The 105,241-nt window shown below is 45.2% G+C and overlaps 4 protein-coding genes and 1 long non-coding RNA gene across 10 annotated transcripts; 1 reads left to right on the plus strand and 4 right to left on the minus strand.

The window, feature by feature from the left end:
* Positions 1-1,869: 1,869 nt before the first annotated feature.
* mical1 (microtubule associated monooxygenase, calponin and LIM domain containing 1) lies at positions 1,870-21,801 on the minus strand. 2 transcript variants are annotated; one of them, XM_076041732.1, is made up of 24 exons: positions 21,643-21,801; positions 18,536-18,852; positions 17,633-17,840; positions 16,442-16,549; positions 16,237-16,332; positions 15,904-16,059; positions 14,905-15,005; positions 14,362-14,619; positions 13,395-13,510; positions 12,788-12,914; positions 12,518-12,596; positions 12,262-12,409; positions 11,900-12,102; positions 10,554-10,660; positions 10,299-10,352; positions 9,950-10,187; positions 8,618-8,685; positions 6,762-7,509; positions 6,080-6,225; positions 5,892-6,005; positions 4,639-4,732; positions 4,098-4,188; positions 3,703-3,776; positions 1,870-3,024 (listed from the first exon to the last, which is right to left on the minus strand). In XM_076041732.1, exons 2-24 carry the CDS (start codon positions 18,791-18,793, stop codon positions 2,831-2,833), a joined length of 3,786 nt encoding a protein of 1,261 aa, XP_075897847.1. In that variant the 5' UTR covers positions 18,794-18,852; positions 21,643-21,801; the 3' UTR covers positions 1,870-2,830. The 2 variants fall into 2 exon arrangements, with proteins under 2 accessions (XP_075897847.1, XP_075897848.1); XM_076041733.1 differs by lacking the exon at positions 21,643-21,801 and adding an exon at positions 18,954-19,155.
* A 733-nt stretch (positions 21,802-22,534) lies between these two features.
* Positions 22,535-50,545, minus strand: src (v-src avian sarcoma (Schmidt-Ruppin A-2) viral oncogene homolog). Its single transcript, XM_076041734.1, has 12 exons — positions 50,118-50,545; positions 32,608-32,870; positions 32,386-32,485; positions 30,012-30,110; positions 28,727-28,830; positions 26,966-27,115; positions 26,719-26,874; positions 25,802-25,981; positions 25,545-25,621; positions 25,305-25,458; positions 24,841-24,972; positions 22,535-24,605 (listed from the first exon to the last, which is right to left on the minus strand). The coding sequence occupies exons 2-12, from the start codon at positions 32,858-32,860 to the stop codon at positions 24,397-24,399; spliced, it is 1,614 nt and encodes a 537-aa protein (XP_075897849.1). The 5' UTR covers positions 32,861-32,870; positions 50,118-50,545; the 3' UTR covers positions 22,535-24,396.
* Positions 41,937-44,132, plus strand: LOC142898916 (uncharacterized). Of its 2 annotated transcripts, XR_012928659.1 has the most exons (3): positions 41,937-42,192; positions 42,602-42,680; positions 42,996-44,132. It is a non-coding gene; the product is annotated as an uncharacterized LOC142898916 (long non-coding RNA). The 2 variants fall into 2 exon arrangements; XR_012928658.1 differs by having other exon boundaries at positions 41,937-42,680.
* A 1,265-nt stretch (positions 50,546-51,810) lies between the features above and the next one.
* On the minus strand, positions 51,811-77,317 carry kcng1 (potassium voltage-gated channel, subfamily G, member 1). 2 transcript variants are annotated; one of them, XM_076042301.1, is made up of 4 exons: positions 77,199-77,317; positions 73,100-73,174; positions 56,494-57,334; positions 51,811-53,329 (listed from the first exon to the last, which is right to left on the minus strand). In XM_076042301.1, the coding sequence occupies exons 3-4, from the start codon at positions 57,286-57,288 to the stop codon at positions 52,559-52,561; spliced, it is 1,566 nt and encodes a 521-aa protein (XP_075898416.1). In that variant the 5' UTR covers positions 57,289-57,334; positions 73,100-73,174; positions 77,199-77,317; the 3' UTR covers positions 51,811-52,558. The 2 variants fall into 2 exon arrangements, with proteins under 2 accessions (XP_075898416.1, XP_075898414.1); XM_076042299.1 differs by lacking the exons at positions 73,100-73,174; positions 77,199-77,317 and adding an exon at positions 63,863-64,011.
* Positions 77,318-81,811: 4,494 nt separating this feature from the next.
* On the minus strand, positions 81,812-104,301 carry nfatc2a (nuclear factor of activated T cells 2a). Of its 3 annotated transcripts, none has more exons than XM_076041914.1 (10): positions 103,952-104,301; positions 101,473-102,403; positions 101,202-101,370; positions 98,262-98,464; positions 97,996-98,168; positions 95,403-95,543; positions 92,776-92,831; positions 92,537-92,669; positions 91,181-91,894; positions 81,812-83,600 (listed from the first exon to the last, which is right to left on the minus strand). In XM_076041914.1, exons 1-10 carry the CDS (start codon positions 104,007-104,009, stop codon positions 83,521-83,523), a joined length of 2,658 nt encoding a protein of 885 aa, XP_075898029.1. In that variant the 5' UTR covers positions 104,010-104,301; the 3' UTR covers positions 81,812-83,520. The 3 variants fall into 3 exon arrangements, with proteins under 3 accessions (XP_075898029.1, XP_075898027.1, XP_075898028.1); XM_076041912.1 differs by lacking the exon at positions 103,952-104,301 and adding an exon at positions 102,717-103,058; XM_076041913.1 differs by lacking the exon at positions 103,952-104,301 and adding an exon at positions 102,717-103,056 and having other exon boundaries at positions 91,187-91,894.
* Positions 104,302-105,241: the final 940 nt, after the last annotated feature.

Consider the following 105,241-nt stretch of genomic DNA (forward strand, 5'->3'; position numbering starts at 1 on the left):
TGAAAGACAAATGCATTTACAAGACAAATGAACTAACTTGTCACTGATGCCTCAAACAAGCAACTCCTCTGTGTTGCATCAGGTGTGCAGACTGGCTGATGCTGGACTGACTCTGGTCCCTCCCGGTTGTGCAACCTTGTATCGCCACCAATGGGCTTAGACAATAGGGATGCGTTGAGATGTTTCTAATCCCCACCTTGGGGATCATCCTTCCTCTGTTATGTCACCATTAAAGTGATGTAAAACAAAGCTGTGCATCCTCCTCAGAGCAAAAACTAAACGGCAAGCACACACCTCGGGGTGCACTGCGGCCAAATGAGAGCTCAGTGGGATTACACTAAAGGGATCAGGTTAGGGTTCAGTGCCTTATGTAACCTGATCTGTAACTGAAAAGTCTTCAGAATGTCCAGTTAGAGATCAGTAGTCGAGTACAATTTGTGCTGCAATACACCTTCCAGGCAGTATCTGACTCTGTCAATACATTTGCATTGCATAAGTTATTGGAAACTTAGAGCCTCATTTCAGAATTTGTTGATTCTTTGGGCCAGAACTATGGGCTGAAATATGTGCCACCAGAAACTGAATTTGAATCATTTATATTTGAATTTGAATAGCTAAATGCGAATAATTTAATTAAAATTTTGAATTTGAATCACATCATTTGAAATTGTATTGTTAAATTTGAATCATTGCATTGAAAAACTGTATTTGAATAGTAAAATTTGAAATTGAAATTCAATAAAAAAAATTGATTGTCACTGAAAATCCAACTGTCTAGACATCTTCACATTCAGTTCTCACAATTCAAGTTCAGTTCTCAAAATTCAGTTTCAATTTACTGTGACAGACATCCGGGTGCTTGGAGGATGAAGGGGAAGATCAATCAAGCTCAGATACACAGGACTCCTCTTCGGCCAATCAGCACTTACTTTTGTACACTTATGTTGATGGACCGGCATTCCGGTTCAACTCGCTACTATGTTAACTGGCTACCTTTGTTTACTCGCATCTGTGGTCCAAGTGAACACATTCCATGTTTTTTTTTTTGTTTTTTTTAATGTTTCCTTGGAAGGAGTTGTAATGAATGTTTTTCATGTATTCATGTACTGCTTTTCCCCTTCATCCTCCAAGCACCCGGATGTCTGTCACAGTAAATTGAAACTGAATTTCTGAGAACTGAATGTGAAGATGTCTAAACAGTTGGATTTTCAGTGACAATCAAATTTTATTTATTTATTTATTTTTTTTTTAGCAAATTTCAATTTCAAATTTTACTATTCAAATACAGTTTTTCAATGCAATGATTCAAATTTAACAATACAATTTCAAATGATGTGATTCAAATTCAAAATTTTAATTAAATTATTCGCATTTAGCTATTCAAATTCAAATATAAATGATTCAAATTCGGTTTCTGGTGGCACATATTTCAGCCCATACAGAACCACCTCTTGGCTGGGGGCATCACTGCCGACCTGAAAGAGCCATCAGTGTCATTTGGGACATTAAGTTTTGTTTTTTTTTTCCAGAACAAGGGAGTCTTGGTGAAATAATTTTGCGAATAGTCCAGCCATTTAACCATTTTTAAAAACAAAACAAAAAAATAAAAACAATCTTCGTTGCTGCACAAATGCAGAAAATGGGACTGCTTATATGCACATAAAAAACATACTCAGGCACCTGCAAAACGTGTCGGAACTACTGCTTCACAGTGACAAGAGCGCACACTTCAGGCTAGAAGTGAGAACTGCAGACCAAGCCAAGGTCAGGCAAGGACACTGAGAGGAAGTTGGTCACGGAACAGTTAAAGTGTTGAAAGAGAGCCATAAAAGGAGACGAAGGCAGACACAAAAGAGACCAAGCACACCATCAAAGTGCATGATCTTTTATTTGATATACTGTGAAGTGCCATCTGCAGCTGGAGGCAGAACAATGAATATTAAGGCTCTTTTATTTACATACAGAAAACAGGTCATTTTCTGGATGTTGGCTCCGCCGCCTAGACATGAACAGGAACACCTGCAAATGATCGGCAACGACGTTTATAAATAGAAATCTCTTTTTTTTTTTGTTGCTTCTCTGATTCACCGTCCCCAAAAATCCCGTGTCCTTGTGATGCACAATCAGGTAACAAGCGGCCAAAGGCCGAATTCTAGCAGAGAACACACCGATCTGAGAGCACTGAATGATCGACCCCTGAGATAAACCATCCAACTCTCCGTCAGGGAAGTACATGGTGATCGGCAGGAAGTGCTACAAAATCCATTCAATTCAGGAATGAGAACTTGATAGCAATGAAATCTGAAATGGCAATTCTCATATTCTCCAGCTCTTTTTCTTTGCCATAACATCCTATTTACAGGATTCATTCAAAAGATTAAACATAGAATTAAGTCAGTGTGCACAGCAGCTCTTAGCAAAGATGCCACAAGTAGAATCAATATTTAAATTTTCTCACAACGCATTTTTTTCTGTGTTTTTGACTGAAAATCCAACTCCAGGGCTGCACAGGTGAGTCACGTTTCCCGTCCCAGTCATAATCACCTGCCTTTCCATTTTGCCGCTACTGCAACACCTCAGTGAGCAGGGCTAAAGCTGAAGACAGATCTCTAGGGGCGATGTCGCCCTCTAGAGGGGATGGATTGTAACACCCACGAGGCCTCTGGCCTTGAAGCCCTTTTCATTCCGAGTTGAATTAAGGTAGGCGGCTGGCGTTAAATTCTCCTCCACAATGACACAGTCTCGTCTTTGGCTTCTAAACAGCTCCAGGTCCTAAAAGCGGGACGTCTCACACGCAGTGAGAAGGCAGATTGCACGGGCTCAACACACCCTAAGCCCAGTGAACCTGTGCCCCCGTCTTTGAGTGTCGCTTGGCCTCCCTCATGCAGAAGGCCTCCTCCTCCTCGCTGATCTCTTTCAGCCTCTTCTCCTCCAGGAACAACACCAGCGAGTCCCTCATGTCCACCACTTCCAGCAGCTGCTGCAAGATGTGCTCCTCTTCTGCCTGCTGCTCGGAGGTCTTGTCTGCCACAAAACACACACACACAAACACACAATATCACAGCCAGTCTAGCAGCACATTACCAAATTGCCCCACAGGATGGACGGCTCCTTATATTCTACTGCAGGGGTCCCCTCCTCCATAGAACCTCCTCCAAGTGGCCAAATATCTTTGCTTCTTGCCCACTGGTCTTAATAATTGTGGAAACCACGCCAAGTGGCTGCAATTAACTACTAAAGTCAGCCACTCTCTGCGCTGTAATGCTGAGGCAAACATGAACATAAACACTCTTGCAGATCCGAACTGTCTTCAGCCTTTCTAGAGCCTGTTGGAAAACATTCCCAGATCTACACTACCAGTCAAAAGTTTGGACGCACCTTATGAATTTAATGTCTTTTCTTTCATTCTCATGACTATTGACACTGCAGTTTCTCAATGAAGGCATCAAAACTGAACACACATGGAATTATGTAGGAAACAATAAAAGTGTTAAATAACACGTTTTATATAGATAAATTTCTGCGATTTATTGAGAGGAAATCCCTCCAGACAGAAAAGGTGCATGGTCCTAAATATCTGATTTTGCTCAGAGGCTTAAATTAGCACATGGCCACATAGAAACACAGGCTAACAATGTTGAAACTCTTGCTCTCACTAGAAAAAGAGTCAATGTCTGCTCGTCTGCTCGCACAAGTACGCACCTTTAATCTCCATGCACTTCCTGAGCTCCAGCTCCAGGGTGCTGTGCTTGTCCTCCAGCTCCAGCTGTCGAGACCTGGAGGAGGAGGAAGAGGGAGGAAAGGGAAACAAAACCAAAACAAACACCTGGTGAGTCGTGTCAACATCATATCCTGCCCTCGAGCTGCACATTATTACGAGGCCATGAAACAACAGGCTCCACTGTGAGGAAGATTGCTTGCTGGCCTGCTGAGAGCAGACAGCGGCAGCAGTCTTTGGGCCTTAATGTTGTCCACTTTTGGGCTTCAATAAGTCACTCTTCCTCTGCACAGAAGTCACGTTGTCTTGCCAGCAGGACTATGCGGGCTCTGACTGCGGTTCTCCCTCTTTTCAAATTCACTGATGGGGAAACACTTACGCCACCATGAGGTCAGACTCTTCGGAAACCAACGCGTTCTTCTCGTGGACGAGATGGATCCACTCCTCAATCGTGTCAGAGTCGCCAGTGTCTGGAAGTTAAGACGCAGAAGCAGAAACATGAAGCCAAGTGTGTGAGGAACGACTGCTTCCTAGTTTCAGCCTTTTGAATGAAAAGACAAGAAAATCCCCATTAATTCAGAGAATTAATTCTCAAGAATGGGGATGGGGAACGATTGCAGGAGTTTGAAACAGAGTTACACCAGTTGAACGAACGGGTTACAGCAATAAGAATTGTAAAAGACGCGGAAACATAAATCTGTTGATTTTTGCCGAACAAGAATAGCAACTTAGTTAAAAAATAAACTTTGAGTAGAATCAACTTTGAGTAGCATCATCTTTGAGCGTGAAACCAAGATGAAAATCCACTTGAACCTATTCAGTTGCGCAAACCTGCCTACATCATCCTGATGTAGATGATGAGAGACGCCAACCAGGTGCCCTGCACATTCTTGGGAATGTTCTAAGTACTGGGTTCTTACCGGTCTCTTCTTGCAGGGTTCGCTCCAGCACAACACCTTTGTCCTCCAAGTCCTTGAAGGTGACCTCGATCTCCTCCAACCTCCTCTGGATGGACTGTGACACACAGACACCAACAGGCAGGATTCAAGACAGAAATTCCCTCTTAAGGTCTATCCTTGTTTAGTGACTCTATCCTTGTTTGAACCCCGTCTTCATTTTTCTGTACAACAATTTTAATTTTTGGATTTTAATTGTTTATACAGGAATTGCTGCGTGTTCGTGCGTGCGTGACTCAGTCTCACTGTTTTTATTTTTGGCCACTGACACCAGAAATATTCTGTTTTTTTCACCTCAACTGTACTTATTCCGATTTTTCCAATAATGGATTAAGTTGGATACGCAAAGCAAGATCTGCCACACAGGGAAACACAGTGAGGATTAAACACAACTGTGATATTACTTGGTCAAACTAAAACTTGGTAACAAACACTCTAGGGCTAGTCTGGCAGGCTGCCAGGCACAACTGTAATGTGGCCTGTAGCCACGCGTTCACTTCCTATAGACTCCATAACTACTGAAGCTACATCACTGTTCTCGGCAGGAATCCAGTTATCACGAGGGGCGTGACAGTGACATTGCTTTGCTGTTGCCTGATGGCAATGGGCTGCGCCAGCAGGGATTTTGCCGTTTCTTTAAAGACACAAGCGCTGCAAGACGGTGCTGCAAACGTCAGTGTGCTGGTTTAATACGCAAGGAGTGTAGTAAACCCTTTCCAATGTTTAGCTGAAAGTGATTGCGAGAATTCCAAGTGTGAAAAATTCTGTGTGAACACACTAAAAGTGGGAGGATTTAAAATGCCTATGACATAAACCACGATGCTTTGTTTACTTTTATGGCTTAGCACACACAACTAAATGTGATTATAATGCAAAGCTTTGTTTTAGCAATTCTAAAGCATTCATTTTCTGTAATGATGGCTGCATATTGCAGACTTGATTAAAATCACATTCAATTAGACATTCAAGGCAACAACTGTCAAAGCCATCCCATAATGTGTTCAGCACAATCTGACTGATTTTCCTGCACTAGTAATGTTGTTAGAGCATTCCAGTAGATGAAATCATGAAGATGGTTATAACGAAGTTCAATACGAAAACGAAAAAAAACTTTGGGACGGCCGTGTGAATGAACCAGGAATGAAATCTGCATTTAGGAGCAATAAAACTGGGCTGGAACTGGCAGGAGGAGCTGCTAACCCTGCTGGAACACCCACCTGGGCTTTGCGCAGACGCTGTAATTCGCTGGTTTTGGCTCGCCTCTCCAGCGTCTTCATCTTCATCAACTCCAGCTTCTCGGCCTCAATCGAGTCCGCAGGCACCGTCTGAAACTGGACAGACACTTTCGGTGAGCGAGAGTCGTCGCTGATGGCCGGAACCACGCTGGGTTTGTGCGTCGCCTTACTTTCTCATCAAACAAATCAATGTCGTCGCGTTCAAACATCTCGTCTTCCTCATCGTCGTCTTCCTCCTCCTCCTCCTCCTCCTCGTCCTCATCCTCTCCGTAATCGCCCTCTTCCGAAGCGTTTTGAGCACGTCGGAACGTTGTTTCTGCGTCAACAGATGTGTTTGAGTAAATACAGAGTGCGAAAGCTCTCCAATCAGACACAGTAAGTACACCACAAGTCCAAAGTTTGCACACACTATCTAATGCAATGTTTTTTCCTTATCTTTAGTACTTTCTACATTGTATATACATGCTGAAGACATCAAAAATATGAGATACAAGATATATAATGTAATTATGCCCCAAAGAAAACTGTTATAAATAAATTATAAATGTTTTACCCTTCATTCATCAGCTCATCTATATCATGCTTAATGGTTAGTGAATATGTTAGTAGTTGTTTTATAAAAACTCATACATTTATTTTCAAAATATATTTTATAACTGTGTTTATAAACTACATACCAATGAGTATTCATACATGATTTATAAATGATGTATTCAGTATTTATTAATGCTTAACTAATGCTTAGTAGTGCGTACTTATTATAAAGTGTTTTCGCATGGTGAAATCTAATCTAATGGGGACTCCTTATCAAATAAACAACAAACAAACAGCGGAGCCGCTTCCACGACTCACCCGCTCTCCCGCCGACGTGGACGCTGAGTCGCCCGTCCCGGCTGATCCTCGGGGATGACAGATTCCAGGGCGAGAACTTGGAGCGCACTCGGGTCTGCCCGCTCGGCAGCTCTTTCCTGCGGAAGCAGCGGCGGTTCCTCTGCATGTGTCCGGTGGTGCTGCCGCTCCAGTATCCCTCCTCCTCCTGGCCGTCCAGGCCCTCCGGTTTGGGCGCGCCGGGGCCTCCCGCCGTGGCGGAGGACGAGGAGCAGGAGGAGGAGCCGCCGGGGGTCTCGGAGTCCGAGTCGGCGCTGAGGCTCTGAAGGTTCACCAGCTGGCTCCTCTCCTCGTCGGTCAGACGCAGCTTCCGGAGCGACTGCTTGGGCCGGGGGTCGGCCGCCGCCGCCTCCACCTCCGCCTCCTCGGGGGCTTCGCGGGGCGGCGACGTTGACGGCTGCTCGCGCGGGGTGGAGGGTTTGTAGAACAGGACGCTGCGAGGCTTCAACGATGGGGGGGAGGGTTGGTGGCTCGGCGTGTTCTGATGGGAGGAGCGGGGCTTCGGAACGGGACAGGGCTCCGTCTCTTCCTTGGGGGGCGCCTGCTGCACCTCCGGCTCCGTGGGGGTTTCGGCAGATTCCGGCCCCTCGGGTTTTGGCGGAACGGGGTCCAGAGTTTTCTCACACTCCTCGTCTGATGGGGACAGCGTGTAGTCGTCGCTGGAGTGCCCGTTCGCCTCTTCGTCGCCCACCTTGGGGATTCCTCCGCCGTCCTGGAAAACAGACATGACATTGAAAATGAAGAAGTTAGAGACAGAGAGAGAAACAGGGGGAGAGAGACAGAGAGAGAGAGATAAATAGCTATTTTATGTTTGGACGGAGGAGGAGACGCAATATTTTTTACAAGTAATCAAAGAGAAAAATATAACAACCATTCTTGATAGCAAAAAACATCGGAATGCAGATTTACACAAGAAATTTTGGATCTCCATCCTCCGCATGGTGGAGTCTCGTGGGACGAGATTTGACCAGAATTACGGCTTAGGCGCTTCGCACCATTCAATGGAAACACCTGCAAATCGCAATTGTACTTTGTTGAATTTTTTTAAATATCGCTGTTATTTTTTGGGAAAAACTGTAATGGAAATGCAGCTTGAGAGAGAGAGAGAAAGAGAGAGACAGACAGAGAGAGAGAGACAGAGAGAGAGACAGAGGGAGAGACAGAGAGAGAGAGAGAGACAGGGAGAGAGACAGAGACAGAGAGAGAGAGACAGAGGGAGAGACGGAGAGACAGAGAGAGAGAGACAGAGAGAGAGAGACAGAGGGAGAGACGGAGAGAGAGAGACAGGGAGAGAGACAGAGACAGAGAGAGAGAGACAGAGGGAGAGACAGAGAGAGAGAGAGACAGGGAGAGAGACAGAGACAGAGAGAGAGAGACAGAGAGACAGAGAGAGAGAGAAAGAGAGAGACAGACAGAGAGAGAGAGACAGAGACAGAGACAGAGGGAGAGACAGAGAGAGAGAGAGAGACAGGGGGAGAGACAGAGACAGAGACAGAGGGAGAGACGGAGAGAGAGAGAGACAGAGACAGAGACGGAGAGAGAGAAGAAAAAGCGCTGCTGTTTTTGGGCCAAAGACGCTTTGACGTAAACACTTTAATTAGTGGTGCGTAACAGCTGTGAGCGAGTCAGCCGGGCGAAGGGATGGGGGGGGGGAGGGGGGGGGACATCCGAGCAGACGCAAGACAGATGATGCATCACGCAACACAGAAGATTGTGTAACGCCTGAATTGCAGACCGACGCTCAGACAAAAAAAAAAAGAAAAGAAGTGAGGCAGCAGGCGGCGCAGTCCCACATACGCTTGGTTTGTTCAGTGACCCACCTTGCAAGAGGGTTCAGCCCCGCTTCCCAAATCCAGCTCTTCTGAGTGCAGCTCACAGTAAAACCTCCCTGAAGGGGGACATCACAGACAAGAAACAATGAGGGAAGACGATGTGCCTCAGAGGAAGAAGGAAAAAAAAAAAAAAAAAAAAAAAAAAAAAAAAGCCAACCCAGCTGCTGTCGTAAATGATTAATCTCCTCTCAGTCTTAATGGAACCCCCGTTAAAAAAAGGGTCCAAGTACAAATTTTTAATTACACTCTAAATAATGAATTAGCAGAGCCTCGCCATTGTGGCAAAATCTTAATTTTGGAGGACCGAAGAGTGTTGGAAATACATTTTTTTTTTGTTGCTGTTGTTAAAATGACAACAGGAAAGCAAGATAAACATGAGGCATCTTAATGACGCAAAACTGTTCTAGCTGTGTTTTCTGACCATGACATGTTTCTCTTTCCCTTTTAATGAAATCTCCAGACATGGGAGAACTCCATTCGTCTTTTGTGCGTTCCACTTTTCAGAAAGTACATTTGAAAACACACAGTTGATGAAACCAGGCCTTGACAACTCACTGATTCCTCTCCAGGTTAATGTCAATGCCCTCGTCATTCTCCCCTTGCTACCAAGTGAAAAATAATGCAAAATGCCAGTTTTAAGAATTAATTACAATGCACAGTAATTCCCAACTAATCTCCACTAATTAGAATTTTGCTAAATGAGGCTGTAAACAGATGACAAATATACTGAATCCTAAAGATCTAGAGAACGATCTGAGAAAACACATGGCAGCGCAGCAACCAATTGCTTTCTGGAACTGTTTTTCAGATGCTCGTCTTTGTCAAGTTAAAATGCTATCAATAAGCTGGCAACACAGTAAAATGTAAATGACTTCCATCGGGGATGCAAACTCACACTTATAATATCCTCATATGGAATAATGAGTCTGCGGGACAACAAACAGCAAGCAGAGCTTGCGGATAGAAACTTTGTCAAACAATGGCACCAATACAGGCCGCCGACTCCATTGTTTGCTTCAGCAGCGTCTTTCACTGGCTTTCCTGTACTTCCCTGTGTCTAACGTCACCTTGCCAACACATAGTGGGCCCTTAGAGGTAGCGAGCAGGACGTTGGAGGGATGGGGAAATTGTGAATTCTCTTTCTTTTTTTTTTGCGTGCGCTTTGTGAAATGGAAGAACATTAATGGTTAAGTAAGTGTGTCATATTTGGAGATTTTGAAAAGAAATGGCAATATCAAGTGGTTATAATAATAAAAGACAGATGTGCAATGGTGTACGTGTGAAGCGGGAGCGTGGACACGCGCGCGGTTGCGTCCTCACCCGTGGCCTTGTCAAAGGTGTAGCCGCCCAGTCTGAGCGTGATGCCGCACTGGTGGCAGCTGAAGCAGCTGCGGTGGAAGAACCTGCCCTCGGCGCTGATGCGCTCCAGCACGTAGACCCTCTGGCCGCAGAAGTAGCACTCCTCGCTGTTCATCGTCTGCCCGTCGACACCTGATTCAGGCTCTGGGGTGTGTGAGGGGGGAGGACTTGGCTCGGGGGAGACGGGAGACTCCGCCGTCTGTGAGGAAAAAGGTCCACGAAGGATGAGGCGGAAATGTGGACAAAAGCTGAGCGGTGAAAAGTTTTAGAAATGTGGCAACTCTGAATGCAGACGTAAGGGAGAACTCACGCTGTCCTCATCTCCCATCCTCTTGTCTTTTCGTTTCTCAGACGACAGCTTTTCCTGCGGTGAAAAATAAATAATAAAGAAAAATTCCCACCGTCTCTTGACCTAAATAAGTTGTTAACAACCAAAGCATTTCAGCGAGAAACCGCCTCCGGGTGATTCAGAAACCAGAAGTCCAGCCAACCAGCTGGTATCTTTAAAAATGAAGTTATTAAAAAAAAAAAAAAAGAGACTGCACCCTGGTCAGGGTGGGCATACCTTCCGTCTCTGTAGGGAGTTGTGCTTCAGCTTGCTCAGGAAAAAGACGGCTGACTGTGTCTGGGAGAGAGTCAGGGGCTTGGACAACGGCAGGAAGCCCGAGGGTTCTGTGAACAGTGGAGAAGGAAAATATTTATACATATACACACACACACACACACACACACACACACACACACACACACACACACACACACACACACACACACACACACACACACACAATTCACTTTGTCATGCTACCACACACTGAGCTGCGAGGCTGAATGTTACCGTCGGCCTACTTGCTGGAACATTTTCTGACTGGAGCTCTTTTTTTTTTTTTTTTTTTTTTGCATTAATTCTCCGCGGAAGGAGCCTTTCATACCTGAGACTAACACAAAATAATCCCTCTCGTATTTTCCGTACCGTCACGGCGGCAGAAGCGAACTTGTCAACCGTCACGTCAAAACTCTCCGGCGCCGCCCCCGACAGCCACTCCCACACTTTCATCCCTCAAGATTCGGTTACCGGAGACTGACGGCTCCCCTCCTCCGTCTTGCGTATCAGTTAGCGGCGGTGCCGAGGCGCAGCATCGCACGGCGTAATAATCACACCCACTCCCGGGTCGTCCGGCGCCTCAGAACGCTCCGATCATTACTGACGCTGCCGCAAACTCCTGGCGCTTCAAAGCCCGCTGAGAAGAAAACACCTCGGCCGGCAGGAAATCCTGCCTCGGCGCAGGAATAGTAGATCCCCTTCAGGAGACGCTAGTCCAGCCCCAGATCCCCACCAGCACCCCTCCGCCCCTCCATGCGGTGACTGTTTGCTCTGCACTGCTGCTGCTGGGCTGGCGGAGTGCAGGAGAGCAGCGCAGGCAGCAGCAGCAGCAGCAGCGGGAGAGCACGGCTGTGAGCAGCGCAGCCACTTAAGCCAAATGAATTCTGGGTAGCGGGGCTCTTAAAGAGACGGTAGCAATTTGATCGCTTCTCAGCACAGGTTTCAGCGGGAGGACACCTGAGCCTTTTACGGCGATTCTGATGCGGCGGGGAGAAGGTGTGTGGGGGTAGTGGGGGGCGGGGAGGGTCTCTAAGCAACGCGATTACGCAAGACTAAAAGTGCTGTCACTCACTGCTTCGGTCGGATGCGTGCGTCTGAATTTAAAAGCAGCGGCAAGCCCCATCCGGCCCCCAAAAGCTTTTCCCCATAGATCGCAATACGAAAAGAAACGCCTGTAAAACGGCTGAGAGGACGACTGTGACCTGAAACGCTATTCATAATACATTTGTCTATTGTCTATTTGTATGCACATGGTTGAAATGAATAGGCTGCCATATTGGATACCCGGGGGCGTGGATGTGACATACCCAAAGTTCCGGGTTTGGCGGGAGTACTGAAGGCCTTTTGGATCTGGCTGAGGTAGAGGACCATGGACAACTTGTCTATCTGTCCACTGTTGGCCAAGTCGCTGGCAGACATGACGGGCGGGATGCCCAGCTCCTTCTCCAAGATACCAAATGCAAGCTGATTGTTGTCAACAGCACTGGACTTATCCAGAGAGGACATGTCGCTGAGGAGGAATCACAATGGTTAGTTGTCGCAGCAAAGCTTGTTACACCATCCGTACACAGTGGTTAGCAGAGAGAATTCAGGTGATTTTAAAGAACTGGGTCAACAATACAATGGCACTACAATTAGGGAGCAGAAAGCGACCCGAAGAGCCTCTTACATGAGGTGAGGTCTGAAGTGGTGGATCAGAGCACACAGAGCCAGCCCGGATCTCCAGGACTGGGTCAGATCATTTACTTTCACATTCTCGTAGCCTGCTGTGTGCCTCTGGCACCATTTCAACAACTCCTCAAAACCACTGAATGAATCTGAAGGGGCAAAAACAAAAATGCAGTCGTAAACATGGAAGCAATTTTCTTTTTCCCCTGGACGGCTCAACCCAGTGTATAAAAGGAGAAAGTAAGTAAGCAGCTGACCTTGATGAGTCGGTAGCAACTTGTTCTTCAGTTTCTTGCTCGGTTGATTAGATTTATCAACGTCGTACAGGTGCTGCACCTTCATGAAGAAAAAAAAGTCAACAAATAACATCTTTCTTTTTTTTTTTGCTGATAATATTGTTGTTTGCATCAGAGCAGAAAACCTTTGAAAGATCATTTCAATGGGAAGGCTCCTGTAAAACTATAATCCGAACCTCAGAAGGATTAAAATAAGATTTTCCCCAACCCGTCCCCAACAGTCCTCCTAACCTGGCTGGTGGAGATAGAGGTGAGGTTCACTCTTGTGTACCGTGTTCTCGGGTTGATGCTGTATTCCGCATAGTTTTTGCTGGTGTTTTCTGGCGTGGTCTGGGAAAGGATCTGGTAGATGCTTTCTCTGCGCAGTCGAGGAAGAAATCAAAATGTAGGCTTAGAAAACAAACGATTCATTCAAAGGGTCAGTTTTAACACCCAACAGGCATCTCAACAACACGTGCCGCCATCACCACCACTAAGTCTGGAGAGAATGCAGATGGAATTTTACATTTGTAGAAGTATATAATTTTTATTATGTCAATACGAGGTGATTCTCCTGGGTAGAAACTATTCTGTTTTGCAAAGCTCTAAAATAAAGAAGTGATTAATAAATATATTGTATATATGTTCAATAAAATACGAGTTGGACTGGATTGTGACAAACCTGTAGAGAAACTGATTTTTTTCTTAAAATTTCACTGAAGATATCAGTCAATGATAAAGATGCCAATGAAATAAAACAAATGGGATGCAGCTGCAACTCAATTGCTTGTTGCAAAAAAAACATTGCTGGAAAGATTCTTTATCCGTGTTGCTGCACAGATTTATCGGGCTGGCTCACCTTTCAGCCAGGATCTTCAGATGCGGCACCCCCATGCCCCAGCTCCTCACCATCCATGCCGTGTCAAAGGCAGCCAGAAACCCACGAGCAATACCCGTACCAAGGGGCCAGAAAGGCTGCGGGACGGAGCACAAGAAGTGACTGTGGCACCTTAAGACAACCTCGCAATTAAGCAAGTAGAGCGGATGGATTTCACACAGTGAGTGATTATCGGGGTTATGAGGCGCATGAAAGCCAGTAGTGCTGAGGGACAAGCAGCTGCACGGCTAAACAAGCTCCCCATTTTAACTCAGGGGACCGTCGTCTTCACACGAACCGGCCATGTGTCAAACACAGTGCTGCTTTGAGCTAAAAGCTAACACTGCAATGGAAATAAATCCCACACTGACGCGTATTGTGCCAGTAGCTGTGGCAGTACTGGCACGGGTGCTTTGAGCTGAAGGCGAATTTTAGCATCGTCACGAGAACAATGTTGATTTCAGCGAGACTAATTCAATCAACAAGCTGATACAAAACACTGTCACGGATGTATTCTGTCATCGGTGGGCAAGACAAAGACTCGTGGTCATACTTGCCACTTTAAGAAATGGATTTAAGATGAAAATGCTACAATGCATACACGGTAGACATTACATACAAAGATAATTGATGATGACACTAAATACAGCATCATTTAAATGTGATGAGCTTGTAATACTAGCAATGCTGTGAACGTGTATGTATTTTGGCTGTGACAGAAAACACCCACATGAACATGATAACATCCCAACATACAGCAGGCAATGAGCTCAATAGTCATCTGCCTACTTCACAAACTGGCAATTATTGAAGTACTTCATGATGACGCAAGAAAAAAAAAGTGTGTGGGCATGCCATTGAATCATGGGATTTATCACAGTGTCTGGCAATCCTGAGTGCGTGTTCATTGCAAAGCCATGTGAATTGGGGTCACAGTATCTCCACCTACCTCCACAAGGCAATCGCCAACGAGACACATCAGCAGCTTCTTCCCCCTCCTCTCTTTGACCAGAGAGGCGTTCTCAGCGCGGTACATGCACGTGAAGTCAAACATGGCCACGTCCGGCTGGCCAGAGTGGTTCTCCACAAACTCAAGGTCGGGCAGTTTGCGACCTGTGGAGAAGTCGGCTGCATCGTAGGCATAGCGGTGCAGAGCCTCATAATCCACGTTCGAGGGAGCCAGCAGGTTGTCTGCATCGCCGTGGTCCTGCAGGGACGGAGCGCAAGGTGAGATCTGATGAGTCACACTCGACTGTTCAGATTTAAAAAAAACAAAACAAAACAAAACCAACAACTTAGTTTATTACATTAGCTTTGGAACCAGGCAGCAGTGAGATGACTGACAATTGTCTTCTCAAATGCACCCACGCAGACACCCTCCATGTGATTTTATCTCTCTCTATTCACTGCAGAGTGATAGCTCGTGCCAAAAAGAATCGCACATTTTGTCTGTGTCTGCATGTGTGTGTGTGTGCGTGTGTGTTGTTCTCACCTCTTTTATGACCCCTTTTTTCAACAGGCTCTTCTTTTTGGCCGTCATGACAAAGTAGTGGGTGTCATCTTTATAGTAGACGATATTCTCTAAATCGATACCTGTAGCAGAAAAGTAAAGTGAAAGCTGAGTAGGCATAGGGATGGAGAGACAGGCAGGCAGGCAGACAGAGAGCGGAGGGAAACAGCAATAACGTCCCAGAGGCGAACACATCAAGCAGTCACGGCTTGTCGCTAGGTTGTTTATTTACTCTGGGTTCAGTGACGGTTGCGTTAAACGGGGTGAAATCAACGTCAGGACAGGGTGGTTGTGCAGGCTGGGCCAGAACAAAGGGCTGGATTTCATAACTCTGTCACAGGAAATTAACTGACGCTGGAAACAAAGATCAACAGCCTTCCTGCTCCTTTCACACTTCAGAGTGAACATGAACTGACAGCGAGGCTGGCCGTTAATTTCATGTCTCCAAGGGTGAGTGCAGAAAGGCAAAAAAAAAAGCAACAATAATGAGACAGAATTAAGATCTGAAATGTTGCAGTTTTCAGAGTGTTGTTAATAATGCATTGTTTTTTTCTTAGATCAGGCTGAGGGACAAAATGTGCTAAACAAAAACAGTTTTGTTTTTTTTCAGTTTTTTTGAAAAGTCGACTGCTTTGAAGCATGAATCAGTTTTAGTCAAAAAAATCATCACTCGTCCACATGAATTCCAGGATGCTCCTAACGCATACATCTCAAATAAATGCAAATTCTGTTCAAAATGATATGTAATTAAATGTGCAGGTTTTATTGTTGTGCTGCCAGTTATTGCTGGTGTGGGAGAGGAGGGTGAGCAAAATAACGCTGCAATCAAAAATGTAACCACTCAATGTCGCCGTTTCTTCTCAAAATCTCCAAATATTACACACTTAACCTTTAACTACAATTACTTTTTTGCTCAGGATTGACAAGGTGGGGAGCTACTGTGATGCCAATCAATGTACAAAAGTCATCCAGGACCCATACCGGTCTCAGTGAGCAGATCCTGGAAGAACTTCTGGTTGTAGATCCGCGCCACACCACTGATTTCAGCCACCTGGGCCTCGGCAGCCGTGTTCCTGTTGACGAAGTTGGCCGTGATGCCGATCGCCAGCTTGCCCCTCAGCTCCTTGTGCTTGAATCCTGACAAAGTGGGAAGAAGCAAAGACAAAAGAGGAATACGGGCTGATGAAAGCAAAGCTGCCACGGGAAGCTTGGCTCATCGTCTCTTTGTGTCGACATCGGGGCCTTGCAAAATCATTGCCGCGTCCTTCCTTTTTGCGATAAGAAGCGAGCGGAGAGTGCCCGCGTTTGTCTCACCATCAGGGACAAACCTGCCTCCTCCGGCTGAGACGAAGACATCGAACTGGAAGGTTGCAGCAGGATGAGACGCGGGGTGCAGCTTGGCCGTCCAACCTTTGATGAACACGGGCAAACTTTAATGCGCTGTACAAATTGTAGACGGCGACAGTACAGACGAGTGTCAAAGAAAGGCAAGTGCATTCTGGTGGTCTTGTGTAAGTACCGTTTTCTCCGGAGGGCTCATTTAAGCCCTGGAACTCCACTCTGGTGTGCACCTCCACTCCAAGCAGGAGCGCAACTTTCAAAAGAATCAACTGCAGCTGGCGGATACCTGTCGAACACATGCAGATGTGATGAAAGTCTGTTTCTGAAAGTGGCAAAATACAGTCAGTAGAGGGTTAACATGGAAAAAACATACCCCAGAAGTAATATGGGTTGATTATTGACTAGCTTAACACTGTAAATATCATCTTTCCCAATGTGATGCAATAGAGTGATATAATAGATTTTACAGCTCATCAAACTATGAACACAGTGACCTTTGGCCAGACACCAACAAGCGTACAACACAAGAGCATGTGGTTTTCTGTTCAGTGATAAACTTATTCCTCAGCTATTATTCTAAAACAATGACAGGCTCGGAGGAGATTTTCACAATTTTTCATTGGGTAACATTTCCCAGGCCAATTCTTTGTCCCAGTTCTACAATATTCTACCTGGTCAATGTATTTCCTAGATTAGGAGGGAGAAAATTGGGAATTTCCCTCATCTCTTGATTAGATACAGATAAAACAAAAATGGACAATGTAACTTGGGGCAAGGTAAATCAGTTTTAGCTTTTCAGAAACTATAGTGTATACAAAAGACACGCCAATCAAGATTTATTTGATTATATTCAAGTGCAGTGCAGTCCATATACCTTTTTTTTTTTTTTTTTTTTAAATAAAAGTTGTGACAACAGTTAGTTTGCACTCTGTTTGCAGCAGCTTGCAAGAACATTGCAGCAAGCCTCCTGCAGCATGTGTCAGCTAGTGAAAAATACGTCACCGACGACGTGCGAGTGAATGCAGGCTACACACAGACCTTTGATTTCATTGCAAAGTCTGCATGAAAAATAGAATACTGCGCATGCATTGTTGCATTGTCATGCATTGTTTGTTTATGTAAAGCACATGTTTACTGATTACTAAATACTTTTTAGTGATAAAGGTCGTGTAAAGGGTCAACATAAAATGGATGAACACAAATGAAAGCACAAGGATTAAAAAAAAAAAAATGAACTGGCAGCCAAACAAGAAAAACAAGTCAGTCGGTACTCAGTGAATTTAGATACAGTGACTTAGCAGTCGCTAATCCACAATGACTCATGTAGTTATGTACAAGTTATAAAGTGAAAGAGCTTCGAGCGACTCACTGATGTGATCCAGAGATCCAGAGCAGAACTTCCCATAGAACTTCTTCGCTCCGAGCCCGCGGAGATCACAGATGGTGTAGGGCCACAGGTGGAGGACATTGTTCCTGGAGAAAGTCTCCCTCTTCTCCAGCACCACCACCTGAGCCCCGAGCAGGGACAGTTCGATGGCCGCCCTTAGCCCGCATGGCCCGGCGCCCAGAACCAGACACTGAGAGACGGAGGGGATGACGGCAGATACGGCAGATACGGTAAGAGAGCGAGCTTCGAAAACATCAAGCAAACGAAGGAAGGAAAGGGAAAAAATATTGTGGTTTTTAAACCACATCACCTCATTTCAGTTGTTGCCATGAGAAACACTTTTGCATCCTTTCATTTGTAATAGTGTACTTCATGAGCCAGTTAGTAAAGGCTGTTATATAAATGTAATGAAATATATACATAAATGTAAGAAACAGATGCCATGAACACCAAGTTGAGCAATTAGGCTGAAACAGTGATGATAAATTGAATAACTTGCATGTTTCTGATATTGATTTTAAGTCATATGTGATGTTTTCCTGACTCACTTTTAATGTAATGTTAAATGTACTCAAAAATTAAGCTTGGCTTAACAATTACAATCAAATACATAACATAGGTTTAACATAATATTAATATAAAAGGAAAACCCCACACGTCATGTGACAGTGCTAAAATGGTGCACATGCAAGAAGCTGGGCAAATCTGTGGTAAATACGTTTGTGTGCCGTTCCTACCACTTGTTTATCAAGCATAATGATGAAGAAAAGACACAAACAAACCAAAATTAGAAAAAACAAATCCAAAACAAAAAAAATTAAAGAGCAGAAGCTTTGACTGTGGGAAAGTAAACAAGGCAGAAAACATCTCACTGGTTGCTGGTACCTTGTTCCTGGTGCAGACTTTTCCTTGCTGGTAATCTGGGTGAGATGCTCTTTTGTCCAGCTTGGTCCACAGCGCTTTGGCCTTCCAGTAGTTCAGTCTCTCCTTCAACTTGATGTAAAAGTTCCTGAAGTCCTTGGGATTCAGGTCCAGCTGCCTGCACAGCTCGGCAAAGTGCTGCTTCACATCCTTGCAGTACTGCGCCTGGACGAAGTGGTCGAAGGTTTTGTGTGAAGCGTTGACCAGATCCTGGTTAGCCATGGTGAAGGATGACGGCTGGTGGGCCCGGTACTGTGCTCTCTGGGACTGCTGCTGCTTCACTGTCAAACAGGTGTTTACAGCATGGCGTTAAAAGCTTCCTGCCCTGAAACCGCTGTGCTGCCGCAGGGAGAGGTTTGGCTGTGAATGATCAAAGGGTTACCCAGTTCTTTAGACCAGAGGTGGTCCACTCTTTTAAGTCCTCGACGTTCTAATCCTGGGGAAGTTCCCTCCACATGCTCGCCCAATCACGGTCCAGCCGCTTTAAACGTTGCAGGCGTCTTTGTCACCTGCCTCACTGAGTAATTTTCAAACTTCCTCAACGCGTCTCGACCTCCTTCTTTTTACGACTGCTTCGTGCTGAGCACCCCGCCCACAGCCGATGTGTCATTCTCTCTATCTCACACACACACACGCACACACACGTACATAGGCACACAGTCTTGAGCCATTTGCCTTGGTTTCAGTTCGCAAGCCAGAACTAAGTGGAAACATACAGCAGAAGTGCAAAGTGTGAAGAGCTCTTGTTTGGACTTGACTGGCTGCTGTGCGTGACTGAGCAAACAGTCTCACCTTGAGACACACTGTTGAAGCAGAGGCTTGTGAAAAAGCCACATTCTCAGTGACCTGATCGATGATACCCCTCTATTCTAACCGGATAAAAAGAACATTTTTCACTTTTCTGTTTTAGTTTTTTTTCTCAAAAGTTGGCGGCACCTCAGAAAACACACTGATGTTTCGTGTAAATACCAGACACATAAAGCTAAACGGTAAACACAACCTGACATCTGAACCTTTCTGTATGCGACTTGAACACTTCCCTACCATTTCCTCTAACAGATACTGGCTTCACTTCCTGCCGCACGGCCTCTTTTTTTTTGTTGCCGCGGCTTCTTCTGTTACCTCAGTGATGTAAGCTCTAATTACAGTACGCTGAAGCATGTGTGTGCATGACTGTGTGCAATACGTGTCTTTATGTGTGAAGCACTGGCTTCACACACAAAAGGTATAAAAAGCTATAGCGCTAGCACTTCTCCAAAAATACACACACGCATGCACACAGCACTGTTAAGGATCCAGCCAACGCAAAACTGTCATGTTTCAACTTGTTTCCCTGCAAATTGTCATCTGATAATCACTTTAACATTCTCACCACTGAAATCAAACTCTAAATCTACAAAGCAACTGTTTAGTGGACACTTACAGTCACACATGGGAACCTGTTTATCCATATGAAATTTGAATGTACAAATAGCAAAAAATACACAATGGAACATTACGATCACTATTTGACAGTGACGTTAAAAGCGTTGTCTTCTTATTCTATAAATAACAGCAAAAAGCTGCACGCATGCCACGAGTGGCGTACATAACACTGGCAGGGTGCACATGAGAGGACTATTCATATAGTTTGCAGTTTATATATTTTATTTCCACAGATTTCAAACGTCATGTTTTTACACTTATTGTACTGACCAGTCAGTCTGTTGGTTAGAAGTTTGTTGGGATTTCAAGCGGAGAGGTTTTATTTGCTTCGTTATAATATCACTTATCCCGATTAGAATAAGAACAAGTTTGCAAAAACACATTAATAATTGACGAGTAAAAATAGTGTTACAGTAAATATCCAGCCAAGGACCTAATCTAGTTTATTAGTATATTACTGTAAGTATGATACAGAGGTTCAACCGTCAGCAGTCAAGATGAAACTTGATTGGACCACAACATTTGCCTCTTGACAAAACCGCATACGAAGACAGTTTACTCTAAGAGGAGGCCGAACTGAAAAAAAAAGAAAAAAAAAGATTCATCAAGATCAAGACGAAAAAAAAAAAAAAAAAAAACAGCTGTCAAAACTAAAAATAGCGCAAGAGGGGCACTTTGAAACTGTTTTATCCAATTCCCAGGGAGGCTGCTGTATTTATCCTCTGCTGCCTGCAACCTCGTGTCTTCGCTCGCTGCAGCAGCGTCAGAACCACCTTCAAAACACAATCTAGTTCCTTGTGGTTAAAAACAACAACACTGCTCACCAAGTCGCCTCTAAATATAGCACGAGGATGGTCACGCTGAATGAAGTGTCATCTGTGCCAAATGTAGAGCTGCGGTAGAATCACTGTCACCTGACTGTCGTCAAGAGGTTTACGCTTTAATTGAATTGGGCGGACACGAGCGGGCAGATGCAACCAGGATCTGACCTGATTTTTTTCAACCCCCTCCAGTGGATTGGATCGGATCGGATCGGATCGGATCGGATTGACCCGCCTTATTACATGTGTAAGCTGTGCGCAGCGAGTGTGGCAGCGCTGCGCTGCTGCGTGTATCAGGATGTTGGATCAAACCCTGATCTGCAGCCTGGCAGGATTTAAAGCGGACCCGGAGAAGACGAGAGGGTGAGAGGTGAAGAGAGGTGAGGGTGAGGTGACGGGAGGAATACAATCAGAGAGATCTCTCCTTTTATTTTTTTAAATTTTATTTTTTTTGCCTGAGGCTAATCGGGCTGCCAGCGGCAACATCTCACAATGTTCGGAAGCTGACGCACCGCAGCGGGAGCAGGAGGAGGAGGAGAAGGAGGAAGGTGTGGCGCGGCGTTGGCAGCCAGATATTACACTCCAACATCGGAATGTAGCGGCGACACCTGGCTTTCGGCAACAAACCTCGTTTTAAAGTTATAAACAGACGCCCGCGACACTTCGTAGACTCATTTGTGGAAGGAAGACGGCAAAATGTCACTGTACAAATTTGGGAAACTGAACGTCAATGTCATAAACTTGGCAAAAACCCACCGAGAAAGCAACGACAGTGAATAAACATCACTACAAAAGTTGAAGTCAAGCACCAAATGGTGAAATTACCCGCTGTGAGGTCCCGTCAGGGCGCTGCTTTCCGTCGACACCGCATCCTCGTTGTCGCTTCCACCATACCTCTTCTTTGTGTCTCTGTTTACAGGTAAAAGCGCGCGCACAGCAGCAGCAGCAGTTCACCTGCGGCTCGCGTCCTCGCTCGCACGAGACGAACGGAGCCTCTTCCGGGACTTTCTGTGTTGGTTTGCACCAAAGACAAGCGCGAGCGGCGTCACGTGACGATGGCGCTGACGGTGCGTGTAGGTACGTGTGTTTGAAGGTGTTGCGCGCGCGTCGTGTCGGGTTCACGGGAGCAGCGCACTTTGCAACAAGGAAGAGAGATTAGAAACCCGGAAGAGAAGAATAAAACCCCGAGATCAATGACATACAAGCAAACATTTGAAAGCCCGCCGGATTATTTTTTGCTCTTTGTGGCGAGTCGGTCTTTAGTCCTTACTGTGTCCGATGGTATCTAAAGGTGGTAAATTAGTACTGTTTATATCGCTGAAGAAGGTCCTTAAACAAATAAATACACACATTTTTGCCACGCAAGCAGCCTGAACAACATCAACAGAAATAATGAAGAAATATCAACAAAATGTAATTTAATTTTTGATTAAAAAAAACAACAACTGGGGGTGTACAGGTCAAAGATAATAAGAATAATAAATACAAGATAATTGGTGCACCAGTTGTCTTGAATGTGTCTACCTAAACAAATATTTTCAAAAAGAAGTAAATGGATGAAGTAACCTCATCGTTAAACAAATGGGCTGAGGAAGATTTCTATTTGATATATGTATTGTAATCATGGAGTAATGTACAGAGAAAAAGTCTAAAAGTGCAAAGCCTTACTGAGCAGCAGACCTGGTCAGATTGGAGAAAAAGATTTAACTCACTTGAACAACGTGGCAGGGTACAAATTTTATTCGAACAGTCTTTCAAATTTGAACAATATTCAGCAGGATATAACAAAGAGCTTGTTTATCTGAAAACCCCCAGTACAGTAGAAAAGTGTATTTACCCTAGGAATATCACAAAGTTGAGGGGGAAAAAAATGTGCATAGCCAGAAAAGACCCACTGAACCTCACAGCTCGGCTGCGTACAGACAATTCTCACCTGAATATTTTTTTTCATGACCACCTGACATCACCTGCTCACTCAATGTATCTAATACAGTACAGGCCGGTTCACATTGCAAAGAAGACTCCCTCCTTTTGTGGCACAGCATCTTCTCAATGGCGCTATTTAACTTGTTATCATCAGGAAGAGGTTTTATGGAATCTTGGGTGAGTCAATCAAACCACTGATGGATTGTAGAAATCTGGGCAGCACGTTTGTCACGTCAGCACATCAGCAATATTAAAACAAGAGAAACAGAATTACCTGCCTCCCAGCATCACCAGGGTAAATCAAAGATTATTAACATGTGTTGTGTTGATCTGGAAGAAGGGCTGCTGGGAGATGATGCAGGTTCTGGCAAGACATAGTCTTGTTTCTCTCAAAACAACAGACAAACAAACAAAAAGAACAACCAAGGTGAGTTTCACAGAAATATGTGCAGAAAATATGAAAAATTATTTCTTTAGTATATATAATCATTTTTAGGTTTAGTTATGACCCGTGGAAGTACCATCAACAAAAAGTTTGACTGACAAAGCAGAAGGTAAAACAAACAGGGTTATTTTTTAAAATGAATAAATTATGAAGATGATATATGTACAAAAGAACCTTTAACATTAGCATCAAGAATATTTACAATTCAGTTTGGAGATGCCATTTTATTCGCTGTACACGCTGTTTACGAGCAAGGTTTCAGAGTATCTCCAGTGTACGCTTTGTGGTCAAATATGCTGAGGCATGTTTGAAGAAAAAACAAACAAAAAAAACTAAGAGGATGCTTTATTCACCTGAATTACGTCTGAATTAAAAGATAAGAAAACCAGATCAGCATCTTGTAAACATGCTGCTTGTGCACACAGGCGCAGAATCTCAAAGTCAAAACTTTGTACGTAAGAAAAGCTCATAGTAATAAAATACACTTTTACATGGTAGAATGTACAAAAGAGATTTTTTTATTGGCACATAAGTCCTGGCAGCAGAATTCTAGTCATGACTGTTTGTGACCACTAGATCATTTATTTGCAAGAAAAGTCACAATTAGAAAATAGAATGACTCTGCCTCGACTTTTCTCTGTGTCCTGCTGTAGGTCGGCCACAGCGAAGAGCCGGTTTGTCCGAGGGCAAGCGGGTTGATGAGAATCAAGGATGTGGGGCTTCATCCAAAAAAACAAAAAACAATCTCACAGTAGTTGGACTCACGAGGGAGGAAGCATGAACTCCATCTGTTAAACATTCCAGTTGATCCAGATCTAACTACAGAAGACATGATCCAGATTTGCCTCTCGAGCGGCAAAGTGGAAAACAGACATCAGCGCTTGTGCATCCTGGTGCTTCGTCTTCGAGATGCCCCTTGGCCGACCAAAAATTAAATGTGAGTCAGCAGAGTTCACAGGGAATGCCTGACAAACACAAGGAAGTTGTCGTTTTGCACAGGTTGTTTTTTTTTTGACCAACAAAGAAATGGAATTCCTGTGGGGGAAAACCACCGTTTAGTCTGAGGAAAAAATAAAAAGTTCCTCAGCACTGACATAAGGATGCCGGGGCTGGACGCTGCTGATTGGTTTGCCTAATGATTGTGCCAAGAATGCATTTACACACGCGTGCGCTCATAGACAGGTGTGTGTTTCCACATTGTAACCTGGTTACAGGTTCTCCCCTGGCTGGTACTGAGGCTCCGTGGAGGTGAAGTAATCCTCCAGGAAGCCCTGCAGGTACTCGAAGGTGGGCCTCTCCTCGGGCTCTTTCCTCCAGCAGGTCAGCATCAGATCGTGCATGGACTCGGGGCACTCGGCCGGGCACGGCATCCTGTAGCCGCGCTCCACCTGGTCCAACACCTCTCTGTTCACCATACCTGCAAGACCAGATGCGACAGATTAGTTGTCACAGTGTCGGTCATGCACGGTCAAATACACTCTTCGTGTTCTAAAGTACACAGACTTAATCTGTTTCACAAAGAAGTGGAAAAAACAAACGCTGTTGCATGTTTGTGTTGAGTCTTAATGGAAAAAAAACTGCATGGACGCAAAGCAAATGTCAGACCTGTCTGACAAATTAAGTATCAATCAATCAACCAATCAAACCCTTACCTGGATAGGGAACTCGGCCTTTTGTGGCCAGTTCAGTCAGCAGGACGCCAAACGACCAGACGTCAGACTTGATGGTGAAGCGGCCGTACAGAGCCGCCTCAGGGGCCGTCCACTTGATGGGGAACTTGGCTCCTTCAAGAGAACAGTTTTTTTATTCCCCTTTTTTCAAATCAGTGTGTTATAATTAGATCATTTTAGGATAGAAAAAAAAATCAAAAAACAGAAAACAAAACAAAGCACATCAGCCAGATGTACCACACCTCGTCTCACAATCGTGTGAGTATCACTAATCAGGATATAATGAAAAAAAAAAGTATAATGGAAAAAAGAAATATTAATGACATACTCATCAAATTAGACAGGCTCAGTCTGGGTTGACCGTGGCTTATTCTAAGGCTTCTAAGCTTAAATTATAGTAAGAAAAAAAAAGAAGTAACACTCAACACACCCATGTGTGGACCTACCTTGCCTGGCAGTGTATTCGTTATCCTCAATGAGGCGAGCCAGACCAAAGTCAGCCACTTTGCACACCAGGTTGTCTCCCACGAGGATGTTTGCCGCTCTGAGGTCTCTGTGTACATAGTTCATCCTCTCCACATACGCCATCCCAGAGGCGATCTGAGGCGGGCACAGGTCAAGCTCACACATGGGTGACACTTTAACATGGATCTGTAGAGGCGGTTTCAAAGATCACGTCTACCTACCTGAGACGCCATGTCCACCAGCTGCGGGAGGCGGAGCATCTTACCCATGTCCCCTTTCAGGAAGTCCAGCAAGCTACCTGTGTGCGTGGACGCAATCAGCAGATTATGACTGTGTTGCCAAGTGATAATATCTTGAAAAATGGCAGCCAATTTGATACATGATGTTCTGTGAAACAATTTCTTCTGTTCTAGGAAAGCTGTCCTGCAGTCTTGTTTCACTTCTCCCAAGTCTAACTGAATACGTCCACCGTGCTAACCTTGTCCCATGTACTCTGTGACGATGTAGATCGGTTCCTCAGATACCACGGCGTACAGCTGAACAAGCTTCTCGTGTCTCAGTTTCTTCATGACCTGAGCTTCCTGTAGAAAGGCCTCAGGAGACATCGTGCCGGGTTTCAGAGTCTTTATTGCAACACGTGTTGTACCGTTCCATGTTCCTGATGAGACATCAACAAAAGTCAGATGACTGAATCTTGATGACATTCTTCACAAAATATTCACGTGGTACTTGATTCTATTAACAACAAGGTGTGTTTACGCCCAACTGAGTTAGTGCAGTAAAATGTTTGCGAAAGTATTTTATCAGAAGTTTGCAAACTGTTCGATGTTGTGTGATTTGGAGACAGTGGTAGTGCTAGAACTAAAGGCAGCAGAAACTAAAACACTGAGCTTCTCTTTGAGAGCGATCAGGATAGACAGAACAAGGAACAAGGACATCAGAGGGACAGGCATGATGGATGTTTTAGAGATAAAGTCAGAGAGGCCAGACTGAGACGTTTGGACACGTCCACAGACAGTCAATATTGTGAAGTAAAGATAGTGGAGACCAAAGAGGAGTTTTAGGGAAGTAGTGAAAGATGACATGAAATTAGATAAAGGATTCAGAGAATAGGGAAGGATGGAGGCACTTGATTGGCTGCAACCACCTCTGAAGGAAACAGCCGAAAGGAGAAAAAGAAGAAGTAAATATGACCCAGAAAATACTAACTGCAAGGCACACAGCCTGGGTTAATATATTAAAGAATCTGGTGGGGTGAAAGTTCTTTACATGCTTTTCATATCTTAATGGAACTGATAACCTAAACCCTTCTCTCAGCAGGCACACAGCGCCTTGCTGCTTTGTTTCCAGGGTAGGAGACAAAGTGTGCGTCCACTGGATGTGATTAAGACTCACCCATCCACACTTCTCCGAAGCAGCCCTGTCCGAGTTTAACGTCAAGGCGGAGGGACTCCCTGGGGATCTCCCAGGCATCCTTGGATAAGCCCTGAGTCTGAGGCTTCAGCACTGGACAAATCTCTGTCAGACTGTGACACAATCCATCAGCGTGCTCTGCCAATGGGAAACAGACAGACAGGTTCAGAACCTCAGCTTTCTGGTCGCGGTTTCTAGTTTCCAGGCTGCTGATTTATGTCGAACTCACTGCGGTAGTGGTTGACGAGCTGCTGCAGGCTGCTGAACTGTGTGCGTGATGTGATGTAGAAACCTCCGCTGTCTAGCTTCCTGATCTTGTAGTGCTTCACATTTAGCCCTTTGGTGTTGTCGTAATCCAGTACAGATAGACAGTAGGCACCTTGAGTGGAGCACAGGCACAGAAAGTCAATGTTAATCACAACAATAAGAATGAAAACATTTGGCTCGTATTCTAAACAATAAATATACGTTAAAAAAAAAAAAAAAAAAAACACATTCTAGCAATACAAAAATCTATGAAAAAAAATTTGAAAAATCTGTCCTTTACTTATTTTGTCTGGTTTCTCTTTAAGAACATAGTGCATCTGACAAAATGCACAGCTCTGGAAAAACGTCTTTTTCGATGTCATAAAGGGCACTGATTGTGACAAGAGGTCGACAATTTGTTCCCTCTGCTCACTGAGATCCCCTTTTTGACCTTCTTCTCCCCTGCTTCCTAATGCGGAAAGAGTCACGAATCAGTTCACTTTGTTATAATCCAGCATGAAAAGCGGAGGTCTGAAATAAAGCGGCGTAATCGGCATTTTTGGGCAATACGCCCTTTCCACCACTAGATGGCAGTGTTCCCCCTAGGAACACCGACAAAAAGCTCGGGTCTGGCTCACAGAGTGGCCCAGGGCCATCCCTCCCCCTCCTCCGAGTGTTTGAACTGAGTGATATGGCCTGGTGGTTGTACAGTTCTTAGCCTCAGCTTCACACTGACCTAATTCTGTCAGACTCGCCCACCCAATACCTCTCCACTCATTCACTCGCTTTCCCAACATCCATGCCCGCCTTGTCCTGCTTCTTACCCTATGGAGAGCTTACATGCATGTCCAATAACGACAAACACAAATCACACACATGTTAACGCAGAGATGGGGAACAGCGTTGCCTGAGCAGCAGCAGCAGCAGCAGCAGCAGCAGCAGCAGCAGCAGCAGCAGCAGCAGCAGCAACAGGACCATCTCCAGGTGGAATTCCTCAAACATCACTAGACGCCTTTTTCACATCTGCCGCGTTCGTCTTTTCTTCTGTACCCACGCTGCCACTAGACTGACTTGACGCAACCAGAGGCACAGTAAACAGCAGGGGGTCTTGCTGCTAAAGAGAGATTGGATTGCGTTCCTCCCCTATGGATTCTCATCTTGGGTACACTTTTCAGAGCATTTGAGCCTTGTAGAATTTTACAAGCTCAAATAGATACACCACGTAGGGGCCTTAAAAAAACTTGTAAAACCAGTCTAGTTGCCTCCATTTAACCGTTCAACACTAACGACCAGACCACTGAGAGAACCTTCACAGACGCAATCTGATCGATCGCTTTTTTTCTGCACCAATTTGAGACAGACAAATAATAATGTGATTAAAAAGCAAGCAAATCATATAAATAAATTAATTAAAAAAAAACAAAAAAAAAACAGCAGTTGTTTGTCTGGTGTTTATATCAGTTAATCATAGTGTTAATAATACCGTATTAATATCTGATTGACTGTATCATACAACTGCAGTGACATTTAATCATTTAATACAGCAAAACAGCATAGCTAGCTTTGCTTAGCTTTAATTAGAAAGAAAATAAATAATCCTACTACTTTAATCTACCATGGAGTACACTGCTTTATTTTTTTTTATTCTGGAAAAGCTTTATATAACCAAATCTAACAAAAAAAAAAAAAAAGTTTAAAAAAAACTTGTAAAGGCTACAATTACCACTTCCCTTACTCCTCTTACCTTTGGTGGTTTCACTCTCTCGCACCAGGAAAGTCCCTCTCCTGTTTTCCAGACTCAGCAGCAGCCTCTCAGAGTCTCGACGAGTGATTTTGCCAAAGTACCACCTGGAGAGGTTGCCAGAGAAAACATGGGACACACAAGACAAGGTTGGTGAGGGGGAAGAAGAAGGTGCACGTGGGTTGGAGGATGAGGAAGGACAAAGCCAGGGTGAGTCGTCACTTGTGGAAACGTTGGTCAAACTACTTGCATGCCGGAAGCAAAGCATGCTTCATGCCCATGGCACAACTGCTGCTTACCTGGACTCTAAGGTCAGTCTGAGATGACTGGAGGGGCAGGAGGCAAGAGTGAGAAATGGAGTTGTTACACAGTGTTAGTTGGAGTGTCTCAGAGGTCTCAGCGTATTAGCAGGCAGGTTAGCGGGCAAGGAAAAGCATATTTAGAATGCTAACATCCTGGTGGGCACATGATGTTGTACATCTGTGTTCATTCGGAGAACAAACATAAGTATGAGCTTTCTTCGTGACCCCTGATTTGATTTAAATCTCTCCAGTCTGTTTTGTTAGTATGACATTACAGTAGCTGGTTAACGTTATGTGGCTGGAGAATAAAGAAAACTTTGCATAGAAAAAACTGATTACAGGTTTTGACACATTTGCAATTACCGCAAGCTTACATTACCAGTCAAGTTTGGCCACACACTTCTGATCTAATGGCTTTTATGTCATTTTCATGACTATTTACATTGTAAATTGTCACTCTAGGCATCAAAACTATGAATGAACACATTTGGAATATGTATTAAACACAAAAAGTGTGAAATAACTCAAACACCCTTCATGTAACAAAACATATATTTAACCTTTTTTTCTTTTGCCACAGTAATCCACACATCTTGGTCATGTATTTCATGTCTTCATTATGTATCTACAGTGCAGAAAGTAGTAAAGATAAGGAAGAAACAGGTGTGTCCAAACTTTTGACTGCTAGTGTACGTCTACGCGTGTTCATTTAAACAAAGTGGACAGCAACATAAAAAGTGAGCTCTGTTGGCTTTCCCATGTGCAAAAGTCAGGGTCAAGAGTCAAAGTCACCTGCTTCACGACAGACTTTACGATAAGCAAGCTGTCACATCGCATGTCTGAAATGCTTTTTCAGTTTCCCATCCAACCCAAAGCACGTAAAAACAATAAATTGGCATTTGAATATTCATTTGTCCATGCGTGTGATAAAAGACGGATAAGTTTGAGACGACAAGAAGAGGAAAAAAAAAGTGGAGGGAGTTTACTCTTCTGCCTGGATGGAGTCGGACGGAGCCACATAATTGCTGGGGATGTAGCCGCTCTCTCCGCTGGTCAGGGAGCGCGCCAGCCACCAGTCCCCCTCTCTGCACACACCAAAGAGTCACACAGCTTGAGCGTCACACATCCAGCAGCACCAATTACACACAATCCTTTTGACTTCAAGGGCAGGTGTTCATCAAGTCTGTTGGGCTATAAATAAATGAATGTCTATTGTTTTATATTCTTTGAAGCCTCTTGTTTGTTTTCTCTGACGCTGACAGAGACTGAGGAGCTTGATGAATGCCAGCCCGAATACCTCTACGGTTAGAGAATAGAAAGTTATATACAAAACATGCATTTATGACGACCGGGTGGGATGTGCTCGAGTGCGTCACCTTATTAGGGAGTGAGCAGCATTGGCTTTGCAGCACTAGATTCACTCAGACAAAGTTCAAATTGCTGTTTCTTTCTTTGAATTGTCTCCGGTTGACCTAAATCGGCTCTAATGCTGTGAAGCTCCACACCAGTTTCCATAAACTACCACAGTGGATTTATGGGATCACGGACATGAGTTACTGGCTTTGTGCCTTCCCGTCGTGAGGTGGCATTGCAGGGCAACAGTACTACGTGATGCACTATAACACAACACAGGGGACAAAACAGTGATTGAAGAGAAGCGTCACAAACCTGCAGTTAACTTTCCTCCTAAAAAAGAGGTGATGGTTTGTGATGGAGCAGAGATGGAAGAGAAACAGAGGCAGAGAAAGAGAGAGGTTGAAGAAATACAGAGAGAATCTCATGAGCAGTGGAAACACAGCAAAGGGCGTGGGACAGACACATAATCGAAATCCCATATAGTTCACATGCTGAGGCCTGGAATAGCAGAATCGTTTCATAATAACTTTGGAGGAGACAGGACTGGATGATTAGGCAAATGAGAGTGAAACATTGCAAAGGGAACAATTAGTATTAATAGAAAAGCCTGTCAGACCACCGTACATGGCTGCAATTTGAATTGTACTCGTTCATTTAAAGAATGGGAGACTCCACTAAGGAGTGACTTTACGGTGAACGGACTAATAGCAGCAGAAAATAACACATCCATGTTGCAACATGTTCCCTTCTGCTTTTATTTATGCTGATTTACATGCAAGCAGCAAAAGCCAACATGTTCAACGGCACCACGGTGGCTTGCCAACCGCTGCTGAGCCAAAACAGGGAAAAGATGTTTGTTTTTTTTTTTGTTTTTTTTAAATGCATTTGCTTTTCTCAGATAAAAGAGAGAGACCCAACCCTGCAAAAGAAAAATGACCCCACAAGTAGAGAAAGCAAAGGGGACAAAAAGGAAAGCGATGGAATTCAGGCCGAGTTGGAACAAACAGGCGTCTGTTCCCGGTTAATGTGTGTTCTTGCTGAAAGGTCCAATTAGCAATTTTTAACTGTACATATGAAACGCAATATGACAAGAGTATGCGTCTTGTTTTTTCAGTTACACAAAGCCACTATACAATAGCATCAACATAGCATGAAATGTGTTTTCTTCACCATTAGATTTAGTTTTATCTTTCACACTCTGTACGTTTTGAACAATTTCATATTTATCCAGTAATGAAAAGTAATGATCCACGATCCAGAGAACTGAGCCGGGCTCCTGAGGAAGATGCGAATGTCCTGGATGATGCCGACGGCGACTATGACAACCTGCAAGCTAATCTGGGTGCTGGTTAATGGATTCTGGATGTACTTGACCCGATAATGTTCCAGGTCTTTGGCTTAAGAGGCCAGATGCAGTGATAATCCACTATTGTCCTCAGCTTCAGCCTTCTAGGTCAGCGGTTCGTTCCAGCGCGGGCAAACACCACTGGGGGTGCAGCGCTACAGCGCACGGTTCACTGCACCTGTATTGATTCATAGACCGAGCCCCTATTTTCCAAACAACCATGACCCACCACCCCCTTTTCACAGGTTAAATCTTTACTGTGCAAATAATAAGTCTCACAGGAGTTAATACAACGTGTCTTTGTGTCAGTGGAAGGAGCAGTGATTAATGCAACAAACAAAACACCAAAGAAAAAAAAAGAAAATCAGGCTGTACCGTGCCGGTTACCATGGTTACAGGAGGTTTCGGAGACTCAACTTATAATTCAGGAGGTTTGAAGCAGCTACTCAAGCAATAACTCTGAGGGACTGGACTTGCAGCTATTCTACGTCTTTTACAGAGTTTATTTGTACGAAGACGTAGCGTCTCATTATCCCTGAGCTTGAGGCGATTGGATTGGTTTAAAAAACAAAAAACAAAAAACAAAAACCCAAAACAAAACCAACAGACAATTGATTATTCTTTTATAAGTCATTGTGTTATTTGTGCAGTTTCCTTACGTGTTGTTGACTATCTGGAGGCGTTCGCCCTTCCTGAACGACAGATCCGAGGCCGTTCTGGACTCATAGTCGTACAACGCCACAAAGGTGGTGACGCCTCCTGTCAGGAAAAAGCTGACTTGTAATGACAAACTATTACAGCCATTTTACGTATTTTGTTGAATTATTGTGATAATTAATAATATTGTGTTATGTCTTAGAAATTAGAGGCGCCATTCCCACCTGCCAGTGTGATTCTGTTGGGGGAGGTGACACTGTTGTTGTCCACGCCTCCAAACAGGGCAAGCTCTGCACTATTAGCCATAGAGGCGTTGCCGCCGAGGCCGGCGTCCACGGTGGGGCTGCGGTTGGGGGTCAAAGACTGCGCGTTGGAGTTGAGGTGGTGGCCTCCGACGCCGCCCCCGGAGCCCAGGTTCACGTCAAGGCTGCGAGTCCGCTGGCCTCCATCCTTGGGCTTGCTCTTGGATCCCCCCATGGCTCAGGCCCTGCGGGAGGAAGGAAGACCACGAGACTGAAGACAAACAGAAATGTGGAAAACCTAAACTGTGTCCAAAGGTGAAAGATAAACACCGGATTCATTGTGCGCAAGGTAAAAAATGTGCTCAGTCGTGGCAAACTCCCGGTGTTTCCTGCTGAAACACCGAAAAGCAGAAAACCACAGACGTAATGGAGCCCGCAGCTGTGACGCAGCGTCACGCCGACCGCATGAACCGACAGCTTCCCTCTGCTGACGCCGGAGCAGCTGCTGCTCCTCGGCTTCAGAACATGAGACGCGGGGATCCACCTCATCACTCGTTGCCACCGGCGCGGCGCATTTCTCACAGCAGACAGCATGTTGCACACAGCTGCACTCGCATGTGTGGAAAACAGCTGCGCACGCACGCACAGCCTGCGTACTGGCATTAAAAATTCATTTGTTTATCGGTGGTAGTTTCAAAAACAACATCATCCTCGAAAACATTTTGTTTTATGGCATAGTTTGTTTTAAACTAACACTTTCAACACATTTATGCATCACTGACACATTTTTTGCAGCTTATTACAAAGAGAGCATTTGAATTAAATGTATTAAAACATGATCATCTGTACTGTAACGTTACTGCTTCATCATCAGGAAAAGATGTCGACAAAATGAAGAGGACATCTTGGATGGATTCTGAATTCATTGTTGTTGACTGTTATTTTTGTTCTGTTTAGGTTTTAAATGCGTTACCAAGTCTCTTAATTATTTCTGAATTTCTAAAAACTGGGTTGGAATTTTAACGAAGGTAGCTGATCCAAGTGAGCTCAGAGTGAACATCGGAACGCTGCTCTGGACGGCAGCTCACCATGACGTGCAACGTCCTGTTCAAAGACGTAATAATAAGAGCAGGTCAGTGGTCATGAGAGGTTTGCCTTCATCACAACTGAAGCTTCTGTGTCTTCTCAGGCTAATAAAGAAGCTTTAATATCAGCTTAGCGCTTGGAAATCACTACACTAAGCCAAAGATAATTTAGAGACTCAAGCCATTGGCTGTGCAACAAGCGCATACAGTGGATATAACCACAGGGGGTCCAATAAGAAATGCTAATTTAGACACTGGAACAATGACGTGGGCTTGTTTCAAAGCTGAGCATGAGCAGCAGACAGGCTTTTCAGGCTTTTATACAAGAACCTGATTGGAAGAAATAAAGACAGAGCACAGTTTAAAGACCATTTGTCCTGATTAATGATTTTTAAAATTTTATATTTTAAGACAGCCGGTGTGGACACAATCCAACCCGAATGAGATCGTGTTTCATATTTAGTGTAAACACTTGCGTCTTCAAATAAACAAACAAAGAAGAAGGTGGACAAGGTATCCAGGTTTGTGGGCACAGGCCACTGTAGTTCACTGGCAAGCTTGGGAGAGGGAGGGTGAGCGAATGAGTACTGCAATCTAAAGTCTGACCACTAGATGGCAGTATTTCACACAATGTACCTCTAAAGACAGATTTACTGTGTTTGGACTAAAACTGATCATTTAGCATGCATGTTATTCTGACTAAAACTGTACATGCTAGAGCAAACTTCTCAAGGATGACAAAACTCACACTAATACACACTTAACAGGCACAAACTGGGCAATGGACTCTCGTGCACCACACTTCCTTGTTCTGAGCTTTGACCCGGAACTAACACGTTGTGAACGCAAAGCAGATGAGAGAGTCAGTAATGACAGATGATAAAGGAAGCAAACGCATCACTGCTTGAGAGGGAGCTACACCATTTGTATCACGTTTTGTTCCGTTATCTAACCAGCCAAAAGTTCAGTGCTAAAAAAAAAAAAAAGAGCTGAGGTGTGCAAAATCCAATCGAAAGAGTCTGACATGCTTAAGAAGCCTTGTGCTTGTTAATATACTGCAACTTCTGCTGACATCCCCAAGCATCTGCTGGATTTGGACAATGGACCATGCGAGTGCGAGAGTCGGCTCTCATACCAGGCCCTTAATCCTGAACAATGCACAGGCTCGTGGGCACGCCGGCGGACGGAACAACACAGTGACATATGGCAGAAAAATGCGTGGCACACAGAGCGCTGCGGTTTCCCGACCACGCTGGGGAAATCTTCCGAGCTCGGAACTGCTTCACGTCAGTCATTCCCGGGCGCTTCCTCCTGTAATCCCAAGCACAGTTTGGGGATGGATGGGTTGGTGGGTGGGTGGCGAGCTCTCCGCCTGCATTTACAGTAAGTGTATTGGTTGGAGGAGCAGCAGTGGAAATAAATTTTTTAAAAGGGGGTTGGGGGAGGGGAGCACACGCCCGAGGTTCATTTCAGGTTTGCGCCACAAACGGACATGATGGTGGGTGTGTTGGGGGGCCGAGAGGAAGTGAAGAGGAGTCAATGAGGCCGGACAGTCGATATCTGGCCCCGGGGCGAGGCTGCATAAATGGGGGGTGGGGCTGCGCCCAGTGAGCGCATTAGTGCAGTCAGGTTAACGCGGAAAACACCAGAGAGCAGACACAAAGATGACGGCTGGCTCGGCGGGCTGCTCTTTGTGTTCCCCCCGAGCGGCCCGGCGGTGTCACGGCTAATAAGCTGTAAGAGGCGCAGCGTAGCACAGGCACTACGTCGGCGGCAGTCGGATGTGTAGAAAAGACTTCCTGCGGTAGCTCGGAGGAAGTCCAACACATGTGGAGACCAAAAATCCATAGTAATAATACTACTAATAATAATGATAATAATAATAATACTAATAATGGTGATACTGGTGGTGGTGACCCCCATCTCCAGAAACAGGATGAAGCCAAATAAGAGGTTCCACCCGGTTCAAGGTAGACACAATAACTGGACTCTGCCCCTCCAAGTAAAGCTGGCTTTTGTCCCCTCACGTCACAGCAGGGCGGCACAAACAAGGCTCAGAGGAGTGCCGGGGTTGGGGTGGGGTGGGGTGGGGTTTGGGGGGTCTGTGGTTCACAGACGGGCTCACCGTAGCGCTCCAGCAACCGGCTGGGAGACGGCGTCACGTTCAGCAGCGATTCTTTACATTCCATTCACATCATCCCGTCCGAGCCGAGCCGAGCTACTGTAACAAGCGCCTACTGTCTGAGAGGCAGAGGAGCATGAAAATCCCTCTGGCGAGTCAGAGGGGCGGCTGTGTGGTTCGGGTGTTGGGGGGTGGGGGGTGGGGTTTGCTTAATTATGCATAAGATCTGACAATAAATTCCAAATCCTTGAATTCTCCTGGGCTTTTTGGGAAGTGGGGATGGTCTTTTAATAATCCTGCCGGGGGGGAGGGGGTGTTCCCCCTGGGGGGGTAGGGGGAGCTGTGTACCCTCTGTTTTCTTGATTTCATTATTTTATTTTTCCATGCTAAACGTGAAAACACTAGCGTCTCCCCTGAATGGTTAGATGTGGCCGTGAAACAAAAGGTAAAGACTCGGAGTTGTTCATTAACCGGCTTTTACCACAAAGGAGTCGAGGCAAAGATGACTGATCCGTTCACCCAGAACGACCCGAGCTCTGCTATACGCTCCGTTTCATTTGATTTGAAATGAATCTTTCATTTGTTTGTTTTTTCTCCCTCCCCCACCACTCAAATACTTGGAAGACGAAAGCCGAACGAGGTGGCTTCAGATGTTCTGTATGCAGAATTAATGGGAGACGTTCCCAGCTGAAGTGGCAGGAATGCTACGGGAGACAGCGGTGACTCGTCTGCTATGCGCGGCGGCGAGTCGCGACTTGTGCGCTGCGAAGATGACAGACGGCTACAGCAGAGACAGGGACCCCCATCACCTCACCTCCGGCTGCTGCTGCTGCTGCTACTGCTGCTGGCCTGAGGTTTAACACATGGGTCGGGCAAGTTCTGACAATCTCTGTGGGAAAAGAGCCCACAGTCTCCAGGGCCTCAGGCGACAGGTTCAGGACAGTTTCCTCTCCTGTGGCAAGAACAAGTGTTTTTTGTTTTGGGTTTTTTTAGCCTAAAAATGTCAATTGATCTTTAAAAGAAAAAACTAACTGTGAAATCCCTTGACACGAGACGAAATCCACGCACCAGCGAGTCCTAAGGCAAAAATATGAAGCCACGTATGAACGTTGGAATCAAGGAGTGTCCCTTTCTTTCATTCGCCAGCGATGACAGAAAGTTTTTCAGATGATTCATTTCATTAGCCAAACGACCAAATTGCCGTCACCGCGGATCGGCCTGACTCCGCGTAAAGTTCCACCACGAGGCTAATCAGATTCAAACCTTTGACAGTGCTGCCTCCCGAGATGAAAGAAAGAAGATTTAAAACACGGGGCTGAATATCCCAGGGCTTATTTGATGCCGCGTTTGAAGTTGGAACCAAGCATTTTGTTTCATGTTTAAAGTGGCAAACGCGTGGCTCGATAAAAATAGGAAAGACGCGAGAACAAAAACAAACAGCAACGGCACACTGTTTACTGTCTGTAACAGCTTCCAAAGAAAAAAAGCAGCCAGTTTCAGAGCTCGCATTACTGGCACGAAACAAACGCCGCAGCTTCTGTGGTGAATCGCAGTGGACGGTGCCAACGCACAACAGATCTCTGCTTTCTGTTTTTTGTTATAATTTTGACCGATACGGGCACAAAACAACAACAAAAGTGCACGCGCATTTGCATGTGACCGGACGTGATGTACGGGTTCACGTGACCAGTTCACTTCAAGTGAAAATGGCGCGTTTTGTTTGGACTGAGGAGGAGGAGACGCAATGTTTTTTTTTTACAAGTAATCAAAGAAAAAAAACACAACAACCATTCTTGACAGAAAACAAAGGTGAACAAGCAAAAGCAATCCACTTATGCGCTTCACACCATTCAATACAAACGCCTGCAAATCGCAATTGTACTTTGTCTAAATTTTAGAAATATTTTCATTCTGCGAAAAACTGTAATGGAAACGCAGCTACTGCCACAGCAAGGAACTGCAACGTTTAATCATAACACAGGTGAGACGAAGCAGGCGATTAAAAAAGTGAAGGGCGGGGGGAAGTGGGAGGAGGGGCACAGTGCAGGGTCACAAGAGACAAACAGACTGTCAGCCTCCAAATGCATCATGTGGGAGGGAACAACAGGTGCCAGACTGCTGGGGAGAGGCAGAGATATCGATCCAGTTTTAATGGCATTTGCATAACCAGACAGTCAAAATAGCCAGTGTGTGTGTGTGTGTGTGTGTGTGTGTGAACTCAGCAGACAGGATGTATGCCTGCGCCCTACGGGGTGTGTCAGTGAGCAGCAAGTGCACAACAACGGCAGCCCTGCCGGATCTGCTCCACCGTATCGGTGCTCTTTGTGTAATTACGGGCGGTGGTGGCGGTGGGTGGGTGGGTGGTCAGGGTGGGGAAAGGCTTTAGTTTCCTGCGTCACCAGCCAGCAACCGTAGTAGCGCTGGCGTTCGGTGCAGATTATCAACATCTATTCCCTAATCTCATTCGGCGAGCGCTGCGATGACATTCCATCTGGGGCCTCGCGAGCAACCCGGCCGTTTTGCAACAGCGAGACAGGTCAGACCGGTCCGACCACTACAGCCGCTAACTCTGCCAATGCTGCTGCTGTTGCTGCGAGCGTTTCTCCTGCCCTGTCCTGTCTGGACAGATCCGTCTGCGGTGGGAACAGTGCGAGAAAGACAACTGGCAGAGTTGGGAAGTAACGAAATACAAATTACAGTGTTTAAGAAGTATTTTTGTTGAGGTATTGCACTTTACTCAAGTATTTCTTTTTCTGGAGATTTGGACATTTTACTCCTTACATTTGTACACAATTACATGTACTTTTTACATGCTTGTTACGTGTTCAAAAGTATTCAAAAGATACAATTTCTGTTCAAAGTAATAAAATTGTTATTTACGATTGTTGTTGCTGCTTGGAGTGGAGCTTTCTTGAACTATGCAGTGTAGTTCAATATAAATGTCGATGGTAATTTAAGAGGGAGATTATTTTATCAGTACCTCAGTTTTGGGGTCACTATTTTCAGTACAGTGAAAAATAAAAACGTAGAAAATAACATTGGTCATTGTTTTTAAAAATGTAAACGTCCAATAATGTCCAATAATGACTCACTGATCATAACTATCACTGATTACAGTTTGGTTGTGCTGCAGTTGAAAAAGAAAAAAAAATAGAATACAGCAAAGCTGTATTCAGTAAGTTCAGCTATTGTTCAGTTCAGTTCAATCAGTTATTGTTTCCATTTTTGAAAAAGTTTCATTAACGGCAAAAACACATTTTTCCTTTCATTTAAGTACATTTTAGACGGTACTTTCTTACTCGAGCTAAGGGGTAGAATCAGTAATTTTACCAGTTCTTTTTCACTTCCATACTTTCACTTCACTTCAGTTTTTTTTTTTTTGCAGGGGAATGGGGGCAGCAAAAGATCGGCAGCACAACCTTGTTATCTGCTCTCTTTGGGCAAAACATGGCGAGAGGAAGCGGTTGCGGGGAGGTGTTTGCACAATAGAGTCGCCCCCGCAAAGGTTTCACTCGTGGACCGCTGTCCATCCACGCTTCCCTCTTTTTACGCAACCATCAGGTTGATCATTGTTAAAGGGCTCAAGTGACACAGCACGGCAGAGAGTGTCACACACACACACACACACGCACACACACACACGCGCTGGAAAGTTCCTGTCCCCCTCTGAGGGTGTTTGGTGGTCCGAGCGTAAACAAACGCCCTCAATGGGACTCTGCTGAGTCCTGGATAAAGCATCTGTACTGTACATACAACCCCACGCCCCACACACACACACACACACACACACACACACACACACACACACACACACACACACACACACACAGACACAGACACTCCCATGGTGCTGTCATGGACAGACACGGGGATGGGGAGGTGTCCAAGTCAATATTTACCGCGACACACACACACACACACACACACACACACACACACACACACACACACACACACACACACACACACACACACACACACACACACACACAGGCCAGACGTTGCCATGGAGGCGATTCCAAGCATTCCAAGCACAAACCAACAAATGCAGAATAGTTAGCACGCAGGCTTTCTGGGGCCAAAAACACTGCAGCAAAGGGAAAAGCTGCGTGCCTGTCTGATGAAGGAGAGAGGCGGGATTAGCGGAGGTTTCGTCCCTCTGAGCGATGTGGGATGTCGGTCACTTCCTGGAGGCATATGGAGGGAAAAAAGTGGAACGAGAGGCTCGGGTCGAGGGAGAGGGAAAGGAATAGAAGGTGTTGTCTCCTGGAGGAATTCCTTCCATTGTAATGTTTTCAAGAAGATTCCCATAAAAACAGTGTTTATCCATTTCTCCGGTCCCTTAGGAGCCCGCACAGCATTAGGTTCTATAATAGGATCAGGGGCTATGAGCCCTTATCCCTTTCACTCAATGCTCGTGTGTCTGGATTCCTCACAACTGGTGTTTTTGATAAAAAAAAAAAAAAATGCGACCTACAGTGAGTTCAGATCACCTTTTGTTTTACAAACGCAACAGCATACGTGACCTTAAAATCGTAGGACATCTGTGGGCTTGTAGCACAGAGCAGCTGGCCGCTCCAACTTAAACCCCGTGCTTACAGGGGAATTTTTTTTTTTTTTCCATCGTCCACTTCCAAACAACAAACTGCTGGCACTCACGGCAGGTTTGTGGATTTTCAGTTATCCCTTGTTCCTAATCTGAGTATGACATACATCAAATTATTTTGGGATTGAGGCTCAGGAAGAAAATATCTGGGCCATTTTAGATGAGAGGGCGTCGTGACTCGCTGGGAAAAGGAACGACGAAGGCGGCATCCGAGTAAAACACGTCTGTTCGTGGAACAAGCACGAGTTGCAATCATCTGTCAAGTATCTCCAAAAGTTATAGGAATGAACGTGAGTTTGCATCCAAAATAAATTTATGTTCAAGGCAACTCGGAAATACGGGACGAACCCTCCCTGTATCAAATCAAAACAGAACGCACCATTTCATTGTCAAATACAGGACAGGTCTGTATTTTGAGGGACGGTTGGCACCTCTACTGCCGGTTCTTCTTCTTCCTCCTCTTGCGTTGTATTTTTAATGGTGAGCAGCATCCGCATGGTCAAAACAGTAAGGTCAAAAAAATTGCCACGTACAATTCTCACACAAATAAAACACACAACCATGTTAAGGACGGACAGAAATACTCTTCCTAGCTATGTGTAGCATGTTAGCACTATGACACTGTTACCACTGCTCTCACTGCGTCAAAAAAAGTGGTGTTAACTGAAGGTGTGAAGTGTCAACGATTTCACATTCAGGTTTTGTTAAGAGTGCATGCTTTTCACAGGCTTTTCAGTGTGAACACACAGGTCCAATCACAACATTAGCCCTTCACAACAACAAAAAAGGCCATCTGGAAGACACATTATACCAACTGCAACCAATAAATGCCCCGTGCAGATTAAATAATCCCTTTCTGAAAAATGATATGAGAGGATAGAACAGTGGTTTCTAAACTGTAATTTTCCAACAGCTAACCTTAGCACTGACTTGTCATGACCAAAAAACAATCCAAATAGTAAATGATGACAATGGTGTGGACTGTGACAAGGAAACAGCGTTGATAGGGAATTCTAACAACATTTTCAGTGTATTCTACTAGTCTGTCTACTACTAATCTGTCATGGCAAAGGCAGAAAGTGGCGCAAAGAGACCAGGACGAAACCTGTACTTCGCAAATTTTCATGAAAATCCAGAGCTCAGACGAGCCTCGTCGAACGAGACCTAACATCATTGCTCAGGCGTCACCATCAACAAGCACCAGCTCTTTGCATCATGCCCTGGAAACTCTCGGACTATTTTACCCCATATATTGCTTTTCATAGCTTTATTTATTTATTTATTTATTTATTTACAAAGCACACAGTCAGCTCACTTAACAGACCCCTCATGGACAGGGTTGGGTGACAGACAGACAAAAAAAAAGCTCAACTATAATCTCCCTCGCTTAGCTCACTGCCTCGGTTAGAGCACAAACAGCAAACAGAATTCCAGCAAAGTTTAACCAATCGTTACTATGACAAACCCAAACATTTGACACTGCTGTGCCAGCAAAGGGGGCCGGAGGTGGATGAGCCGTGTTGTGTGGAACCATTTGAGATCTTGTGCTCAGTAACAGACATTCCTCTGTGGCCCGCAGTCTCTCAGCTGTTCCCCTTATTTCAATGAATGCAGAGCAGCAGCCATCTCCTCTGCTGAAATCCAGGCGATCCGAGGCATCCGAGGCACGCGCGGTGCTGTAACGTGCCACGAAGCGACCCGCAGGTGCTGGCCGCATTATGTTGACTGCGCGAGGAGTCGTGTATTGTTTCACTGCGAGTATTAAACACCAAGAATAGAACTGTACCGGGAAAATCAGCTCTAGTTCTTTGAGGTAAGAACAAAAAAAATAAAAAATCTAGAATGCGCTTCTGGGTTTTCCTCTTCAACAGCAAACTGGTACCTTCTTTTCCCTCTCTGCACCCCTTCCCCGGTCTAAATATGGTCATTATGTGAACTGAGAGTGATGATCCGCGGTCATGTGTTCAAACAGGACGCAGGGACGAGGGGGAGCGAGTGAGACGGAGAAGAATAAGATAATCCTTGAGGGCTTTGGATTTCTTTATCCACCCCACAGATCCCCGCCTGCCCCCACCACCACCCCAAGTCTTACTCCCTCACACTCCGGTCTATCTATTTCCCCTCGCCCTCTCCCCCACCCCATCATTTCTCCAATCCTTTCAGGAGATTTCCAGAGGGAAACGGTGAAAATAAAGGATTTCTGCTGCTCTCGCACGTCACGTGAGGAGGAGGAAAACAGCAGGTTCGCGCTCGCCGAATGTCAGGAAAGCGGCAGATGCCACCTTAAAGAAGCGCAAGACTTTCTAACGGGGTGGGGGCGGGTGGGGAGAATCCGGGTGGGGAGGATCTGGGGGAGGAACGCAAACACTTCATCCTCTAATGCATCTAATGCAGCGCAAGGATGGAGGAATAAAATGCACTTCAGCAGCTTCGGAGGAGCTTCATGTGTCACAGCCACTCAGCACGAGGGCTGCGATGCGATGGCAAACCCCCCCCTCTTTCCCCCCCAACCCACCCACACGACCCCAAATTCAAAGCGTCTCATTACATTTCAAAGGGGCCGCATTTGATCTCCTCAGACGACGAGCGTCTGGTGCCTCAGCGGCGGAGGCTTTTCCACCGTTAAACGTCCCATCTGCACTGCGAGGCAGGAGGACGACTCGACTCCCTACAGCCCGGAAGTCGACGACCTGAACAACCCACACAAATATTTACTGTCCAGCAACCTGCAGCTGGAATCATACAAGGCCGGGATGTTAGTCAGCCAAACAAATCAGGTCACTCTGATACAAAAGAAGGTGAGGCAGTGAACACGGCGTGTGCATTTATGTCTTGCTTGTCTTGAATTATGAGTTTTGTTTATATTGTCCATTACTCGCCAAGTATTAATCTGTAATTTCTCTCTTTTTTTCTTATCCAAAATTGACTATTTGTGCTGTCTCCTTATTTTTTTGTATGCCATCAATTTAAGTTGACTGTAATAATTGAAAGGGGTGGAACTCCTGTACAAACCCATTGGTTTCGTTTCATCCCTGCACCATTGATTTTTGGACGTGTGCTAAGTAAATGAATTAAATGAAATGTCTTGCAGCATGCCTGGGAAATTTTTTTTTCTTCCTCTGAGCAGCAGCAGGGCGACCGAGCCGAGTCACTGTTGAGGAATGCGGAGCCAGGGTAGAGGAGGGCGAGTTGCAACTCCTCTCCCCGCTCCCGCAGCCCAAAGCTGGAATGCACAGGGGAGCAGGTAGAGACATCGTCCGCCGGCGGGGGGGAGGGAGTTTCCCCCACTGCCCCCCCCCGACGCATTCCCTTTGCCGTCTGTCAACTCGCTGAAAGGAAAAGCAACAGTGGAGCTGTGGCGGCGGCGGCTGCGGCCGTGACGAAGCTCCACGCCGGGTTGTGTTTATTGCACAACACGTACAGCAGTGTCTGGCCGCGGCGGATCAGACTGACCTCCGAGCCTGAGGCCAATGAGGTCTACGTATCTCCTGTTGTCGCCCTGAAAGCCGATATCGCAAGAGGTCGCCTTCACGGGCAAAAGAGAAAATCTGAGTACAAAACTTTTCAGCGGTAAAGCGAGAATGTCTCTTCACGAGCCCACGCAGGAAGTGCGATGCTGCTCTTGTCTGAAAGGATCATAAAGACATGGAGCGCTGACTGATTGAAGAGGCAAATAAATGGATGAATAAATAAATTAGTGACTTTTTTTTTTAATTTAAAAATTAAAGCGTGCTTCATGTCACGCTTCATCATGAAAAGTAGGGATGGACCGATATCGATACTGATATCAGTATAGGCTATTGGTATACCACTTTTGACTGGTATTGGCACTCATACCAGTCAAAAGTGGAAAATAACCCAAACACATTTTATATTTAAATTCTTCAGAATGTTTTTCTTTGCTTCATAATTCCATATATCTTGCTCATATATTTGATGTCTTCAGCATCTATCTACAGTGTAGAAAGCTGGAAAGATAAAAAAAAAAAAAATTGCATGAGACTGGTTGACAATTTTGTTAAATTTGTGTTTGCACTGCAGTGAAACTTGTGACAGTCGCCATGTTCTAGAAAAACATGCTGAGGAATGTGGTTCAAACAACAGAACTAACTAACAAGCAGTGGGAAAAAAAAAAAATCTAAGTAATTCTATAATGTGTAATGGGCTTCTTATGTACTTAAGAAGATGTATCGGCGAGTACTGAAATGCAAGTACTTGTACTCCACTCCACTCCACTGTAAAAAAGTGCTATTGGTGCATCCCTACTGAAAACACAACCACACCCAGTTGGGACATTTCCATAACAGATTAGAGGGCGAGACCCCCGATTTCCTCCATCTCCTGCTGAGGCCGACCTTTTGTTCGGCGGGCGCAGGTTTATTTCAATATTCAAATGAAACGACAGCGGCCGCCAGGCGACGAGAAGGCGGCGAGGTCGCAGTTTATCTCTGCTGCACGAGGGAGGAGGGAGGGGCCGCCGGGCCGTTCTCACGACAAGTCGGACTGGGGCGGGGGGAGAGAGAGAGGTCGGCGGCATCCCGCACTTCCTGCCGAGGGTGTCAGAAACGACCGTGGCCCGCTTTGATTGCCGCGGCTTAAAGCTTTAAGCGGGTGGACGTCATCATTTCAAGTGATTCTCGGGCGGCGGGAGGCGAGCGGACGCTCTGCACCGAGCGGTGGAGCTGAGCTGAGGCCAGAAACCACGGCGCTTCACAAAGTAATTGCTGAGTCAAGGCTACTGTTTCGCTCCCACAGGTATATTATTGGTTATTCCCCTGACAGTAAAAACATCACTTAGTGGACCAGGAGGCTTAAATTTTCAGCATGTGCGCTCCCAAGGGTTTACCTATTCTATATTGTGCAAAATAATTAAAAAAAAATTTTTTTACTGGTCTATTCTAACAGTAATATGCGTCCCTGGCCTCTTTAGGATTCCACAAGAGGAGGGAAGATTCTCTCTTTGGTTATTTTGCTTCCTCTGCTTTGTAGGAATTGTCAGCTAAACTTTGGGAAACGGCGACCTCACCGATGCCTCCGACTGGTGGATGACAACCCCAGCCAGGTGTCCCACCTTCTGGAACTGCCTATTTGTCTCTTTAAAACATGTGGAAAGAACAACAAAGGTTCAGTTTTAGCGGGAGGCTAAAAATGGAGTATTTTCGCTCAAGGCTGCAAACACATTGCAGGCTACATGTGAAGTTTTGAGGAGATCATTCAAATATTTGGGATAAGTAGAATTTTTCACATCACTAACCATCAGAATGTCTCCACCGAGGTCTGAGAAAGAACACTGGGTTATACTGGGTACAGGAGTATTATTTTCATGTTTGTAGCACATCCTGCGGCGTCGCTCTGAACTGATGCTTCTTGCCGATTGAAATGTTTTCAGCCAATTCACCTGACAAACATTTCCTGCTGCACACCTGCAGTTAACTTCCTTCTGTAACAAAGACTGCCAAGGAAGGGGGAAATCCAGCTCCGCCAGCTCTGGAACCAAACAATGTGCTAAACAATCATTTACCTCCAAATTAACTGAGCAAGGGACTTAGTGCTAGACGTACTGGCCTGAAATGACAAATTGCTTTGGCAGCCAATTATCTTCGGCATTCATTAGTTTTCTAATGGACCATTGTCTTGCTTACAGAAATGGCCGGGATCCAACACTTGCTTATTTCACCCAAGCTGCAGTTCATAACCCAGAGATCCAGTCTGGTTTTGCTTCATGGAAACAGACAAACTTATAAATACTTTTGTATTTTTACCAGAACAGCTGCATAATTAGAATACGTTATTCCGGCTCGGTCAATTACGCTACTAGTAAACAGGAATCATCAGCATTGTGAGCCGAGCGGGAGATTTCAGTGAAGTTTATAGCAAATGACACTAAAGTCTGGTGATGCTTCACGTAACCTGGAACCGACATTTGCTTTGTGATGACACATTTGAAGCAAAAACGTAATTTTCTCCAGTTATTTACTTACTCAATTTCTAATTCTGGTTCCCAATAGGTCACGTGACTCAAGTGTCTCTCATGCATATTTTGGTTAGGAAATTCCACACAAATGTGCTCCGGTTATCTGGCCGTGGTCAGATCAACAGATCCCGATCTCCCCTGCGAGTACATGACCTGCATGCAAACCTCCATGTGAACATATAGAGCAGTGATTCTCACAGGGGAGTGCAGTTTGAAAAGGGCTGTGAGCGGCCGTGACGCTCTTCATCCTGATCGGGCTCGCACAGCTGCACCGACACAAAGCCACACATAGAGGGAACTTTCTAAATGCCAAAGATGCTTTTCCTGTCGCGAGAGACGTGCGGAGCGATGATGGGAACGGCGGAGCGAGGGCGATGGCTCCACCGCGGGGGCAACAGTGGGTGGATTGAGTGGAAGATACGTGTGGCCTGTGTCGCACTGGCCCCATTCCCACAGCGGAGGGACAGGAAGTGGCTGGGGATCCTGAGAGGACACAGGCCCTCCTCTGTGTGTCTCTATCAAACAGCCACCAGACACTTCATTCAAATGAGAAGCAAGAACAGGCCCCTCTGACAGCGGGCGCGCTTCTGCATCCCTATTTTACTGTAACTTCTCTCCTGCGGTCAACGTTTCAGGTAGTGATACGGGGCAGAGCTGCGCAGTTTAACACCGAAGCGAAGTGCGAAACCTTCATTGTTAATTTCGGCAGCAAAACCTTTACCCTAAATCACTGTTTTTCAACACTGTGCCCTGACATTATCTCACTGCACACTATTGTGGTGTGAAATAATGTCAGGTATGCTGTTAAAAATTATCCAATTTCACTTAATTGGTCTAAAAAAAATAACATTCCATTGTAGAGTGACTGTACTTTACAGGAATGAAAGCCTATTTTCCTCCCTCATTTCCTCTCAGGATATCGGCTTTGTGTGCATCTAAACAGGCCCAGCTTCCACACTGACCGAGTATAAATAAATTGAGACTCTACTGTCGTTATTAGGCTAAAAGGTGTCATTTTATAATATTTTTGGTTGGTGGTGTGCCATGGGATTTTTGGATTTTCTTCAATGAAAAATATTTGCCATGGCTCAAAAAAGGTTGAAAAACACTGGCCTAAATCACACCACTGTCACAGAAAGTCTGAAGGGGGGAGGGAGGGCACAGATAGAGCCCAACAGAAAGAAAAGAGCGGGAGAACAGGTGGCGCTGGCATTCCCGCGCTCCGCCGCGTGCCCTTGAATGCATCCGGTCGCTAATTAGCGCCACACCGCAGCCAACGGAACAGAAGTTTAGTATCTGGATACATGAAAAATTCAAAAGTCTTTGTCAGCGGGAAGCCCTTCCAAATATCGCTTCCCTCTCATATTCACTGGCAAACCGGAGATGTCGGCTTGATGTCGACACTCGACGAGCGATTCAAAGTCTGTCAAAGGCTGAGGAGCGAATGAATGTTTCAACACAACAAAGCTCACACAGCGACGCCTGCGCCGACGCGTTAACGGCAGTCCTGCCCTCTCTGCGGCTCCGTTTAAGCTGGCGTGCTCTTTATGGTATCATGACTGCAATATGTGGCTGGCTGCTCAATGCCAATTAATCCTCATCTGACCTAAAGGAAAATGGGCCAGTCGCAGGATCAAACGATGAACTCAGCAAACCTCCCGCTGCACTGGAATCTGCTCAATGAAAACTGGCTGGCGCCGCTAACATGCGCACATAACCATCAAAATGCCTGGGCGTTTAGTTTTTTTTTTTGGAAGGCGCCGCTTCCTGTCAGCCAATCCGGCGCGACCCTTTCCCATCTTTCTGAATAGGTGTGTAAAAGCAACTCTGGAAGTGGAAGCGACTCTTCTTATAGCCGTCGATCCTCCCAGGGCTGAAACAAGCGCTTCATTGATGCCAGGCCCAGTGCATCACACTGACAGACAGACCACTCCACTATGAGGGGGAACAAAGGGGCCAGTCCACAGCCCAGTTACCAATTAGCAGGAATTTCGGTCCTCAAGAGCCACTTTCCACCAATCTCATTGGGGCTGACATAAACGTCTATGGCTTTCACTGGAGGGGCATTCATGGGATTCCAAGGAGCATTAGGTCCCCCCTCTGCGGAGCCTGAAATGTGGCAGTCAGAAAGTACAATGGGCCGTCTCGTACCACTTTGGGAAACTCTCGCCCTCTGCTTGGCAGGACGGTAAAACTGGCAACCTGAGAGTGGGCGAAAGCGTTTGTCGTGAAAATCTGCCATACAAACAAACGACAAGCGAAAGCAGGCAGGCACCATGTGGGCTTTACGAGGGGCCTCATCATCCCCCAGAGTCGCTTATTTGGCAAGCTACTGGCCCGATGCAAAAATCTAAGGGTACCCGATCCATGGGGTGAAACGTTTTTGTTTAGTTTTTTGGGCCGGGTGCTCCCAAACATTCTAATTCCTTCAGGAAAACACAGTTAAATAGGAATCCAAGCAAAATCTGCAGGGGATTAGCCCAGTGCACCTCTGACAACTTCGACAAAGGCCATTTTATATATGTATACAAATGTATCACATATCATTTAAAGAGTCACTACTTCCTTTGAGATACACGGGCTTTAAAAACTTCACAACTTATCAAACTTCAGAACTGAAAAGACACTAAAACTCCCCACATGTTTACACGGAAATATTTAGGTTTACAGCAGATCAGCACAGTGGTGGGGCAGGCTTAAGTGTGTCTCTCACTGTGTGTGTGTGTGTGTGTGTGTGTGTGTGTCTGAAAAGAGAGTAAAGACCCCCGAAAAAGAGTTAGAGTTCAACTTTCTGGGTAGTAAATGTATCACAGTGCGGCGTCGACCAGACGGTGATTAAATCAACACCAGGGTTACATTTTAAAGCGGTAGATGTCTGGCAGAGACTGGAGCCACTCTGTTGACGGTAAGACTTGTGTGTCGAGTCTATACAAGCCGGTCAAACGTAATGCAGCCACCCTGACTCAGCTCAGCTCGACTCAATGCGTTGCAGACTTTACTTTGAGGCGTATTCATCTATTATTAGTTGCCGCCGCGCTCGGAGTCGGCGTTTGGCCTTTTGAGTCACGTTGAGTGTGGGTGAGACTCAGCGCACCACAGTCGCGTCTTTAAAGCGAGTGGCATCTGCAGGAAGGAGAAGAATCTGTGGCATTTTGACAGACAACCACCCAGAGCAACGACATATGTGGCGCTCATCTGCTTGGTCGATCTTTCTCTTTCTCTCTGTGTGTGTGTGTGTGTGTGTGCGAGAGAGCAGCAGAAGTGCAGCGGGTGAAGTGAAAAAAACCCAAAAACAAACATTTGAGGATGTGCACACTGGATACTTGGAGCTTCTACATGATTCAGGTCAATGTGTGCAGCGGTGGTGGTGGTGGTGTGGGAGTTATGAATGGGAAGTTAAGAGAACTGCGGTGTAGATATGACACAAGTCGTTGGAGTCAGCCAGGCAAAGACGTGAAAACAAACAAACAAACAAACACACAAACAAACAAACAAACGACAGACTGACTGACAAAGATTCCAAACAACAATGTGAGCCTCACTGCCAACAGCATCCACCGCACCTCCCTCCACCCCCATCGACGTCTTCATTCAATTTTAATCAGCCTCTGTCTGCAGCAACTGTCACCAACCGAAGCCGCCGCCGCCGCTGTTACAAGTTGTGCCGACTGACTGGCTGGTTGACTGACTGTCTGACTGACTTACCCCCCTTGACGCTGCTGGAGACTCTGGCGTCGTCGCTCTTTCTGCCGATCAGACAGGCGGAGTTCGCATCAAACCATCAATACAGTGATTGGAGGAAGCCAGGAAAAGCTTGCAGATCCTTAAAATCGGAGCGTTTGGAGCAGCAGCAGCAGCGGAGGAGGAGGAGGAGGAGGAGGAGGAGGAGGAAGAAGAAGAGGAGACGGTCGGTGCCCAAAAAACAAAAACAAAAAACAAACAAAAAAAAAGCCGAGCTGGATACAGAGACAGGAGGCGATCCCATTCAAGTGGAGGGGCGTTCCGCTGAGGTCACGAAGCGGGGAATCACTCCACGAGCTGAGGAAACATTGTTTTCAACAGCGGCGGCGCTGGACGGACGCACGGCGAGCAGCAGTCCGACTGTCAGTCCGTGCGCAGGAAGGAAGGAACGCCAAATCCCGACCAAAACACTGGGAGGGAGAGGGAGAGAGAGGGAGAGGGACAGGGAGGAGGCGGGGACTTGGTGGCTAAACTCGAGCTGTGATTGGTCGGAATTGTTTCCCCGAACTGGGGAGACCTGATTCACCGGAATGGCGCTACGGGAAGGTGCCGCCTCACCTGGATGGTTGGTTCACCGACCGTCGAGACAGTGTTGTCGCGGAACGCCGGTTAGCAGTCACACTTCAGTCCAGTGCAAAGTTGTTCTCACAGCAATGGAAACACAAAATCACAACTAAAGATTGATCTTGAGATTTACCACTTTCTTCATTTGTAAATGAATAGGGTTTCCTCTTCCAGGCTATGAAACTGACAAAGCAAATGTATGTCAGGCTGGACTATTGATTAAATACAAGCGTACAAATAGCTCGTCTGCTCTTTATAATATTGACCTGTTTTTCATAAGAACCGTTTATTTTTTCCGAAATTCTGCGCCTAGACTTCTAAATTTAAATACATTATTCCGCCAAAAGGTGTGTATAAAGGAGGAGAACGAAGAAGAACATTCTTTTGATCTACACTACAGAGAAAGCCTCCATTTACTGATGCATCCAATTGAGTTTGACGCAATGCTGCCATCTGCCGATCAAATGAGATAGTAACTCTAATCAACGCGTTTACATTTTAGAATCATAATAATAGAATTACAATTATATCACTGTAGAAATGATGAATGGCCTGAAGTGTCACATCTGCCTATTCTAAGACTGTATTTCATTATATTTCATAGAGTTGCAGCTCGTGGAGTTGCTGCACTCGAGATAAAACTGTCCCAGCATGTACTGACAGCCTTGAATTCTCAGCAGTACTAAGTTACGTGATTACATATATATGAACATTCTTGAGCACATTCTTGAGCACAGTCACCCTCTTATCCCCCCCCCCCCCCCCCCCCGCAAAAAATAGAACATCTTTAGAGCAATATTAGCAAGAAATGCCCCTATACTTTTTAAATGCATTTTTTCATGATTTCTTTTTAAGGGGGTGTCAAGTTCTATATAGAGTGATGGACGGCCCCATAGGAGTTGCATGTAGACTGTTTTTTTTTTTTTTTTTGGCTTGAATGGAACAGAGCCTTTATTTGTATAATTGGAATATCCGTGGTGACACTGTGAAGTAGTTCAAGCCAAAATGACTGCTGTGAAGAAGGCCTTTTATCTTCTTGGAATAAGTGGCACTTGTACTATAACACTGTGTAACAATGTGAAAATGAGAAAATGACCAATTTAATTATTTAATAAAACAGGTATGTGTCACTTTATAGAAGAGAAATAATGAATAGAACAGCTATGGACAGCAAAAACAGCAGGATTGACAGGCATTGTACTGTTATCTTGAATGCCCAAAGGTATTCAGAAAAATTGCATATAGAACCTCACAGGGTATAAGTAGGACTGTTAGTACAACTGATAGTGAGTGTCTTTGACAGAGGGGGGTGTAATGGAACAAAATATAACAGCACAGTCATTCAGAACAATGTGCCAGGGATTAACGGGGGACTTTTTAGCTCGCACACAAACTCCATTTGACCTCTGGGAATCAACAAAAGCAGAGAGCAGCTTCCATTAAGTGACACCAGGGTCAACCAAAGAGCGAACGACAGCTGCACATCCACTAAATCCAAGGAATCAACTTCACAAGGACTTTGTGCTTGTATGTTACTTTAGTCATTTCTAAAAAACAGAAACCCAAACTGCTGAGTAACAACGTAGGTAAAGATTATTATAGGAGATTCTTGATGGAGAACTTTTTTTTCTTTTTCTTTTTTAAATATGCAATCGTTTAATTTTCAGAGACCATGATACAACACATTTCACCCAGAGATATCTTGTAAATGTCAATCCAAGAATTTAGTGCTACACAGACAGGCCACTTTTCTGGGAAGAAAACAAACCCTCTCCACAAAGCAGACTCCCTTTCACCCGCAGACCCGTTCATGTCTCTCTCTGTCCACTCGTGGGAAAGTCTCAGTCATCCCTGGCGTCAGAGCCCATGGGGAAGAGCATGTCGCTCTCCAGGGAGAGGTTGCTGCCGAGGCCGGCCATGCGGCTCCTCAGCAGGAAGTGCGTCCTCCGCTGCAGCAGCCTCTGCTGCTCCTGCTTCAGCTCCACGTAGGAGCGCGAGAACGTGTGGAAGATGGAGGTGACGGGGAAGGCCATGAGGAGGATGCCGCTCAGGATGCTGCTGAGGGCCACCACCTGGCCCGGGATGCTCCTCGGCACCATGTCCCCGTAGCCCACCGTCGTCATGGTGATGACGGCCCACCAGTAGGTGGCGGGGATGCTGGTGAACTCCTGCGTGGTGGCCATTTCGTTCTCTATCAGGTACAGCAGGGGCGAGTAGAGCGCTATGGCCACACACAGGAAGAGCAGGAGCAGTCCGAACTCCCGCGTGCACCGGCGCGCCGTCAGGCCCAGAGTCTGCAGGCCCAGTGAGTGGCGGGCCAGCCGCATCACGTAGAGGATGCGCAGGGCTCGGAGGACACGCAGCACCAAGCCCACCTTGTCCAAGTAGCTGCTGCCCGAGCCCAGGCGCTTCTCGCCCGTCGAGGTGCTGTCCACCACCAGGGTGATGTAGTAGGGCAGGATGGCCACCACGTCGATCAGGTTGAGGGGCTGGCGGAGGAAGGTCAGCTTGCTGCGGTCCTGGATGAAGCGCAGGGTGAACTCCAGGGAGAACCAGGCCACGCACACCGTCTCCACGATGAAGATGTTGTAGCACATCTTGGAGCACGTGCCCTTGTGCAGAGGGGGAGAGAGGAAACACACGCACGCACACACAAAATCGTGATTGGTCACTCGTGCCAAGTGTGAGATGAAGCTGCCGTCACTAGGGGGCAGCATTTCAACATGAAAAGCACAAGATTTGTTGAGGAAATCCATATCTCCATATCAAACTTAAAAAAATGAAAACGAATTAGAACTGTTATCAAGTTTTCAGTGTGTTGTAGTGAATACATCTTTGTATTCACTGAATTTCAAATGAACACAAATGTACTTAAAGTATGAAAAATGAGAGGCACATTTTGTTTGAAGGCATGCAGGTTAATTATTTATTTAGGCTATAGATATTTGCATATTTTGGCTGTAGAGCCAAATAAGCCACTAGAATGACATCCAACCTTCAAGATGAGTTACTATAATTTAAAGTGCACAAGTCAAGGCATATAAAGCACAATATTTCATTTTGCAGCCAGGGACATATGTGTCTAAGCAGTAAACGGATGCCGTACAAAAAAAGAGAAGCATTTTCAATGTAACTTTATGAGGATTTGAATCGATTTTTAAGTTGCAGGTAAAGTCGGATTGTTTACTTTTTCAGAGCTCAACCTTAAATCCAAGTCAGTTAATTGTCACAAAGATCAAGACCTAGTTTCACAACTCAGCAGACACTAATTTTAGATGAATGCCTTCCAGCACAGCTTAAACATAACAAAACTCACTCCCACAGAGGGGGAGAAGGTCAGAGGAACCTCTCTTCAACAATCTACATGAAGTTACACACTTTTGAAGAAACACTTTCTTCGCTGGCCATAAAAAAAAAACTCATTGGGAAACTGTCAGCGCGTGACGTTCTCTAATGAAACGGCTGAATTCAGACGTGCAGAGAGCACAGCCCAGTGCAAACAGAGAAAGTGTGTCAGGTCAAATGTAGCACTGGGGCTTAATCGAGTGCAGCTGTTCGATCTCCTTTATGTGGTTATCAATGTCCCTTTTTCACTTTTTTTGTAGAACAAAAAGTACTGAACCACTTCATACAATGGAGCTGAGAGAAGCATGGAAAACCAGGGGCTCTAAAACCTCCCTCGCACTACTGGACATGCACTTCATTTCATGAGAATGCGCTAAAAAATAGAATGTTGTAGAAAAGGAGAAATGAATCAGTCCCGGATGACACAGTGGTGCAGTGGTTGGTGCTGGTCCCTCACAGAATGAAGGTTGTGGGTTCATTCCCTGGGTCTGGCTCTTTTCTGTATGGAGTTTGCATGTTCTCGCACTGTCTGCGTGGGCACTGCGGCTTCCTCCCACAGGAAGCCAAAAATGTGCGTAGGGCGCAAAAACTTTAAATGGGCTGAAGGTGCAAATGGTTGTTTTTTTTTATGTGGCCTTACGCAAAACAAGCAACAGCAGACATATGAGATAGGCTCCCGCACCCCCTGCGACCCTGAGTGGTGAACTGGCCATAGAAAGTAGATGGGTGTATGAATCAGTCCATTATAAACCTGTTTTCTCTTCACTCGGCAGGAAAATTACAGGTTCCATTTTCTCCTGGAGCTGAGCAAAGAGGGTCAGTGGGCTAATTATGGTTGTGATTGAAGTCATAATAATCAAGGCACTATTTGAAAGCAGACAGAGTCGTCATGACATTTTTTGGAGAAAAAAAACAAACAATCCTAGTCAGGCAAAACTAGGCTCTCCCTCAATTGTCAACTGTGAAAAAGGGATTTAGAATGCTAAATTCAATAGCATTCAAAATGAATTTAGCATTCTAAATCTATATTCTTCTACCAGTCTGTCCTGGCCAGCACTCTCTTCTCCTCTGTGGTCGGCTGGGGAGGCAGCACCTCATCTTCCGGTACAACTTGGACACATCATCAGTGATGGTCAAAGGGTGTTTCAGGTCTTTGATCTTCATACACCCTCGCCTGGTCGACCCAGCCAGGGCGGCGTGTTGTTGAGGACCTCTCTGCAGCCTCTAAGATGTTACTGGTCGCTCTCTTCAATTGCAGTCCTTTACGCAAGGAGTTTGAGGGTCCCTGGATGATAACCTGAAAAGCCTGCGAAGCCTCGGCACCCGACCTCGACTGGCGAGCTCTCCGGCCGTTGTTCCGGCATTCTGTGAATTATTCTGATCGTTGTTTTGTTCTGTCCAGGCCACAGACACAGACTCCCCATTTATTACCAGAAGGCATAAACCATGATGCTTACATCAACAACTAAATTTCTAATGTGACTCATATTTTCCCCGATTGAAGCTCCTGCAGACTGTCTGACACTGTCTGCTTTCAGTCAGAAATGACAGCAATGCTTTTTTCTTTCAGGTTTTGAATCTCTGGAACTAATCTTCCAGACAGCAGACGTTCTGCTTCAACTCTCAGAACATCCAGCCAGAGATTTCTCTATTATTGTATTTCATTTAACAAAATCTCTTTATCTTCTAAACTGCACTGCTACTTGTGTTTTTTAAATTTCCTTTTTAAAGGTAAAGTTTGTAAAAATTCTGCCATCTAATGGCTACATTTTAGATTGCAGCGCTCATTCGCTCACCCTCCCTCTCCCAAGCCTGCCAGTGAACTCCAGGCCTGCGCACACAAACCAGGATACCTCGTCTACCTTCTTCTTTGTTGGCTTACTTGAGAACGCGAGCGTTCACCCTAAATACAACTGTCAGGAGAGCTGGATTGTCCACACTGGGCTTCCTTAGAAATATGGCGGCGCAAGATGACCTCCAACAGGGAGAAAGAACCTTGTTCTACGTATATTCTTATATATAAATATGAACCGTTCTATGGGTGGGAAAACCAAATTACTTTTGTTGAACTGTGCGTATACAGTTTTTAAAAATATATCTGTGGGAAGTATATTAAGCCTTGACAAATATCAGAAATCAGGCAAATAAAATTTATACACTGGATCTTTAAAAATTTCAAGTGTTTTGTCTTGAGCACTTTTACTTTACTTTTACTTTCAAAGCGCGTTGAATTGCCTCACTGCTGAAATGTGCCATCAATCACAAGCGCCTCTCACTTTTCCATAGTACTGATTTAAAGGTTGATTCCCAACTAAAGAAACTCAGACGCCTCAGACGTCTGAAGACAATTTGTCTTAATATGATTTTCTTTGCCGCTGGCATCTTGATAGCAGCTTTTCTCCGCTCTCTGCAAGACACGGCAAATACTCACTGCCTCCTCCTCTTCCCTCATGGCGGGCATGGTGCTGATGGACAGGTTGACGGCGGTGATGGTGACGAACAGCACGGACAGACAGGCGAAGATCTTTCCGGGCAGGCCCGAGTGAGGCCTCTCCACCATGTCCCTCAACTTGGCCATCCAGTGGTTGAGCCGGGACTCCGCCGCTCTCCTCCCCCGCCGTTCGCTGTCCGAGTCCAGCAGGTCGTCCAGCAGCTCCTCCCCCTCCTCGTCCTCCGCCGCTTCCTCCTCCTCGGCCCTCTCCATCGCCTCGAACTCTTCCAGGCGCTGCAGGAGTCTCCGGCGGCAGCACCACTCCAGACTCTCCTCGGGGACCCCCCAGTAGAGCAGCTCCTCCCTGAAGGAGAGCGCGCACATCTCCCTGAGCGAGCGCAGCTTGCCCGCCCGCAGGTAGGTGAGGATGGTCCGGAAGGCGCAGGGGCTGCGGTCGAAGAAGAACTCGTTGTGGGCCACGTCGTAGTCGTCGCAGACGCCCATGATCTCGTCGAAGGTGCTGCAGAGGGGCAGCTGGCCCAGGCGGGACAGGGGGAAGTCCTCCAAGGTGGCCCAGGGCAGCTGGTAGCGTAGGCCTCCCACGTTGATGATGGCGTGGAGCTTGCGGGAGCCGGCGTCGCGGGTGGCGCTGAGATCCGGGGCCTGCTGGGCCCGGCGGTAAAAGGCTCCCTTTTGGGCCTCCTCCTCCTGTGTGGGAGGCGCACCGAGGGAGTCGGAGGTGCAGCTCAGGGCACTGTAGTCGTAGTCGGAGCCATCGCCAGCCAGCAGGGTCATGGTTGCTGGTCTGCTCACATCCCCGTGCTCAGCACACCAGCATCACCTTCAGACGGGAAGAGAAAGAAAACGTTAGCAGTGTTTCCATGACAGTTTTTCCACAAAATAAAAGCGATATTTCTAAAATTTCAACAAAGTAATTGCGATTTGCAGGTGTTGCCATGGAATGGTGTGAAGTGCATAAGCCGTAATTCTAAACAAACAAATTATAAACAAATTCTCATAAAATCTCATCCCGCAAAATTTTAGAATTGCTATTGCTTTACGTTTACGTTTGTTTGTTGTCAAGAATGATTGTTAGATTTTTCTCTTTGACTACTTGTAAAAAATATTCCTGATTATGCAGAGTTTACTGTTACTTGTTTGTCATAAAATATTTATCAATTCATCCATTTTTCAGCAACGCTTCTGCACACTGAGCAACACTGAGGATAGCGGAGGTGCTGGATCCCATTTGCATTCAATCATCATTTATCTGCCGGTCTCAGTTTGGGGGAGGGGCAGACACCCGTACTTTATTTAAGAGTATACTAAAACCTTCCTCTTTGACAAAGCTGACAGTTGGGTTCAACATAGAATATTTTCATTTAAGCTTCCAAGGCCAAGTGAGCACCTTCCAGAGTTGCAGTCTGCTTAAGGTTTCTTCCCACTGGGGTTTTTATACTTTCTCCTGAGGGATCTGTTGCAAAGCACTTAAAGACGCCTCTCGAAGGGCTTTAACTCTTAAGAAATAAAAGTTGATTGATTGCTTGCTTGATTGATTTTCCAGCTGTTTGACGGCAGTGCCAACCACTGCATTGATGATCGGGTCACCTTTGAAATATTCATCTAAAATCCAATTATATATTTGATTTCCTTGGAGATGACCAACACAAAAAGGAATTAAAGTGATTTTTTTTTTAAGAGTTTAAAGAAATGATGGTATCTGAGAAAAAGTGTTTTTTTTTCCAAGTCAGTGGGTACAATCAAACATGAAAATGAAACAATTTTGTTCTGCTTAATGTGTTTATCAGAAAATTATATTAAATAAAACTTTATTGAACAACAGCACTAATATGATCAATGATGTGCTTGCTGATGTCCATTAGATGTAACTCTATTTGCTGCCTGATGAAAACTGAGTGGTGAGTCACTGAGTGACCTTCTGTTCGCTGTCTACAACAAACAGCAGTTAGCTCAAGAAGTCTTTCTTTCTTTCTTTCTTTCTTTCTCAAATCAATCAACTAAACAAAATGATTCATTATTTTGTTTTCAATTTTGGTCGTCTGTCAAAATGTTTATATCTCACTTTTTATTTGGTCGGCTACCCGACCAGAGGCATCTTGAATGTTTGATCATAGTAATAGCAATTACTGGTTGTTTTATTTTTAAGTGTTTAATATGAAATTTGACGCTGCTTAGCTGTTTCCATGTTGCAGTGACTGGAACTCTGGAAGCATTAAGAAACAACTCTCTGGTAACCTTGCACAGCAGCTGGATCTGTCTGATTTCAACTCTGAAATCTGGTCCATAAAAAAAATCCAAAGGGATTAGGCAATGTTCCATCTGGTGGGCCAGGTCAGCTAGTTAGTTTGGCATCCTCAATTTTCCACTGTGTGTGTGTTTTTTTATTTTTTATTTTTTTAAACATGACAAAGCTGTAACATGCCATATATATATATATATATATATATATATATATCACCTTATATATACACTTAGTATATATATATATATATATATATATATATATATATATATATATATATATATATATATATATATATATATATACATATATATATACTAAGTGCAGTGAAATTAATATAAGCAACATGTAAAGCCACTGCAAAAGACTAGTGATGAAAAAAAAACCCTGCACATCACCTGTGCTGCAAAGTGGCCCGTGTCCAAACTAATTTAATCAATTACTGTAATTAAGGGGGAGGCAGGTTAGCAGGCAGAAATTAAAATGTCAATGGCAGTGCACGCTGCTCTGCAAATCCTTGTTCAGAACAAGGACCCAGCTGCTAAAACGGGGATGTGGCTGTGTCACTGGCTGGTTATTAGGCACCTGCACTGTCAGCCTCACTTGAGCAAATGATTACGGTTAGCGACATCTGAAACCAATGGGATTAGAGGGAGCACAAGCTCCATCTCCACTCTCCAAACACTCCTGCCTACACTCACAAAACTCTCCTACTATTTGATGGCATAAAAAAAATAAATCATGTAAAACAGGTGTGGATGAGCAGCGTGCCACGTTGCCATCGAGGAGTAACACGTCTTTTTGCTCAGAGGAAAACGGCACCACCTGCTTTCGATACTTTGAGAAGACAACGAGGCCGTCGGGGAGACACTGGGTCATCTGGCAGGAACCGAAACACAGCAGCGGAGAGGGTGTCTAAAAACAGCAACATCGCTTCTTTCCGCTGAATTCTCACATTCTGCCTCCCGTGCGGCGGAGGTTATCAGCACGCCCACAGTGCCTCGCCTGAGTGGATGTGCACGGGCCTACGCCGCTCTCCTACGAGATTAAATCGCGCTTAACCCCCAGAGGCTGTTTGATCTCCTACTTTGCCTTTAAACCTTTTTTTGTTGCCTCTCCTCCGTCGCTGGGCCATTTTTTTTTTAAACCCAAGTTGCCCCACTCCTCACCCACCCACCCTACCCCACCTCCCCACCACTCTCTTCTTCTATTGTGCCTCAGATGCCTCCTCTGAGGGGCCGGGTCTCTCTGGGTGGGAGAGATGAAACGCGGCGCAGACAGCGAGAGGCTGTTCTCCCCTCCAGATCGGCAGAGGTCTGGCCTCTCTCCGTGCCAGCGTTATCACAGCTCAGCCACGGGGCATGTTCTCCAGATTGCACGGTGAGTCACTGGGTGGTGAGTCTCTGCTGCCTGACACTCCAAACTGCCCCCCCCCCGCCTCCCTCCCCAGGCTCGGGAGCCTTTCGGCGGGCCTCCGTGTACCAACAACATCGAGTGAGATCGATCAAACGAGCGTATCGATGGGGGTCAGAGTTGATGGAAGATTTCCGAGGTCAGACAAGTGTTGACGCATGATGTTTGCGATATCCGACGGCGCCCACCGCTCAGCGTTGGACGCCTCTGATTTCTACAATTTCAACGTGGAGTGAGCGTGCGAGCCATTACAAATGACTTCGGTTTTCTGGTAGTGCGGCTCCACGACAAAAGAACCGGACAGATTTCTGCCAGTCTGTCTCTAAAACTGAGGATTTGCAATTCAACTTGACTCAGTGTGCGAAAGGCAAACACATGGAAATGAAGTGGAAGCGATCAGTGTCGCTGATGAGAAGGCAGGCGCCTGGTGATCACAATTGGAGAGAAACATATTTAAAGGCCACTCACGGCAAAGCGTTCTGCCTCACTCTTTGTGTCTTGCCAGCAGAGTGATGGTGTGAATTCTTGTGAAATATTAAATAGGGTCCTACTATGAAAAAATATTTGTTTCAGCTCTTTAACTTGTGTTTTTGCTCCACTGTCTTGTCAACCAACACACCATGTATCAAAAATAAAATGAAAACATTTGTTGATTTTTCTCCGTGTTTTTTTTTTTGACTGTGTTGAAACGAGCTGTTTGGATCACAAGTCCAGATAATTACTTTTTTTCAAATGTGGGCCAGGCGTCGCTGCATGAGAGCTAGTAGCCACTTCATCCGCTAGCCAGTGCTAACATGAGTAGCTGGCCAATCACAAGGGAGTGTGGGCTGTTCCAAGGCGGAGCCGTGGATGGAATAGGCAGGGGAGGGAGGATGAGAGCCAGAACAGCCTCTTTAGTCTGACTGACAGAAAAAACTCTGGTATTGAAAGGCTTGGACTGTTCAAACCAGGAGATGGTCGAACAGAATTGTTTATTACTTTGAATAGACAACCACAATTCGTTTATTCGATATGGAAATGGTCCCTTAAAGAATGATAGTCACAGCAAAAAATTAAAAAAATAACAATAAATAATAAAAAATTGCACACTTTATCTAAAGCTGTGTGATCATATGAACCACACAGTATCCGCTCCATCCGGCCAACGATTCTCTTCCTTTGGTCTTCACAGCTCACTGCTCTCTAATGGACTTTGAGAGGCTGGTATTTGCAGAAATGCACTTGGAAAACCACAAGAGCAACCGAGCCCTAAACTTTTCCGCCCTCCATCCCTTTGAAATCTGGTTAAACACTGAAACACCCCAGCACGCCAGAGGCACCTCTGCCCCCACAGGAGCTTCCCTTACAGTAATTCCAGCAGTAACAGTTGTAAACAGAAAAAAAAGAGTCTTTTTTTCACTTGAGAGTGGGCGGCATTAATGCACACTGAAAAACCCTGCAAGAGCAACATCGCTGCAGGACAAAGCTGGCCTCCCCAACGCAACATTAGCTGGTCCACCGTGATTGTTCTGCTCCGATTCCCAGTTACAGACAAAGCACACCAATGATAATTAGTTAATGCTGGTGGGTGTGCATTTTGTCATGGGTCATCAATTTTTTTTTTATAATCCCAACTCCTGCCCACACGTTCGTTCAAGGTACGGGGGGGGGGGGGGGAGCAGAAATGTTTCACGTGCATGATTCCTTCACATATTCCTCCCAGAGCGCGATGAGGAGCTCCACACGACCATCATTTCCCGTCTGCAGTTTATTCCCCAGTCCGGCCGGTCCGCACCCCTACACACCCCCACCCCACCCGCGTCCTCTCAGAGCCTGCTATCCCCCAGACGACACCAGTGGTGACCCAGGAAATCCACAGTTCTGCCTCACCGCTCCAGCACTCCCCATGATCCTGGACCCAATAACAGGAACATTCAATATTTACTCAACCTCAGCCTTACACTCCATACAATATGTGTCTCATTTCGCATCCCAAGCGTTTCCCTCTCCAGGGCGGATGGCTCTTCCCTCTACTCAACTAACTCGATTGCATACATTGATACCCAATTTTCAAAACATTACCTCCTTTTTCTCTTTGCAATCATTCTCCCACTATGGTCATCTAGGACCTTGGAAACACATTCAAAAATGGGAGGAAACTCACACTGGTGATGCGCGCCCTGTCTGTCACACAGGACAGAGTGTTATAAAGTGCAGGACTGGGAGCGACGAGGTGACAGAAGGCCAGGGACAATCAGGAGACACGAGGTCGAGAGGAAGAAATGAAAAACACGATTACACTGTGACAAAACAACCCTTTAGGTGACGAGATGGATTAAGGGGGCTGGGCGAAGAGCCACATGGGGATTTTTTTTTTTTCCGCCTGACCTGATGGATGTGAGAGGAGGTTACGTGAAGAAGGAGGAAGTTTAGTCAAGCTGCCGATTTGCCAGTCACTGAAGCTGCAGAGACGACGGCTCAGGTCTCGTAAACAAGGTACGAAGTGAAAAGGGTACAGGTTGTATTTAGGCAGATGAGCTTGTGCTCATTTGTAAATGATGTAGGCAATGTAAATACATCAATCTGATCCAAGCAGGGGGGAAATATTGACCAAAAAGACAAAAAAAGATTTTAGCCTACCAACAATTTCCAAGAACAATCATTTGATTGGTGTTGAATCTGCAGCCTTTACTGGGAATCTCTATGTGTACACAATATAACTCCGTGACATAATGTTGCTGGGCGGTGGTGACCTTTCACCTGCTTCCAACACACTTTGGAATATGAATCTGAGATATAGTTTACGCCCAAAGACGCTTGGGAATAGCGGATTATAATTAGTTTTCCAGCTTTTCTTTGTGGGAGAGAATCAGCCATTATTATCTGTTGGAATGAGAAAAAAGCCATTAGATCATCTCATTACATTCCCAATTACCTGGAGGAGGGGGAGCAGATGATCTATTACATATGACATATCACTGATCTGAAGCCTGCGAGAGGCTTTTGTGGGCTCATGATGGAATAACGGGATAATCATCGAACTTTGCCCGCAGGAGCGAGAGCGTGTGTTGCTCGGAGAACACGGCATCAGCCGTAATTCACTGTTCCAGTCCACGGCTCTCACATGACAAAGTTTCTCTCCACTTCTCGTAAAAGAGAAAAATAACAACAAAAAGGCGTCCGCAGTCACAAACATCACCACAAAACAAACCATACACATTCCCAAACCATACCGTCCCTGCATTCCCGAGAACACCCCCCCCGAGGGTGTCTCAGCTGAGGTGGTGGACCAGTTGAGGTACCACAATGTGCTGCAGCCTCATTATGACATAATGCAATGAACAATCCGTCCACTTCACAGTTACAAAGATGATGTTTTGTATGGGCAGAAAGACCAAAGTTGTGCTACGTCCAGGAGTATCAGTCAGCTCCATCACTCTTGACGAAGGGGACGGGCGAACGACAAGGTGAGCTCTTCCTCCTCTCATGTTTAAAGTTTCTGTCTGCCCTGCATATTTAAAAATCTGGCACCAAGAGAACTGTGGTTGGTAGACGAAGCCTGCTGAACCAAGCCGGAGATCTTTACCTGTGAAATTCCCTGCCACTTTCTGCGACAATCCAAACTGCCCCCAGCTTCACGTCACAAACTCTCTCAGAAAAGTGGCTGAATTTTGACTGCTGCAAGAGGCGGAGGAAGAAAAAATAAATACTCACTGCGCTCCTGATCCCGTTCCACAGCAGCCGTCAGTGTGCTCGGGGTGAAGAGACAGATGCTCGCGAGGAGAAACAGGAAAAGGGAAACAAACAAACAAGCATGAAATGTGCGCTCGGCTCTGCCTGCTGCTGCTGCTGCTGCTGCTGCTGCTTCAACTCCACTCGGTCCATGCACAGGCAGCAGGCTGGTGGAGGCTGTACAATGATCATGAGCAACAGGCTGCCTCCCCTCCCATCCTCCCCCCGACTCCCCTCTCCTCTCCTCCCCTCTCCACTTCCTCTTCCCCTCATCTCTCCCTCTTTCAACTCCTTCCTCCCCCCACGTTCCTCCAGCGCTGACATCACAAGTGGGTGTGCCATTATGCCCAAAGCTTTTGAGAGAAATCCATGGCAACCACCATCTAGAGAGAGCTGTGTATGTGTCCTCCACATGCATCCCCACCCGGTCGCCCCCCCCCCATGCAACTTTAAATGGGAATAATCACCGCCCTTTGATTGCACGTTCAAACAAAGGCTTTTATAGGCCCCTGTGGGTTATGGCGTGCTGAGGGGGAAGGGGGTGGGGGCTGGGGGATGATGGGGGGGCAGGACAGGTTGGTGCATCCTGGCCAGGACAGGGGTCTCCAAAGTTAGACGTGTGTTGGAAAATGCAACAATGCTGTCAAATGCTGTCATGAGGTCTGATGATAAGGAGGAAGGAGCGGCTCACACGCAAAACTGGTCATCATTGCCGCCGCAGCAAACGCTGCCGCTTCCACTGACCACCAGCCAGTGGCACTGAACCTCAGGCAGCATTTCCATCAGTGGTGCCAAACTCAAGCACACAGTGGGGCCAAAATTTAAAACTTGGACAAAGTTAGACATTGATATATATATAAATATAAATATATATATATATATATATGTATATATATATATATATATATATATATATATATATATATATATGTATATATATATATTTTTTTTAATCTTCCTCCAGATAGAACAGTGAACCTTTTCAGATGGACCCAAACAGCCTGAATATGGAACAAGCAAAGCTTAATACTATACAATAAATGACTTAATACTACACACATGCAAAATCCAAGTTCAAACAATAAAAAAAAAAAACTCATCAAAATAAATAAAATGTAAATAAAAATCATATGGACTCAATCAATCAATCAATCAATCGGCGGGCCAGCAGCTCTAGTAGTGATTTCATATCAGCCTCGCAGGCCAAATAAAATTACAATTTGGGCCAAATTTGGCCCGCGGGCCAGAGTTTGACACCTATGGTTTACATGAAAAGCTTTGGCAACAAAAAGATTCAGGAGCGCCTCATAGCGAGGAAGCACGTCGCAAACAATGTTCGACGTCTAACTTGAGCTTCATGTCTCTCATTTTCCAACTGCGATTTGAGCATCCAAGCACCAAGATGTGAACAAATCAATTTATTTAGCACATCGTCAGCAAATCTCAGTTTGTCTACTAACTTCATCTAATCAACATTTAATTTCATTGAACATGTTGCACACTGATTCTTTCAGAACAGCCAAACGGCTGTTTTTTTTTTTCTTTAAAAAAAAAAAGAAACTGTCAACATCCAAATGAAGCACTGACCTGTTTGCATTAGGTCTACTAAATCTCAACCTGATGCCGTGCTTCCTTTTAGGTAGGTCTGTTTTCCCTCTTTAGTGACGTGGATATCCTGAGCTCAACGGAAGCTGCAAAGGTAAACACACAAGTCACTGTTTCCACTTCAGCGCTCTTTACGATGATACAATGACAAAGCAGAGAGGACCAGCGTGCGCACAAGTAAAGCATTAGCATGACTAAATCAATTATTTTGCAGCAGAGGCCGGGGCCCTACATATGAACCCAGCGATACGCCGGGGGAGAGAAGGAAACATGCGACGCCAAGCCAGGGCTGTTCCTGCCAGGTGACTGAAGGTAATGACACAGGCCGAAGAAAGAGAGAAGTGCAATCGGAACATTTTCTGAGAAAGAAAGCAAGAAGCGGGGGGGGGGGGGGGGGAACAGCACACGTTACGACTCTGCTACATTGGATTTCAATTGGAAACAAATGGCAGATCTTAAGGAAATGGATGACAAAGTTAATTATGATCATCTATTTAAAGTGTGGCTTTACCCAGGTAGCCTCTGGCCTTTGGCTCACCTCATAGGACTACCACCGATCTATGGGAGCAGTGTTTGGCATTTGCAAAAAAAAAAAAATAAAAAAAAAAAACACAGCAAAGTAATTTCTGATACAGATTTAAATTCTGCAGGAGACTGCTTTTCTTCTTTGTCTACCAAAATGTTTTCCTACTTCCCGTCAACTTCTTCCCATTGACAGTCAACCAGATAAATGGTTAAAATGAATCATTAAAATAAAAAAGGTAATGGAAAACTTCATATAACACTACATATTTTGTGTGTTATGACGATCACGGTTATTATTAATACATTCATGGAAGCAGAAACTGGATATTTTTGGTGCCGTCAGCACCAGATGTGATCGCGCCTGCAGGCGATCGTCTGCTGATTGTCGATTGCTAATTGCTGATACAGTTTTGATCCTATTTCTGTCTGAGGGTTGATGCGGCTGTGAGTGCAGACCTTACCTCTGCCCTCTTTTCCTGTCTGGAAGTAACGAAGGGTCAAAGGTTTCGCCGTCTAGCAGGACTCTTTGATTTTCTGGGTCCTGAGAGATGACGGAGACCACTGTTGATACATGCTCGAAACTGCTCGGTTCCATTATTCCTTCTAAACCTGCTGCTCCTGCACTCGTGGTCACTGGGGGTTCTAGAAGTCTATCACAGCTGTGTTCAGGCGAAGGTGGGGCTACATCCTGGACAAGTTGCCAGTTTATTATCGCCGCATAGAGACAAACGGTCATTCACAATCACTCCTCTGGCCAATTTAGAGCTCTCAATTTCACACAAATAGCCTCCAGGCCTCGAACCCGTGACCTCCTGGCTGTGAGGTTACAGTGCTAACCACTGTACTTTGACATTTTGGTTGCTTCATATATTTATTTGCATCCCACATCAAATAAAAATAATGTTGCACTATGCAGTCAATACTGGCCAGTTAATAAAAACACATTGAGTCCAAGATGTCTTCTTGAGAGTTACCAGAAAGGTAAGCGACGGTATTGCTCGACACATCTTTACTTCTGATCTTTCTTGGCCACAACGTTCCAGGCAGGAGAAAGGTCTGGCGCCAGGATCAATATTTCACTCGCCGCACAAAATAACCCCATGTTTTATGTATCACAAAGGCTCCCATCTTCTTTTTTAAAGAAGGGAACAATTCCTTAATAAATAAGTAAACATCACTCCTGACATTTCTGGCATCACATTTTTGACCATTAGAGGTTCCTGTTACCACATCCTGCTCCATAATTCCAACTTCCCCTGTGACATTCTGCAAGGCTACAAAGAAAGAAAGGATGAGGAGATGAAGTGAAACCCTCTTCTGGAACAAACATTTCTTCTTTTTTCCCTGCCAACAAATGAGCTTTTTCTCACACCGACATTGACTGAAAAGGCTGCGTGTTATTATCATGAACGGCTTGCAGAGTCGTGCAGCAGTTACACTGGAATGTTATTCTTTCTCCCCTCAACCATGGAGGACGACTTGAAATGTCAACCTGTTCCGTCAAATGCTGCATGGGGTTTCCCCTCCTTGATGCTTTTTCCAGGATCTGATCAACTGAGATACTAATTGAGTGTAGGATGGAAAATTAGATTGACCATCTAATTTCCACATTTGTGGCAGGAGAAGCACGTTGCTTTGCCTATGCAACAGCATTACAGTAATGTGCAAGCTGCACTTGCAGACAAAAAAAAATCAATAATAATAGCGCCGGTGCTGCTAATTTCATGATGTCTGGTTCTCTGGTTTAGATGTGTATCCTTTAAGGTGCAATGTGTGACAAATTGAGATGAGATAAGCCAATCACAGTCAATCACATTGACCTGTACCCAATGTAACCCATCGTAGAACCTGGCCTGACAGCTAGACCATTGTTTCGACAAACTAGATTTATGTCACCTTAACTTGAAGCTTTACTTTGGCTTTCTTGGCTTCATTTACTTGTAGGACACTGAAGCCTAAGAGATAACGGAGATAAAAAAAAAAAAAAAAAGAAGAGTCTAAATTTAAGTTTGTTTGCAGAGTTTTGTTTTTGAGGCCACCACCACTGGCAAGGAACGAACTTCCTCCTCTGCGGGTCGGCTATGAAATCTTCTTAACAGCGGCTCAGTAAACAATGCACCTGTCAAACAATGAGGTTCAGGTGCCAAAGATGCACAGCCGTGTCTGTTTGACTGAGACTGGCCCAAATCCTGCCGAGTTGATTCAGCATTGCACGTGTCAATACGGTAACGCCTCTGAGTGCGGCTGGATGATGAAGGCATCAGGCTCAGTGCGAGCTGGACTCAAACCAGAGGAAGAGGAGATGAATCTCTGTGTCTCTGTGACCCCGGCCTATTTCACACCACTGTGTTTGTTTATATAACATGGCATTCATTGCGCTGACATGTGAAAAACACTTGAACATAATAGCCATGGCTGTATAGTGAGGTATGTGGCTTTGTTTATGCAAGGCCATGGTGCATTCCCAGGAAAAGAAACAACATGCAAAATGAAAGGATTGCAGAAAAACAGATGTTTTTCACTTCATTCCACATTGATGTTCTTGTCAACAACATGAGCACAATTCTTTTCTGAAGACTAAAGACAAATTGAAAAAAAATTTTTTAATAAATAAATAACCACACTGCATAATGAGGTGTGACTGCACCACCCTGAACCAGCATGCTTGGCGCTATGTTACCTTTGATGGTTTTTCATAAAGCAAAGGCAGCACAGTTTTAATGTTCATTGCACTCAGAATTGCTATGCCTCTATGAGTCTTCAACACACTTTGCAGGCTTGAATGTTGATGTTTAAAGCAACCCGTAAAAATGCTCTCACACTAACGATGACTGAAGCCTTGCCTGCATTCTAGCACGATCGCAGGTGCAGAATCCAGGTAGACAAAAGTTGCACTTCACCATCATGACTTGTGTATCAGCGTTGTCGTAAAGTTGTGCTTTGGATAACTTTCATTTCAATTCCATTTTCTTCACTGTAAAGCACATCCAAGATTACCACATAGCTTTGTCGTACAGTAGACTTTACATGCTTGACATGGGCAGTGCACTATCGCACTGCACTGATCTGATTGGCTGACCTGAACCGACTGAGGTGTTGGAAATGACTGAGTGGGGATCCTAAGAATGTAGCACTATATTAATAGCTTTGTAAAAACTAATGAGCGCTCATGTGGCTTCTTTACATTTCATCATCTTCTTCACTAGGAGTGTCAGAACAAACCTAATCTCCTTGACTGCATGTGTGATGACACATTTCCACCCTCCGCACTGTAAAAAAAAACCCACCAGTGCCATCTTCCAGAAGCAGCGTGGGGACCTATTTCAAACCCGCTGTTGGCAGGTGTAGTGGTTCATCTGCTGTGTGAGCCACTCTGGCCGGTTTCTATAAATATGAGCTCATTTGGAACACTCTACTCTTGAAGTAATGGCTTATTAAGCACCATTAAAAGGACTCTGGTGACCACACGGCGCGCTCCAAAGACTCAAAAAAAGAAAAAAAGCTGTGCCAGATTATGGAGGCCGGAGAGGCTGATGAAGAGTTTGATAGCAGATGCGGCCATTTATCTCATTCAAGTGCAGGGTGATAAAAATCACCCTGTCAGTGGTGAATCACTGTGTGTTACACCCACAGACACGGATCGGTCATGTTCAAAAGAGACGATGGCCTCCAGCACAACTCGTCACAACTGAAAACAGCTGCTTTAGCACGAGATTCTATTGACCTGTGGCAAAAATCCAACAACTTCGAGGGCTGTCTCAATTCTATTCATCCTTCATTAATTCCTTGTACTGATGAATGGAAAGAGCACAGAACAGTTGGCGAGTTTTCATTAACACTTAAAAGGGTCATTCACCCAGGATTGATATCATCCTGTTAGTATCCCTATTACCCTTTCAATACTCAACACTCTGTGGGAGTGATGGGCAATAAACTATTTTTCAAATTCAATATGATAATTGATATTTTGGGGGTCAATATTGACATATAGATACAAATAAACTTTTTTGGTTTGTAATTTTCTCAACGAATAAGAATTAAAAAAAACACAAGATGTGTGATTTTTGATTCAGGTTAACTTGACCTCAAGGAGAACTGAGACTTTTTCCCATTTACCACCATGACATCACACTTCACACTTGTGGACATTATTAGATTATTAGATTAGATCAACTTCCTCATAACATCAACAACGAGACGTCAAAAGTTTGAAGGATCATGAGGTGCCTTTGTTTACACAGCCACCATGAAAGAGGATATTAGGAAATTTTCATGAAAAATACCTCCTCGGAAAAATACAAAACAAAACAAAACAAGAAAAAAAGGAGGAAAAACGCCCACACTTGGCTTCAGCGACTCGGCAGGATGACTAAGCAGCATCCTCACCAACGCTGGGGTGTTTTGTTGGCCAGGTGAACAGACCTCTGGAGGTGAAGAAAAGGAAGTTTATCAAACTGACGGTTTTCTGAGGCTCTCTGAGGGAGTCTCCAAAGAAATCAATGCCGGGATCAGGACGTGTCAGTCACAACACAGGACTGGAAAAACAAGCTGCCCAAGTTGTGCTCCTGACGGGCAGATTGTGTACTGTATGACCAATGGAGTGGGAGAGCAACCTCTCTGTCTGCGGAGCAGCAGAGCACACATTGCACTGTGGGATGGATGAGAAACTTGAAGTAACATTGCAAACTGTAACACCTACAGCATTCCACAAGTGACATGAACACGTTGATTCATTGTCGTCACTGCCATCGGTAGCTTTTATGTGGCTCCAAACTGGTAACAAGTTGAGGGTGTGGGACTGGAAGCAGGTTGCTCACAGACTGGAGGCCCATTAACAGTCTGCAGCCAATGAAACAATCATCATGCCATGGTTGGATGATAAAGAGCTATTAAGCCTGGCCAAGTGAAGTCTTTTACAAGCTTCTGTTTGTTTTAAGAGCCTAATGTAACCTGATCCACACGATGGAGTCTGGAGATGGACTGAGGCAGTGTGAGGAAACAGCGCAGCGGCTGAGATAAGAGGGAAGGACCGAGAACGAGGACGAGCGCTAAGAACAACAGCGAACGCAATCTGAGAAAAACGAATTGATCTGCAAAATAAATTCTATATATGGACATCGCATGAGTCATGTTACCTGCCCACTGTATAAAAACCCAGGAACAATGTTTGATCACACAGCTATGTTGTGCAAGGTGGGACACAACTTTTATAACTTTATTCATTAATTCATGATTCATTTTTGCTTGTGGACAGTACAATGTGACATTGTGTGCCCTCTAAAGTCTGTCTTCTTCTCCAGTGTTGCGTTTGAGTCCCTCAGCTCAGCATCAAAATACAAATAACTGCTTCAACTTTTAAATTAGTGGCCTTAATTGTAATTTACAGGATAGGGAACTCTCTTTCTGACACTATTTTGGACTTCTAATGTCAGCATTCGCAATATGTGATTGTAAGTATCTGTTTGTGAGGTGTAATAATAGTCTCTGACGCACACTGTAAAGTCTTTGTGCATTCTCAAGGTGATTCTGTAGCCTTCTGAGCAATGGTTAAAGGTTTAAAGATCAGGGACTCTCATCAAGGTTTGATCCTCTTTGATATATTCCATGCCTTTGGCCACAAGGATTGTAATGATACTGTCATTTTTTGTTACCTTTCTTTTTAAATATCTGGACCAGTATTTACCATCTACGAAAAAAGATCTTTTGTTTTGGGAAGACACCCAGAGAAGAACTGTTTGGAAGAAAAAAAAACGCAACCACATGCAATTATATCACTGCCTCAAATAAACCAAGTGGGGAACACAGTTGGCATGGTAATATGGTATCCACATAGCTGCCGCCACAGCATCACACCTTCACATGTCAGGAGTTCACTTGGATTGATACCAAAAATAGCAGGAGGTCTTAGCCTAGCATTCACATTCTGTCTGCTGCACAATAATGATGCCAGTGTTCGTCCCTGTTATTACTTGTGCTGTTGCCATGGACAAAATGTTTCCTCTCATCCCTGCTTCCTCTCCAGAGACTGTGTTCAGTTTGACCCGCGTGACTCCGCCTATAATTCCCTAAGCGGGCTAATCCTGCTCTTAAATCGCTGCTAAAGCTCAAAATAATATTAGCCTGCATGACACACACATGCACGCACGCACGCACACGTGTTTCACACACAGAGCATTGAGTTCTGCCTCCGCTTCTTTGTTTACACAGTAATCCACTGGACGTGTTCACTGCTCACAGCAACTGTTGACATCCAGAAATCTCCGATGATGAATGAAGATCTGCAAGTTTTGGGGGTGGCACCGCTCGGAGAAGCGTTTCTCATGATAATCTTTATTTCCACACTGGTAAATTCCTCAGCTGTGGCCACTTTAAAAGCTCCCAAATCTGGAATAATAATGAGGCCGTTCATATTGCAGACTTTTCCAGTTGTAATTGCGGGGAAGGCACAGGTGGCACAGTGATCCATTAGCTGTCAGGAAAAGGCTTTGCAGTGCGAAAAAGAAAACCGACGGTGGATCACCGTCATCCAGAACCGGCATTGTTGATGGTATAAAAAGCATTGGTACTGATTAGTTATTTTTAAGAGCAACTTGAGATGTGCAAAACAACATCTGAGATGATACACAGCAAACCAACAATGGATGAAGATAATTATAAATGCATGTAACCAAGGAAACAACAGGTTTTGTGCTCATTTATATTATTGTGTGTAATAATGAGTCTATAGAACTTACAGTTTATGGTTCCTCAGATATAAATCATTGTGGTGTGGGCGATTATTGATGTAATGTTATACAAGGCAAACAAAAAAATGAAATGATAGATGATACATCATTTCATATTTGCGAGGAAACATTATTCCTCAAATCACAGACTTTGAAATCACCGTGAATGAGTTGCATCATCCTGATCTTGAACAGAAGAGAAGCTTACAGAGTAATTTTCTTTCGATCAGTTTTTTTTTTTTTGAGTATCCAGTGCTGCGTCATCAGAAACAGCCTATTAAATCTGATTCCCACCATTGAAACTTGCAGTAGGCGCCTCAATAACCCTGAGCTAGCAGCTCACAGCAGAACGGTTCGTACTTACACTGTTTATCAATCACGTCTCTGGCGTCGGACCCTCAATGCTGTCAAGCTCCTGCCGGTTTATCACGTGTCGACTCTGCAAACATACAGTGAGTTTTCTTACTGGACATCACAGAACAACGGGAGCAATTACAAGCACTGATGCTTCCGTCTGCTTTTCTTGTTTTTGCAAAAATAAGTCACTTCTGTGCATTAGCGATTTGCAACAACTCTGATTTCCATTGTGATTTGATTCCAATTAAAGCCAAGAGTGGTTCTGCAGATAACGATACCAATATCTTTTGTTTTGTTTTGTTTTTTTAAATGGAATGCGTTAAGACAAGGGATTATTTGCATCTTTCCACCTGCAATTTTTTTGATTGAAACGTGTTATGCTATATTATGTGAATGAAAACTAAAATCGTCACATCTCATATTGTAAGTCTCAATACTCAGCCATCCTTACAAATCTCCTCCAAATCAGATTTTCTCAGAGTGCTTGGGCATTTATTCTTTCAGGCTGCTTTCAGTGTCGGCTCATTCAGCTGAAACAGGGCGAAGAGCTGCATCCGCATCTTCTCTACAGCCGTCTCCCTTCAACGCTTCCCCTCAGAGGAACCTGCCTTGTACAAGGCAGTGAGTGTTTTCCCACTCAGCAGGCATCTTTAAAGGCTCTGCTCTTCCTGGTAATGGGTATTTCATGACCTTTGGGTGGGTTTTTTGGGGGTGTGGAGAGGGGGGTGTTGTGTAAACATTGGGGTCATGAAGAGAGGTCAGCAACAAGAATGGCAGAGTTGGTCACCACATGAGAAAAAAAACAAAACAGCAGAGCTCCTTAAACGACCCAGCTGTTGGACAGTGCATCCATCAGCACAGAGTGCTCTGGACGCTGACCATCTTTGTCATTCCTAAAGCAGCAGAACGTTCCGGTGCGCATAAGTGACTGTGGCGTTGTGGCCGTGCAGCCCATCAATGGGAAAATCCAGTGTGAAAACTTGCAGGCAAACCACAGCGTCCCATTACGGCTCGCTTTCCTCTTTATCATGATGAAACCAGAATGCAACGGCTGCAAGCTGCACCCTGACAGCCTCACCAGAAGGAGGGAACAAGAGAAGAAGAAATACAGGAAGCGACTGCAGTTCCAGCAGCTGCCAAAGAGGGGCACTTTATTTCTTTTTTAACTCATTGAAATCTTTTGGAGGTAGATGACGTGTTTTTGCAGTGGTGCCGGCTGCCTTCGGCAAGAGTTTACATGAACATAGCGGCACATTGTAGCTCAGCGCGGGGCACCGACGCCTCGCCAACCAATAGAAAGCCTACAGCTGTTGCCAACTGGCTGAACAGTCAGTGAAGTAATAATAATTCAAAAAAAAAAAATCCTTCTTATAACCACATATTTGAAATAATTGAAACAGGCTTGGAAAGTGTTCCATATGATTAGATTTTATGACAATTAAACTTCACATTTTCAAACCTATGCAGGTGAAACAGCTTGTAAATGTGCAGATAACCAAGACACATATTACATATTACAAATTACATTATAATACAAAACAGAACATTTCCTAAGAAAATGAATATGCTGAATTGTTGCCGCACCAATAAGAAAAAGATCCTGTTGGGCAATTGGCACACGGTTTGAGTGCTAGGCTGGGGCGCGCAGGAGGCGGCCAAGTCCTGTAGTGAAAATTAGTGCTGCCAAAATTATACAGCTTCATTTAAAGAGTTCTGATTGGCCAACATGGCATGTAAGATTTCATTTAGTTTCTATGGATACCGCATCGTTGCTACGCGACAGAGCTAACAAATGTGTCCTGGGAGTGGTTGCAGTATGTAACGGCATGCGATGCATTTACTGTATGTTGGGTTCAGGAAATGGAATGTTATTCATTATTATTATTATTATTATTATTATTATTATTATTATTATTATTATTATCATTATTATTACTAGAAAGATAGTGATGTCCAATCTCCAAAACAAATCTTTGGGTTCCTTAAAATTGATCATTTCAGCGTTGACCCATCCATTCATCCATCCATCCATCCATCCATCCATCTTCTATACCCGCTTATTCCTATTCAGGGTCACAGGGATCTGCTGGAGCCTCTCCCAGCTGTCTTAGGGCGAAGGCAGGGGACAGTGTTGACCCTGATTTGATTTTTAATTGCAACAAGGTAACACCACCTGACGTGGGCTTTTTGTTGTCACTGAGATCAGCAGTTGAGAAAAGATATTTCATCCTCCTCCAGTCCATCTGCTCCTGCCCCACGAATCGCCCAGGAGTCGCCCAGGAGTCGCTGCCTGCCGCCAGTGTTACGGAGAAGTCAGCTTATAACTCAGCAGGTCCGCCAATCACTGTGCCTGTGATTATAGCGCCGCAAAATAACAGCTCCCCTTTGCTTGCACGCGCTCTGATGTTTGCCATTTAATGGGCTCCTTTGTTGCGCTGACGCTTCTCCTCCATGACGCTTGTCATCAACAGACTATCACTGGCTCAGCAATGTTCCTCCGTCACGTCCTCCAGTCATTAATCACAGACAAATAACGTTGATGGCCGGTTGATGGATTTTGGGTGTTTCTTTGTTTGTTTTTTTTCCTGACAAAACCGACTTCATCGCTGCAGAAACTGGAGAAGCAGCAGGTGTGCATTCTCAACTGCGACACACGGGACATGGGTTGAGATAAAAGCGCGTGACGATAATCCATTCGTCTTCTTTACCCGCTTCTCCTGCACTTGAGGTCGCAGGATGCTGAGGTCTATCCCGGCTGTCTTCAGTGGTGGCGGTGTTATATATAGGACAAGGCGTCAGTTTATTAGAAAGACAAACAGCCATTTGCTGTCACTGCTACAGTCAATTTAGAGTTTCCGATGCATGTGCATGTTTTTGGATGGTGGGAGGAAGCCAGAGAACCTGGAGAGAATATTACTGATCTCACTCATCAGTGACCACATGACTTATAATGATATATAATAAATGATTGGACCAAATTATTTTTAGTAATTTATTATATTATTCTAAATCTGCTCCATGTTTTGTATTCATGTTGTGTTGATGTGATGACTGGGCTCTCTCAAAGGAAGTCAGCACGAGCTATTTGAAGCCTTTCCATATTCAGAGGATCTCGTCATTAAAAAAAAAAAATGTGCCTGTTTATTTGTGCACAAGGTTACTTGCACCATTTGGACCCCACAGTCTGGCAATTAGACAGCCCCTGCAGGATTTAAATTAGGTCTTGGACTGTGTGTGTGTGTGTGTGTGTGTGTGTGTGTGAAACTGAGATGGAGGAACAGGAGGTCTCCATGGTGTCCATTGGCAGCTTGGCGGACAGATTTTTTTTTTCCCCCCTTGATTTCAGTCTTTTCAGTCAACACCGGCCAATTCGGTCAGGATAAAGGAAGTTCTGTGACAGATTCAATGTTGTGAATGCTGAAAGTTCACAGCAAATCCCACCTCAGCTGGAGAGTGGAGAGAGTTCATCATGAATGCAACACTTTTCCCAAATAATGAGAAAACTGCCCTTTTCTCTGTTTTTATTGTACTAGCGTTTTATTTTCCCATAAATAAAACATTCAAATGTCCCTTTACATTTGTCAAGGTGCCAATGGCTTTTCAGGTTGACGCAAATTATAAATTTGCAGTATGTTGCTGATGTCAAATTTATCAATTTCAAGCTTAAAAAAATTGATTATAAATTCTGGATCTGTAGCTTAAAGTCAAGTCAAGTAAATTTATTTGTCAATTTCAGCTGTATGTACAAGACATACAGATTAATTGAAAAGGCGTTTCTCTCGTGCCCAGGTCCTACACTATTTTCTAACAACAATCAAAAGTCTGAATTAAATGAATTGACTCTCCACACTGAACTCTCCTGGACCCTACTTGTGCATATGTGGGACTTACCCAAAATCATAATCAGCCCACATGATTTTAACTGTCACATTCTAAACTGTATTTAAAATCCCATTCCTTTTTTAAAAGCATCACATTTTACCTTGCATTGAAAAAAATGACACGATATCCAAAAGGTTCAAATCCAATAGGACTTCTCAGTACTCACAACAGCAATCCCAACACTGCCATGAAGTCCTGGAAGCTTGATATAAATTGAATCTCACCCGCTCCTTTTTTCCTTGACTGAACAAACTCTAGTTGTGGACAGTCTTCTCCTGTAGGCCAGACTCTTCAGCCAGTTGCCTCACACACTGCTGGCTCCCACTGTCTGAGTGTGTGTCTGCTTCTCAGAGCTCCACCTGATCTTCTCCACCTGGCGCACCAAGCCTGATGCGGTCAAACTGATAGCCACGCCCATAACTGAGGGAGGGGTGTGGCTCCAGCTCACCTCCACTCTTCCTTTCAACAGCAATGTTTGTGATTCAGTTCATGCTTGCTAATAAAAAAAATATGTATTTGAAATTTTTGGAATATATATAAATATATTTAATTAAAGTAAACTGTTGCCCATGCTAATTTGGTCCATGCTATTTTTGTTTGGAGATCATAGAACTAGGTTATAAAAACAAAAAAGAAATGCTGGTGTTAAAGGGAACATCTTATTGCATAGACATAATCCTCCATTAAGGTGCAACTTCTGCATGCATGATGCATGCATGATGGTGTTCTCCAAGGTTAGACAGTAACAGGGACTGTTGTTTGCCTGCTGATGACGGGTAAAGTAGTTGGTAAAAGGTTTTATTTCTGATGTGAAAACCACCGGCACCACTTTGTTCTCCGGGGATTTCGACGAACGAGGAAATGAGGAAATGGGAGAGAATGTTAAGATACAATCCCATCCAGTTTGAGCCGGGAGGCAGCGCTTTATGCCTCATCCAAAAAACACTCTCTTTGATAGCGGCTTGGGCAGCGCAACATGACATGTATCAGCACCACATTGTGAGAAAAATCACTGTTTCTGTGAGCAAACAGCAAACACAATGTCTCTCACAACAACAGAGATGGAAAAAGACTGAGTCAGTATCAAAACTCACAAACTAGCGCAGGCAATTTGTTCCCTTCGCAGGCCGACGGAAAGATATTTTTAATGCAATAAAGTGAGAGATGCTTTATGTTTAATTATAGCCTGCGTGATCCATAGAGCTCACTGTTCAGAAGCTAGTCAGCTACCTTAGCCTGTGCCCACACAGCAGCACCCACCTCTGATTAAAGGCGAGTTCACGCCCACTGCCAGTTGCTGCAAGCCACTGCCGGCAACAAAGGAAAATTAAAATAGAAAGTGAAGAGCATGAGGCCTCTTAGTGGGGAGAGGCCGACAGAGAGAGGAAAGGCAACATAAATATGTGGCAAAAAATGACGAAACAGCGCTCACAGCATGGCGCACTTCATCGCTGACCCGTGCAGTGCAAAGCTGATGAGATGATTAATGTGAAAATGAAGAGTTTCCCACCAGTGTTTTCCTAACGACGGTTCTGTGAGGGGTGGGCTGCGGCGAGGAGGCAGGATTATGTAAACTGTGGAACTTTGACTCTGGCGCTGGTAGAGTGGACTGGAGAAATGAAGTACGCCGCTGCTGCTGCTGCTGCTGCTGCTGCTGCTGCTGCTGCTGCTGCGAGTGGTGGTGGGTGGAAGCTTTATTTACCACAGCTGGCTGTTGTTTCCTCTTATTTAATGAGCACCACCAGGGCCACTTTTTAAAGCTGGGGTCACTGTGCATGAGCCATTAGAACAGGTTGGACTGCCTTCACTTTGTCACTGTTGAATGGACAGTAAAGTGTGCTCTGCACTGCACCGAGACTCTTTATCGTCAACGTCCAAATACTTACAGGACAACTGCAAGTGCAAAGGTGTAGTTATTTATCTAAAGCATTGTTTTGACCAATTGTGCTTACACGCTACCATACACGCTGACATACTCTTTATGTCATTTTCATTTCTTGTCGTATGCAAGTGAATGATCACAAAATAATTTTATTTTCAGTCACAAAAAGATGCAGAGTGGGCTTTGGAAAATGTTACAATTCTAACCCAGATCACTAAAGTCAGTTCAATGCATCATCATAACCTGAGTTCTCTTCTAGATAAAGCAACCCCGCGGGGAAACCGCACTGTGCAACTATCTGTCAGTGTCATATCATTATTTCTCTTCCTTAAATTACATAATTTGCGCTGCTGCACTTGATATTCCACCTCCGACCCGAGAAAAGCGTTCTAGAAAGCTTTATGAAGCGCGCAGCTGTTGATACAAAGAGGTTCAGAGGTGCTAATATGCGCTTGCAATTTCCATTTTATCATGATTTTATCCGTTTAGGGGTGAGAAACCCGGCAGTGATGAATTATTGCAACACAGATGTGACTCGGTAGCTGATTTGTGAGGCGCACTGACGGGCGGGGTTTCTTTTAGAGCTTTGTCTCCCTCTGTCGGCCATCTACAGGAATCACCAGTCAGCTGTCTGTCCAGCAAGTCTTACCAGCCTTTTACTGACATATAAGAGGAAAAATAATAATATTTCGTTGTCTTGTGTCAAGTCATCTCACACGAGCTAAGGCTTTTGATTTGGGTGCTGATCTGTACACCAGAGGCAAAAGCAAAATCCACATTCAATGCAAAGCTCTTCAAACACAAGGCTAAAAGCCTGTGGTGTAAATGATCAACACAAGGTGACACACAGACTTTTGTTAAACAGGAAACCGAGAAAGACTCTGGTTATTTTGCTCAACGTGTGGCCGAATATAAAGGAAAACGATGCCACAACGAGTGTTGGAAGACACTGCCAAACTAAACATGGGCCCACAGGCTACAGTCAGCAACACAAGAAGCAAGATATACAAATATAAAGAACAAATTTGGGTCATAAAAGAATTCACTCTGAAGAAATTCTGAAAGAAAACCCCACTACAAACTAAACAGAACTGGAATTCATCATAAATAAATAATGTATTTAATGTAATGCAATGTGAATAATGTTTGAATGGAAGATTTCCTCCTTGGTGAGTTCAGTGGGGCGGCTTTCTGTTCCACTTCCACCACAGAGAAAAGTGACGCATATCACCGGGGCAAGAAATGATGTTGATGTTTCAGAATATCTGCAACGGAGACAATATCGTCTTTATTCCTCACAAAGAGGCCTCTGTGCTGCGGCTCTGCAGCTGATGGTCACATCTCAGTGATTTATTTCCACCTTTCAGAACGCATCAAGACGCCTGGTGGAACACACAATGAGGCAGTCAGTCCAGCTGAGGGTATCATCTTTAAGCTGTTGCCAAGATCACCGTTTAACATCTTGCATTTCATCCCAGTCTCCACGACAGCAGCCTTACATTGTAAGTAATGACACACACACACAGCGTATTTAGCCCTGTGTTTACAGCCTTGCACAAACTTTATTATTATTTATATTATTTTTCATCCTGCTAAAACCGACACTTTGGATCATTCACAAAATACAGTGCCAGATAGTCACCAGCCGTTCTAAGGAATAGACCCTAACCTTCGCAAAGGTGCCAGTGCCCTTTGTGATGTCACAAATGGCCAACTTCCAAAAGGTAGGGATTTTGCACTCACTTCCTGAGGGAGGAGAGCAAACAACAGAGGTGAAGGATGGACTTTTCTTAATTTCCACTGACATGATAGAAACAGTAATCACAGCTAGAAAAATAAAATTTATTTTTACACAACATGGGACCTTTAAGTTACATCATTTCCTCACTTATCTTCTTTTAAAGTCGTTACACGGCAGACGTTTTATGTATCTGTGTGTGTGTGTGCAGGTTACCAGGGGAAGCTCTCTGTCACAACAATGAATTAACCATCAGCACAAAAGCTGTCGCAATCAAATGCCACACTCGTTATGTCATTCATTCTTTTTTTCCTTTTTTTCAGACTTCGGATGGCAACACTTCCTTCATGCGGCCCTGAGCTCATCACACACACATTGAGTGTTAAAGGGCATGTGAGTCATGGTGGCATGTTTGCATGAGTGGGCTCAGTGAGGCGGCTCGTGCAAACAAGCCCACGTGCTGCTGTTTCTCCTGCTCTCTTTTTTTGGAATCCTGTGATGATGTCATAAGCAGAGACTTCCTGAACACAAGGTTCATTCACAGACTCCCGCTCACAACACAGGATGGGGGGGGTGCTGAGCTCCAAACAGGCCGTCTCCACGGCAACCATGGCAACCATAGCCCCCGGACACCATAGTCTCCCTCTTGTTGTCATTTTTCAAGAGGAATCTGACGTTACGTGTGCGTGTGCGTGTGTGTGTGTGATTAATTAATTTTAGTTTTCTAGCTGTGATGTCTGTTTCTATCATGTTAGTCAAACCCTCAGAAATGAAGAAAAGTCCATCTTGCACTTCTGTTTCTTGCGAAGTGAGTGCAAAAACACCGACTTTTGGAAGTCGACCGTTTGTGACATCACAAAGGGCACTGGCACCTATCTCAAAATTAGTGTATTCCACCATCTTGTAGCAGCTTATGGCTGTCTTGCTCTGTATTTTGTGAAATATGTGTATTGGTTTTAGCAGGACGAAACCGCTGAACATCTTTGTGTAAGGCTGTAAACACAGGGCTAAATATGCTGTGTGTGTTCAAAAACACGCATGCTTGTGTAAACAGCCTGTCACTTTACTTGGTAAAGTGCTTATTTTCTATGTTATCTAATTATAAGCAGGAGGGGCGTGGGCAGTTTGCGTTCACAGACACAGAAAAGGATCAAAGGCAAAGACGCGACTCTAAGGACTCATTTAGGAATGACACATTCAGAGGAGGAGAACTGTGATGCATGTGGTTACTGTTTATTGCTAATTAAAAGGATACAAAAATAACATGAACCCCCCACCCCCCCCATCCCCAAGGCTTATTTGTGAAGAGGCACGAGAGGCAGTACACTGAAAATGCAGGACAGACATCGGCACAGAAAAAATGCAACAGGACAGCATTAACAACACTTCCATTAATGATGATTCTTTAACAATTAAAAAATAATGACATTTGCATAAAGAAAATATAAACTATCAACTTCAAAGTTTCCGATCATTTATCTCTGACGGGGGGAAAAGTTACGCCGGCACAAAACAAAGAAAATACACGACGATGACAAGAAACAATGTAATTACCAGAAAAGAAAGTTACACAGAAGAAGATGTCTTCTATATCAGATTGTCATTACACAGGAACAATCACATTTATTATTTACAGCAAAGGGGAAAATACATTCAGAAATTGTCAAATGTACATGTGCTGCACTGGCTCAATGTGAAATATCTTGGCTTCATTTGAGTTATTGCTGTCAAATAGATCCATACAAAATGAAAAAAGCTTCTTCTTTGGTATTTCTTCATCTTTGCAATCACATAAATGGCACCTTGAAAAAAAAAACAACCTCCTGATCAAACTGTGAAATATAAAATATAATAGAAATATTTGAAAAGTGTGGCCCTTTTTTCCACCTGTTAATTAGTTTTAAAAAAATGCTTACAGTGGAGGCTGGATTTGGTTTGAGACATTAAACTGTTAGGCGGAACACAAACAAAACAATGCGTTTAAAAACCCGCCGCTGGAGATGAGCCTCGACTCATCGCACCTGAAACGCACGTCGGGTTTAATGTGGATACAAATCTGCTGAGGCGGCGCGCGGACTGAAACACGGAGAAAATGGAACGTTATTCACATGATTCTAGAATTAGGTAAAAAAAAATAATAATAATAAAAAACTAAGTGAACTGTCTAACTGAAAACAGTGCATGTTAAGAGGCATCGCCAGAGTTCGTTTACACTTAAGGCAAGTGTGCAGTTCAGTTCCGTCTGAAAACTGCACTTGAGATGAGAGAAGCCTCAAACAGTCCTTCACACTGAGACTCACACAACACACAGACTGGAAACCAACGTTGTGCATGAAGAGATCAGCTAAACCCTTTGGCCACAGGCTGTGTTTGGCCTTAATTCTTTGCAAAAAAAAAAAAAAAACTCCTTCCAGGCTGTTTATCAGAAATCTTGGCACTTGAACATTTTCAACATAATGGCTGGTTTGCAGAAACAGGCGGCGTCAACTATTTTTTCCTCTGTTTTTTTGAGATTGATGTGAAAATTACACAAATGTGAAGCCGTTGCGTGTTACACAACCGCCGCCCTCTTTGTATGGGGCGAACAGGTGGGAGTTTAATAGTTGGAAATTATGGCTAATGGTGTTACGGGCTTATTTCCTCCATCTAATCTCTGACTGTATCCAAACATCAGCCGGAAAAGAAAAATCACAACAATAAGGCAACATTCCTCTGCTGTGTGTCATGAGTTTGTTGGAGGACCTGCTGGCTGTTGATGTCTGGCTCAAATGAAATTGTTAATCAGAGGAAGAAGAGGAAGAAGAAGAAAAAAAAAAAACAACAAACAAACTCCAAACAGAGATCCGCGTTGCCGCTGGTAACAAAACCGAGGCGGAGACGTGGGTCGATAGCGCCGGTGGATGTCACCTCGCTGCAGCGCTGCGTGTCAGTTCCGTGTCAGGGCGCCGGCCTGCGTCTGACCTCTGGCCTGAGCCACCGTCAGGTCGTTTCTGATGATTTCGTTCACTGGAGAGAAAAGGAAAAACAAGAGTCGTCAAGACAAAGACTTCACAACAACAATGAAATCTTGAAATACACCACACGGCCCTATTTAATAGACTGAGGGCTTTGATTGATGATGTTATTGTACAAAACTATTCATTTCAGAAAAAAAGATCTTAACACAAGGCGTCTTCACTGGGTAACAAAAACAAAACCTCCTCACGCATGAAATTACCTCACATGACAAAACACGGAAGATTTAATTGGACGGTTAAAGGTGACGAGCTCACACAGACAAAGTGGGACGAGGACTATTTATACAAGGACACAGGTGAGAACAATCAAGGTCAGAACCGACAAGTAACCACAGGTGAAACTCACGGGACAAAAAAAAAAAAAGACGAAAAAAAAAAAAAAAGCAGGGAGATGAGACTATCAAAATAAAACAGGAAACACTAAAAACAACAGACCACGACAGTTATGAAGCCGCCAGGATCCGACTGAGATTTCTATAAATTCCGTTAATACCAAAGTTGCATTACTGTTGAGCAGCCACCAGAGGCTGAGCTATACAATAGCTTGTCAAGGTTTACTTCCTGTTGCCAGGACCTGCCAAGGGTGTGTGCGTCTGTGTGAGTGTGTGTGGGAGGCTGAACGGGGGCTGAGGTGGAAACTTTCGGTGTCATGTTCCTTAAAATAGACACCTGTGTGCGTGTGTGAGAGAGAGAGAGAGAGAGAGAGAGGGACAGAGAGAGACAGAGAGAGAGAAAATTAAAAAAACAGAATTGACATTTCCTGGTTTCTGAATGTGTTTGTGAGCCTTTCCCTCTCAGCGCAGCCACGGTGCGCTGGCTGAGAATCCGGGGCGCAGACAGGAATGATGAGAATGTTGAACATGTCATCCGTCCAGATCTGCCTCCTGCACTGAGCTCTGATGTTTGTGCGTCTGTCTGTCTGCCTGCCTGCCTGTGTACACTGGCACACTGGCACGCCGACACACACACACACACACACACACACACACACACACACACGGACACACAGGCACAGTCCCGGGTCGGTGCCACAGCTTCCAGCCGGCCTCGGGGAACTCATTAGGGCCTATGAGTAATACGAGCGCTTCAAAGATGGGCCAAAAAAGCTCTTTGCTTGTCCCCAAAGCATTGCAGAGCACAGACTGCATCTGTCATTCTGTATCTATGGTAATAGGCCACATCTTAGGTCGGGTTCTGGGCCCACACGTCTCCTCTGCCGCGCTGAACGTCGTCTTTTTCTACATAGAAGTAGAAGCCTTCAGCTAACTCTAATAAAAGACCTCACCAAATAAAAAAATAAAAAAATAAATGAAATGAATAAATGAATTAATCATAAATCTCAGTCACCAAGTTATCATTTTATGATTTCAAAACCAAAAGAAAACCTTGTTAGCACTTATTTTATACACAACTGTCTGCGTTTCCTGACTGTGATGATGGGTTAATGAGGAGAATCACTGTGTTTTTGGTCAACAGCCTCTCTCGGATGACTGAAAGCGGCTGTAAAGTCGTCTTTAGCATTGGGGACAACTGGGGATGTTTTTAGCTGATAAGTTGATTATGTGCATTGTCCTGATCAAATAAATAAGTACAGTAAAGTAAGAGCACACACACACACACACACACACACACACACACACACACACACACACACACACACACACACGCACGCACACACACACACACACTTCGTGTGAGAGTTTGCTGCTTGCTTTTTATTCAAGAAATGTGTTTTACTGCTCTCTGACCTACCAGCACCATAAAACACTCCACCGCTCGCAGGCCCACACTGCACTTTCTAATGTCAAAAACCCTTCTGTGGGCTTGTGTTAGTTTTTATTCAAAGCATTCATTTACATTGCGGTTAGCCAAAAGGTGCAAATATAAAAACGGGAAATGAAACGGACGGCCTTTCACCCCCACATGAGCAGAGCAGAAGAAAAAAAAAAAAACCCTCACCACAACACGCTGACAGACAGACAGACAGACTAAGGTGTGAGCGAAAGTGGAGGAACTCGTGGACCAACAATATCGCAGCTAATTACAACAATGAGCACGCGTGGCGCTTTGCTGAGAGGACCAGCCGTGGACTCCTGACACATCCAGCGGCTGTTCCTCAGCCCGTCCCTGCAAACATCCTCCAAAATCACACGCAAATGGGGAAGGGAAAGAAACCAAAGCAGTAGCGAAAAAGCAAAAGCAAAAGCAAAAAAAAAAAGCCAACACTGGGCACAGTTCATGGCGCCATCTCAGAGTTGCACAAACCAGCGGGGGGGGGGGGGGGGGGGGGGGGGGGGCTGCCCCCCGCTGTCGTCACAACGTTTATTTTAGCGGAATTCCCTGTGACACCTTAAAAACGCCTGAAAGGAACTTTCATCTCCCCAGCAACGCCACGGGATTTTTCTTTTCCCTTTTTTCACCATCCCTCCCTCCCTCCCTCCCTCCATCCTTCCATCCCTCCCTCCCTCCCTCCCTCCTGCTCTAAACGAGCTGAGAGACGCGGCGGCAGCGGAGCAGCGGGGCAGCGCACAGAGAGGTTCTTTGCTGAGGCTGATGAAGGGTTGGCAGGGCTGTTGGCTGTTGGCTGTTTGCAGGCTGGCACCGGGAACACTCGAGCCAGTCAGCGCAGCGTCTGGTGCTGCCGACATCAGAGCCGAGGGGCGGCGCTGTTTACGAGCAGCGCACAGTAGCTGACTCAGAGGCGGCCGGCGCAGACCCTGCCGCCCCGGTGTTTGCGTCCGCAGGTATTTGCATGCTAATGCGGCAGCGCTGCGAGCGATGGCCGACCATTAGGAGGAGAAAAGAGAAAGCAGAGGAAGTCACGTGACATCTTAACCCAGGAGTCTAACCGCAGGGCCAGCGGCGCGCTACGTTCAGACCCCGGGTCCGCCTCCAAGCGACTCTCACACAACTCTGCAGCGTCTGACTTGGTCACAAGAAGCTAACCCTGATTTAACACAGTTTACGGCTGACAGACAAGCTGCGATTCCGTTAAGAGTTTTTCCGCAGAATAAAAGCGACATCCTCATGTCTCACATGGACTGTGTTTTTAGTGCGTGTCGGCGATCACGAGCACGCTAACGAGCTCAGCGACAGACGGCGTCGATGGACGATTTCAGGCCGGAAACTTTGTGGAACCAGATTTAAGTTTGGATTCAAGGCGGAGTTCAGATTTTGACGCGACCCACGCCGGCTTCCCGCGCACACCTGCACACTCGCGGCAAACACTCTGCTTTGCACTTTGGGCTTTGGCAGAACTCACATTCACTTTGATTAAGGGAACAATATTCAAAATCATTTTACTACTAGATTCTGTGGCACACGCACCAAAACAAACCGTCGCAGGCACACCCACAGTGGCCTCCTCCACTCAGTAAACAAGTCAAGTGTCAAGTGAGGATATAGGTTCTCAAAACTGTTAGAGAATGTCCTTTATTTATATATCTATATCTATGTATTTTTATGTCTATTATCTACATGAATTCTTTCCTTTAAATTATTACAATTCAGCAGCTATAGTGTTCCAGCAGGGGTTTATCATCACTCGCGTTTAGCAGCGTGTTTGCTGCCATTCGTCATTTATCAGTAATGATTGATCCAAAAAGAAATGTAACTCCTTTACAGTTTCAGACTGGCCAGACAACAAAACAGCAGGGGAACAACGCGGGCCGAGGGAGGAGCGGTGGCGTCACGTTCTACTCCACACATTATTGCACCATTAGTTTATTTATAGTATTCAAAGCAAAACCTGCTTCTCCTGAAGTCTAGAAGTGTAGACGCTTGCATTCTGTCAAACAGCTGGTGAACCTGTGCCGTGCGTGGCCTTGCTGTGCTTACTAACGTCTTAGCATGCTGCCTCTGACATTTGACGGCGAAGTGATGTAGAATATATAGATGCGGTGGGGGGTGGTGGTGGTGGGGGGTGCTGGGTAGATTTGGAATCAATACGCTGCGCAGCCCTACCGTGCAGCCCGGCTGCGTGTTTGAACAGGCGGCTTTAAATGGGACGGAAGCGAGGTGAAACTAATGCGTGGCCAGCAGGCTGCTGCCGTGTGCTTTATCTCTCCCGCTCCGACCTCCACCTGCTGGAACAATTTCACCTGCTCCACTGCCTCGGGGCTTTATTCCACACACACTGAATCTGTCACTCTCACACTCTGCAGGCCGCCGGCCGCAACCATTGGCTCTGCTTTCTCTCTACCTCTCCCTCTCTCTGTCTCTCTGCGAGTTCCGCATGGCGCTCTAAATGTTTTGTGGCTCAGCAGATGGAAGAAAACATGTATCCAACTGATCGACGGCCTTTACAGCACAAACAACAAGAGAGCAAATGTGAGTTAAAAAAAAAAAAAAAAGTTAGGAACGCTCGTTGTGAGAGATTTTTTTGTTGGTTGGAGGTTGGAGGAGGTGGGGTGGGGTAAGAAAATGAAAATACCGAGCAGTCATTCCGACACACACTTGCCAGAGACGACACAGTTCAGGCACCTCGGAGATGTGACAGTTATCGACCGCAACACCGTGACGAGACCAGGATGTGGCTTTGTTTGTTTTTTTCTTTTTTTCTTTTTTTATCTGACTCGAGCGCGGGCTGAAACAACCCCCGATGAGTAATGTTGACAATCTCACTTTGGCAATAGCGCCTTTGATGGGGCCCCGGCAAACAGAATCAGAACACAGCTCAACACCTTTGCAGCCGTCACACACAGAGGGGAATTTCATGAAACCGCCTGACTTCTCACCCGCTTGTCCTCAATCAATCCCCTCCTGATTACCATAAGGGTAGGTGGATTACCTGCTGCGATCACAAGCACGCGGTGCAATGCAATAAAAGCACAGGTTTGTGTTGTATACACACTGCCGTTGGGAAAGTTTGGGGTCACTGACTTCTTTCTCCATTGTAACCAGCTTCATGGAATAATCTACTGGGAAGCTTTAAGAACATTACTAGTGCACGGAGGTGCTGAACGCATTGATTGACTGTGATTTTAGAGAATGAATATCAAGTGTGCATTGTTACAGAAATTGAATTCTTCAAAATTGCAAAGAAAAATTTTTTAAACATTTCTGAAACAAAGCTTTGTGTTGCGATCAAACTGAGTTCTGTGCGCTCAACCATAAAAGAGAAAACAAAGTTTATACGGTTTATACTTCAGGCTCTTTGAAACAGTCGACTTTTAACTGCGTTCACACAGAATGTTGCACACTTGGAATTCTCTCAATCACTTTTAATTAGACATTGGAAATGGTTTTCATTAAACACTGAAATCTTCCCATACTTGTAAAGCACATCTTGACTGCAGAGCATTCAAGATCAAGATTTCATAAAACTGGTTGTAAAGGAGTTCAATGGAGAAATGAGTCAGTGACCCCAGGCTTTTGAACGGTATTGTATAAATGTGTAAATATAAATTAATAATTACACTAATGGAATTTGAGCAGAGTGACGATAAACTAACACTTAAATCAAAGCCAACCTGGAGTTAGTTTTAATGAGCTTTCCTGGGGGGGGGGGTTGCAGCTTTTTGAAGCTCCATGGGAGGATCAAACAGGCGGCCCAGTGTGAGAGCTCGTCTCCAACTCCTTGTTAATTCACAAACTCACCTCCCTGTTGCTGTTTACTGCGGAGGGAAACCCTGCGAGCGCCGTCCAAAAAACACAAATTCCACCGCTGGCAGTTTCACTTTTTCCACTGCAACGCGCACTCACGTATGCACGTACGTATGGGCGCCTAGCCACCCCCCCCCCACCCCCCGCCACCCCCCATCCCTTTTCCTGCGAGCTGCCCTCCGCCCTACTGCTATCTTACAGGGATCAGGCTGGACTTCAGGAGGCGAGCAGCTGCAAATAGGAATTTCTTGCGCCAGATTGGCAGAATCTCGCGGTCGGAAAAAAAAAAAAAAAAAGAGAAGCCAATCCTCTGGTGGGTTCCCCCGCAGGAACGAGGGGCGTGAGGGCAAGCAGCAGCTCGGGCCAAATACAACAAACAAAAGAGGCTTTCCCCAGCTCTCCCAGGCAGCCTGTTCCACTGTTTGACAATGGTTGCCATGGAGGTAGTTTTTCAATTCATAACAGTGTCAACACGTCCGGGCGGTCAAGAGAATGACACCTTTCACCTTGGCCCCCCTCCCCCTGTCCTCCGTATGTAAGGCAAGAGAAAAAAAAAAAAAAGAACCTAATTTCCTGTCATGTTTTAGAGCCGCATGAGCTCAGGCAGGATGAAGGCTGTAAAAAAAAAAAAGAAAAAAAAAAAGGCAGACGACGGCCTTAATCTGCGTTGGGATCAAAGGAAGAAAAACAGCGGTGGCTAAATTCTGCTGTAAACACATCTTGGAGGGCCGTCACCTGTTCAGGCGGGAGGCAGTGAAGGTCACCGCGCCGCCCGCTACTGGGCGACATCAATTCTGTCGGAGGCTATCGAGGGTCGACAGGGCCAAGTGTAAACACATGAGTCACAATCACTGTTATTTCCACTTGGGAGTGGAACTGAACTGCATCACAGTCTGATGATGACGATTGTTTTAACAGCGGGACCGAAGCCTTTGTTCGCTGGGGGCTCCTTCAGCTCATAGATCAACTGTGAGCGAGCGCCACTGGAGAAGGTGGCACTCGTCTCGAAGGTTTCCTCGAATTGTTCCCGGGGAAAACATCTCTCTCCGCTTCGGACGCTTCTGGCCATCCGTCTCTTTCAAGATAGGGCACCGTACTTCTCCACCACTTGTCTGGAGCTCTCTTTCATCTCGCGCGCACACACACACACAGTAGTGTAGTGCAGGGTATATGGAATATTCCCACTTCTTTTTCATTCAGCATTATGTATACCCACTTCCCAATCCCCTCCGATGAGCATCATTCAGTAGTGTCTGCGAACCAAGTGGTCCGATTTTCTCTTGGATGGCGAGGGCGTGAACCACCCGACGCTGCCCCTAATTGGCTGGCACTCACTGCCTTTGTTGGTTAGATTGAGGTTAGATTGGTTCAATTTAGGCATGAAGACAGAGTAGGAAACAAATCTTGGCTCAATAGCAATGTTGTTTGTTTGCTTGATATTATTTGCCTTAAGAAAATATAATATATAGGTAAGATGAAGCCAGCTGTTCAAAGTAAAATTCAATTTCTCATTTGCAAAAGTCTCGGTCTAAGTGGCAAACACTGGTCTACATCATCTTACTGCAAATCACATGAAATACTGGCAGTTGTCCAGTTTTCAGGTGTGGATGGATTAAGAAATACGGAATAGTTCGCTCGCAGAATTATGTAATTGTCTTTTACTAGTCTGTGGGACAGTATTGTGTCAGTAATTTCATAATTTTATAATCCTGATTCCTTGAGGTCAAGCAACTGAAATGATGTGACAATGTACAAAAACTTCTGGCCCATTTTTGGGTAAACCGAATAGTCGTCTTACACGTAACATGGTGCAACAAGTGTTTTTCCTTTGCTGAATGGGCTGTTTTAAACACAGGGCATGAACTAAGAGTGCACCCACTTCTCCTGGGGACCACAACACCACACATGCACACTGAAACAACAGGAAGAATAGCGCTGGTGCTGAGTGAGATTGCTGTAACTTACACTCACCATCATCTAGGTAGGCCTGGTCCAAGTTCTCCTCCTTGACCGTCACCCTCCTCCGGCCGTCTCCTGGAGCCTCCACGGGCGCCGTGCTGGCTGGGGCCCGGCCCTTCTGCTGCTGCGGCTGCTGCTGCGGCTGCTGCTGCTGCTGCTGTGCCTTCTGGACGTAGGGCTGCTGCTGGATCACTGTGGGATAGTGGTGAGGGTGGGTCACCTCAGGCGCCTGCGGGGGGTAGGTGTCGCAGAAGACCAGCTGGTGGTGGCTGTCGGGCTGCGGGGTGGCGAGGCCCTGGAGGTCCGCGGCCCGGAGCAGGTGGTGGTTGGTGGGGGAGAACTGGATGATGGGGGGTTGCTGGCCCGCACCCACAGGGCCGACCGGCTGAGCCGGGCAGCCGGTGTGGACCAGGACCGAGCAGTGCGGGTCGGGCATCACCCCCCCGGCCTGCTGGTAAATTCCGGGGGCGGTGCTCAAACTCCTGCCCCCGCGGGGGTAGACGATGGCGGGCCGCTGCTGCTGCTGGAAGTGAGCGTCCTGGCCGGGGAGGCTGGAGCTGAGACGCTGGCAGGGGGCTGCGCTGCCGTCAGGGTGGAGCTGGACGCCGCGCTGGTTGTGGTGGTAGTAGGGGTGGGACGACAGGCTCACGATCTGGGGGACGGCGAAGCCCATGCGGTCGGCCTCAAACTCGTCCAGCGGCTCGGTCTTGATGGACGGAGCTGCGAGGAAACAGAGGCAACTGTTGTAGAAACACAAACAGTCTTTCTTATGTGTGTGGGATGCGTGTGTCTGTAAGCGACTGGATGTCTATCTGTCTATCTACCAATCTTAAAGGCAGTAGCTGTGCAGTTAGAGGCCTTCAGCAACGTCACTGTTTAGCCCAACCTAATACCATCAGTATGACAGCACGGCCAATGCAGAATCATACTTACACATTACATCACATCAGACTAGTTGAGCAACACTTTTCCGGAGCATTCAAAATCAATAAACTCGCATTCACGCAATAGAGTAGGAAACTAAACTAGCTGGCCTTGGTGTTGCAGACTCGAGATCTGATTGGCTATCGCAACTGACTGTCACTTACAGCGCACAGGAGCCTGCTATGTTGATTCTGAAGGCAGATTTCATTGAAGCTGACAGCACAAGCTGTCTGAAATTTGATTGGATAAAAACTCTACCACAATATACAACAGTGGCAGCAGCACAACCAATTGGATATAATATGACATATTTATATATACAGTATATGTATATATGTATGTATATATACTTTTCTGACTCTCTTGAGGCCTGCAGAGGAGGCCTCGCTGGCCCTGATGGTTGCCTCGCTGTTTTAATGCTGACGTCAGTGCACCTACCTGCCAGGGGGGTGTAGGTGAAGTGCTGCAGCTGACTGCGCTTCCTCTTGCCGTTGATGACGCAGAAGTTGACTTTGGCCGAGTGGCAGGCAGACGTGTCTCTGTAGGGCGGCACCTCCACAAACAGCATGTTCTGCAACACAGGGGATGGGTTAGCGTGGCGAGGCCGAATCCTTTAGCTCGGCGGCTAACTGCTAGCTAACGACAAGTCCGGTGCGCCGCACTGCTGCGCCACTTACTGGCTGGCTTTTGTCTTTGTCCACGGTCGCTTCCGTCTCCCAGATTTGTTGCCCGTCTGCAAAAGCAAAGGCAGAAAAAGTGATTTACAGGTTGAATGCATATTTATTGTGCACAAAATGATTCAAGTTATGTAGGGTTGCTGAAGTAACGACTTTGTAACGACATTGATTCTTGCCGTGTGGCGCCAAACAATGGAATACAGCTGGGATAATAAAGATATAAGATCAAGTGGGGCATTGGAAGACTGATGTGGACGCCACTTGCTTTCCGCAGGCTGATTTATTCGCAATAGCTAACATCACAGCAGACTCGTGGTGGCTAATGCTATGTGGGAGAAATGAACAGATGTTAACGTGTTTGTAGGATGCTCCTTGCAGAGGTGGGAAGTAACAAAGAACAAATAATTGTGTTGCTGTACTTCGAAAATTATTCAGATTTCAGTACTTTGAGTATTTCTTTTTCTGACAACTTTTCACTTTTACTCCCTATATTTGTACTTTCTACATGTTACATTGGAAAATGAACAGAACATTGTTGAAAAGTCCTCATCCATACTTGTACTTAAGTACAGAATGTGAATACTTTTGCCACCTCTGACTTCTAAAACGGTACATTTTGAGCTTTTGAGGTCAGCAGTATTAGAATTGTTTTGCTAGTAAAACTATCTTTTTAAAAAGTTCTTTAAAAAAAAGAACAAAGAAAAAGGATAAGAAAAGATTTCTAGTTTGCTTTTGTTTCACGAGTTCCAAGTGCACAGTCTGGTTCTAATCTAGTGTGATTCACTGTAGAGGCAGCTTCAAAAAGAGCAGTGGCTGCACAAAATCTCCCTGTTCTTCCCCAGAACAGTTGAGAGAAAACGGGGTTTCACCGTGAACGCTCAGCCAACCAGATCGCCCCGCCTGCCTCATTCCCTCTGAGAGGAAACAGCATTAGCCACGACGTTGCCGAGGTTACGAGCTCCTCCGGCGACCGACAGCTGATGCTCGGTTACATCACAACGTCTCGCCAGGCCAGCATCCAAGCCGGCGGAAGAAGGAGGAGGGAAAGCCAAGGAACGGGACAGTTGATGGGAACTCCACATGTTGCTACACATGATCGGACATGTGCGGGAAACCATCCCGTCGCAGATCGCAAACACGCGGCTGGAATGAGTCAGCAGGTGGAGAAGGGGAAGGGGGGGGGGGATTCCACACATCCTGCCAGCTACTCTTCTGTGCTTCACTTTCAGGAACAACTCTCTCCACTGCGCTTGCAAAAAAAAAGAAAAAAGACGTGACATTACTGCATCCTTGGCGCCCGCATCTGTTTTGTGTTTTTGAACCGGGCCCCACTCACAGGGATACCCCCAGACCCCCGTTACTCCTCCTCCTCCTCCCTTGGACGTCACCTCTCACAGCAGTGGAAAGGAGGAGTGAAGGCGGGGAGAAAAGCACGAGCAGGCTTTATTTTGGCGGGGGAAGCTTTCTTCCTCTGTGCCGGAGCCAGAGGCGGCTGCCGCTCGTTTGGAGGGACTTAACAGCTGCTACCCGTCCAGGACTTTGTGTCATAGACAAAGTCTCCAAAACAAGGCAATCCCTCAAAGCCGGACCCCTTCTTTCCATCTGCGCGCTGCCAGCAGGGAACCCCGTGAGTAGCGAAAAAATAAAAACAACACGTGACAATGTCCAAAGTCTAATTTCGGAAACAGGAGACGCACTAAAGTCTCCAACAGTCACTTGGTTTGACTCCATGGCTGTGTTCACATAAGAGGGAAACATCTGAGAGCCAAGCGTGCACACTGAGGGAAGCCCAAGAATTACATAACAGAGGGCAGAAACTTTGTTTTTTTGGACTGATACTGTATCCAAGATGACAGACTCGATCAATGCCCTCGTCACACTTCACCCTCTCATTACTGCACCAAAAAGGACCAAAAGAGACATCAGAAAACAATGATTAATTTATATTAATATTAATAGCAATATGTTGTTGTTGTTTTTTTACCACCAACATTTTTATTGTCTTCTTATATATGATGTGATGGTAAGCTTATAAAGGAAAACAGATAAAATTGATAGTTTTGGAAGTAACACTGAATGTGTCCCACTTGTTGGAATCTCCTGCTGAACTATCAAGACAAAGTCTGAAATATCAAACGGAGCCTCGACTCTTTGCATTGCAATCAAACACGGCACCGGAGCTTTAGCAAGAGCCGCCAGAAACAACCTTAGTGTGACCTGCAGGGCTACTGAAGAACAGAGGGCCTGTTTCAGCGTCGTCTGATGACGATAAGGATGAAAGTCAAAGAGGAAGTGAGGCCTAAAGGGAAGCAAGCCTGCAGCGTTATCATTTAGATCATGCAAATGACTCCTCTGTTGTCATCGATACAGTGGCGGCAGCAAAAAGAAAAAGCTGTCCACTTTGCTGCATTTGGACGGCTGTTGTTTGTCAGTCGTTTGTGCTCCTCTGTCTAAACGCTACCTGAGCAGAAATTAAATTACTGACTGAGTCATTGGTTGATTTCCTATTTTTAGGCCGCATCCTAATAATTCGATGAGAGCAATCTTGTTAGAAGTTGTGTGATGTCAGTAACCTGGGGGAGGGTTGTGTGTGTGTGTGGGGGGGGGCGATAATTGAGGCCACCCACCTTGAGTTTTCTCCATGAAAACCACCTTGGAGTCAGAGCTGAAGTTCTGCCCTGTCAGGATCATCTGCTGGCCTCCCAGGACAGAGCAGCCGTCCATGTCCTGCTTCTCCACCAAGGGAAGCTCGTGTGCAGAACGCTGGGCTGCCAGGACAAACAGGGACGAAAGTCTTTCAGTCGTTTGGATTGACTCCTTCCTCTTTGCCGTTGCAACAAACACATTGAACTCATAACCCATAAATCTTCACAGCAGTAAAAGCTTTCAAATTTTCAGTCAATCAATGAAAGGTCGTCAAACATTTTGACACAAACTTTTTGATGTATGTATAATTTATCAAGTGAAACAATGATGACTTTGCAGCGATGTTCTTTTTTGAGGATTTGAAATGCTGAATGATGCTGGACAAAAAAAGGCCTGTGTGTGTAAATAACAATCTGCAAAACCTGAAATATTGCTCCTCCAATCCGTTTTAAAGCTCATTGCCCGTTCAAACAAGTGAAAAACAGAATGAAAGTAACTGTGTAACATATAGCATCATAGTTTCTTGAAACACAGTTCACTATTTCATTAGAATCAAATAAATCGGGATAATTTCTTCACACCAACTGAAACAACTAAAGATTTATCAGATGCGTGCATGATTGTAAATGATGAAAAAAGGGGCTGGGGTTGTTTGTTTCACTTCCAAAAATTTGTGTCGGGCCTATTACCCAGAAGTGACAGTGTTTCACAATAACGAGGTGTTGCTGACTCATTTGCATTAAACAACCCCCGCTTTCGGTTATGATAAGTCTCGTTATAAATCACGACTTGGGCGAGGAAACGACGGGGACTGCATCTGTTGGCGAATGGCACAACAGATGAGGTCTGAATTTAAAAAAATATATAGAGAGAATGTATAGATAGATATTGATAAAAGCAGAATTTCCATTCCGTTTTTTGGCAAAATAAAAGTAAAATAAAAGTCTGAAAAATGGCACCTCGTGAGCGTCAAAACCTTTTAGCCAAATTTGAGAGGTTTTTCGAAGTTTAGGTGTTTCCATTAGCAGTTTTTAATTGACATAATTAGGTTTTGCGCAATTCTAAGGGTAATGGAAACACAGCTATAGATATATATTAAATACACACACACACACACACACACAGTATATATGTATATATAGACCGATAGATAGATTGATATAGATAGAGACACACTATGCACTCTCCTGTGCCACACGGTGCAACAGCTGTAATAAAATGTGCACAAAATACCGCCCCCACCCTTCCCAAAATTACTCCCATAGTTTCCATGAAGAGAAGTAAACAAAAAAACGATAGAGAAAAAGGGGCATGAATGCACCATTGTCATCATTCACGCAGCAGCAGCAGCTGTCGGCTGACAGGCCGGTGTCGAGTGTTGCCCCCTCGTCCCATAAGCTCCTATTATCGCCCATTAGCTTGGACTAAACTCAGCAGCCTGCGAGGCGAGCCGAGGTGTCGACAAACAACCCCGTGACCTTTTAACAGGTTTGCTTGCCAGACGACGGCATGAGACCTGAGCGGGCCCGGAGCGGATGACACCGGCGGCGGGCCCGCCTCCTCAAACACGGCGCCTCCGCTCGTCAGCGAGGCCGACAGATGCGTCGCAGGCGTCACCGTGACCGACTTTGCGCTTGATTGCCTTTCACCGACAGCGGAGCTCATCTTTTTTTGGCACGGACAGGAAGGCAGAAGTAATAAGGATTGTTAAATGTTTTGTTTGTGTGCGTCACAATGGGGCAGTTTTATGGTGGCAGCAACATATTGCACCGTGTCTGTGCCAAACCAATATGATGAACATCTTGACTGAGGTGTTGGTCCGCAACGAGATAAAGGGAATTTTTTTGTTTGGCTTTTGATTAGAATAAGCTTTAATAACACTGTTCACACATGTACTGCTGTGCCCAAACACAGATTTTACTACTTTGCAGGTATAAACAGGTACGCCAACAATGAAGTGGCCAGTGACGGTCTGAAGCCCTGGAGACACACAAAGGCCTCATTCAAATGAGGAGCCTCCAACTCATTTGAATGAGGTTTCCAAAAAAGATATTTTTATATATACACTACCGGTCAAAAGTTTGGACACACCCTATGAATTATTTTTCTTTTATTCTCATGACTATTGACACTGCAGTTTCTCACTGAAGGCATCAAAATTACATATGAACACACATGGAATTATGTAGGAAACAATAAAAGTGTAAAATAACTCAAACACGTTTTATATTTAAATTCTTCAAAATAGCCACCTTTCATAAAAATAATATTCAGAGTTATTTAACTTGTTTATCTTTGCTTCATGATTACATATATCTTGCTCATATATTTGATGTCCTCAGTATTTATCTGCAGTGAAGAAAGTTGTATAATAAGATATTAAAAAAAAGGTATGAGAAAGTATGTCCAAACTTTTGACTGGTAGTGTGTATATAAAAAAGTATATAAATATATATACACACACATATATGTGCATAAATACGTATATGCATATATACATATGTGTGTATATATATACACATATATATATATATATGATATGACTGTGACAGTGCTGCGTGTGCAGCTGCTTACAGCACTCGACGGGATGGGAGGCCACTTGGAGAGAGACGTGCTGTCCTCCTGGTTGAGGTATATGCACACGAAACACCAGGCGGACTCGGGTGTTTTTCCGACCCACGTCTGTCTCGCCCTTCCTCAACTCAATGTCGGCGTTTCTGAGCTTCAGGATCCCGGCGCAGTCAATTCTGTTGGGAGGAGAGAGCAACGTGAGCCAAACGGAGAGCAGGGAATAAAATTCAAACAGGAGAAGAAAAACATAGACACAAATGCTCACGCACATTGCTTTCATGTTGTTCTTTGGCTCCAGGGGGATCTCCAGGACTTTGGTGCCGTTGATGATCTTCTCATAGCTGGTCGTCGTCACGGTTTTACCAGTGATGCGGTGCACCTGATAAAAGGCGTGGGGCTTCAGGATGCGCTCATCAGCCGTACCAATGAAGATCTGCAAACCGAGAGGGTCCTTGCCTCTGTAGCCATGTAACTGCAAAATAATCCCAAAGTACGAGTCGTAAGACTTTGCTGAAGATACAGTTTGTGGTTTCTTGGAACATGGATAACTTGCATTCAGAATTAAAACAAGGGTTTGTCCCAGCTCCAGAAACAGTCAAGACCACTTTGATGTGCTACTGTAGAAACAGAAAGAAGAAGGAAGGTGAGGCTCTGAACTGCAGTCACACAAAGAGGTGCTACTTTTAACCTGACAGTGCCTCCTGAGGAAACCTGCAAAAAACCACAAAGCAACCAACTTGCATCTAAATGCTGTGTGCAAACAGAGCTCTACGTCTGTGTATATTCACTTTTGCATGAAAATTTAATTTATGAATGTCAAAGACCCAAATGAGTTTCCACAGTAAATTGGTAAATCAATTAATTAATTACATTTTTAAAAAAAAACAAAAAAACAAACAGCACAGGACCCAAAACAGATCTATGCGGGACTCCCATTTTAACATTGAAGTAGCAGTGAGGTCCTATTCTTAAAGTATACCCCGGTCATCAAAACAATGCAGTGTAGTTTTACTTTATTAAAGAAATTTGCCTGTGATGTGGTGCACATGAAAAAAGCCATATTGGGGCTTCAGGATGCACCTCATCAGCCATATTGATGAAGATCTGCAGACCAAGAAGGTCCTCAGTCCTCAGAAATTGGCAGTCAAAAGCAGGTTATCGGTTACCAGAAGCGTAAAAACCTGAAGTAAATAAATGAATACACATGTTCAAGACACTCAACAATGAGAACTCCAGTGATGGACTGGCAGCTGGGTTTGGCTTCCTACCAACCCAACCATCTTAAGAACACTGTGATCGGAAATAGCAATCAGAGATTTTTGTTTCTTTGTAGCCAGAGGTGGGAAGTACGGTAAACAAAATGTTGTTACCGTACTTGGGTATCAGTACTTTACTTAAGTATTTTTTTTCTGTCAAGTTTTTACTTTTACTCCCTACATTTGTAAACATACAGTACGTCTGTATTTCAGCTTTGAGGTCACCCTGGTCAGTTCAGTCCAGATTATTCTGTTACAAGTTTTTCATCTTGGAAAGTTATCAACGGATGTCCAGTTTCATTAATGGCAAATACGTATATTTTTTACTCCAGTACATCTCAGAACCTGTAATTTTATCTTGTTTACTTGAGTAAAGAAGTTAAATCGGTACTTTTACTTTTGCCACAGTATTTTTTTTTTTTTACCCAAGTAGCCATACTTTTACTTCGGTACAAAATGTGCATACTATTTCCCCCTCTGTTTGTACTTAATATGTAAAATAACCAAGGAATTAAATCCTCTCAATAAGTGATGAAGTTCAAACTGCTGCTAACTGTTAACAGAAACTATGGCAACATGAATGACTCCTGCACATCCGGGTATCCAAAATGCAGACACAAGAAGCCAAGTGAAAACACTCCACAGGCCATGTGAGCAGCCAAACCGGTTGTCATGACAGTGGCAGGAGCAGTGAGTCATGACCGAGAGCGGCGTAGGAAAAGTGAAGGCTACGAGGCTCAGAGACGGGATGAAGGAAAAAGTGAAGGAGGAGGAGAAGAGGAAGGGAAAGTGGTGGCGGCAGAGGTCGGTCGTGGCAAGCCAGGCTTGACCATCTGATTTGGGAACCGACTTTCAGCTGACCTCAGGGTGATGACTGAGTCAAGAGACAAAAAAATGGCTTTTAAATGTCGTCATGGCAACGCCACAAAAGGGCATCAGAACTATGTAAGGAGCTGATTTCCACATTCTGTCATAGAAAAATAGCCAAATAAGTCATCCACAGTTCTCATAACCACAGGAACTGTTTTCTTTTCTTTATCAACACGCATCTGGTGAGTATTTCAACACTTACGTTCAGCTTCCTGATACGATACCCACACAGTCAACAAACCAACATTTAAGAGGAAGTGAGCGACGGCATGAACACTGTGTATGCGTGTGGGTCAGACCATAGCAAGAGTACATATATATATATATCCGTGAGCTTGCTTGCTGACCTGAGAGAAACTCTGAGGGTTGTCGTGAGGCTGCAGGGTGGTTAGAGTGTGAATATCTGAGTGATACAAACCTCAGAGTTGAGAAATAGGTAAAGATACTACTACTATTTTCATATATTAGGACTACTCAAGGTTGCCAAATTAGGCTACTTGCACCTTCTACAAGTTCCTTCTGTTAAAGGTCCAGTGTGTAAAATTTGGCTTAATTTATGATTTCCATCATGGTAAAATTGTATCATACTGCCCACAAATACATTATTAAAAGTGTATACTCACAGTACAATAAAAATAATTTGCTTTTCCCACCCATAGAACTGTTCTTATTTATATATATATAAGAATATCCATAGAGTATGGGTCTTGCTCCCAGTTAGTTGCCATCTTGCCACCATGTTTCTAAGGAAGTTGGTGTGGACAATCCAGTCCACTGAACTGGATTTAGTGTGAACGCTTGCTTTCTCAAATAAACCAACGAAGAAGAAGATGGACAAGGTATTCAGGTTTGTGTGCGCGGGCAACCGTAGTTTCCTGGCAAGCTTGGGAGAGGGAGGCGGAGCAAAAGAGCGCTGCAGTCTAAAATGTAACCACCTAATGTTGCTGCTTCTTCTCAAAATCTCCAAGTATTACCCACTTAAATTTTAAATGATCAACGATCGCGAAGATGATTTCAATTTCATCAGGAAACGAATGCAACGCTCATATCGCACTGTATTATATAATGTGGTGTATTGTTCACCTGCACGACAGGATGCCCTCCTGTGGGCGCTTTGACGGCCCCCCTGCTTCCCTCTGTCTCGTAGTGAGCCCTGTGGTGAGGCTTCGGCTGCACCTCAATGTGGAGCTCATACTGGTCGGTGTGACTGGGAATGGGCCACTCCAGAGGCGTCAGAGAAGCGACGGGGATGCTACAGAACATCAAGGACAATAGGAGGGGTGTTATCGAAAACATGCCAAGTGTGCAATGTATCTTTGGTATGTGCAAATCTCTGACTATGCTGCCCATTCACCTGCAGATGCTAGAAACCAGCGGCTTGTGCCAGATCTGGGGTATGACGAAGTAAGGCTCGGCAGGGGCTTTGGATTTAATGTCCGGGTCACAGGACACCACGTAGTTCCCCTCGACTTGGTTTTCTGGGTACAGAGTGTAGAGCTGGTTGGACGTCTTGACAATTTTGGTGGGAACGGTGACCGGCTGACCAGCTGTGAAACCATTCATGGCATCAACAAGGCCGGTGTGAGTGTAGTGGGCGGCAGCATCGAGGTCCTCGTGCCTGTGGCCGTGGCCGTGGGGTGAGGGACTGCGGGAGCGATGGCTCGGGACCAACCCTGGGTTCCTGTACATGTCGTAGGTGCGCTTGCCCTGCGGGGAGGCGGAGCGGGAGCCGGGTCTCGGAGATGGCGAGCGGGCTCCCAGGCAGCCGTCCTCCACTAAGCTATTGCCGGGTGAAGTGCCCGGCGAGGTGCGAGGGGAGCCAGTGTGGATGTTCTGCAACCTGGGGCAGAGGTCTCCGGCGTTCTGGCCGCTGCTGGGGGACACGCAGGGAGACGCAAAGGGGGAATAATTCTCTGAATGCCAACTGGTGGAGGAGTTGCTGCTAGCGGGACTCAGGCACTGTGGCTCTCTGTAAGCCAGGTTCTCATGGCCCGGCACAGTCAGTCTGGGTCTGGGGCTGATGTTGAGATGGTGGTTTTGCAGGGAGTCCCGGCAGTGATTGTAGTGTTCACGGGAGGGGGTGATCTCGATCCGCGGGCTCAGAGCCAGGCCCGCCGGTCGGCCGTTGTCCAGATATCTGGCTTCCTGGTTCTCGTACCCCGCAAGGACTTGGGTGCCGTGTTCCCCGCTGCAGGACTTGTGATCGTAAGGGGAGGCAGCGTCCAGAGGGAACACCTGCTCCGACTCGGGACCGAGGACTTTGTGGGGTGCAAAGTTGGGATCATCTGAGAGGGTGAAAAGGGGAAAAAGTAATGATTGCACAAATAAATGGAAGAAGCAGAAATGTGAAGAAATCATCATATCAAACTCAAGTGTAGTCTGAGAAAAGGCACCATTAGTTTGCAGAGGCTTGTTAACTTCATGCTCACGTGGCTGCCAAATTCGCTTCCTGTTTGACTATTACTTTTATAGCACTACAGTGAACAAAAGGACGCGCATCCACTTCGAGCCAGCAAATACCCAAGAGAGCGCCGCAAGAGTCGATCCAAGACGAGCCGAAACAAACAAGCAAAAACAAATAAAGCACTTCTGACAAACCTTGACCTCCGGTCGCAACGTCGCTACAAGGTGGTTCATATTCAAACAGGTAAGCAAAGTCCAAATCCCCCTCGGGGCAGCTGACTTGGCCGAGCTCATCCTCCAGGACTTTGTCGTCGTAAAAAGCGGTCATCGGTGCCTCGAACGACTGCCGCGGAGTTCGGACTGAGGTTGCTGATGTGGAAGGATCACTGGCGACCTGACGAGTGACAAGCGATGCATCGGCGAGCTGCAGGACGCGAAGCGCGCAAGTTTCCTGCTTCCTCGGCGCGTTGAAGGCGGGTCTTTTCTTATTTGTTTATTTTTTTAAAATTTTTTCCACTCCGTACACACACGGCGCATCTCTGGGTCTGATCACGCCTCCTTCTGTCTTTGATGCGTCGATTATAAAAAAAGAAAAAGAAAAGGGCAAAGGCAAAGCAACGAACTCGATGCTCGGCGTCTTGGGACACGGTGCGCGGCATGTTGCTGCCCCCGGGCGTCTGACACGCAACAGCAACACAACAGAACGGACTCGTTGCCGATGCATCTTGCGAGTTATTGGCAATGTAAAACGGCATTTGAAAATAAATCACACATGCGGTACGAAAGTGGGTTGAGAGCAATAAACAACCTCTGCTAAATGGTTCCAGGAGCAGCTTTTAACAGAGCGCGTAAACGCGAGGATCCTGAGGGAATCCCCAGATTTACGCACAACCGAATTGCGTGTAGCTGCGGCTCGAATATGCCCAGTCAGCAAACAGAATCATCAAGATCACAGTATCGATTCCATATTTTGTCATTGTTTCAAAATGCATTCGTGACGCGGCCAAACTACCTGTACGTTGTATTTGATATGTCATTCAAATTTACGTCACATTTGTTAGAGCTCATCTTTAGGGAAGCCTCAATCTAATCAAAGCAGAGACGAATAACTCGAGCGGATTTGTAGAACGTATACAATGTTATTACCAGAACTTTGCACTTTCTCTAAAACAACAACAACAACAACAACAACAACGTTCAGATAGTTCCTCAAAATAAATAAATAAATAAATAAATAAAAATAACATATTTCTCTGTGATGTTCAGGCGCGTTCTTGCGCATCTTTCAGCGGGAAGCACGTCCCTTAAACGTCAATATCCACATTGCACAAGACAGCGCACACACATCCACAGACACTCGATCAAATTAAAAAAAAAAAAAAAAAATCAAATGTTTTGATTACCAGTTAATCACAACACTTCAGCAGTACCTTGATCCATCGACCTCATGGTGTGGTACTGTGCCAGCCTCCAACTCTCCCTGAACATCTGGAGAAGAAGAAAAAATAGCGATATGCGGAGAGAAATAAAAAAAAAAAAATCAAAATAATTCCCCGCTAAATGGGCATATCAGGAGTTACGTGATAAAGCGTTGAAATGACGCGGGGAAAAAATGAACCGAAAAACGTGCTTAAAAGTTTAGAAATTATCTTCAGGCTACGGCGCGCAGACTCCGCTTCTTGTCCAAAAACACGCAGCCGCGTCAGCTTCAGCGCTGGTCCTGGTTTAAAGTCTCCCTTCCTAGAGCTCTGGGAGGATTACTTGACTATCAAGAGCGGCTTCCTTCCCCGCTCTGGGTGTTTATAATGGCCCAATGCTGTAAAATAACGGGATTCCCTCAGTGTTTCCTCCTGTTTGTGCGCCTTTGCCATGGAAACCTGGAGCGGGTCCATGTCGGAGACTCAGGGCTTTCCTGCAAAGCCCCACGCTCAGGAATCTATGACGTCTCCGGCTCCTGCGCCAAGGCATTTCTGCGGCTTCTCTCAGACAGTAGCAGCACAAGAACTTCATTGTGGGGATGAAGAAATTACTGTAGGACGCAGTAGCAGAAAGAGGGGGGCGGATAGTACAGAGGCTGAGTTAAAGGACGCGCCTGTATGGGAAATTTATTTAACACAGTTTTTATTTTTAAAGGGTGTGGACTCTAAACACAGTGATCATTTCTACAGTTTGAGCTTGAATAATTACTAAATGAAAAAAGTGAGATCCAGTGATGGGGATCAGATGATGTTTTGAACACGGAACATAGAGAATTCCATTGTTCCCACTGAGGGCAAGAGGCTCCCGTCCAATTCCACTCTCCTAATGGAAAACTGGATCTTCTGTTACCTTGAGGAAGACCACGCAGACAGACCCCAGCAGTTATGAGGACACTCAAACAAGAGTTACATAAGGTAGCATCCAAGGGGAGGAAAAAAGAAAAAAAAAGGAAAATGATTTTTAGGCCCCGTCCAATCCGTCTCACACCAGTGTGTAGTTTCCTGTCAGACACTTTTTATTTCCACATTACGGCCAGTGTTGTGGAAGCTGTGTGTCAACACGTTCACATGAGCTCACTGCAGCCTAAACGCTTTTAAGTCTGCTACGTTTTCAAATAAATCAACCATTGCAACAGATGATGATGATTCTTGCTGTAGCCAGCTGCGAATCACTGAGTTGCTATTTTTAAATCACACAAACCAACTCGCTCCAGTGCTGGCATCAAGCCCTGTCTGGCTTTG

Source organism: Nelusetta ayraudi, unplaced genomic scaffold (assembly GCF_046127955.1).
Source record: "Nelusetta ayraudi isolate G7.1 ecotype Tasmania unplaced genomic scaffold, CSIRO-AGI_Nayr_v1 ptg000070l, whole genome shotgun sequence".
Lineage (NCBI taxonomy): Eukaryota > Metazoa > Chordata > Actinopteri > Tetraodontiformes > Monacanthidae > Nelusetta > Nelusetta ayraudi.

Excerpts from the sequence above, each read along its gene's own strand:
- kcng1 (XM_076042301.1), bottom strand. The coding sequence starts at position 57,288 with ATGACCCTGCTGGCTGGCGATGGCTCCGACTACGACTACAGTGCCCTG. Across the intron at positions 53,330-56,493 it reads TGAGGGAAGAGGAGGAGGCA|GGCACGTGCTCCAAGATGTG; the intron begins GTGAGTATTTGC and ends CCTCTGCACAAG.
- src (XM_076041734.1), bottom strand. The coding sequence starts at position 32,860 with ATGGGGGGATCCAAGAGCAAGCCCAAGGATGGAGGCCAGCGGACTCGC. Across the intron at positions 28,831-30,011 it reads GACTCCATCCAGGCAGAAGA|GTGGTACTTTGGCAAAATCA; the intron begins GTAAACTCCCTC and ends CAACCTCTCCAG. Across the intron at positions 25,622-25,801 it reads CACAGAGTACATGGGACAAG|GTAGCTTGCTGGACTTCCTG; the intron begins GTTAGCACGGTG and ends CCACGCACACAG.
- mical1 (XM_076041732.1), bottom strand. The coding sequence starts at position 18,793 with ATGGCTAACCAGGATCTGGTCAACGCTTCACACAAAACCTTCGACCAC. Across the intron at positions 16,550-17,632 it reads TGGATCTCTGGATCACATCA|GTATCCGCCAGCTGCAGTTG; the intron begins GTGAGTCGCTCG and ends TGTGTTCGACAG. Across the intron at positions 8,686-9,949 it reads CACCTTTGACAAGGCCACGG|GGAGGTTTTACTGTGAGCTG; the intron begins GTGAGGACGCAA and ends GTCCCCCTTCAG.
- nfatc2a (XM_076041912.1), bottom strand. The coding sequence starts at position 102,849 with ATGACCGCTTTTTACGACGACAAAGTCCTGGAGGATGAGCTCGGCCAA. Across the intron at positions 92,832-95,402 it reads TTTCATGGAGAAAACTCAAG|ACGGGCAACAAATCTGGGAG; the intron begins GTGGGTGGCCTC and ends TTGCTTTTGCAG. Across the intron at positions 91,895-92,536 it reads CACCTACACCCCCCTGGCAG|CTCCGTCCATCAAGACCGAG; the intron begins GTAGGTGCACTG and ends GTTTCCTCGCAG.